The sequence below is a fragment of the Trifolium pratense genome, linkage group LG4 (genome assembly GCF_020283565.1).
Source record: "Trifolium pratense cultivar HEN17-A07 linkage group LG4, ARS_RC_1.1, whole genome shotgun sequence".
In the NCBI taxonomy this organism is placed as follows: domain Eukaryota; kingdom Viridiplantae; phylum Streptophyta; class Magnoliopsida; order Fabales; family Fabaceae; genus Trifolium; species Trifolium pratense.
The window spans coordinates 24,724,700-24,848,798 of NC_060062.1; the positions used below are offsets into that span (position 1 = coordinate 24,724,700).

At 33.4% G+C, this 124,099-nt stretch overlaps 10 protein-coding genes across 21 annotated transcripts; 7 read left to right on the forward strand and 3 right to left on the reverse strand.

Moving 5' to 3' along the window:
• Positions 1–13,831: 13,831 nt before the first annotated feature.
• Positions 13,832–16,079, forward strand: LOC123924091 (arogenate dehydrogenase 1, chloroplastic-like). Its single transcript, XM_045976856.1, has 7 exons — positions 13,832–14,176; positions 14,274–14,445; positions 14,749–14,904; positions 15,157–15,239; positions 15,323–15,392; positions 15,498–15,572; positions 15,720–16,079. The coding sequence occupies exons 1-7, from the start codon at positions 14,019–14,021 to the stop codon at positions 15,804–15,806; spliced, it is 801 nt and encodes a 266-aa protein (XP_045832812.1). The 5' UTR covers positions 13,832–14,018; the 3' UTR covers positions 15,807–16,079.
• Positions 16,080–16,126: 47 nt separating this feature from the next.
• Positions 16,127–21,840, reverse strand: LOC123924090 (biotin carboxyl carrier protein of acetyl-CoA carboxylase-like). Of its 2 annotated transcripts, XM_045976855.1 has the most exons (10): positions 21,759–21,840; positions 21,623–21,640; positions 20,239–20,439; positions 19,695–19,747; positions 19,349–19,402; positions 18,137–18,400; positions 17,962–18,024; positions 17,220–17,288; positions 17,096–17,141; positions 16,127–16,544 (listed from the first exon to the last, which is right to left on the reverse strand). In XM_045976855.1, the coding sequence occupies exons 3-10, from the start codon at positions 20,432–20,434 to the stop codon at positions 16,492–16,494; spliced, it is 798 nt and encodes a 265-aa protein (XP_045832811.1). In that variant the 5' UTR covers positions 20,435–20,439; positions 21,623–21,640; positions 21,759–21,840; the 3' UTR covers positions 16,127–16,491. The 2 variants fall into 2 exon arrangements, with proteins under 2 accessions (XP_045832811.1, XP_045832809.1); XM_045976853.1 differs by having other exon boundaries at positions 21,623–21,840.
• A 4,276-nt stretch (positions 21,841–26,116) lies between these two features.
• LOC123924092 lies at positions 26,117–28,920 on the reverse strand. Its single transcript, XM_045976857.1, has 2 exons — positions 27,980–28,920; positions 26,117–27,095 (listed from the first exon to the last, which is right to left on the reverse strand). The coding sequence occupies exons 1-2, from the start codon at positions 28,837–28,839 to the stop codon at positions 26,456–26,458; spliced, it is 1,500 nt and encodes a 499-aa protein (XP_045832813.1). The 5' UTR covers positions 28,840–28,920; the 3' UTR covers positions 26,117–26,455.
• Positions 28,921–34,185: 5,265 nt separating this feature from the next.
• On the forward strand, positions 34,186–36,766 carry LOC123924093 (PRA1 family protein B3-like). Its single transcript, XM_045976858.1, has 2 exons — positions 34,186–35,020; positions 36,457–36,766. Exon 1 carries the CDS (start codon positions 34,324–34,326, stop codon positions 34,978–34,980), a length of 657 nt encoding a protein of 218 aa, XP_045832814.1. The 5' UTR covers positions 34,186–34,323; the 3' UTR covers positions 34,981–35,020; positions 36,457–36,766.
• A 13,504-nt stretch (positions 36,767–50,270) lies between these two features.
• LOC123924094 (probable leucine-rich repeat receptor-like protein kinase IMK3) lies at positions 50,271–53,563 on the forward strand. The gene is made up of 3 exons (XM_045976859.1): positions 50,271–50,716; positions 50,953–52,648; positions 52,744–53,563. The coding sequence occupies exons 1-3, from the start codon at positions 50,669–50,671 to the stop codon at positions 53,355–53,357; spliced, it is 2,358 nt and encodes a 785-aa protein (XP_045832815.1). The 5' UTR covers positions 50,271–50,668; the 3' UTR covers positions 53,358–53,563.
• Positions 53,564–54,378: 815 nt separating this feature from the next.
• Positions 54,379–59,553, reverse strand: LOC123924095 (sorting nexin 2B-like). Its single transcript, XM_045976860.1, has 5 exons — positions 58,135–59,553; positions 57,535–57,744; positions 57,119–57,379; positions 54,925–55,011; positions 54,379–54,814 (listed from the first exon to the last, which is right to left on the reverse strand). The coding sequence occupies exons 1-5, from the start codon at positions 59,059–59,061 to the stop codon at positions 54,734–54,736; spliced, it is 1,566 nt and encodes a 521-aa protein (XP_045832816.1). The 5' UTR covers positions 59,062–59,553; the 3' UTR covers positions 54,379–54,733.
• Positions 59,554–68,762: 9,209 nt separating this feature from the next.
• LOC123924096 (laccase-5-like) lies at positions 68,763–72,634 on the forward strand. Its single transcript, XM_045976861.1, has 6 exons — positions 68,763–68,933; positions 69,151–69,302; positions 69,591–69,835; positions 70,329–70,457; positions 70,897–71,856; positions 72,273–72,634. Exons 1-6 carry the CDS (start codon positions 68,847–68,849, stop codon positions 72,401–72,403), a joined length of 1,704 nt encoding a protein of 567 aa, XP_045832817.1. The 5' UTR covers positions 68,763–68,846; the 3' UTR covers positions 72,404–72,634.
• Positions 72,635–88,614: 15,980 nt separating this feature from the next.
• Positions 88,615–91,008, forward strand: LOC123924097 (dehydration-responsive element-binding protein 2A-like). Of its 2 annotated transcripts, none has more exons than XM_045976863.1 (2): positions 88,615–88,808; positions 89,278–91,008. In XM_045976863.1, exon 2 carries the CDS (start codon positions 89,319–89,321, stop codon positions 90,630–90,632), a length of 1,314 nt encoding a protein of 437 aa, XP_045832819.1. In that variant the 5' UTR covers positions 88,615–88,808; positions 89,278–89,318; the 3' UTR covers positions 90,633–91,008. The 2 variants fall into 2 exon arrangements, with proteins under 2 accessions (XP_045832819.1, XP_045832820.1); XM_045976864.1 differs by having other exon boundaries at positions 88,621–88,808; positions 89,281–91,008.
• A 6,137-nt stretch (positions 91,009–97,145) lies between these two features.
• On the forward strand, positions 97,146–109,168 carry LOC123924098 (SNF2 domain-containing protein CLASSY 2-like). Of its 10 annotated transcripts, none has more exons than XM_045976874.1 (8): positions 97,152–97,446; positions 103,652–103,775; positions 103,964–104,214; positions 104,390–105,895; positions 105,994–106,140; positions 106,460–108,409; positions 108,517–108,549; positions 108,874–109,168. In XM_045976874.1, exons 2-6 carry the CDS (start codon positions 103,724–103,726, stop codon positions 108,404–108,406), a joined length of 3,903 nt encoding a protein of 1,300 aa, XP_045832830.1. In that variant the 5' UTR covers positions 97,152–97,446; positions 103,652–103,723; the 3' UTR covers positions 108,407–108,409; positions 108,517–108,549; positions 108,874–109,168. The 10 variants fall into 10 exon arrangements, with proteins under 10 accessions (XP_045832829.1, XP_045832830.1, XP_045832825.1 ...); XM_045976871.1 differs by lacking the exon at positions 97,152–97,446 and adding an exon at positions 102,255–102,370; XM_045976868.1 differs by lacking the exon at positions 97,152–97,446 and adding an exon at positions 102,262–102,588.
• Positions 109,169–121,987: 12,819 nt separating this feature from the next.
• Positions 121,988–123,361, forward strand: LOC123924099 (abscisic acid receptor PYL4-like). The gene has a single exon (XM_045976875.1). It carries the CDS (start codon positions 122,177–122,179, stop codon positions 122,804–122,806), a length of 630 nt encoding a protein of 209 aa, XP_045832831.1. The 5' UTR covers positions 121,988–122,176; the 3' UTR covers positions 122,807–123,361.
• The last annotated feature ends 738 nt before the right edge of the window (positions 123,362–124,099 follow it).

Here is a 124,099-nt window from a genome sequence, read left to right on the forward strand (position 1 = left end):
AACAAACAGTTGGAATTGACTACGAAGAAACATTTAGCCCGGTAGTCAAAGCTAGCACAGTCAGGATTATCCTCTCAATTGCAGTGCACCTCAATTGGGAAGTCAGGCAATTAGACATCAACAATGCATTTCTAAATGGATACCTTAAAGAAACAGTATACATGCAACAACCAGAAGGATTTGTTGATCCTACCAAGCCTAATCACATATGCAAACTATCCAAAGCAATTTATGGATTGAAGCAAGTACCAAGAGCTTGGTTTGATAGCCTCAAAACTGCATTGTTGAACTGGGGTTTTCAAAACACAAAAAGTGACTCTTCTCTTTTCCTTCTAAAAGGTAAAGATCATATCACGTTTCTCCTTATATACGTGGATGACATAATTGTCACAGGCAACAATAACAAGTTCCTTCAAGCTTTCATCAAACAGCTTAACGATGTCTTCTCTCTCAAAGATTTGGGTCAATTACACTATTTTCTGGGCATAGAAGTACAAAGAAATGTCAGTGGAATGTACCTCAAACAATCCAAATACATTGGTGACTTATTGAAGAAATTCAAGATGGACAATGCCTCATCATGTCCAACACCTATGATAACAGGTAGGCAATTCACAGTTGAGGGGGAGAAATTGAAAGATCCAACTGTGTTCAGACAAGCCATAGGAGGACTACAATACTTAACTCACACAAGACCTGATATAGCCTTTTCTGTTAATAAACTCAGTCAATACATGAGTTCACCCACCATTGACCACTGGCAAGGCATAAAAAGAATATTGAGGTATCTTCAAGGCACCATCAATTATTGCTTGCACATCAAGCCATCAACTGACTTGGATATAACAGGTTTTTCTGATGCAGATTGGGCCACTAGTATTGATGACAGGAAATCTATGTCTGGTCAATGTGTGTTCCTTGGTGAAACACTTATTTCTTGGTCTTCAAGAAAACAAAAGGTAGTATCAAGATCAAGTACAGAGTCTGAGTACAGAGCTCTAGCTGACCTAGCTGCTGAGATAGCATGGATTCGTTCACTACTTACTGAGCTTGAACTCCCATTGCCAAGGAAACCCATATTGTGGTGTGACAACTTAAGTGCCAAGGCATTAGCTTCTAATCCAGTACTGCATGCTCGATCTAAACATATTGAAATTGATGTTCATTATATCAGAGATCAAGTACTACAAAATGAAGTTGTCGTGGCTTATGTCCCCACAGCTGATCAAGTTGCAGATTGTCTCACCAAGCCATTAAGCCACACTCGTTTCAGTCAAATTAGAGACAAACTTGGTGTGATCCACTCACCACCAGTTTGAGAGGGGGAGTTAGAGATATAATTCCCTGATACTTGAATTATATTAATAGCATATGATTATAGTGTATCATGTAAATTAATATGATTTATATGTCAATTATAGACTAGCATATATTGTTACTAAGAATAGTGCACAGCCATCATGATTCACATGATTCTAGGATCGTGCCTTACCACACTGCTGTATATATTTGTATGTTGTGCACTGTATAATTATTATCAAGTAATACAAATACTACTTTTCTATCTCACCTAACACAGGTAGTCCACGCAAAAACGTGTAGAACAGAAAGATATACTAACTTCTAATCCTAAAAGACAAAATAGAAGTTAAAAAATTCGAGATGAATGAACCGGTCTTCAACACGAAAACAGTTCACCTACCGTTAATTCCTACATCAAGCAAAAACATATTTAATCATATTTTTTACTCTTTAATTTTAACCTGAAAATAAAAAGTTTGTAATTCAAACTTCAGCAAGAAAACAAGTACGTGGTTAGACTTAACAATAATTACGTGTTTATAAACACATCAAGGAGAAACTATTGCAAGCATTTTGAAGAACATTCATATAATCAAAAGAAAGAAGAAAAAAAAAAAAAAAAAAAAAAGAGTGGAACTTTTTTTTTATAGACAAAATAACAAAACCATTGAAAATTCACGCACACAAAGTGGAGTGACTGGGATTCGAACCCCAGTTCTGACATTCAACACTAACAATTTCAATATTTCTGTCATTTGAGTTGGAATTTGTGATCAAAGTGCAACTTTTTACTAATATAGGAGAGTACAAAATCCTTTTAATTATAGCCATAAAAGAGGGTTTGCCTTTGAAACCGAGTGAAGCTTTAAAGGGTTGAAAATGATAGGAAACCAGCAAGCCATAAAAGTTTATTCGATGGAACTTCCAATTGTAATATTATAGTATTATCTTATTAGTTATTACTATTAGTACTAGTTTTTGTACTATATAAGTGATTCCAAGAACAGAATAATTTTATATTTTAAATACTATAAGTGACTGTGATTCCATAATTTTCTAGTTTGTGTACACAAACTAGTGTTAATTCTAGATCTACCGCAAGAGAAGAACCGTTAAATTGGGCTGTATTGTAGTAAACAAACCTATTTTATGTTTGGTAAAAAATAGCGGATAGCAATATATGATTAATATATTACTAGGATTTATGATATTTCATTGGCGAAATTTGTGACCCTTTTTTTATTTGGGTTATGTGTTTCGGTCGATTTTAGCTAAAATTGAAAGTATAAATGAAATTTACAAGTTTTTAAGCTTGCGATAATTTTACCATGAAAAATTGTTGGAAACTATTTTTGTTCAATTCTAAGTTAAGATTTTTTTCCTCGCTATTTTTTGACGGTCCAATTCATTTTGTGACAAAAATAACATCTAAATTAGTTTATAATATTTTCATATTCATAATAAATTAGTCTCTAATTTCTTAAAATAGAAGGACCGATTAATATTTGTCACCACCAAAATAAAAATAGTAAGGACTAATTTGTGTTTTATTTTCATTGGAAATTAAATCGTGCTGTCAAAAAATTGTATTGTACATTTATCGAATTCCACTTTGTTTCATACTATGGTTGACAATTTGGTGTATCTTACATTATAAAAAAAAAGCTTGGTGTATCTTACTATTACCAGACCATATATTGCTTATGCAGTGAATATTGTCGGTTAGTTTATTGTTTCTCCTACTACAGTACATTGGGCAGTTGTTCTTCGCATACATCAATATCTCTGAGGAACTCAATTTCAGAGTCTCCTTTTTTCTTCATCTTCTTCTTTGGTGTTACATGTTTACTCTGATGCAGATTGGGCTGGTGATCCTACTGATCACAAGCAATAAGCAACACATTGTATCTCGTTCTTTGCAAAAGCAGAGTATATATCATGCTATGACAACTACCACTTCAGAGATAATGTGGTTACGTTGGCTTCTTTTTTATATGGGTGTTTCTCTATCTAAACTCTCAAATGTATTGTAATATCAAGAGTGCCATTCAAATTGCTCATAACTGACTCTTTCAGAACACACCAAGCACATTGAGATTGATTGTCACCTCACCCGTCATCATCATCGACATGACACTATCACTTTACCTTTTGTTTATTCCTCTTTGCAAATTGCTGACTTGTTTACGAAAACACATTCTATTAAACATTTTTATTTCTTGATTGACAAACTATAATTGCTTCCAGTTAATGCATCATGAGTTTGAGAGAAATTAGTCAGCTAAACATTAATAGTTCTTCCGTACTAGTCCTTGCACTTCAATCTTCAAACATTAATAGTTTTAAGCAGCCGATGTTTTCTGCAAATGAAAGATCAAGTTTTATACAGGAGATCCAAACATCAATGTCACGACCTTAAGTTTTTAATGTTTTCTCTCCCGACCCCCCTCATTTCTTTTCTACCTCCCAAAAATCCAATTTTGCCCCTTGCGGTTTCAAACATTTTTGCCAAAAAACTTCGGTTCGTATTCACCGAAGCCAAATATTAGACCATTTCGGTAACTGCAAACCGAACATTGGCGTTTTCGGTACACAAAAAACGAATGTCAGCTTGTTCGGTATCTGCGAACCGAAATGTCATAGATTTCGGTAAGTGGTTACCGAAATGTCCTAGATTTCGGTACGTTGGTCGCTGGAATTAGGCCATTTTCGGTAGAAGTTTACCGAAATAATTATTTCGGTACCTGCGAACTAAAATGTCCCAGATTTCGGTAAGTGGTTACCGAAATTTATCAGCATGTCAGCTTATTTCGGTTCGTATAAACCGCAGTACCCCCCAAGGGAAAAAACGGAAATTCAGGGGGTAGAAAAGAATTGAGGGGGGTTGGGAGAGAAAACATCTAAGTTTTTCACTTTAGGTTTGGACACCAAGCCCTCCTTTAGCTTAACAGGCTCATTAACTTGATTAAGCCCAACACACTATTTTGAAAAATCGTCGTTCTTTGGACCATTATCAATCTTAGGTGGACTGATTTTTTGAATCATGGTGTTAGATGAATTTGAAGACACCTCCTGAGTCCTGAGAATTATCCCTCAACGCATTATTAGTTGATTGACCTTCCTCCATATTTAAGGTTGACTTATAAGCAACTAGTGCCAAATCGTTCTCTCTCTCTCCTCGGCATTTTAGGTGAAGCACCAAAATTTCCACCTTCAGGGAAACTTCCACAAAAACACTTGTTATCTAAACCAAACATTGACAACCGTTCGCGTAAAGAAAGTTTGACCGCTCCATCCAAATCAGGAGCAGCTTCGTTGAATCGTAGTGCAGCCCACGATCACTCCGTTCAAGCTAGCTCTCGATTCTCCGGTGGTTCTGTGTTATGTTGTAGCTCCATTAAAACAGCAGATATCATCCACTATAACGAGAAAATTCGGAAACAACGAGAATTAGAAGTTGCATCCAAGTTATGGAACTCGACTAGGAAGTTTGGAGTAGGAAGTGAGGATGATTGTGAGGGGGAGTCAGTTTTTATCCAGAAGATTATTGAAGGGGGAAAAAGTGTTCGCGATGCAAAGGCACAGAGGGAGCAAAAATCCAGAAATCTCTCATGAAGATTGTCACTTTGAATTTAAGAGGGTGGGGCAATAGTGCCAAGAGAAGGAGATTATCTCAATTCCTTCAAGCAAGTATGTTTCAAGTCTATCTGCTTCAAGAAACTAAAAAAACTATTTTTGAGGATCATATGATTCATAATCTTTGGGGCCACTCGGGTGTGGAGTGGGTCTCTAAATCGTCTGTCGGCTAATCGGGAGGAATGTTATTGTTATGGAACTCTGAGTTGTTTAGGCTGAAGCACATTTTCAATGGTGAGGGGTTCTTAAGCATTAGTGTTGAGGAAGATGGAAAACTGATATACATCTTTAATGTTTATTCTCCTTGCTCTCTCCGAGGCAAGATGAGATTGTGGCAAGAATTGTTGAATTTGAAACATAATTGTCAGGATGGTGATTAGTGTGTAGCAGGTGATTTCAACGCTGTTTCTTGTAAAAGTGAAAGGAAGGGGATCAGTGAAGGTAACAGGCAATCTGAATGGATGGAATTTCACCAATTCGTTGAGGATATGGAATTGGTTGATGTACCAATGTCAGGGAAGAAGTTTACCTTGTTTAGCGCAGATGGACGTTTAATGAGTAGATTGGATAAATTCTTACTCTCATATGGTCTTATTGGTAAGTGGAAAGTTGCAGGACAATGGGTGGGAGACAAAGACATTTCAGATCACTGTCCAGTCTCTTTACATTGCTCGGTTAATAATTGGGGCCCTAAACCGTTTCGGGTTAACAACTGTTGGCTCGAACATCCTGAGTTCCTCCTCTTTGTTGAAAATATTTGGCTCAACAATAACTTTGACGACAAGAAAGCGTTCGTGCTAAAAGAAAAATTGAAGTCTTTAAAAGACGGGTTGCGGATGGAATAGAGACGTCTTCGGTTTGGTTAACTTGAACATCGACAATTGTGTTAAGGAGCTCAATGAGATTGAAGAACTTTGGGCTTCTGATACGGGTTCTATTAACCAGATTAGAAGACAAGCCCTCTCACATGATTTTTGGAAACAAATTACTGTAAAGGAAAGTCTCATCAAACAGAAATCTCGATTGAAGTCGATTAAAGACGGGGATTCCAACACTCGCTTTTTTCATCACAGTTTAATTAATATACGAAGAAAGAACCAACTTGAAACCATTAAATGGAATGACAGATGGGTAACAGAAGTTGGCGAGGTTAAGGGAGTTATTAAGAATCATTTTGAACGCAACTTTACCTGAGAGATCTTTTCATAGACCACTGTTGAATGGTATAGAGTTCGACAAACTCTCTCAGGCATATAATGATTTGTTGACAGATCATTTCATGGAAGAGGAGGTGAGGGAAGCCATATGGAGTTGTGACAGGAATAAAAATCCCGGTCCTGGTTTCAATTTTAATTTCCTAAAGGCTTGTTGGGACATCGTTAAGAATGATTTCTTGAGTTTTTTCAATGAGTGCCACTCAAATGCTTTTCTTCCTAAAGGTTTCACGACATCCTTCTTATCGTTGATTCCTAAAAAGGATCACCCTCAAGAGCTCTCTGATTATCGCCCAATCAGTCTTATTGGTTGTGTTTATAAGGTTTTATCCAAAGTGTTTGCTAGTCGCTTAAAACAAGTATTGGGTAGGCTTATTTCAGTTTGCCAATCAACTTTCCTTTCCCATCGGCAGATCCTTGACGGAGTGGTTATTATTAATGAATTGTTAGACTTTGCTAAGTGTAGAAAGCGACATTGTTTCCTTATGAAAGTGGATTTTGAGAGGGCTTATGATACGATCAGCTGGAACTACCTGGAAGATATGATGAGGAGGATGGGATTCTCTGTCATTTGGATTAACTGGATGCGCGCTTGTGTTTTTAATAGTACAATGTCTGTTTTAGTCAATGGAAGTCAGACGGAAGATTTTAAGCTGGAAAAAGGCCTGCGTCAAGGTGACCCGTTATCACCGTTCCTTTTTCTTATAGCAGCTGAAGGTCTTTCTAGATTGGTAAACCGTGCAGAAGAAATTGACCATTACAAAGGATTCAAGGTTAGTGATCATTTACAATTCAATATTCTTGAATTTGCGGATGACATATTACTTGTTGATGAAGACAATTGGGACAATTTATGTTGCATTAAGTCCATTCTGCGAAGCTTTGAACTTGTTTCCGGTTTAAAGGTTAATTTCTTTAAAAGTAAGATTTATGGCATAAATGTTGAGGAAAGATTTATGAGGGCTGCATCCACATTTCTTTCATGTAGCATAGATTTTATTCCTTTCCGTTTTTTGGGGATACCAGTTGGGGCGAACCCAAGAAGATGTGCTACTTGGAGTCCTATGATAAACTCTATGAAGTCTAAATTATCAAGTTGGAGAGGTCGTTATTTATCTATTGGAGGAAGGGTGACGTTGATTAATTCTGTTCTTTCAAGTCACCCGCTGTACTTTTTCTTCTTTTTCAAAGCACCGATCAAGGTCATTAATCAAATTATCTGTATCCAACGTAACTTTCTTTGGGGAGCCACCTCAGAGGATAGAAAAAATTGTTGGGTAAGCTGGGAGAAGATGTGTATGCCGAAGGAGAGAGGTGGTTTGGGGATTAAGATGATTGATTGGTTCAACCAAGCTTTGCTTAGTAAGTGGAAATGAAGATTTATTACTGACAATCAGGCCATTTGGTATGATCTCTTACTTTTTAGAAATCGTCCCCTCCCAAATAACGCCCTTCGTTGCATTGAAGGGACTGTTACCAGGAATTACTCGTTATGGTGGAGGGACATCTGTACCATTGGAGGAAGGAACAAGGGTAATAGAGGATGGTTTTTTTTTCGAATATTAATAATGTGTTGGAAAAAGGTACCACTATTAATTTCTGGCAAGATAAATTGGAGGAACACCCCTTTGCCTTGATTTCTCTCATATTTTTAGTTGTGATTGGAATAAGGATGCAACAGTATTCAACAGAGGCGGGTGGGATGGCGGTGAATGGGCTTGGAGTTGGGATTGGACGGATGATTTGACCACATCAGAGTTAAAAGAAGTGCTTCAAGGCATTAAACCGAACTTTATTGAAGATGACAGACGTAGATACCCGACCCTTTCAGGTATCTTTTCGGTTAAGTCTTGTTACAATCTTATAGCTTCTAACAACCTTTCTAAAACGCTCGACGACAACTTTGTGAAGGCTCTAAATGAACTATGGATGAACGATATTCTGTCTAAGATAGGTGTTTTTGGCTAGCGCTTATTGTGTAACAAATTGGCCACGAGTGAGGACCTGTTTAATAAAGGGATCATTACTGGTGTTATTAATAAGTCTTGTGTGTTCTGTTGTTGCATATCTGAAAGCCACACACATCTTTTTTTCGAATGTCCCTTGGCAAGTAGCTTATGGAACACTATTTATGACTGACTCGACTTTTGTCCTGCTACGCAAGAAGCTGGATGGGCGCATTTCATTGCTTTTGGTGAACCCCTTAAAGCTAGCAAATTTAAGAAGGTGAGACAATTAGTTTGGTGTGCTACAACATGGAGTATTTGGAATCTTAGAAATAATGTTATTATTAAAGGTGCTTCAATTATTCTAAGTAATGTAGTAGATAAGATTAAACATTTTTCTTGGTTTTTGTTTGTTATTTGGAGTGGAAAGAATTTATGTTATTCCTATACCAATTGGTGTACTAATCCTTTATATTGCCTTCAAAACATCTAAAACTCTCTTTTGTATTGGTTGAAGTATCCTTAGTACTTCATTTTTTATAATACCATTTTGCTTATAAAAAAAATAAAAAATCAATGTCACGACCTTCCTTTCATTTTTCTATTTTTTTTTTTTTGATAAAAAAGAAAAACTTCATAGGTTGTCCAATAAAATTACAACATGTGTTAGAAATTTCCATGTCACCAAAGTTTTGATCAAAATAGTTAAGAGGGCCATAAAATACAAAAGGTGGCAAATATGAGGATTTAAATTCCCTCCTTTAAAAATAGGGGGCCAAAATCGAATAGTTGAAAAATTTGAGACCAAAATTACGTACAATTTAACCTATTAATCTATTATATCCTATCTCTATCTTATTTTTCACATCAAACAATTTCTAATAATACATCATTGTGCCTTCACCGATTAAAATTTCTAACAATTTCTAATAGGAACACAAGTGTTAATGTAGGAGCTTTTTGAAGATATTTTTTGTGGTTTGCATCACAGTTTTTCTTGTATTTGACACTTCTTTCTTGTGCATTTAATATAATTTTCTTTGGCCTCTTAAAAAAACAAAAGACTCCCACTTGAATGCAAACCATTAAAAATAAATGAATATCAAAATACAAGGTCACCCTCACATTTTACTTCTCTCAATTTCATTTGCTTGAGACCTTTCTCTCTCTTAACCTTACATCTCTAATTTCCTCTTCTAAGAAAAATACTAAAAGAAAGATAAAAACAAAACACACATGAAAGTAGTTTTAAATTTTTTTCCTTCAATATATTGTTCCATTACACTCACATATATATGACTTCTACAGCAGGAAACTATACCATTGTGTGCCAAAATCCTCACAATTATGAACGTCATGATATTTGGCACTTTGACAACCCTCTTAATAACCCAAATTGTCTTTTCTTTCTTCAATACTCTTTGATTGCCATTGTCTCTCAATGCATTGATCTTTGTCTCAAACCTCTTGGTCAATCATCAATTGTATCTCAAATTCTTGTAAGCTTTCTCTAGCCCATATTTTACATGTTTGTTTTATTCATCATATAATATATTAATATTTATGAAGAATTTAATTTATATGCAAACTTAGAGCAAACAAAGTTATGATTGATGGTCAATATGAAAACAAAGAAAAACTCTCACTTTTATTGGATCTTTCATCACTCGACGGTGAAATTGGTGTCCCAGATTACTCACTTTTAGGCCAAATATCAAGTTTTTTAAAATATAAAATCATTTACACATGGAGAAATGCATGTCCTTTAATCTCAGAAATTAATCTCATCATTTTACCTTTCGGTTCTTAGGAAAAGAAGCCCCGGTGGTCTAAAATTCAGTCGGGAGGTAAATAAAATATGATAAGCATTGTTCCAACCTATCTCCGAACTAGGATTCTTTCAAGCAATTTGTACTTACCTGAAATTCATTAATCACTTGAATTCAATCACTTTGTTCAAATATATAATAATAAGCAAAGGGAATTTTTTTTTTTTGGTACATAGACGAAATAGCAAAACCATCATAAACTCACACACAAAAAAATAAGGGAAACTGGGTTCGAACCCGGGTCATATCGTCCGGCCTAACAATTTCAACAATTTGTTAGTTGAACTAGGACTTGTAGAGAGCATAGGGAATTTTTTTTGTTACAAACAAGTTCAGGAACATTAATAATATATTCACAAACAATAATTGAAAATGTGTGTCTTATATATATGAAAAAATGTTCATTATGTGAATGTGAACAACAATTGTTATAATTCATAATAACAAATCTTGAATGTGAACAGGGTGGAGTACTATTTGGCCCATCATTTCTTGGTCACAAAAAGATAATGCTATCAAATCCATTGTTTCCTCCAAAAGGTGCAGTGATAATTGAAACATCAGCAGCATTTGGAGTAATGTTCTTCTTCTTCATAATAGGTGTAAAGATGGATCCTGCCACATTAATGAAAACTGAAAAAAAGGCCATGATTATAGGCCTTTCTGTATTCATATTCACATTTTCAATTCCAACTGGTTTATCCTTATTTATGACTACTCAAGTTGCCATGGACAAAAGTCTCTCAAATTCTCTTCCATTAATAGCTGGTTCACAATCCTTCACTGCTTTTGTTGTCATAGCAATCCTCCTCACAGAACTAAAGATCCTAAACACAGATATCGGCCGATTAGCGATGTCGGCCGCAATGTTTAATGATATCATAGGATTTACATTTACAGCAGTTCAATTTGCAATAATGCAAAATAAAGGTGGTACCTTTGTGGGATTTTTCTGGATCATTTTATCTGTTGTTGCACTTTTTTTGGGGATTTTTTATGTAATGAGACCAATACTATTAAGAATCTCTAAGAATTTCAGTAGTGAAAAACATGTTAATGAATGGTTCATTATATTTGTCTTATTCTTTGTTCTTTTAACTGGTTTACTTAGTGAAATTATTGGACAACATTATATTATGGGACCATTACTTTTAGGATTAGCTATACCAGAAGGACCACCTTTAGGAACAAGTTTGATTGCTAAAATGGAGACATTTTCTTTTGGTTTCTTTTATCCAACTTACTTAGCTGTAACTGGATTACAAACTAATCTCTTCAAAATTGATTACAAGTCAATGTGGATTGTGTCAACCATTGTGATTGTTTCTGTTGTGGTGAAGATTGGAGCTGTTATGTTGCCTGGATATTACAATAATATACCTTTGAAAGAATGTTTTGTGATTGGACTCATTCTAAATGCAAGGGGCATTGCTGAACTTGTTGTTTATAATCTATGGAGGGGAACCAAGGTACAATACTAACCGTTGTATTTCAATTTAACAATCATTTTTTTCGTCTATGTATTTTGTCAGATTCACGACTTTGGTTTCCCTATTTTTAAATTCATGATTTTGATCTCCCGTTTTAAAAATGTACGACTTGTTTTCAACCTATGTATTTTGAAGTTTGACTTTGATGATTTGACAAGTGAGATACTTATGTGACAACTCAGATGACATGAATATTAGTTATTAAGTGAGAATCCACATATATATAGTATTTTACATTGAAATTGACTGCTTTTGCAAAACAGATTAATGTATATTTTGATAAAGTTGAAATTAATTGTTAAGTGATAATTCAGCTGAACAATTTCGTGTCATCAATTGAGTTGTCACTTCATCATAATTCAGCCTCAAAATACATAAGTGAGAAAAAAAAATTCATACATATTAAAAATTAGGGGACTAAAATGATGGATTTAGAAATAGAAGGGCCAAAATCATAAATAAAGTAAAATAAAAGGACTAAAACTGCAGTTAAACCGAATGCTAACATAACCTCTTTTGTTTTGTCTATGGCAGATATTAACAGATCAAGAGTTCTCTTTGGCAGTGTTTTCAATTATGGTGATAAATGCTATCATAACACCCCTTATAAAATTCATTTATGATCCTTCAAAACAATATAATGCAATAACAAGAAGTTCCATTCAACATTCCAAAGGAGACATGATGGATTTTCGCATCATGGTTTGCATTCACAAAAATGAAAACATCCCAACAATAATGAACCTATTGGAAGCATCTCATGCAAGTGAAGATAGACATGTTAAAGTAATAGCACTTATCCTAGTAGAGCTTCTAGGAAGATCAAGACCACTTCTTGTCGCGCATCAACAGCACGATATCCTACGGTCCACCGTATCAAAGTCAATACAAATCAACAATGCATTTCAGCAATATGCACAACAGAACAAAGGGTATACATCAGTTGAATTATTTACTTCAATCTCGAATTACGAAACCATGCATGATGATATCTGTCGTATAGCGGTCGACAGAATACCCAACATTTTGATTCTTCCATTTCACAAGCAATGGGCTATTGATGGTAGTGTTGGAATAACAAACAAAGCAATTCAATACATGAACATTAATGTTCTCAAAATGGCACCATGTTCTACTGGAATCCTAATTGACAGAGGAACAATTGATATCACACAATTGTTTTCAAGACAATCATCAACATCAACATCAGCATACCATGTTGGTGTTTTCTTCATTGGAGGTGCAGATGATATAGAAGCATTAGCCTATAGTTCAAGAATGTGTAAAAATGAAAATGTGGATGTAACGGTGGTTCGGTTTCTTCAATTCGGATTAGAAAATTCCATCGAGAGGAAGCGCGAGAGTAATATGATAGACGAATATAGAAACATAAATAAGGGAAACAATAGATTTAAGACTACTGATGAAGTTATGAAAGATGGAATAGAAATATCTAAAAGTATTAGAAAATGGATAGATTCTTTTGATTTGGTTATGGTAGGGATGCAACATTCAGAATCTACTATGTTTGAAGGGTATGAGGAATGGAGTGAGTGTCCTGAGCTAGGAATCATTGGTGACATGCTTGCTTCTCAGGATTTTTTGACAAAGGCATCAATTTTGGTTGTGCAACAACAAAAAATTGTGCAAAGAAAGTTTGCTAAAAACAAAGTTGAAAGAGATCATATGTTATATTCTGCACCTATTGAGATGCAAATACGAATAGATGAAAAAACAAGAAGTACATAAATAAATTGTTTTATTTAATTTATTTATTTGTTTGACTAAATTTTACAGTAATTTGATTTGTTGTTTATTAGTATCTCTGTATTACTATTCTCGATAGAAGTCACTAATAAGAGAAAAGTAAAATGAAAATCATATTGATAATGAGAGTATGAAATACACCAGAGTACATAAGATAAGACTAATGTAACTTTCTAATATTCTAATAGTGACAATTTCTAAAATCTAATTAGTGAAGGAAAAATGAAATTAAAATAAAACACCGACTTTTTTTTACTACAATCTCTTTTTCTCGTGCTATTACTCACCTCGAGATTTGGATCATCTTCTTCACTTATTCTCTACATCTCTCTTTTTGGCTTTTTTCCAAAACAAAACAAAAAAAATAAAACTCATTTTCTTTCTACAGTAAAAAATAATAAAATTATGGACATAGAGTACGACAGGGATTGAGTACGGTCAAGCTGGAGTGAGTATATTGAAGTCGTCCGATCAAAATCAAATAGCACATACTTTAATATAGTTTTGATTTTTTAAAATGTAAAAATTCTGATCTTAAAATCTAAATCGTCCAATCTTAATCAAACGAGTCCAATTTTGTTGTTCACACATAAGAAAGTATCTCATAATATTTTATAAAATCCTCTATATTATGTTAGAAATATATTAAGTTATTTTCTATAATTAGGAGAGAAATAGAGAGATGCATAGAATAGAATAACTGAAGAAGAGATCCAATTTGCTATCTAGCCTTGGGCAGTGACAGTCGTCAGTCAATTAGATTCCCTACTTCCATAACTCGCCGTGGAAAGTTAGATTCTTACATCGATTCATTTACCAATCTATTAACCAATTATGTCAAATTCACGGTCTCTCAAAATTGGCATAGTTGGATTTGGTTCCTTTGGCCAATTTTTGGCAAAGACTATGATCAAACAAGGCCATATTCTAACAGCAACTTCTCGAACTGATTACTCTCATTCATGTCTCCAATTGGGTATCCAATTCTTCAGGTAAAACATTTTTTTAATTTATTATTATTAGATTAATATAAGGAAATTGAAAATGAGCACAATAATAAGTTAACTCTCACACACTATGATGTTGCAGGGATGTTAGAACATTCATTGAGGCAAACAACGATGTCATACTCATATGCACATCCATTCTGTCTTTTAAGGAGGTTCTCAGTTCTATGCCACTTGTTTGTCTTATGAAACCAACAACTCTCTTTGTTGATGTTCTTTCAGTCAAAGAACACCCAAGAAAACTCTTATTACGGGTACTTTGTATATTTTTTTTTTCTTCTTTTTTCAAGTAGTCTAATGGTTAGAATTTCATTTTTTGTTAAGGTGAATAACCGGTAGTACCAGGATTCGAAGTTTCTAGTTTCTACTCTTTTGGCCATATCCTCTAGTTTTGTTTCTTTATCATTGTGTGTTTGTCTTGGTGAAAACAACAAAAAGTAGTTTGTTTTCTGTTGTCAGTTAAAGATAATTTGTCAAAGTGAATAGTTTGTGAATATTTGGATTGTTGTTGAAAACACATTTGCCAAAATCTCCTACAGCCTCTGTTTCCGTAACAGGTATTGCCAGAGGAGGCAGATATACTCTGCACACACCCAATGTTTGGACCAGAAAGTGGAAAAGATGGGTGGAAAGATCTCAATTTCATGTATGATAAAGTTAGAATAAGTAATGAAGCTACCTGCTCTAATTTCCTCCATATTTTTGCTTCTGAGGTAAGCTAGTTAGTTCCTTAGTCATTTATCATCTCTGAAGAATGACACTCCTAAAATGGTGAAGTAGTCGTACCGTACCAGATACGTACTGGTTAAGTTTAAACTATATCCTGCAGCAAGTTTTTAACAGACACTTCAAGCTTCAACATTATGAAATTACAGCTTGCATTCCAAAATAAGCTCTAAAAGAATTTACTATGACTCTCATTTATCCAAGGTGATTAATTATTTCCCCCTGCTTTTTTCTAACAGGGTTGTAAGATGCTACAAATGTCCTGTGAAGAACATGATAAAATAGCTGCAAAGAGCCAATTTATCACACACACTATAGGCAGGTAAGCTACTTCCTGAACATCAAATCAAACATATACAGATATACATGCTCAATTGGTACAACTTTGGGATTATTTTTTATTAGGACATTGGCAGAAATGGGTATTGAGTCTACACCTATTGATACAAAGGGATTTCAGACACTTATTCAACTGGTATACCTTTGGTCATTTTGTTTTCAACCCTTCAGAAAAGCTTTTCTTTACTAGGCATGGCATAGTCAATAAGCAACTAATTGACATATGACAACTTAATTGCAGAAGGACAGCACCATGAGAGATAGTTTTGATCTGTATAGTGGATTATTTGTACATAACAGATTCGCTAAGCAAGAGGTATGAACTTGACAGACAGATTACTATTTCCAGAAGTATAGCATTCAAAACTTTTTACTTTCTATCAGGGAATAATAATCATTCATTTTATTGAAACATTAAAAGAAGTATATGAAGATAGACTCATGAGTTGTGTCAAATATGCAGCTGGAAAACCTCCAACATGCTTTGTACAAAGTTAAAGAGACGCTGGTTCAAAGGACAAGTGAGGAGCTGGGTCCAGAAAAAGACTGAATGTGGATGCATAATAGTCTTGTTGACCATGTTCATTCATAAAATATGTTTTATCACTTTCCTTAATCATTTTCCATTCATAAAGTATTTTGAAGATCAGTCATTGATCATAATGGATTGTTAGGGTGATAGGTGTGAATGTGTCAGATATTGTATGACATGCACATTATCTCCGACATCATTCTGTCGAAAGTTTTGAACTTGACGAAATAATACAACTTGCCAAGGCAAAATAATTTCATTTTCTATAAATAGAAAGTAGTAAGTTGAGAATATTTTGAATCTGGTAGAAATATTAGCAAGCATGTTGAACACATATCTGGGCACAAAAGGACTCAAGCAAGAAGACAAATTAGCAACTAGTGTGGTTTTGCCTTTCCTACGTCCTCTTATATATAATAGCGAAACTTCAAACAGTCAATACAGTATAACATATGCAACTACTGTCAAAAATATAAAAGAGTATACCAAATATGTCCGTAATGGTCAAATGCCAATTTAGCACAATATAATTGCAATGATCAAATATTCTGAATCTATTGTTAGAAAATTTTGCTGCTATTTGCTGCAGAATACAAAGAATAAATGGGCAGTCATTCTGTCAACTGAATTCACAACCCAGCTCCCAGACAAATTAATGGCGCATAACTAATCATCAACAATAGGAAAGGCTGGCTCACTTGATTTAGTTGAATGATGGTAAGACAGCAATAAGAGGGTCTCCATAACCAACAGCCTCTGTAAAAAGTAAACAGCAAAAACACTAAGAAATTCATAAAAACTATGTATATTCCCATACTTGACCATCAATTAAAGCGGAAGAACAGTAAATATGAACTGCCAATCATCAAAGTTCTATTATAAGTTAAACATTTATAATGTTGTCTGAGTGTTGTTGACACTTGACAGTATGCAGTAAAGATGGCAACTGGAGACAGAACGCGGAAAATAATGACAAACCTTACAAAGAAAGAGTTACAGAAATTAAACCAACACAACATGGCTGTTCAACCAATGGATGTTTAACCCTTTATAAGAAATTTTCAAGTTAATGTCCCAGCAAAGTGAACTAGGCTCACAGAATTGGTAGGACAATTAAAATTCTTTCTAGTATAATGAAAGTCCTGGCATTTCAACAAACCATTTTTCTCTAGTCTTAATCAAATCATTTTTGCCAAATTTAATTACTGGAAGCGCACTGATACTATTCTTATTTGAGAAGACCAGTACTACTTTAGTCCTATATCAAACAATTTGGTGTATTTAATTAAAAGTCACAAACATTATACCTCCATCCTGAAGGAGTAGCTTCACCACTTGCCCAGCCACATCTGACTGCAAGATTGGAAAGAAAGAAAAAGTCAGGAGCAGTACATAGGAAGATGCATAGTTACAGAAATTTTCAAAGATCACCTTAACAGGAAGTGAAGTGCCAATTTGATCCAAATACCCTATAACTTGTCCCTGTTTGATTATATCACCCTGTGGTTTTCAATAGTGAAAACAGAAAATTGAGTTTATGCAAAAATACATATGAAGGATACAACATAAAATTACCTAAGTAGAAATATATAGGGTAACCTATATCAGAGTACCCAAGATAAAATATCTATTTTACATTTTCGTAGACAATTTTGCATAAAATGCCTATTGTTTTAACCGCTACTTACTAGTTATAGAATTAACTGCCAAATTGCCAGTAAGTAGATCGAAAAATAAATATGAAAGGCACTCCTTATGTGATCATATCCTACATCACATGGTTTGAATATAGGAGTCGATGCAAATTCAGCAAAGCATCGAATTGTGATCATTTTACATTGCATGTATTACTCCAATGATTCTGTATGACCAAATACAATATAATAATAGAAAAATATTTCTTTAAATATATAACCTTAAGTAATATCTATTCCATTTATAATATTAATTAATTACTATTGATATAAACAATATAGCCTTGATGTAGTTAAATTGCCTTGTTAGGAAAATGGAGGTGGAGAATCATAATAGAAATAGAAGCACTGTGGAACATTCATTTCATTATGATTTATCAACGATCACTTTTTTCTTTTTCTTATTGTCACAATCTGTTTTTGTTAATTAATTTGAGAAACACCACAATGGATAATAGACATAAAAACATGTCAAATACCTCTTTACAAATAGGAGGTTGCTTCTTTCCTTTCACAGTTCTACCTCTTTGAAAGGAACCAACCTATAAACAGAGAGATATAAGAAAAATAGGGATTACAGACTCTACTTAGATCATGTCAAAGAAGGTAACTAGGTGATAGTAAAGTTCAACATATAAAATTTATGTGGCATACCGTAGGAGATGCTACCAAGACATAATTTTTTATACCAGAAGCCTCCAACTCAGCCAACTTTAATGACTTATCATGGGAGTCATTTACAAATGCATTGGTCTTTGCTGGAGATGAATTTGGCGATGACAGGGTTGGGGTTGAAGGCACAGAATCAACCATAGGCTTAGTTGGAATAGGCGGTGGTGTTGTAGCTGGTGAAATGTTGGAAATAGGGGAGTTTGCTTCTCCAATGTTTCGCTTCATATGCATCTCAAACTCTCCAACCTAATATCACAAAAAAATCAAATGAATTCATTCACAAGATCCGCATATACAACAAGCTAAAAGCATGTTTTTTTATAAGCCGGGTGCACTAAGCCAATGTTTGGATTTACGTTTGTTTGTATAGCCTTTCTCACGTCTCAATGCTGTTTTGGACATGAAAATGAAGAAGCTACAAATCATAGCTAGTGGTTGGACCCGCATCAGAAGTACTATGACAATATGACTGCAGTTCCAAACACACTATAAAAGATACATAGTTGAATCTAAGTTGTTGCATTCAATGTTTTATCAATATCTGTAAAATTGTTTATTATCAAAATTTAAAGTTAATAAAGAAAAGGAAAATATAATATATTTTGACATAATAATAGGCCCCAAAGCACCACTATCTCAAGCATTAATTTACAATGTGCAACATTGGACAGAAGCAACATTATCATTAAGCACGTTTGCTATGACTTGTCTAGAGAAAATCATATTTATTGTATTTATTAAACCTGTGTCACACAGCATATTAGAGGGCTATATACATGTGGGCCAGAAACATCTTTTAAACAAGGGTTTGTCTAACATCTTTTAAACAATTCAATTAGACTGCATGTCTTTAGATCGGATGAAGGATAATCCAATTGTAAGAAGTTAATGAAGATCAAAAGTAATATAGGTCAAACAATTAAAGAGTGATTTAGATTTATATGAATTGTCTTTAGACAGGGTTTATAAAGCACATTGTCCTTATAAAACTTGAACATGCTTCACCTCTTGATATAGCTTTTGAGGTTAAGTTAGGGCACAAAGCCCAAATTTTAAGACTAACCAAACACACACACACACACACACACACACACACACACACACACACAAAATGTGAAAACCATATCATGTCCATAACCTCATTGTTATAATCATACAATGATTGAAAGCATAAAACAAGGACTAGAAGGTCACCTTTAATTTCAGTTCAGCAATTTGAGTCTCATCGCATACATCTAATAGTAATGCCTGATCATAAGCAAACCATGCCAAGTCAGGGAAAATGTAGTTCATAAGATTATTATGTAGGCAATATAACTTTGTCTCAAAAAATCCTTTTTCTTTCTTCAGATTGGTAAAAATAGTGTCAATATGATTGCACAAGTATATTCTTCATCATACAAGGCAGTAACTCCAAGTAGAAAAATATGTTGATTTGTGGCATACTGTTGCTAATTACCACAAAAGTGTATCAGTTATGTGTTATCAATAGTAAGCTACATGGTGTTTCAGGTAAATATAAGAAAGGATAGCTACAGACCTCAAATCCATTAGGAAATGTAGCTGTTTGCAAAGGTTTTTTCCCCAAAGAAGCTGCAGCATTATAACATAAATATCAGGTGTTAAAGTATAACAACCAAACTACATTAACGTGTTACCTCCAAACTACATTTCTCAATTAGCAAAATGATGCCCATCAGCAACAGAAATGGAATTGTTGCCTAATTTTAAGCATCTGAGTGAATATATTATTACTTACAAAGAAGCAAAGAAACAACAACAAATGACAAATAGCCGTTACAGATCAACTCATTCACATACTAATTACGAGCAATAATAGAAATTAAGAATTTCTAATTCGATCAGGATAATAGTCATATAAAATATAAATCTTGGATGAATGTATCGAAATACAAACTGCTGCCCAATATATTTCAGAATCTTATAACCATTGCAAACGCTAGAAATCAAATACTAACAACATAATAATAAAGAATAAGGTTTTCCAGTTGCCATATTCAACTAACAGAGTAACAGACACAAAATATAAGTACATAATTAGTTTCAGAATCAAAATAACCCACCCTCAGAATTGGTAGTGTCAATAGCTTCTGTTGTTTTTGCACATGACACTAGTGTTTGCTTCCATTTGTTGTGAGAATCGATGTGCTTATGACTAATTGTCATGCTCTGGCCAAAAGGCCTACTTTGAAAGTTCCATCCAACATTTTGGAAGGGAATTACACCTGATTTCTGAAGTGAGGATTGCATATGGGACATAAAGCCTGTAGGATTTGAATTCAAAAACAAACATTAAGCATATGATTGCAATGGTTTTTGGTATGATCTCTAAGAATATTGTGATAACAATAACAAATACATGAAATAATACACAATTAGGCAGTTAACTACTTTATATGCTACGCCTACAATGGGTATGAAGCAACAAAATTAAATCTCTTTTTGCAATAAAAATTAAAGGTGTTATGAACATTGACCCTAAGAATATTAAAAAAAAAAAAAAAAAAAAAATAGTTATTTAAAAAATATTTAATGATACTTTTGGTATCTATACATGAAACTGTTTTCAATCCAGTCCCAGCTCCCATACATTCTCAATTCAGTCCATGTTGTTGAATATAAGAAGAGACTAGTGGTCCATATTCATCCCCAATTATCGTTCATAACTCCATATACTTGACGATAAGGACTGAATTGAGAACAATTTCACAGTTGGGACTTGGGACCGGTTTCAAAACTTTTTTTTAAGATGTAGAAAACAAAGAAATTAACTTTTTTTTACCGGGAAGATAAGTTTAATTTTGATAACAAATCACTACCACTAATATGTGTGAATGTAGAAGCAGTTAAGATTGAGGTTGGGTAACTCAACAGGGCTGAACTAAGGGTTAAAGGAGTTGAGGTCCTGGGTTCAAACTCGGTGAAGGGTGAAATAACACCTAATTACTAACATTTACAGTTAAAATCCTTATTGTTGAGCTAAGGGATAAAGTTGTTGATGTCCCAGGTTCAAACCCAGTGACGGATAATGTTCCGGATTGGGCCAAGGACCAATGCAAACGGCCCAACTAGCAGAGGATCCAGTCCAAAACATCATCACTCTTCTCATAAAATACTAATCTAACAACTAATTTGTAGGTACATTCGCCACCGGAAGAGCACATAAAATAAATACTAATCTAACAACTAATTACTGACATTGATATTAAGAACCTTACTGTAGTATTTAACTACTACAAAATTGATGTGAATTCAATTCATATGAATGTCCGTGATTCAAAACATGAAGCGGAGAAAACAAAGTTGCAATAAAATTAAACAAAACTAAAAATACATCAAAGATGAGAAAATGAAAAACAACACAGCTGGATCAGATATCAGAAAACACAGAAACTAATCACAATGCACAAACAAATAGATATAGAGAGAGAGGCGGAGAGAGATTACAGTGAGAAGATCGAATTGCTGCGGAGGAATCCATGGAACGAATCGGAAGTTGCAGAGAAAATGAGTGTAGTGTTAGCAAGTTATTGCAGTTATAGAGGAGAAAGAAATGCAAATGGCGAAGTTGTTAACGAATTACTGTAACTTCTTGTTGTTGTTGAGCTTCGAAATGCTCGCCTTTTATCTTCAATTTCTCCGTTCAACTTTAGCGGTGCATCTATTAAAATTTATTTGAGTTTGTCACTATATATCTAGAAAATTTATTTTAAATGAAATATTTAAAAATTTGTTATATAATATTATTAAAATATAAGTAGAATTATTGTGTTAATTTTTTTTTACGGGGTGTTAATTATTTTTTGTAAATTTATTTATTCAATTTTTATGTTTTAGTGACAAATAATGGTTCCGTGTATATTTTTAATCAAAAATTAAAAATTTTATTAGCAAAATTTAGGTTAATTTAGTAAGTTTGAGATTTTTTCCCTCAAAATGTCCCCCATGCCCCTAATTTATTCCAACAATATCTCTCTCCCAAAAATAATTCTCGTAATATCCCACGGATACTAATTAGCTTTATTATATTATTATTAATTATTTTTTCTTCCTATTTTTATGTATAGATTGTTATGTTTTATTACTATCTATAATCTATTTTGTTCATATTTTTAAGCATATCATTTTTCTATATTTTTTTATATTTATTTTAGTGAAATTACAATGAAAGATATAAAACTTGCAACGTTGTTAAAAGTAATAAGCATAAATTAGGAATTTTGATGGTAGTCGATTTTAATATATTAATAATAGATTGAGTGATTCATAAAATTAAAAACTTCACTAATAAACATTTCAAACAAATTATTATAGAAAAAAATTCATTTTTTTTTACTAAAATTGCTTTTCATTATTATTGTAAAAAAAAAACCACTTTTTTATATGATACATTACATATGAGTATGTGTAAGAAACATGATTTTTATATAAAATAATTTAGTGATTTTTTGTTTCATTTGGCTTAGCTCAGTTGGTAAGGGACATCACATTTTATATGTAGCAGTTGAAGTTCGAACATCCGATACTCCACTTATCTATTTTAAGGTGAAATTTCTAGCCACTTGACTACCTGATAAAAAAAAATTAGTGATTTTTTTTCTTTTGACTTTTATGTAAATAAGAAACTAAAGTTGTATTTTTTTTCTTTTGTCATAAAAGAAGGAAAGCATCGGAAAAAAAAGGAGCTGACCAACAAATATGGAATGCCCTGATCTTTAAAACATCAAAATAAAGACGTATCTTTTAATAGGAAAACGTGATTAAGAGTAGGGTTTTGCTAATGTATGTTCTAAGGGCATATGTTAAAAAAAATTGAAAGAAGAATTATTGCATTGAAAAATACAAGAATTTTTTTAAAAAAATTAAATTGAATTATAAGGAGCACATAGAGTACTCAACCCTTATGTAAACCAAAAAAAAAGTACTCAATCCTTACAATTCAAGAGGACTCCATTAGATATTATGAAGGCAAACTAATGAGTCATTACATCAATCAAAGAAAATAAAAGATGTATTATTTCTTAATTTTCCTATAAACCAAAACCAGAAAATAAATATAATTTGATCCACGATAGAACACATATCACCTACTTCCTCTCTGAACATAATGTTATTACGAGTCTTCCAAAGATTCCAAGTGGTAGCAGCCAAATGATATAACGACATTTTGCATTTTTCTTGTACTTCACCAAAGCACCAAAACCATTGAAATGGCTTCAAACTTCCTCAAAATTAACAATATCAACATTCAACCAGTTATAAATTTCTGTCATACTTAAGATGAGAAAGAACAATTAAAGAATAAATTAAAAATGTCTTCTTCTCTAAATCAAAATATGAAACACCATTCACGTTGATTAACAATAATACATTTCTTCGACAAAACCATACCTTTAAGATACATATGGGGAAACATACTCATAAAATTAAAACAAAAACAGTCTGTTCCGAGCCATTTGTCATGCCAAAAATGAGTTTTGTTGTCTTGTCCCAACCCAATACTATGCTAGCATTGGATCGGAACCGATCATCATGCTCATCACTTCCATTCTTCTTTAAATCTCTCCACCAAATTGATTGATCTTTACAACCATATCACCGTGTCATCCGCAAATTGTAAAGTATAAAATAATAAATCATCACTGACCTTGTAACCATACAATTTACCAATGTTAACCGGCTTATGCATCAAACGAGTGAGTCTTTCAGCTACTATTAAAAATAGAATAAAATAATATTTTAACTTTTAAAAATTTGATTGCACGACTTTTAAACAGAATATTTTTATATTAAATGTTTATCATATACCCTAAATTAGGGCACATGTTAGCATTTTCTTAAAAATATACAGGTAACTATCACTATGAATTATGACTTAAGTTGGTAACACAATTGTTGGCTTTCTTATATATGTGATAAGAGCAAGAGTGATAATCCACTTGGGTTGGCTTAGTGGTGTTGGCTTGAAACTTTGGAATGTGCTCTTTTCAATGTCTCAAGTTCGATTATCTTTGGTGTCAATTTGAGTGACTAGTCCACACAGAATAACATACTCTAGCTTTAACGAGTTTTGGTTCCCTCAGATTAGTCAGTCCTTAGGCCGAATAACGAGTTTTTTTTTTAAAAAAAAAAAGTGATAGGGAGATCGACATGTAAGTTCGATGCACGAAAGAGATGAAGTACTTCAATATACAGAGGCAGTAGTACAAAGATCCATGGTTGGCAAAACTAAACACGGTCTTTGAGTCAACTTCAATAAGAAGAAAGGAAATAAAGAAATTGATGAGCAAGTTTTAAGCTCTATAATAAAAATCTCAAAAACTCTTGCTTAATAAAACGATCACAATGCTCACTTACATCCTAACCATCACAAATAACATTCATAATAGATTCATCAAATTGAACGTTTTAACATTTTTTATCTACAAACACAAAATAAATTTAAGTTGAAAGTTTATAGGGCGGAAGCTCAAAATAAAATAACTCAATAAAATTTAAAGTGTTTAGTAAAATTATTTACTGAATAATAATAAAATATGAAATAAAGGATTTAAAGGATATGCATATGGCTGCGTAAAAAAATAAAGGGTAAATAGGGTTTTACCCCCTGCAAAATAAGCCAATTTTGCATTACCCTCTGCAAAAAAAAAACTTGGGATTACCCCCTGCAATATGAAGATTCTCTCTTTATTATTAAATAAATTGGTGACAAATATTTAAAAAATTCCACTTAATTAGTTTTTAAAAAAATAAAAAATATTGTGTCAAAAAAAAAATTATTAAAAATAAAATATGTTAATTCAAAAAAGATATGTTAATCCATTGTTTCTAACGCAAAAAAAAAAAAAAAAAAAAAAAAAAAAAAAAAAATTCACAATCTTTTCCTGTAACATAACACAAATCTTTCTCCTTCTCATTCTTCTTCTCAAAACCCAAAATTATTTTTTCTCTAACACAAACTCAGAATCCCAGAATCCTTTTTATCTAAAATAAAACCTAGAAATCCGCCGAATCACTCCGCCGAATTCGTCGAAACAAATGATTGATGAAGAACAAAGGCAGGAACTAGGAACCGGATTTCTTATAAAGGCAGAAACTGGGTTTTTGAATTTATGGGTTAGGGATTGAATTGATGGGGAAGAAGAATTATGTTTTTGGGTTAGGAAGAAATTGGGTTGTTGCAAAGGGATGAAGAATAGAAGAACAAAATAAATTTATGATTATGTTTCTGGGTTTACCGAGATTGATTTTTGGAAGAAAAAAAATTGGGTTCTTTTTGGATTGTTGTTCTTGGTGGTGTTGATGATTTTGTTGATGTTGTTGTTATTCTTGGTGGTGTTGATGTTGTTGTTCTTGTTGAATGATGAAAGTTATCGTGGTAGGGATGAAGGGGAAATTAGAAAAGAATTTATTATTATTTTTTTAATTTTTAGTTTATTTAATAATAAAAATGACATGTGCAAATTTAAAAAAATAAAAAATAAATAAATGCCACATATGCATGTCACCTCATAAAAAATAAAGATTCTATGCCAAGTTGTCAAGTAGGGGGTAAAAAGAGAGAATCATCATATTGCAGGGGGGTAATCCCAAGTTTTTTTTTTGCAGGGGGTAATGCAAAATTGGCTTATTTTGCAGGGGGGTAAAACCCTATTTACCCAAAAATAAATAAATAAATAAAAAGAAGTATATAGGTCAATGTGTAAAACACAATTTTACACACATATCCGATGAACATCTATTAATTTGCCGCATCATCACATTTTTTATGGTTATTTTGAAACTAATTATTTGACAATATTGAACAACGGTAGTTTTTTTTTTTTTTTGAACGGCTAAATTTTATTAAAAATGTAACTGGGCGTAAGATGAGCACAATCCGTAAAAACACCTCGTACAAAAACTCTTCACCAAGGAAGAATTTCAACAACACCAATGGTAAGCCCTAAAACTCTTTATCACCCAAAGAGAATAAGTGAAACAAACACCTAAAATAATAACAAACAGCGGCCCCAAAAGTCAAACAAACACACAAATGCATAAAATCTCATCACCCTGCCCATCCTACTCTAACCTCACCTAAACCAAAACGGATAACGGTAGTTTTTTTTTATTAAATGTAAATGTAAAACTAATTTACGCCGATAATGTATACAGATTAAACTGTAAAACAAGACCAATACAATTTATTTATTTTTCACGAACATGTGAATTATTTTTTTAAATACATAAATTTGAGAAGCTAAAACCAACTTATTTTAATTTTGTGTTATTCCTAAGCTAAGGAATGCTGAGATAAACAATTTCTCTAAACTCCAACCTCCTAGTTTCATGATAAAATGTCCTATACTTATTAGGCAAATAAGTTAACCAAATCCAACCCCTAACCTCCCATTCCATAATCTTCCCTCTAGCACTTTTATCAACTTTCCAACAAACACTTTCACCATATTCATCACCAGCAAAAATAACACCTCCTTGTCTAGTAAAAGGTCTATAAGCACTTGAATATCTATCTCTAAACCATGACTTAGGATTAATTAATTCAAGTTTTGAAGGCTTTGATGAAAACACTTCTTTGCCATCAACACTATCATGTAGAAACCAATTTAAATTTGCACTATAACCATAAACCGATTCTTCGAATTTCCATGGTTTTAAACTCATTGTTGTTGATTCTCCAGCTGAAACATTAAACCCTATGTATGGATTTGTTGGTTGAAATGAAGCTTCTACACTTTTTTCCATACCTATTTCCATTATTGGATTTTCTGAGGATTTTCCTACGGATACACTTAAGACTTGATGTTGAAGTGTTGGAGTGAGTTGTAATGATATTCTTGATGGAAAATGTTTTTCACATGCACCAGCTCCTCTTTCTTTCATAAGATTGTCATCTACCAATTTGAAAACATCACATCTATATATGGAGGAAAAATTAAATATTCAATAATTATTTATACATGTGGTGATAGTAACAAAAATCAACCTAAACAAACTAAAATTACTTATGAAGATAATGCACACAAACAAAGAAAACGTAGAGATTCCATTGGATTTTTTTATGGGTTAACTCTACGATATTATAATCAAAAAGTAGAAAAAATGTAGGATGAATAAAAATAATGATGTAGCATGAAAGGAAAAAATAAATAATCAAATGGATATTTTTGGATTTCAACATTAAATTAGGGATAATTTTGTTAATGTAATTAAAATTATAATCATCTATCTCCCCTCCCCTCCAAATCCCCCCAATTTGAGGGAAAACAGAAATTGAGTTTATGAGGGATTTTGCTCCCCTCCTCTCCCCTCCTAAAAATTGAACCAAACACAATTAATTAAAAATATCTCCTCCCCTCCCCTCTCCTCGAAAATCCCGAACCAAACAGACCCTTAAACAAATGATACATAACTCTCTTTCTTTTCATCTATCCTTCAATTATGACATGACACATTTTTAAATGAAATGTCACATTGATACATGTTTATGGGGCTGTTACATCACATTTTATTTATTTATTTATTATTTAAATCAAATTTTATTATTTCTTAAATTAAAAACATAACTAAAAAACATATTCTAAGAAATTAAATTTAAAAGTGCGTGTTCTTTCTTCTTCATCCTGTTCTATCAAAGAATGTGTCAAATCATCAAAATTGAAAGTTAAATGAAGATGCGGATCAAATGTCTGAATTTGTCAAAATAAGGGGAATCAAAATTGCACAAAAAAAAATAGGGGAACCAAAATTGCACGTAAAATAGAAGGACCAAAATTGCATTAAAACCCTATATAATATTACCTTATGTTGTCAATGTTCACCATGATTTCAACCCACTTCTCTTTGACAAAGACTTTGTGATTGAATTGAAGAACACCTTCAAGTTGTTGATATTTGAGAGAGAATTGAAGTCTCTCGTCAGCTGCATGGTTGTTAGCTCTAACAACATCCATGGTTATGAGAGGACAATACAATTGAACTTTCCACAATCCAAATGTTGAAAACGCATAAGAAAATAAAGGAGATGGTGTTCTAAACTTGCTATAATGATGTGAACCTACTTCTTGTAATTCCACAATCCAATTTGTAATAGCAAGATTAACGGAACGCATCCATTTTTCTTCCAAATTCGAACCTAATAATTTCATCAGCAACGTTGATGATTTTCTTGATACGCAACCCGATAATTGTTCTTTTATAGTATTAAGACATCCATAACGAAGATTCGATGGAGCTTCATAAATGCAAACTAAGAACAATAGAGTTAAAAAAGCAAGGTTGAAAATATCACTAAAGTTTGAAATAGTTTCAAGTTTTGGAAATTTAATAAAGAGACTATTGTTATTATTTTTTGAGCCATAATGAAGAATGTCTTGTATGAAATTAGCAAAGAGATTTGAAATGGTTTCTTCATGTGATATTTTAGAGCTAGGTTTTAATGGTTTTGAGGTCCAAAGAAAAATAGGGATATTAAAATCAGCCACAATAGCAAAAGAAAGTTTTGAGGTTTGGTGATTTTTTGATATGGTAAGATTAAGTGATGGTTGAGACGAGTTTATTGAAGAACATAAGCTTATGGACATAGAATCTGTTTTCCATTCGGATATTGGTGGAAGATTTTGAATCCATGAAAAGACATCAAGGGATTTGCAATAAGCCATACAGATTGATATAATGCAACTTATGTTAATTCTACTCAATTAATATTGGTCTATGTGGTATATATAGTGATTAAGTTAGCTAGGTTTTAATATATAAATTGGGACGTACTTAGCTTGTTTATTTTATGGACGCAAAGGTGTGAGATTCTTGTTAGGCAAAGAAAAGTCAAAAGTAGTGCATGTGATTATAACGACGAATCTAAGAGGAGTACTACAAGGATAAGATAACTAGTTTTTTTGTGTTTCACAATTTTCATCACGTGATAATTACTATTATGATCGAATCTTACAAAACTACATGTTATAAATTTATATATACGTCATCTCACATTAGTTGTGAGATTAATTCTTAACACATTTATTCATGTTCAGTACTATTAAGTTTGGTGCGTAGATATAAATAGTAGTGACCCAATATGTTTGGATTGTATGTACACTGGCTTTTTATCATGAGTTAGACGTGGTACAATAATGTTGACACTGCACCAATAAAATCAATAATTATTAAAAGAGGAGTGCTAGCAGCACACTCCAATAACAAACATACTCTAATACACTCTCTTTTATTGGTTAAAATTTATATGGGTCCCATAAAAGTTATATGGGTCCACATTTTTTTATGGGACCCATGTGAATTTCAACCAATAAAAGAGAGTGTGTTGGAGTGTGTTTGTTAAAGAGTGTGTTGCTAGCATTATTCATTATTAAAATATTTTGCAACAAGTGTTAATATTTGAGTCTCCTTGTGTTTTTGTTATCTTAAATGTATTATAGTGTTCGCAGCTACGCACGAATGATATGTTTGATTTATAAATTTAATGTCCTCGTGAGCTTAACTCATTTGTTAAAGACATCACATTATATATGCAGGAATCTGGATTCAAACATCAGACACCCTACTTCTAAAGTAAGGAATTCTAACCACTAAAAACAACTTAAAATAAATATCATGAACTTAATCATTATAGGATATGGAGGGATATTAACTAAAGTTGTCCAAACCAAATATGCTAGGTGCTTTTAGGACAAACACTCCCCAACTGTGAAAAAAGCTTCCAGATGCTCTATCCAGTCAAAATATGCAGAAAAGTTCAATTGTTCTATTCTATATATTGTTGACTTGTGATATAAGCAATCTTTCATAAATGATTCCACTTCTTTTGCCTTGCTGGCTACTGAATTTTCATCCAACGTATTTAAACCGGTAAACCTAATGTGTGAATATATTCCTAGCTACTTTGAAAATGCACATAACTTTTGATACCTAAAGAGATCGAGGTTTAATTGTTTGTTAATTAACACAAAAGGAAGAAAATGGATCATCTCTACCCACAAGGAACTGCTCTTTGATGATAGATGTATGATTATATATTGACTTTATAATTAGTAGCGTCCAGACGGGTACTACTAACGTGTGAGTTCTTTCTATTCATTCAAATTTTTAAATTAAGTTACATTAATTGAAACCATTATATATTTAAGTTCGTTAAAAACTAAAAATGATGAATTTACGAATAAGTTCACAACATCCGAGTTAATAGTATAGAACAACCCCTAATTACATAGCCTAGGGTTCAATAGCTCACACCCGATATGACAAAATTCAAATTTCCGAAATAGTCATGCCTCCGATTTTGCAACATTGAAGACGTTAAAGCCATTGAATCTGCACTGAATTTGATCAAAGCAAATTTGTAAATCTAAACAAAATAAACACCGTATAAAGACGGAAAAGAAAAACAAACACTACCAAGACAGAAAATCAAAACAAACACCGCACCAAGACGGAACATTAAAACAAACAACAAGAAATCACGAAAAAAATTCAAAAAAAAAAACCCAAAAAATGTGAAAATCACTTATTAAAATAAAAAGAAATAAAAAATTATCAAAATGATTGATTCCGGATCAAAATTGACCCTAAAATGATCAAATGTCGACAAAACAATGTGAATGCAATTTTTGTAGGGATAAAATATATTTATCCTCCCTAAAATATATTTTTTTTTTACTATTATCCTCCCTAAAATATATTTATAGGTAAATTAATTTCTTAAATATATTGGATAAATTAATTATTGCACTTATAAGGGTGTTGTTAACATGTGCATATAGGGCACATGTTAAGGTATCTTAATATAGAAATTTAACTTTTAATAATACAAAAATTTAATGCTTGAAAAGTTAAAATTTAATGCTTCAACATTTAATACTTTCTATTTTTGTTTCCTTAACACGTGTTTTTGGTGCACATGTTAACATTCTCCTATAATAAATCCGCTTATGCGACAACCCTGAACCAATCTGAGAAAGATAAACATATGGTCGCTTGCACGTAACTGTAAACAGGAAACTTTACTATTCTCCTCCATTGTCTTTGTCTTGATTAATTTACAAAAACACATAATTTACGATATATTAAATGAAATATGAGAAAGAAACCAAACCTAAAAAAAAAAAAAATGAAATATGAGAAAAGATTAAACCCATGTGTAGCTAATATGCAAATTTGGTGTACGCTCTATTTGAGTTAAAGTTAATGTTCAATTCTGATCCAAGCCACGCCTTTACTTAGAGCAGTTCATGAAAGCACTGTTCATCGTTTCAATGATATGAAAAACATTTAGGAAACAAAGTGGACAATTGATTTAGGTCTACTCTAACCGAAAAAATTATGTTCACAATACACTAAAATTTGATTTTGTTGTCTAGGTGGAATGTTTAGACCCCAATCTTTTAATTATACAATGAACCTAAAAAAATTTATTTTTTCTTATATAGTGTTTGTTACGAAGGAAGTAAGGTAATACTTAGCATCAATACACCTACTGCTAAGGAATCCATATTAGTTATAAGCCTTCAATATTACTTGACGAGGAGAACTTCATTGAAAGCCCTTAATGTCTTCAAATCCACACTACCCTCCTTTTTATTTTTTCATATCTTCGCCTTTTTAATCCAATTCCAATGTATCTTTCTAATAAAATTTTAACCATTCAAAAAAAAAATCTAATGTATCTTGTTCTTTTTACCATCTTCTCCCACCAAAAATTACATATATCCTCTTTTCACAAATAGGGATATGTAGGAATAGCTTGGACCACAACCTTTATCAAAATAATTCTTCCCACAAAGGATAGACAATTTTTCTTCCAACTTTTGAGGTTCTTCCACACAATGTCAATAAGATAGTTAAAAATTTGATTCTTTGATCTACCTGCATGGTAGACCAAAATATTTGGCTTTGTTATTCGTATATCTTATAGGAATAATGTTATGGAAATTCTCCTTGTTTTGATAACTGGTGTGGGGGCTGACCATCATATCTAATTTAGCAAGGATACCAAGCTTTCAAAAAAAAAAATTTAGCAAGGTTCATCTTTTGTCTCGTGATGTCTTGATAAGTATCTTATTTCTTTCGCTTCAGTCATATAGAAAATGATGCTATCATTAGAAAAAATTAAAAGGAATATATAATGAGCATGCATAGCTTATGGATATATCATGAATGAATGGTGTTAAATAGGTTGCTTTTTTTCAGTTAATCCCAATAAAACTTTAAGTGCAAATTATATATAAATAATATAGGGGGATAAGGGATCCCCTAGACGTATACCTCTTTGAGGACTGAAACTTTTAGAAGGATTTTCTTTAACGAGAATAGAAAAATAAACAGTGTCAGTAGCAATACATTTTATAATGGTTGTAATAAGATGTTGACGGATCCCCATAGTAAATAGAGTGTGTTCAAGAAAATGTCACTCAATTCTGTCATATGCGTTTGTCATTTCTAATTGAACATCAACAACACCTTTTTTTTTCCTTCCATTTTTTAGTTTTCTTAAGAGTATGAAAAACTATCGTTGTTATTCATCCATTGGAGAAGGGTGATTTTCGGGTGATCTTTTGATGTGGAATCACCCCTGTTCATCGTTTTTTGTCGTCATCTATCTAAATAAGTGTTATTCACATATATTTGAGTTATAATTTTTCTGTTTTTGTCGCCCAAGTGTGGCATTGTTTGGTTTTATTCGTCATCTTGTGCGACGTTTTTTGGTTGTCATGTCTTAGTGTGGTGTCTTGTTTGATCAGAGTGGCAGATTAACTTTGACTCATTACAGATTATAACATTGATATCAGGGGCGGAGTCCCTCCTGAACTGGGCAAGGCCATGGTCCGCCCCAAGTCTCAATTATTTTTTAATTTTTTATAGGTATTTATACATACTTTTGTTAAATCAAAGATGATATAGTGGTTGGAATTTTATAATTGTTCTCTTCCTCCCATTATCTTCATCATTGCTTCTATAGAATCAACAACTCATCTCCACTAATGAGAATCAATTCTCTACAAATTCGATGTAATTCATCTCCCATTGTACTCAAACTAATATGTTCTACATAAGATCAGCAATTGTGTTAGATCTACCATGACATGAAGGCAATCTCAAAGTTCACCGGCAATGTTAAGATTGAAGCTCTCCAATAATCTAACAAGGCTTAAGGTAAATTTCAATCATGAAGGACAAAAATATGGGGATGGATAGATATCACGAGATATTTGATGGGATGCCAACTGAATTCGGGGGAGTTGAAGGATATGAAATTAGTGCGATCATGCTGACAAAGAATTCGGGGGGGCAAAGGATTTAATGTCATCTTCTTAGTAGGGGAAAAGAGACTTTGACGGTGGTTGACATCATCGTCGACGATGAAGACCATTTCAGTGTGAGTGATTCCTTGCCACTAAAGAAGATGGTATTGGAAGATGCATATCCATGTTAGAAGTGAGAATTGTACGACTTGTTTGAACAATTTGATTAATATCAACAAGAAATAATTGGTTAAGTCATATGGTTGAATCACACAATTCAACATTTGTGGTGATGGTCAGATGAATGTTAAGTGATATGGGATGGATGAGAGAGGATTCTCTCTATTAACATGATGATAAATTTTACTTTCAATTGTGGTGATTGGTAAACTTGAGGAACATGAGAAAAATAAATTGAGAGAATCTACTCTCGAAGATGGATAGCAGGAGAAACACGATTCATCACCATCTCAACCAAACCAATTTTTTATTTAATTTATTAATTCAATAAAAAAAAATCAAATATTTAAGCATACTAAAAAAGGAAACAAATGATAAAGTTAATGATGAAAGAGAATAACTTTTCACATCATTAAAACATTGAATGCACAATTTACGAGATAAAACTTCTATATTTGTATTCTTAACTAATGCCGGGGGCACTGTTTAGCATTTTCCTTAATTTATTAATTCAATAAAAAAATCCACAATAAGCCCATCCCATATTAGCAACGTTATTTTAAACCAAATCTTTATAAACTCAAACTTTACAACTTTATCACATTTCCCTCACAAAACCCAAAAGGCCCAAACCTCACACACCAGAATCTCCATTGCCCTTTTCTCTCTAAATCAATATCACGCGCGGCAATCGGAGATTCACGCGCCACCATGTCATCTCCACCGACACTCCCCGTTTCCACTTCTCAAACAACCATAAACATCGGCGGCGGAGGCGGAGGCGGAGGAGTTTCCTCCCAATCTCAACCTCCGATCGCAACTCCCGCTTTCCGCGCCTTCGTCTCCCGCATCTCCTCCTCCCTCCGTCAAGCCTTCTCACAGCGCCGTCCATGGTACGAACTCATCGACCGTTCCTCAATTTCACGGCCTGAAAATCTCTCCGAAGCATATACACGGATCCGCAAGAATTTCACATACTTCCGTGTCAATTACCTAACCCTAATCGTTTTCGCGCTCGCAGTTTCTCTCATCACGCATCCATTTTCATTGCTTGTTCTTCTCGGGCTCCTTGCATCGTGGTCGTTTCTCTATCTCTTCCGTCCTTCCGATCAACCTGTTGTTCTCTTTGGCCGCACCTTCGCCGATCGTGAAACCCTAGGGATCCTTTCTTTGCTTACGATCTTCGTCATTTTCCTCACAAGTGTTGGATCGTTGTTGATTTCTGCTCTTATGGTTGGATTGGCGATCGCTTGTGCACACGGTGCGTTTCGTGTTCCGGAGGATCTGTTTCTTGATGATCAAGAAGTGACTAGTTCGGGATTCCTGTCGTTCCTTGGCGGTGCTGCGTCGTCCGCTGGTGCGGTGTAATTGGTGAGATCTGTGATCTGGTGGAGTTTTCTATTATGAGGTTGGTTTAACCTGTTTTGTTGTATTATGGTGAAATTGAAATTGTTGCAGATTATTTTTTTGGATTTTAGATCCAAAGCAAATTGCTTAGGGTTTATAGTTATATGACATTTTTATGCTGAAGAGATTATTGTACTATTAATTAATTACTAATGCAGTTTAGTTGCCATTTTCGATCTAAATTTGCTATTCGTATTTGGTAGTTTTGCATTTGCTATTGTTTGATTAAGCTTAAGAAAATGAGGCTGGTTTTCAAATGAGATTCAGAGAATGAGACTACTGTGAAATGTGCTCTGTTTTGTTGTCAATTTTGGTCATAATACAAATTGTGTTTTTGTTCTAAATCGATATGTTAGCATATTCAAGTTTCTGGAATAGAGTGAAGTTATTTGAATTTTATAGATCCAATATTGTATTGCCGTGCTGTATAAAAATACACCATTTATAATTGTTGTTTTGATTGGGGGGAGCGAGAAAATGTTTCTCAATCGTACACATGTATGGTGTTGGACAACGATTTGGTTGCCCAAATAATGATTTTGTAAGAAATTCTGATATCTTTCCTGATTAGAAGTAGAACTTTTAAGTATATTAAAGCCTTGATGCAAAGAAGCAATTAAAGCGGCTTTGTATGGAATTTGACTATTTTAAAGTAAGTAGAGTGTACAGTGAAAGAATTAAGGTTTGTTATTTCAACAAATCTGTGATTTGTTATGGTGAGTGTAGAATGTCAACCATTAATTTAATTTATCAAGGAGATAGATCCCTTTCCCCTCTCTCTTTGTAGTGTACATTTGACTTAGTCTAGGGGTTCTATTGGATGCAATGCAATGCAATGCAATGGCTTGATAAGTTCGGTGCATTTCGATTAACTCAGAGATTGGTTTGGCAGCTGGGCAGTTTTGTTTGGATCTTCAATGATGTTAACAGAATCTAAAATAGTTCTCTGTTTTTTTGCCTGTGTGTCAGTAAAGAGTCTTTAGGGTATCTATTATTTTGTTTTTGAGTGTGGTAGTTAAGGAAAATGGGAGTTGGGTGATCAGATCAGGGCTGTGGATCCTTTTATAGATCGTGGTACACCAGGTAAAATCGCGTAATCAGTTAAAAGCTATCCCAACATGACTTTTGATCACCTAACATTGCACATTGTGTTTGTGGAATCATCAGAATTGAGTTAGGCCAATATACAGGTTTTATTAGCATGTTTGGATAATGGTATTACGGTGGAATTTTAGAATCAATATGAACTATTGTGATTTTGCCAAAACTACGCTCGATCATACCCACCGACATACCAAACATATGTTAAGTTTTCCATGTAAAAGTGATTTTACATGCAGATGTCATTAAAGGAAAATGTCCAAACAAATTATTACACTTCAAAATCGATCTCGATCAAAGTCACATTTATCTAAGAACATGTGTGTTTTTTTGCAGAGGGTAAACACATTTATATCTGAACACACATGTTGTGCACACACTTATGTGATGCAGTGCTGGAAATCTCGGTTACAGATGCCATCTATGGTCAGAGACATTTTCCTCACACACAAGAGTACCATATATTTCAGTTTTGTTTTCGTATCTTAGAGCTTCAAATCCAACTAGCATTGTAACACTTGATAACCCTTATACAAGCATTACCTTCCGTATATGATTTGAGGATCTTTTCTAGAAAAACCAGACATGTAATGGGTTTGTGGTCTTGTCGGTTTAGTAATGTACTACCATTTACTTTTTCCTATTATTAGTTATTGCTAGTAATTCCTGTATCTTCATCATTAGTACATGATGGTTTAACACATGATGAACATATAGTACTACTTTCTAGTACAAATTTTCCCAGTGTTTGATAGGCTTAAATCAGTACACTGTAATAACGATATAGTAGTACTAGCCTAGTACAATCATTCATGATCTAATGCATATCGTGATTTTGTGAGTGACTTTACTCACTCAACATTTTTTTAAGAACCATATGATTTTGAAGTATACATTCAAAAGGAGAAAATGTGTTTTTGTATATACATTGCAACACATAAAAACCTTTCTTTTTGTGGGCTACACATAGTAAGATTTGGATTTGGCTACTGCTCTTCTTCCTAATTTGCTCATAAATATCTCTTATCCACCGGAAGATATGTAGATTTTATTTAAAAATATGGGGAAAAGGTTTTTAAGATGACATTTTATTTCTGTCCTGTTTTCCTTTTTGATTTATTTAAGAACTATTTAATTTTGTCTAGGGATTGGTCATTGGAGATTTGTAGTTACATGTGTACATGTTCAGTTCATTTTTTCTTTGGATAAATACAGTTTAGTTTATTTGAATGTGAATTTCTCCACTCTATTCATAACAAATGTAATAAGGGAGAACTGTCCTTCACAAAAAACGGTAGAAGTATATTTAAATTAAGAGGCGCTGGACTAAATCGGGCACTTGCCTCGTGAAAGTAATTAATTCCGATTTGCATGATCATGTCGTAAAGCTCGAAAAATCCATATTACTATACAGTTATATTATGCCGTAAATGATTTTGGTCGTTGTTCTTTTTGAAAACTCAAGGTTGAGTTTGTGAAAAGACAAGTGGTAGCTCACATGTTAGTAAGAGCAGTCATATCTATTTTTTACTGATGTACCTAATTGTAGGCTCGGTCTAGGGTGGGGAAGTGGGATAGGTCTCCCATGGTGGGAGACTTATTTTTACCCTTAGATTAAGAAGGTTTACAATAGACTCTAATAAAGTTCCCACATAATAGTTTTTTCTCTTTCACCTTTCTTCTCTCAACCCCTTTCCTTGTTACTGCAACCAATGTAGTCAGGTTCGGGATCCTACGTAGGATCGGTAGGTTGGTGGAGAGTCGTAAGGTCGGGATTGTAGCTCGATTCGTAAGAACCTACTCAAGGGTAAAATGGTAACTTCACATATATACATATACACAAAAAAATAAAATAATAATACATGAATAAAATAAACTAAATTAATATTTCATAGACATCATTCCAAATGTTCATAATTTCATAACCAACCAAGTACTAAGTTCATAAAACAAGTAACTAAAGGCCTATGCATCATTCACAATTAAAGGCCTATGCAATGCATCATTCACAAAAGAAAGACAAACAGAACAAAAAATGAAAACAGAGAGATGAGATGAAGGACAGAGTAACATAGATGAGATGAAAACAAACGAAAGTGAAGGAAACAAAGGAGAGGTTGTGTTTGAAACAGAGAAAGTCTAGGGTTTGAAACGAAACAGAAGGTTAGGAAGGAAACGGTGACGGTCCACTAGGTTTCGCCGTCTACAGCTTTCATTATTGGCGACAGCAACGGTGGAGAACTGAGGAAGCGGTGGTGACTGATAATTAGTGGGGAAAGCTGCCTGATTTTTTTTTTTTTAGGTTTGAATGAAAACACGCGTGAGGAAGGTTGGAATGAAAACACGTGTTTCCTTCTTTTCTTTTGTTTATTTTGGATAACCCGACCCGGACCGTTTTGCAAGCCCAACTCATTTTTTTCAAGTAAATGGCCTAGGATCGTTTTTTCTTTACGCACCCACCCAAAATTCGCGATCCTGACTACAAAATGCCCCAAAATCGAACCAAAACAGGTTCTAAGCTCGTTTGGCCTTGATGAGCTCGTAGGTTCCTACGATCCTACGCACCGGTGCGCGAACCTGACTACATTGACTGCAACAACACCAAATTTTAATGGAGCACACAACCTCTCAAATATTAAGTGAATTTTAAGCAAACTTTGGGTGAATATATGATTAAAGATTGTGTTAAATAAGTTTCAAAATAATCGTTTTTTTATTTTTCCCAATTTTTTTACTCAGTTTGTCATTGTTATGTTTTCAACCTTAAATTTAGTCCCCTGGCTTCAATAAAAACAGAAATTTGTAGAAGGTTATTGTTGCATCTCAATCAATTTTGCAGAAAATCGTTGCAGATTTATCCGGGTCGTCTGCGGGTCTTCTTGACCGGATTACAGTGAAATGGGCAAAAAAAAAAAACTCAATTGAACCTGATTTGATTGTGCGATTGCCTTTGGAATTGGTGAGAATACCGCAAAAGAAAAATTCCTCTGTAATCTTTGTGCTTTTGATATTGAAGAGTAACTATGGTGGATTGGTAATGGTGGATGAGAATACACACACAACAAAGTGTTTGTTTTGTTACAGTAAAAAAAAAAGTAAATGATATGGTACATGCAGGAGTACGGTGCCCTAATTGTATTCAATTTTATATATATATATATATATATATATATATATAAATGAGTTGTTTACCCCTATTAAAAATAAAAATAAAACTGATCATTCTCACATTAACATTTCTATGAATTAAAGATATGTATATTAACAATGAGAATGCGAAGAATTTTTTGCTAAGTTCTTCACAGTTTAAACTGCTCGAGTAGCATTTTTTAGGGTTGATGCTTTCATCTATGAAGGAAGAAGAATAACTACTTGTTTGATTTATTTTTCTACAATGTGCATGAAGATCCACCACCTATCATGTTTTCTCACCTGTAATGTGTGTCTGTATCACTCCTTGTGCAGTGGCGAATCCAGAACCCTGATTTTGAGGTGCAAATTTTTAAAATTTAACTTATAATATATCATCAAAAAGACGAACCACTAATAAAGATAATAAGAAACCATTGAAGACGATGAAGAAAGCATTATATGACAAACGTTAATGTTGCAATGCAAAATGTTTTCTCATTGAGATTAAGAAATCGAGGCAAACTAGTATCTATCTATTACAAGGAAATGAGTTGGCTATCAGTTGGACTTGCCACATTGATAATTATTGTCCATGTCACACTCATTAATAGGGCAAGCTTACAGAATGACCATGTATGACCATGTTGTCTATTGTCATTCAAAATCAATAAGGTGTGGTGTTGTTTGTTAAATTGGGATTTAGATCATTCACTAATCACTATCCCGTTCTCTCTACCGTCCATTTTATTTGTCTATCTCTCATCATTTTCTTCGCTTTAATCATCATTTCTTTGTTTTTTTTTTTTCTCCACTTACACTCACAAAACCAAAATTACACTCCTATCGGACATGAGGTGATCTAGATCAATTAAATTGGTTAGGTGTTGAAAGGCGCTTTCTAATATTGTGGTGATCCATGCTTTTTACTTTTAGTGGCTTATACGGGTTCGCTTTCTAAAATATAAAGATCAGTTTAAAATTACTTGGAAGACTCGGAACAATTTTTTTATTTTTTTTTGCTTTTAACCGGTTTCTAGGGGAAGGGAACCCAAATAGTCTAGAGTTCGGCCGCGAGGTATGTAAAATCTAACAAAAAAATTGTTCCACCCAAAAATTGAATCCAGGTTCTCTCAGGCTCAGAGCAACTTTATGTTTAATAATATGGGTCATGCAGGTGGATGGTACTCCCTTGTGTGAGCGGTTTGGGACGGTATGACTTAAGGGACTTGTATGACTTTTGTATTTGTTTTTGATTGTTTTGACTATCTTGTAAACTTTCATAGTCTACCTCCAGTACGTCTTGTGCTAGGGAGGCTTATTTAGTTAATATATTTCATTTTGGCTTGTTCAAAAAAAAAATATGGGTCATACTAAACAGTGCCCGGGGCACTTGTTAAACATACCAAAATATGAAATAAAAGATAAATTTAATGTTGAGAAGACAACTTTTTACACTTTTAAGGTGTTAAATAGACAAGTTCCAAAACAGAATTTCTTTTTTTATATGATTAATCATTGCCTCGGGACACTGTTTAGCAATTTTTCTAATGGGAAAAGCTAACATGTGCCCTTAAGGCACTTGTTAGTATACTATAGATAGTAAATTTGCATCAAAAGTTGTGCATTTCATATCTTTAGAAGTCAACAATTGATTTGGGGGAATGAATGTAGGGCACATGTTAGCATGATTTTTTTTTTTTATAATCTAGCATGACCCTTTCTAATAATACAAGGGGGTCAATGAATGTGCTCATTAATTAGATTAAATTTCATGTGTGGTATTTAAGGTGAAATTCAGGGTAAGGTCGGATTTTGTTTCTTTAAATCTTTTTAAAATAGTGACGTTGTTGAAATTAATTTTATGTGGGTTGGATTTGATGTACAAACGCTCCACTTCACTGAAATGCCATACACAGACACAGCACAAAAGGTAGGAGAATAAACGGAATTGTTTTCCATTCTTAATACTATATGAAAAAACGACAAGTAAAAGGACACAGAGCAATGTGTTTTCTGCGAAGGTGATGGTGTGGACCAATATCCATGAAACATGAATGAACTTCATTGTTTATGGTAAAAACTTACTTGTATGTACTACCAAGCATACAAGTACAAGACCCCTCATGGCCTCTTCCATATCAACTACCACTACTTGTTTGTTTTCCCAGCTTGTCTACTCACTTATTTGAAACTAATTTTCCCTTTTTTCTTATTAAAACACTAAATAGAATGTAATTTTTACTTAATTGTCCATAAAAAGTACAGTATTGATGACTTACTTAAGAGTCGTGAAAATAGTGATAATTAGAGAGTATACTTGTAAAATATTGCATTCAAAGTTCAGTATGTCAAATATTTTAGACAAACTTTTATTCCAATCAAGTCATTTATTTTAAGATAGACGAAAGCTATCGATTTCTTACTCTAGGTCTACCACAGGCGTGGCAGGAAAATCACGACTCATGGTAGGCTTTTCCTACATATTCTAGCTATTTGACTCGCCTGTCATGGTCGTGGCAGGCACCACGGGTCGTGGTAGATTTCGGTATTTGACAAATTCTTGACTTTTTAATTGCTAAGCTTTTAGTGATAGTTCTTGGACCTTTGACTATGACAAAACTTAATTTTCATTGATTTTTCATCTTATATTAAGGAAGATCTTCCAACACTATCATAAAACAAGTTTTAATTACTAAGACACAATAAAATGCACCAAATGCACTCTATTTTTATTGCTTTTGGTCATTTATATTGTAATGAGTCAAAATTAACAGAGATCTAATTTATTGTGCTAAAAATGTCAGATATTTGGGCTTCAACCTCTTTTATACCAAAACAAAAATGTCACATATTAATTTATATATTATTTTTTGTTATCGTTTGGCCCAGCTTATTTTTTACTCTAAAAAAAGAGAAGTCAGGTCAAACGGTATTTTCTAAAAGTACTTAATAAAAAAAGTTGCTTAATTTGTATGTGTAAAATATATCAATAATCAACTTTTAGCAAAGTAGGAAACTTTTTTTAGGCCATTCGCTCCTTAACCTCTTCGAATCCCAGAGAAAGCAAAAATATTTAAGTGATGTTCTTATATATTATTTTTTGACACACGTGATTAAATCTTATATATATGCATCACCTTTCATAACAATTTTATATTCATTTGTAGTAAAGTCTATGGTGCACAAGTGTCTTAAGTTGTGCACCATGCACAAGTCACCAAAAACACTATAACAAATACGAATTTTACAAAATTCACTGTTGGATAGAAAGTTTATATCATATAGATCATCCATAAATTTTTTAAAAAAAAATTGAAAATCATTTGATATATTATTGAGACCTGTCAAAATTAACGGTTTATGGATTTTTATTCAATACCGTTAATTTTGATGGGTCTCAATAAGATATCAAATGATTTTCAAAAAAATTTAAAAAATTCATGGATGATCTAAACGATATAAACTTTCCATCCAACGTGAATTTTGTAAAATTCGTATTCGTTATAAAAATATCGAAGACTTGTGCACCATACACCACTTAATCAACTGGTGCTTAGACAAAGCCTTCATTCGTATATGGATCATTTGTATATGCAACACCTTGATATCATGTGCACTATTGCTATTATTATTTGTATTATTTTTACACATAGAAAATGCACTATTATTAATTTTCACCATCACAGTAAAAGTGCATACTACTATTAATTAAAAAATAAAATAATAAAAAATAATCATTCATTTTAATCAGTATATTTGTGGTAGATAAAATTACACCGATAATGTTGATAGTTTGTTATGTCATGTAATAATATTTTAACAAATATAAATTTATAAAATCTACAATGAATTTAAAGTTTATATCATTTAGAAATTATTTGTATTAAAATTTTACACAAACCTAAAATTATTTTATATGTTATCGAGGTTCGTTAAAATTAAAGATTTATGCATCTTTATTGAACATTTTTAATTCTTATGAATATCAATAACGTATCAAATTATTTTAAATTTGCGTAAAATTTGACATAGAAGATCTAAATAATATATACTTCTAGTTCTAATCAAACGGTAGATTTTATAAAACACTATTAAGTAAAATGTTATATATTGCGTAAAAAAAAAGTTATATATAGACACACAAAATGTTAATATTTGTTTAATATATTTTTAAATCATTTTATTTATTTATAATGATTTTTTATATAATAAAAACTTTTTCAAAATATTTAATCAAACAGATCTTAAAAAGTAGTTTATTTAAAGTTTTCCAAAAAATGAAATCACCAAACAACTTTAACTTTATTTCTAAAGCACTTATTTTGAACTTTGTTTTAAAGTAACTTTTAGGAAATAAAAAATTCGGGCCAAATGGTACCTAAATTGATTTGCGAGAAAATTGTGAAAAACCAAATAAGATTATTTGTTTGATAAAAAAAGAGTCGAAATCAATCGTATGTATCAAGTTATGTCAAGTAATTGCTTATATATATATATATATAAAGTTTTGTCAAGTAATTCAACATCTCTTAGACAAGATAGATCTTATGTTTATTTATGGTTACCCAATAATCTTAGGTTTGAATTTAACATTAAAAAACTTTAATGCCGTTAATTTTTTATTTTTTTATATATAAAGAAAATAGGACAAGAACCCAAAAGAAAGAAGATTACAAAGGATTTAACCTAGGAGATGTGGCCCTAAAACATCAACAAGGAACACAAAGCTAACAAAAGAAGGACATGTCTCGTAAAATAAAGTCCTGGAGTCCAACAAGCAACCAAAATTTGCTAGTGCATCTACGTATTTGTTAGCTTCACGGTGCACCATGATGTCCCACTTCAAATCTAGTAGCCGGCAAATTTTATCAAACAATCGCTTTCCCAACAAGACTACCACACTTCTTTCTTGGATGGCTTCGGTCACAAGCATAGAGTCTCATACAAATCAACATGCTTGTAACTAAGTCTCCAAACTAAGCTAAGACTTTCCAAAACACCCCACAGTTTCTCCAAAAAACCATGCCCAATAAACTTTACCGTTAAGTTTTTTAGGAATATCTTATTAGACGTAAAAAAAAAGGTTTTATCAGTTATTATTTTTTGTACTTATTGAATTATACAATCATATATAAAGGAATGAATAAAGTTGTATATTGCATTACTTTTGAGAGTTTACAAGAGGTGTATATATACACAAGTATAGTAACCTAATTGGAGTAAATTAAGGAACAAATATCTCCAACAATTAAGGTGATTGACTCTATAGACTTTATACAAATCCTAAAATAATAATGATAATAATTAAATACTAATTATGCTTGATATCCCCCCGCAAGTTGGGCGACCTGGAAGAAAGATGCAACTTGGATAGTAGAAACTCGAACCGGGGGCGAAGCAGAGGCTTGGTGAGAATGTCAGCAAGCTGGTCGTTGGTAGAGACGAAGGAAACACGAAAACGGCCACGTTGAACGTTTTCACGGACAAAGTGATAAGCTAAGGCTATGTGCTTCATTCTGGAGTGGAAGACAGGATTAGCACTCAGATGTGTAGCACCAAGATTGTCGCAGTAGATGACAGGACCAGCTGTAGGAGTGTGACCAAGTTCAGTGAACAAAGAGAGTACCCAAAGGAGTTCACTGGCCGTGTCGGCCAAGGCTTTATATTCAGCTTCAGTGGATGATCGAGCAACCGAGCGTTGCTTGCGGGAACTCCAAGAGATGGGGGTGTCGCCAAGATAGAGCAGGTAACCAGTGGTAGAGATGTAATCATCTTTGTCACCCGCCCAGTCCGCATCTGAGTACGCATGGAAGTTCAGGGGAGCAGTCGCGGAGATGAAAATGCCTTTGTCGCAAGAGCCGGCCAGATAGCGAAGTAGGCGCTTGAGAGCCAACCAGTGCATGGTGCTCGGGTTCTGCATGAACTGAGCAAGTTTGTTGGTCGCGAAGGCAATGTCTGGTCGAGTAAGACTCAAGTATTGGAGACTTCCAACTAGTGCTCGGTATTCAGTCGGGGAGGGCAAGGGATCACCAGAGTTTTTGAGCAGCGGAGGAGTAGCAGTTATTGGAGTGGACGCTGGTTTAGCTTCTGTCATGCCCGACTTTTGAAGGAGATCAGTGATGTATTTCCGTTGTGAAAGAAACATGCCCGCAGCGGAAGGAATGACTTCAACACCCAGGAAATAATTGAGATAGCCAAGATCTTTCAATGAGAAACGGGCAGCAAGTGTAGCAATGAGACGAGACAATTCTGTCGAGGAGTTCCCCGTAACAATGATGTCATCGACATAGACGAGCAAGTATAGTGTCGCGCGTGGTGTCCGCTGAATGAACAAAGAAGCATCGGCGGTGGAATTGACGAAGCCAATGGAGAGCAGGAATACACGAAGTTCCATATACCAAGCGCGAGGAGCTTGCTTTAACCCGTAGAGCGCCTTCTTTAGGCGACAGACATGATCAGGGAAGCTTTTGTTAACAAAGCCAGGTGGTTGAGCCATGTAGACCTCCTCGTTGAGCGTCCCTTGAAGAAAGGCATTGTTAACATCAAGCTGGCGGACGGACCATCCTTGTCGAACTGCCAAGGCGAGGATGATCCGAATTGTCACTGGTTTGACGACGGGGCTAAATGTTTCTGTGTAGTCACAACCAGGGCGTTGATGGAAACCCTTAGCGACCAATCGAGCCTTGTACCTATCAATGGACCCATCTGGATTTCTCTTGATGCGAAAGACCCACTTACAACCAACCAAATTTTGAGCAGAGGAACGACCAACGAGTTCCCAGGTGTTGTTGCGATGTAGGGCATCAAATTCAGCCAACATGGCGGAACGCCAGTCCGGATCACGAAGGGCTTGGGTAATAGTACTAGGTTCCATCGGGGATGAGGGACGGACATGGAGGTTGAGTTTGTGGATGGGTTTGACGATGTTGATTTTGGACCGGGTGATGATCCCACCGCCATGGGGTTCAGTGGTCGTTGTGGGGGGAGAGGTCGTTTGTGGTTGTGGGAGCAATGTTGGCTGTAAGGAGGAAGGGGGGTCATTACTGGTCGTTTCATTGCTCGTTGTATTTGAGGACGAGGATTGGGATGTGGTCGGGGAGGAAATGCCAGACGGGGAGGGAGGCTCAACAAGTGAGGTATCCGGGGATGTGAGATTGGTGCTCGCAGTAGGTGGAGCGATGGTCGGCAAGACGGGCAGTTGGAGTGGACCAGTCTGTGAGGTCGTGGACGTGGTCGGTTGGGCCACCAGTGAACGGAAGGGGAATTCAGTTTCGACGAACTTGACATGGCGAGAGGTGTAAATCCGTCCAGTTGAAGGATCGAGGCATAGATATGCATGTTGATCAGCTGAGTAACCTACAAAAACACACATAGTAGACTTTGGAGCAAGTTTATGGTTAGCATAAGGTTTAATCCAGGGAAAACACAAACATCCAAAACATTTTAATTTATGATAATCCGGACTAATGCGGATGAGTTTAGAGTAAGGTGATTGGTGCCCGAGGATTGGGGTAGGGAGACGGTTAATGAGGTAGGCTGCAGTGGTCATGGCGTGAGGCCAGTAGGTGAGGGGAAGGCCAGCGTGGTGAAGGAGGGAGAGACCGGTTTCGGCAATGTGCCGATTCCGCCGTTCAGAGATGCCATTGTGTTCGGGTGTATGAGGGGGAGTGGTGTGGTGACTTATGCCATGAGTACTTAGAAAGGAACGAAGACCAATGTATTCGCCACCATTGTCAGTGTATAGGACTTTTATTTTGTGTTGGTAGAAGTTTTCAACTAGTGTTTTAAATTTGGGAAAAATAGATTGCACATCAGATTTTAGTTTCATGGGATATAGCCATATATAGCGAGTATAATGATCAACAAACAAACAATAGTAACGAAGACCATCAATAGATAAAACAGGGGAAGTCCATACATCAGAAAAAATTATTTCTAATGGATAAGTAGATGTAAGAGTAGATTCATGAAAAGGAAGTTTATGACTTTTATTAATTTGGCATGAATTACAATCTGATTGCGGAAATTTATTTGAACCTAAAGAAAAATGATGTTGAATAAATTTAAAGATGGAAGTTGAAGGGTGTCCAAGCTTGTGATGCCAGGAAGCAGAGGATTCCACTTGGACGGTGTGGGCGGAAGGTGAGATCGTGGGCAACAGATAAAGTCCATTCACACATGAGCCTTTATGGGTTGTTTGGCGTGTCTGCAAGTCCATGACATAAAAAGAGTTTGGTAAGAAAACAACGGCAGAGTTAGTTTGTTTGGTGAGTTGAGAAACAGAAATGATTTGTTGTTTCATGGAGGGAACATAAAGAGCATTAGACAAGGATAAATCATTAATTAAAAGTGTTCCAGAGTGAGAGATGTTTAAACCTGAACCATTCCCCATGAAGAGGGAGTCGGGGCCAGTGTATGGATGGTGAAGTGCCAGATTTGTAAGGTCGTTGGTCACATGATGTGTTGCTCCACTGTCGAGCAGAAAACCAGGCGAGGATGTGCCAGCAGTAGCGGTGTGGGCCTGGGCCTGGCCAGTGGTGCTCGGAGAAGAACGAGGAGGTGCGGGGACGCTGGGGTGTTGGGTCCGAAAGAGTTGGCAGTCAGCGAGGACGTGTCCCTTGGTGTTGCACCATTGACATCGACCAAGGAATGGTTTGCGATCACCTGGGCGTTGGTTGGTCGGTGCAGGTGCCTGACTTGGTCGAGGCTTGTTGTTGGTCGACCTTGCCTGAGCGTGCAGCGCAGTAACAGGAGCAGGTGATTGGCGTTGAGCAGCAGCAAGAGAGAGTTCCTGGATGAGGAGCTTTTCGAGGAGATCATCAAAGGTGATTGGAGTGTCCCTTGCGTTGACCCCATCAATGACTGCTCGGTAACCGTCATCAAGGCCGCGCAAGACATGGTCGGTCATGTCCTCGACGGAGACAGCAGATCCGAGAGAGGCGAGGAGATCAGCAGTTTGCTTCAGAGAGTGCATGTAGGTCGTGATGGATTGAGTACCTTTCGAGGCCATCCGAAGACGTTCCTTGAGTTGTTTAAGGTGACTGCGGGAGGCTTTGGCATAGGTGTTCTTGAGAAGCTCCCAGAGGTCGTGCGAGGTCTTCGTCTGGGACACCAAGGAGGCCACCTCGTCGGAAAGAGTGGTGAGGATGGCACCATAGATGAGGCGATCCTGGCGACGCCATGTTTGAAAGGCAGGGTTTGGTGATGTTACCGGAGGCGTTGCAGTGGTGGTGATCGTTGCTGCCGGCGCAGGGAACGATCCATCAGTGTATTTGAGTAGATCAAAACCATCAAGGAAGGCTTCTACCTGGAGTTTCCAATTGAGGTAATTGGTAGGGAGAAGCTTGGTGACACCGCTGAGGGTGATACACGCAAAGGGTTTGGAGGGTTCATAGGGGTTAGCTATGGAGCGAGAGCCATCGGAAGCCATGGGAGGCAAAGTGTTACGGCAAACGGAGAAAAAACGGCGTTTTCTGGTTTAACAGGGTAGGGCTGGAACGTTACCAACTGATACCATATAAAGGAATGAATAAAGTTGTATATTGCATTACTTTTGAGAGTTTACAAGAGGTGTATATATACACAAGTATAGTAACCTAATTGGAGTAAATTAAGGAACAAATATCTCCAACAATTAAGGTGATTGACTCTATAGACTTTATACAAATCCTAAAATAATAATGATAATAATTAAATACTAATTATGCTTGATATCATATGTAAAAATTTCAACTTACCCTCAAAAAATGTCATTTCAACTACAAAGTCAACATTAGTTAAGATAAACTCCTAGTAGTACAAACTTAGTTTTCTAAGACAGTGCCAATTTAAACTACTAATAAATCAAGATTAACTAACTTTGTATTTTTAGTCAATTTATGGTTGAAACATAGACCATATTTGACCTTCGACACGAGGATTTAGACTATGTGACCACATAATTCCCAAAGTGCAGGAACATGCACCTAGCCAGCTAGCTTAGGTAGGTATGAAAATTGGCAAGTTGGCAAGGGTAATTGAGTCATTTCATTGCATTTTGTAAGCTATTGGAAACTGAATATTGCAGAAGTGGGTTGGCCCTACACTGTATAGATAGAAGAAAGAACTAGCCGTTGGAACTTTGGGGTTCGGACATGCAATTAAAGGACATGTTTCTTTCTTTTTATATTACTCCTCTTTAACCTCCTCAGCACTCAACACAACCAAATAAACAAAACAAAATGTAGATCACACTTGTAATTTACGGGTAAACAATTCCAACCGTTTCTTAGTTATGAAACTCTTTAATAAAATTTAAGAGTATTATTTTTCTCAATTCGTCAACACCAAAAAAAAAAAAAAATTTAAGAGTATTAAAAAACGTAGTTGTAGTAATAAATTTAGTAGAAAAATATTGAAAAAAAAAATAGTATAAAAATACTAATTTTTTTTTTTGCATTAGCCCTCTGGTTTTCAGGGAAAGGAGAACCGATAATTCAGAGTTCAACTGTGATGTTAGGAAAGTTCTGTCAAGAATTATTTTTATCATGAATCGAACTTAAGTTCTTCCGAACGATCTGTTCCAGAGGGAACTCATTAACCACTTGAGCTCAATTCCTTAGTTAGAATACTATTTCTTTTTTGTTAAGTAGCCTAGTGGCTAGAAAATCCACCTTAAAGGTTAATAAGTGGAGTGTCCCGGGTTCGAACCCGAACTCCTATACATATAATGCGATGTTCCTATCAACTGAAGTAAGCTCACGAGGACAGTTAAAATACTACTTTTATATAGTAAAAATCAGATTTTTTTTTCTCTCATTTCTTAATGGTAAATTAAATGGAATTTTTAAGTTAAAAAAATAAAAAATCTAAAAACAATAAATAGAAGACATATTTTTTCGGTTTATATTGAAGTTAAAGATTGAACCCAAAACATCTAGTATACTAATCAAATCTCTCACTTTTAAATCAAACCTAACTACTTAATTAAAGACATATTTATAACTCACTCAGCCATTTGAAAACCTATTTACCAAAAACAAAACTAGCCGTTTGTGTTTTGTACCAAGAAGAGGCTTTCTTTGTAGTTTGCACCAATCCACCTGACAATTGTTTACAGTTTTTGTTCTCTCTCTCTCTCTCTCTCTCTCTCTCTCTCTCTCTCTCTCTCTCTCTCTCTCTCTCTCTCTCTCTCTCTCTCTCTCTCTCTCTCTCTCTCTCTCTCTCTTACCAACACAAGATTCCTCAATACCCCGCGCCCCACTCACTCATTCATATGACCAACATCACGTGCTTCTTCTCTGTTTTTTTGTTCCTGATTTCTCTCTCTTCCCTATTACATATTCATCATCCATAACTCTTCTTCTACTGTTTCATTTCTATGATCTATTCTCACTCACCACACTCTCTTCTCTAACATTTCAAAAACAGTGTCTTTATGGACACTTCTACTACAGAGAAGAACAACAACACCAACACTCACCAAGTAATAATCACTCTCACTCAAAATCTCTTTTCTGCTTAATTTCGCTTCTTGCGTATGTTTAGTATCACGAAGAGTATATTAGAATCACAGTGACCCTACATGATTTTATAGAAGTTACAACAGAGTGTAGCTTTTAGAAAATCACCGTGGATTACCATGATTCTGATATATACACTCAGATACCAAACATTGGTTAAACAAAGTTTCTAACTTTTTTTTGTTGACTTCCTTTTCAGATTTTGCAACTTGGGATGAGAAATGCAGCAAAAAGACACAATTTTTACACCAACCCACTTCATTTTTTCAGGTTAATTTTCATTTGCATCTTCTGGGTCAATTTTCTATGGCTTCCTATGAAGCCAGTTTTGTGTGAAGAGCATTGGGATGGAGTTGTTGTAACACAGTCAAATTTCTTAGCACTTCAAGCATTCAAAGAAGAGTTAATTGATCCAAAAGGGTACTTGAAAACATGGAATGATAGTGGCTTTGGAGCTTGTTCTGGAGCTTGGGCTGGAATCAAGTGTGCTCAAGGACAAGTTATTGTAATTCAGCTTCCATGGAAAGGATTAAAGGGTAAAATCACTGATAGGATTGGTCAACTTGAAGGTCTTAGAAAGCTTAGTCTTCATAATAATCAAATTAGTGGTTCAATCCCTTCATCATTAGGACTTTTAATCAATCTTAGAGGAGTTCAACTCTTTAATAATAGGTTAACAGGTTCAATCCCTCCTTCATTAGGTTATTGTCCTATGCTTCAATCTTTAGATTTTAGTAACAATTTGCTCACAGGTACAATCCCTGAGAGCTTTGGAAATGCCACTAAGCTTTATTGGCTTAACATAAGTTTCAATTCATTGTCTGGTTCAATACCAACTAGTTTAACTAGCTTGAATTCTCTCACTTTCATATCTCTTCAACACAATAATCTCTCAGGTTCTGTCCCTAATTCATGGGGTGGTAGCTTGAAAAATGGATTCTTTAGGCTTCAAAATCTTGTATTGGATCATAACTTCTTGACAGGAACAATTCCTGCTTCTTTAGGTAACTTAAGAGAACTTAGAGAGATTTCTCTTAGTCATAACCAATTTAGTGGCCATATTCCTCAAAGTATTGGTAACATTTCAAATCTTAAACTGCTTGATTTGTCATTGAATAATCTCAGTGGAGAAATTCCCATTTCTTTTGATAATCTTGATAGTCTTAATTTCTTCAATGTTTCTCATAATAACCTCTCCGGTCCCGTTCCAACTTTACTAGCACAGAAATTTAACTCGAGCTCGTTTGTCGGAAATATTCAATTATGTGGTTATAGTCCTTCCACTCAATGTCCCTCTGTAGCTCCTTCTGAAGTACCTGCAGCACCTTCAGAAGCACCGAAACACCGCCATCACAAGAAACTAGGTACGAAAGACATAATCCTCATTGTAGCAGGAGTGCTCCTTGTACTCCTGATAATAGTCTGCTGCATTCTGCTCTTCTGTCTGTTCCGAAAAAGGAAAACATCGAATGCCGAGGGTGGACAGGCTACAGCGAGAGCAGCAGCTGCTGCTGGAAGGACAGGAAAAGGAGTCCCTCCTATCGGTGGAGAAGTTGAAACGGGCGGTGACGCTGGAGGCAAACTGGTTCATTTTGATGGACCATTGGCTTTTACAGCTGACGATCTCCTGTGTGCGACGGCCGAGATAATGGGAAAGAGCACATATGGAACAGTGTATAAGGCAACATTAGAGGATGGTAGTCAAGCTGCGGTGAAACGATTGAGGGAAAAAATCACCAAGAACCAAAGAGATTTTGAATCTGAAGTTAGTGTTCTAGGGAGAATTAGACATCCAAATCTTTTGGCAATGAGAGCCTATTACTTGGGACCTAAAGGAGAAAAGCTTCTGGTTTTCGATTATATGCCTAAAGGAAGTCTTGCTTCTTTCCTACATGGTATGTCTAATGTAAAAGCTTTGTCATAATCATAATCATGCATCTTTTTTCTTTTCTTTTACTTATGAACTTAAGTGTTTTCTGTTTTTCTGCAGCTCATGGACCTGAAATAAGAATTGATTGGCCAATAAGGATGAACATAGCACAGGGCATGGCTCGCGGCTTGTTATACCTACATTCACATGAGAACATTATACATGGGAACCTAACTTCAAGCAATGTATTGCTTGATGAGAACATAAATGCAAAAATAGCAGATTTTGGTCTATCAAGGTTGATGACAACTGCTGCCAACTCAAATGTAATTGCTACTGCCGGAGCATTAGGATACCGAGCTCCCGAGCTATCGAAACTGAAAAAAGCAAACACAAAAACTGATGTATACAGTCTTGGTGTAATCTTGTTAGAACTCCTAACAAGGAAGCCACCTGGTGAGGCACTGAATGGTGTTGATTTACCTCAGTGGGTTGCCTCTATTGTTAAAGAGGAGTGGACAAATGAAGTTTTCGACGTCGATTTGATGAGAGATTCATCTACAAATGGTGATGAATTGCTAAACACTTTGAAGCTTGCTTTGCACTGTGTTGATCCTTCTCCATCAGCACGGCCCGAAGTTCAGCTGATACTTCAGCAGCTAGAAGAGATTAGACCACAGCTATCATCAGCCATTTCTAGTGATGAAGGAGCTATCCCTTCAACAAGTGAATAAATTGCATCATGTTTTGCAATTTTTTATTTTTGTTTCTCCTTAGTTTTAGATGATCATTAGGATAGTATTATGTTATTCTTTCATTCTTATATGAATTAAATTTTTTGCCTGAGTGTGTATGTATATACTGATGTGTGTGTTTTGATTCAGTGAGTGTTTCCTCTTTAACACTTAATCATTTCATAATGGAAACTAGTTTTGTTCAAGTTGCTCCTCTCCTCCCCACTTTTTTTCAAATCATGTAATAATTTCTTCACATCCTCTTTTACATCTGAAGTTAAATGAGTCTGAAACCATGACAATTTTGACTGAAATAGACTCTGCATACCATTAATAATCATAAAATCTAAAAAAACATTTGGGCAAGAAAACATATCCATGGAAAGATGGAAAGACAAGCAACTTGGCATCATATACTCCCCTAAGGAGTGAACAACCAAATTACCTTCTTTCCTAGAAGAGCAAACTGAAAAATCAACAGAATTAAGTATAATATCCATGTTCTTTTGAATTATTAAGCCAAATTTTGAAATAGATTGTGTCCACATTTTGGAGGTCCTGATCTTGAGCCCACCACAGAGCAAACAGTAATCCCAAAGTCTCGCACTAGTGGAACCATCACCATCACCAAGGAGTGATGTGATACCAACAACAAAAAGCAGCCATAGCCAAACTAGTATTGTCCCCAAAGAATAGCACCATAGCTGGAAACTTGACCAGCACCAGTTTCACCCACTTATCCTCCTTGAACACACTTAGCAACCTCACACACCCTTCCAGACCAAATTATGTCTAGTGACCCATAAATTTCCCGGCCTGATCAGTTGAGAGGACGGCCAGAACATGGAATATAACCTCTATAGCTGAGTTTAACTGTTGAAATAAAGCAGATTGTATGACACCCAACCAATAACCCCCTCATGTTGAAACCATGACTATTCAGAATACCAAATCTTACCGTTATTATATATACATATATAAGATACTACTATATGGAAGGGTGCCGATTAAGTCATCGGCCTAAAGAAATCCCATTGATTTATTACATAAAAAAAATTCAAAATTCCTGCAATTAATACAATTAACTAATTAAGTAATACAAGGGAGAGAGGAGAATTATATAAGAATGGCTTGCAATGATAGAAACTATCTATAAAGATTGGGGGACCACGATAAGTCAAAAGACATTTCCACATTGAAATATTGAACTTCATCAGACAATAATATATGCTGCATGTACAACTCTGGTTAGTTAAAATTATGTTCGCGAAATGTTCAAAGTATCTTTATACTACATAAGCTTAAACCTAATGAAATAAAAATTTAGAGAGTAGCATAAAAAGGATTAAAACAAAAATTTACAGCCAAAGTACATTTTAGCTGTTGTTGCTTGAGTATGTAGATGTTTCTTCTGCAAGCTTCTCCCACACAGCAGCCATCTTCTCTGCATAGCCTGCCTGTAAAATGCATGATGTAGAATAAATTACTGTTGGGAACCATAAATAGCAAAGCAATCTGATTATCTGATATAACAGCCTACAGAAAAGAGAAGATAAAGTAGGGTTACCTGATTGACAACAAACCCTCGCAGCATGTTTTGGAAGTCACTTTGCCTCTCCTTGTCAATTCTTTCAAGCTCACTCCTATTATTTTCCTGCAAAGTTTACTTGATATTAATTATTTACATAATATTCCAAGAAAGACTTCAGAGCGTTGGTTCCTTATAACAATTTTGTTTTTTCAATAGAATATTGATTTGGAATGGAATGGCATGATATGGGTTTGAATAACTAACACAGACAAAACAAAGAGACCCAGACCCTGGTCCAACCTAGCATCACAATTCAAAATTGATGGAAAAATTCATAAACCATTAGGTTCAAAACTCAGCATGCAAAATGACCTTAACAAGTTCAAAATTAATAAAGGGTGAAAGGTGGATACCCCTCGTTGCCATTCAATTCGGCAGCTGGGTTCATTCACCTATTTAGTCTATTGGGTTTCCCTGATTGCAAATTGAGTGGGTTCATTCACCTACGTTGGTTCATTCACCTACGTTGGTCTATTGGGTTCTTTCCCGACTCTTTCCAGAATTGAAACAACATTTTGTCCATATTTTCTAACAGTTTGAGACTTCACTTACGTTGGGAGCTATGAGATTGAAAGTCAACACAAAAATTGTTTACTTCCATTATAGATGGGTAAAAGTTGGGATGTCAGATGCATCTATGGAGAGCTAAGTGCGACAACTATGGGGTTAATATTAGTCTTATCATTTTAAGGCATATCTGGTAGAAAATAACCCGCCAAATGCATCTAGGGTTCCTTTAAGTTTCACGTTTGTAACAGTTAAGTCTTTTAAGTTTTTTACGTAATGTTGACTTAAAGGACCCCTTGTTGATGAAAAAGGCACATATGTTGGAGGAGATTAACTAGAAGGGTAACATTGCAACAAGTTTTTGTAACGGAGGATAACTTAAAAATCCTATTTGTTACCTAAAAAACTTAAAGGACCTAACTGTTACAAACGTGAAACTTAAAGAACCCTTGAATGCATTTGGCCATCCTCAAACTCGGATTCTATTCAAGTCTATAGGAGTCTGGAGTTTACAGAAAACTGATATATGAGTTACCACAATTTTGATGCCTAGAGTGGTAAGCTCTTAAAATTACATGAGTTAGTTCAAGAATTTGCAACCATGGATATGAGATGGTCGCCTTATCTGTTCACTTTTTTGCATATTTGGATACTCCACTCACTATCTCTCTCATGTGAAATTTTCAGGTATAGCCTCCTCTTAGCTTTCATATATGTTTTACGCTATCACTCATCGTCTTCTGCGGGATTTTGAAGCACCGAGCAACATAATAGTTATCCCCTCGGCTTTTATATTTGTTGTATGCTATTCCACTCACTAACTTATGTTTTCTGCTTGCACCATTAACCTAGGATGGATTAGTAGTGTCTTTACTAATTCAGTGATCGATCTGGTTTTTAAAACATTGGACTTTATATATTGAGATGGAAATAGATTTAGAATTCAAATTTCGATGAGTGACCAAATCTACCATTAATTGATTATTTGATCGAAGCATCCACAATGCATCAAAAGATGGAAATTAAATTCAATGAAACATTTGATCAATCTGGTTTTTAATTCATGATTTAGAAAATCTAAATTAGACCGTAACAGATTTAGAAATCTAAATTAGACGGCAACAGATTTAGAAATCAAGCTAATTGATTATTTTCATGGAAGCATTCAATGCAGCACTCAACAAAACATTTACATGTCATTTGACATTATCGTAGTTCTTTTTGTCTTTTTCCGCAAAACTTGTCTTTAAAGACATTTGCATTATAGACAGGAAGAAAATAATGTGAAAACATAATCATTACCAGTCAAATTTATTACCAAGGTGTTATAATGACAATAATAATATTTATTATGACAATATAATTGGATGCCATTGTTAATTATCCATAAGCGTAAGCGGGTGGTTGAAATTTAGGCAATATATCAAGCTCAGTCATGCAGTTATTTCTCCCTATGCAAACATAGACAATAATCTTCAAAAAAATGGCAAATATGGAGGCATGAAATGTACGGAAAAAAAAGAGAAATCAGTTCTTAAAAGCGAAAATATTTTATATGTACAGGAAAGGGGGAGCTCTAATTTACAAGAATACAGCGGAGTCAGAGTTATAGATGCTAAGGGAGAGGAGAATCCGAAAGGACAAGAATCTACATATATGTTACCTTGATTCGTTCATACTCTCTATCTGCACAAATTTTAGCGCTCTCAGTTACTCTAACGGCTTCTTTCAACTCTTCAATTTTCCGCATCCTAGTCTTGTCTCCGCCAAATATTCTGGATGCAGCAACTTCGAGCTTCTCAATCCGTGAATGTAAAGAAGCTAGTTCTGATGAGAGTGTTTGAACCGTCAACAATGCACTTGATCGGTCAGAAAATGCATTGTTGATGGCTAGCATTGTCCCAAGATATTCATGTAGTTTATCCTGCAACATAAATAAATTATTACTCATCAACAACAGAAAAAGATAGTTGGGGATCATACTCACTCAGATGCTAACACATAATTTTCATCGTATATTTATATAAATGGTTAAAATTTCTATCATAATCATAATAAGTAATTAGAACTTGCACTTACCAGATGTTTGATTGTTTGTGTATTCAGCTCTCTATATAACCTGCTAGCTTTGACAGCTGCAGTTGCTACATTTCTCATGTCCGCAGCTCGTACTCTCTGAGATTCAAATTCGGCTTCTTCCGACTCAAATTTAGTAAGTTTCACAAAAGCCAGCCCCAACTCACCCATTGTTTCGCCCATGTCTTGCTGAAATTTGACAAGGGATTCAGCCTGCAAACAAATCAATGCAGATAAACCAAGAAAATCAACCCTAGCAATCAAAGAAGGAAAATAACAACACAATTCCAAAACAATTCATTCAGTTCCACATGACCATTATGTCACGGCCCATATTGACAATGTGACTGTGGACCTTTTTATGAAACCCTAACTACAAGCCTACTCTAGAGCTAATGCATGCATCATGTTTGACATCTCTTCAATGAATTTCCAAACATGCACTACGAAGCCATAAGGGCTATCTACAATAGATCCACAATGAGTCTTACCTTCTACTAACATCTTATTCCATTTTGGTAAACAAAATCATACAAACTAACAAAGTTTTAATTTTGATTTTAGCTCTAACAAAAAACATCCAAATTATCAGTTTATCACTACCTGCTGAGAAACATTGCTAAGTTGTTGTTCAAATTCCATCAACTTATCCTTCTTGTCCATAAATTCCCTATCTTCTTCAACAACCAATGGCTTAGCAGCACCCCAATCATTAGTAACAGATTGTTTCAACTCCTTAAAAATCCTAAGCAAATCCCTCCCACTCCTAGCAGGCTGAGTCACATCATTCAAATCAACCGCCACACTCTCCGAACCAAACAACTGCCGGGGAAGCTTCACCGCCCCATCAAGCATCCTCGAGGCAACGTCGGTAGTCCTCATCAACGGCAACTTCCCTTGAACCTCCAAAAACAATCTCAATTCCTCACTCTTCCCAATCACAGGGTGTGACACTAACTTCCTCAGATACTTCTCCAATGCAACTCTCCTCTGCTCAACAAACTCTTCCTTCTGCATCACCTTTCTCTCCACTGAACTCTTCTCCGGCCTCACCGGAATCACGTAACCACGGTACGCCTCCGATAACCGCTCCGACAGTGTAACCACCTCCCGGAACCTTCTCCTTACACCTACTTCCGATTTTCCCGTCCTTGTCGTGATCAGATAAGTATGATAACTGCTTCCGCCAGGAACAAGTGAGTTCGTTAGCTCTTGCTCCTCTTGCGGATCGGAAACCGAGATTTGCATGCAATCGGATTCGGATCCTGATCCAGATCCAGTTCCGGAACGACTCGATTGTTCTAGGGTTTGATCGTGACCGTTGGAATCAAACGAAGTGAAAATTGCTTCAGCATAAGAAGGAGGATCAAGGAACGAATTGAAAGGCGATTTAGGACTTTGCGACGGTTGTTGAATGTTGCCGGAGGAATCGTTACCGTTACCGTTTCCGTTGCCGTTATCGTCGTGAAGAACCAGCGACTCCATTTCATCGTCTTGGGAAGCGTGAAGAACATGATCTTGATTCATCATTTTTTCTTCGATTCAACAAATCAAGAGCTTTTGGATTGAACGAAAATGGAGTTTTTGCGTGTCATTGGTAGTGAAGAAGATGAAGATTCAAAACTCGGAGCGAGTTGGATTGAGTTATGACTCGGTGATTTTAATTGAGTTGACTCAGAAACGCGGAATTGTTTGTGGATTTGGGAAGTTAGATGATAATCATATGGGTGACACGGTGCCACATAATAAGTTGAGAAGTCGTTTTTTTAGTTACGTGTCACGAGTTTTGAGTTATGGTTTGACGTGGAAGCCAAAGTGATTAATAAAAAGTGATTATTTTTTAAAGCTGTGAATGCAAACTAGGTTCGTAAAAGCCAAAACTGGGGGCAGTGTTTTTGAGGATTGGGAATGCTGACCAAAACTTCGAGTATAGCGTCACACAATCCATATGGCAAATGTTAAATGGATAAGCTGTATTTGAGCTGGATTATTAGGTGGCATTTTTTAATGTTTTTTCTTTGTAAGGATTAGTACATTATTATCTACTAGATATTGTAAGGAAAATGATCTATGGACACTTTATTTTCCAAGAAAATTCTAATGTGGACAATATTAATAAGTGGTTAATAGTAGCCCAGTACTTAAAAACAAAAAATTATCAGGTTGATTTTTAAAATTTTACTATTGAAATAATAATATAATTGATATGAGTTTGATTAAAATAATGAAAAATAAAAATGTAATTTGTACGTTATAATATTTTTTAGTAAAATATCAATTTGATCCATGATTTTATAAGGCACCGTCAAATAGGTAATTGTCTTTGTGAATATCTCAAAAAGGTATATGACTTTATTAATAAGTCAAGTTAGTCTTAAATTTTAGCCATTTACTATCATTTAAGTCTTTATATATTTTAATAACTTGTTATTAATTCGGTTCCCAACTTTATCCACTTACTATTAATTTAGTCCCTAACATATATTCATAAGAATTAATATGAATAAAATTTCACAAGGTTAGAAATCGTTTTAAAATATTCATAAAATCATGGACATATTTGAGAGAGTCCGACAAAGTTATGGACCAATTGGATGACTTATTCAAGATCGTGATTTTTTACTTTTTCAAGAATATTGTTGACAGTCATTAGAATTCTTGAAATAATTTTAATCACTAATCCACAATAGACCACTTATCAAGGTGAAAGTGATCAACCTTAGCACTAGCCTTATTTTCATACTACAACTTAAGACATAGTGTGTGTTTGGTTTGGCGGTGGCTAGAATTGAGTTTGGTAAAATTAAGTTTGATAGAATTGATTTTGATTAAAAGTGAGTTGAATAGAATTGATTTATGTTTGGATACACTAATGTAAAAGTGATTTCAATATTTGATTTTGTTTGGATAATTTGAATTGAAATTGCTTTTAAATGTGTAAATTACCAAAAAGGGTCTTTTAACATATGTAAAAGAGAAATGTTTTATTAAAATAATAATTTTCATATAACAAAAAAAAAATCAAAACAAAATAAGAATTCTCTAGAACCTGTTATTTATTGCGTCATTTCCAATGAAAGATGGTGAACACTCTAGACCTTCAACTATGCAATTCAACGTCTCTCAAGTTTCTCTCGTAAAATTTTATTTTCCAAAAGAATCAAGTTGTTTTCTTCTGTAATGTTTTGTGATTGTCCTTTGTTTGAAGCTTATCTAAATCGTTTTCCTCACTCTTTATCTCCCACTTTCATTTCTTTTCCTAAGTTTACAGATCTAAGTTTACAGATCTGCAACTAGAAACGCTAAAACAGGATTTAGAAGAAAATTTGAGGAAAGGGAAAATCATCATCATTGTCGCCAGTTCGTTTAAATGGAGAAAATTGGTTTACAATTGTACGAAAATGTAAAAGAAGCCAAGGGTAATTAGGGAAAAAAATTCTGTCATAAAACATGAAATCGCAGAATCACGTTGAGTTGACGCAGAAGCTTCAATTTGTAGCTTCAGGAATACTCACGTTTGAGTAGAAAATCATGTCTCAGGGATTGACGCCTGCTTTTAGCCAAACAACCCATTAATCGACGGAATCGCTTTTGAAGGCAGGAAACACGCGTTTGGTGTTGTCAAACGCCAAACCAAACAGACGCATAATCAAGTAGAGAAAATGGTGTGATATGATATGATTTGTTAATTAATGATGAAATAGGAAAAGAAAAAGAGTTTAAAAAAGATAACCAAACAGTGTAAAGGGTATTTTGCACGGACAACCAATCACAACTCACTTATTTGCCACATCACTAATTGACTCTCTCTCCCCCCTAGCGGACATGTGCCTACTATAGACTTATAGCATACACATCCATCAAACCCACTTGGGTTCTTTAAATGAGACTCACTTGATATTTTATATTATTTCACACTTCCAAATTATTTAAACAACTCAACTACATTTTTTAAAATATCCATACAACCCATTAAACACTCTAAAATGAGTCTCACTATATCCCACTATATCTCCCACATATATATGTTGGTCAGTTAAGAAGAAAAGAAACAAAATATGTCCACGTGGCACTTAAAGCACAATGGTATACAGATGAACGCTCTATTATATAGAAACAGTGAAAAAAGTGAAATATCCATGTACTACTGACAATCAATGTTGTTGTTCAGATAAAAAACATTACAAAACAACCGATAATTATGCTCTTAGTGTGTGTGCTAGGGCAAGTTGACTTGTTCTAACTGTGTTCGGTGACCAACAAAGCTTGTGGACTACTATTGAGACGAACTCAATGAGACGTAACAGACGGTCAGAGGCTGTAACGGGACTATCATAGGAAAGCTCACCCCCACTAGCTAACATAAAAAGAGATTGTCATATATCAAAAGTCTCTCTCATAATAGCAAATATTCTCACATCAATACATGATTGTTATTCTACTATTGATGATGCTAGTATTGTATGGAGTACTTGTTTGGGCTTGGACTAGAAATAGGGGGGTAGGGTATATGAAAAAATTATAGTTTTTTTTTACTGTCTTATGAGTTTATCGCGCGTCTTATTTTTATTCATCTGATACTTAAGTAGTGGATGGGTAAAAATGAGAAATTTGGGGAAAAAAAATGTTATTCGTTATTTAAGTAGCGAATGGTATTTGAGAAAATGGTAGAGCGGCAAAAGAATCTCTAAAAAAATAGGTTCGATGGATGAAGCTTTCTTATTGGAGTTGACAACAAAGCCTATTAAAAACACGTTTTTGTTAATACAAGAAAAATCAAAGACACCCATAAGAGAGTCATAGTTCTATCTAATTCTATAAAAACAAGTTCCAAAACCATGGTAGAGAGATGTGGTGAAAAGAAACAAGAATTATGATTGACATTGTTTCGTTGAAGAATTATCATAAGCTTGACATAGAGATGAAAATTTGGGTGGTTAATTTTTTAAATTAATAATTAAAATATTTAAAAAGTAATGATATGGCAAAACGATTCATTTTAATTGGACGGTCATGTAAACATGCATTACAACGTATGTGCATATTCTTTGATCTCAAAGAAAAATAAAATCTTGAATAAATATGAAAGAGTTAAAGGTGTCAAAATATAATTACTCATATAATAATTGTGATCACGAGTTTAACTTCATTTTATGAGTCAATTTTATAGTCAATGTGTTCCAAATGAAGTCAATATATAAATTTATGAGTATGTGCATTACAGCTTTAACTCATGATAAATTTATATATTGGGTTCAAAATTTAAATTAAATATATTAATTTTTATGGACTGAGATATTGTCATAAAGTTTTCAACTAAATTCTTTAAGTCAAGTGAGATGAAATTGGTCTTGACCCAAACTTTTTTTTTGGTTAAAAGAGATAAGAATAAAGTCAACACTGACAAATAACCAGCCGATTAAATACAGAGTATAACTATACATAGATCTCAAAACGGTTAGTCCAAATTTTATATATTTAAAAGATAAAACAATAGAGATTAAGAAATGCAATAGAAACTAAAAAGTATCCCCTTATTAAACAAGAAAACAAGGAACCTAGATTATAAAAAGCAATCAGGCATCAACATAATCCATTTTTTTTCTCTCTAAATTCCAGACCAATAGTTGTGGGTTACAAAATAGGCCTATACCATATTTTCTTTGTTTTTTTTCTCCCCCCTCTAAACCTTACCCCCCCCCCCCCCCCCCCCCCCTCCCCATTTTTCATAAATACTTCTAGAATGTGAACTGGGTCGATGATTGGTAGTCAAGGAGTTTTGGTCCTTCAACGGTGTCCTTTTCTAATTGATTCTTGTAGAGGCGTTGTCTCTTATCCGACAAATCAGTTGTCTTGTTCTTCATTGCATCATTCATCGTAATCTATTCTCAACTATATCCTCTCTTCTCACAATTATATAGCTTCTTGTCGTTACTTTCAAAAGTTTGTGGGTAAACGACTTCATAGTATGTCGTTGATTAATCATAATGCATGTTCTTATTGTTGTTCTTTTTAATTCTTTAATTTGATGATGATTGAGAGTGTTTTATCTATCAGCGAGGGATTGTTGGACTATGATGGTTGAGAACGTTATGATTCATCAAACAAAAGCTCTTGAATTGTTTTAAAATTTCAAAACAAATGTGATTTTTCTTGTGGTGGATAGATATTCCACCACCTTTGTGGGTGTAAATCAGAGAGTTTCATCTGCTCTGACCTGCAACTAAAAATGAAAAGTTGGGGTCATCTCATCTTTTATTTTTAGAAGGAGATGTCAATGGCATACCCCAATAAATTCTACCCTGTGACAATTTTATGTAATTTTTTTTATTTAATTTGATGAAATTTTTTTGCCTAATCTTAACTGCAATTTTTTTTTTCAATTTTAATAAACATATTTAATTGTAATTTTATTTTCTAGTGCAATTTTGCTTCATATAAAACATCATTTCTAATTCTAGATCTCGAAACTCCATCATTAATTTCAGATTTGAAAACTCAAAATTCCAAAAATACACTTCAAGTTTTAAAAATTGAGCGGAATATAGTAGTGCCATAGATTTAGAGAAAAAAAAAAAAAAAAACACATTTCTCATGCCACCAACTAGCTATAGAAAAAATAGACACTAGAGAAAGTCGATTGGACACATACTCACATCACACACGACAAACATGTATACACAAGTTTGTAATATTCATATAGCGCATTGTACTACTGTAATATCAAATTTGTTTTTTTTATGAGATTCGAACTCGACATTTTGAAATTACAAAGCTAAGTTCATATCATTGAGCTAACACTTATCACAGTACTCCCTCCGGTCCTTATTATAAGAAAAAAGTTATTTTTTAGATTCATAGAATATTTGATGTATCTAGTTCATAAAATTGTCTAGATATATCAAACATTCCAGGAATCTAGAAAACAATTTTTTTCTTATAATAAGGATCGAAGGGAGTATTAGTTTTTGATGAACTTGTAACAAGATTCTAATTTCTATCACTAAAATAAAATCCGTTATGGCTTCATGAGTCTGACATGTGAATGACTACAAGAAATTATTTTGAGCGTGGTATCTAAGAAAAGTCCCATTTCAATGTAGCCAATAAATTAAACACCAAAACTAGCTGGATTAGTTGTTAAGTTTTAATTTAGTCTCTAATCATTTTGGGTTAGAATAAATGTTGACGGTGGATTTAAAATTGCCCATGTTCGCACCCACTTTTAACTAACTATGAAAATGAAAACCCAAGAAATCAAAAAAAAGCTAAACCAAGCCAATAACAAACCAAAAGATGAGAAATAATTATTTTACCAGAAAATTGAAAAGACCAAGTTCATGCACCAGCAAAATTTGACAAGGAATTGTGTTTGTTCTTTTTCAGCTCTTGTGTCAATTTTCAGCTTTCTCACTTTATTTTGTGACGACTTTTGAAGTACTTAATTGCTACTAGTAGCTAGTAGTATTTTTCATTCTTAAGAATATGATGATAATTATAAAGTCAGTAACAAACTCTAACAACCTTTTTTTTCATGTCTTTTTCTTTGTTTCTTGTTTACCGACTCAATCCTAGTAATTTAGTTCTCTAAACTTTGACATGTTTTTCTTACTTTTGCTAGCTAGGGACATCACGTTACATATTTAGGTCAGAGTTCGAATCTCGGATTTTCCAATTACTTATTTAAGGGGTAAATTTCTAACTATTAGATTACTTACGAAAAAGAAGTTATTCTACTCATTCATACGGGGCCGGCCTAACAAATTTAGAGACCTAAACCAAATTTTATAATAAGACATATTTTAAAGAATTATAACGATGCCTTAAAAAAAATAATACTAAACTTGTAAAATTAAATTTTGTTGAATATGAGATTTGAATTATAATTTTGTTGGATATGATCCCTGCATTCATATTACCTTGACTATAGTTCATCTTCCTTGTGATTTAAGATTGTAAACAAATTGTACTCATTTATATGACCTTGGATACTAAAATAGACTTGTCCAAGTGTTAGCTTCCATGTCTTTTTCGATGTCCATGCATAGAAGATCCTCATCATAAGGATTTAAAGGACAATTATAAGATATATTATAAGTTAATGAAGTCAAAATGTCAAATGTATCTTTTGTATAATCGCCTAAAAGGAGAGACACCAAAGAAGCATTAAAAGCTAAAAAACACATAAATGGGACAAATCATTTAAATCGCCTTGAAGTAGATCTTTTTCTCCAGCTTCTTCGGAGTTTAGTTAGATTTTAAATAGCTTTATCCTTTATATCTACATACAAGTCCAATCGTTTATCAAACTCCAAAGTTTTTTTTTGCTTCTTGTTAGTCATCGTCAAAGCTATCTTAAGAATTTAAATTAAGACATTAGATTTATGAGTATTTTTATTTATAATATGTTCAAAGAATATAATCATAACACCATACTTTTATTTAGAATAAAAACAAAATCTTCAAAGAAAATAATCATATAACACCATACTTTTATTTAGAATAAAAACAAAATAAAGTGATTACTTAAGAAATCGTCAGCTATGACATTTTATTTGGCATTATGGAGATCTTATTTTTCTTCAAAATGTTGTTACCATATATGACTAGTCTATGTCTTATAGTTTGCTGTTGATGATCCATGTTTGAAATGTGTGGAGACAGGCCACCTAATTTAATACCTTAAGTTACATTTTCATAAGTATCTCTAACTAAATTCTTGTTCAACCCAATCAAATCACTTAGATTCAACAATATATTTTTATTTGTTATCAACCAAATGGTTGACAGTGCTAATATTTTATTAATTAATTTGCTACATTTTTTTTCTTCACATTTTAATACTGTTTTATTTTGACAAATTTAGAATGTTAGCTAGTTTCCTACCAATAGCCACTTAAAATAAACAAAATCATTAGCCTAAGTGTCCTGAAATAAAACAGGGGCAGGATACCCTACACGTTTTTAAGCTTAACATAAAGCTCCCAAACTTAAACTAGGATAGTTTGGATAAACAATTTAATTTTTAGTTTATAGCATAAAAATTTATTATAATAAAAGTTTATGTATAAACTATTTCTATAAATAAAAATAAAATAAATTTAAATTGACCCATAATACGAATTGGTTAAAGTGAAAATAATTTTTTATCGAAAAAATAAAATAAAAATGATTCTGGACCTCTTAAGTAGATAATCAGAAGTTTTTTTTGACACAAAATCAGAAGTTCTACTTATAGCTTCTGCGGATAGAAAAAATTTGTTTGGAACTGTCCTACAGTCTTCGGATGAAAATTAATCATCGCTAACGATGGTGAAAATTAGTTTGTACCTATATCGATAACCCAAAAAAAAATTACATTTGCTTTTTTATAAACTTTGTTTTTATTAGTTATATATATATCGAAGAACTTATGAAAATAAACTAAAAATAACATATAAACATATCATAAATTGTAAGTTATTTTGATAAGTTCTTACGAATAATCTCACAAATAGTCATGACCATGTTTAAGAAGTGACAAAAAAAGGCTCTCTGTTTTTTTTTAGAGTAATAACTAGGCTATGTGTTTTCTAATAGAACACTTTGACGGGTATTACTTTTTCATCAAACCATTACCATTTTTTTTTTTATTTTAAGCGATTTATTTTCTACAACCACCTTAACAAAGAAAATGTCTAATTGGACTAACGCAAAATTAATTTGCACTCTTTTTACTTTGGAAACTTCTAAGATATGTAGTCTAGGGTCCATATAGTTTGGACTCGTGGAAAAATATTCAATTTAGATCAATATAGATTTTTTTTCCCCTAATATTTGATTTAATTTCCCCAACAAATTTTAGTACTATTGTCCATCAAATCTAATTTAATGATATTTGGATCCTCTCCTTCACATTACAAGAGAAGGAATGAGGGAAATGAATTTGGTGCAGTAACTACATGATAGTTACTCATCTGAACCGTCTGATCTCCAATCAACAACTAACATCAATTACTTTGAGAAATTGTATGATTTTTAAATGCATGAAATTTAGATTCGAGAAATGAGAGCAAATTGAAGGGTAAAAATGAGATAAAAGAAGAGAGAGATGGAGAGGATGGAGAGAGTGATGGCGAGAGATGAAAAGATATAATCCACATCCTATATTTGGTATGGATGAACCATAGTTGAAGTTGAAGATTTAATGTAATGGTAGGAAAAAATGGTCTAAATTGGACCAAATTTTATATGGGTTCAAACTATATGGACCCTCTAGTCTACTATAAGCACATTCTCAATTAAATATTTTAGTTTATTATAATAATATTTAAAAATTTGCTTATATACGAGACTAGTAAATAAGTTTTGTACAAATTTATCAACTGAAGAAAGTTTTGTAAAATTATTAAATCACTTTCTTTTTATCCATATATATATATATATATATATATATATATGGAAAACTATCAACAAAATTTAATTTATTTCCAATTATTTTTGCATTGTAGCAAATATATATATATATATATATATATATATATATATATATATATATATATATATATATATATATATATATATAAATTACACATGAACAAAAGGTACACGGACAACGACCGCTAATTTCAAGAGCATTTGAATGAAATGGTATGAAATTCTTCCAACTTAATCAAGTGTTATGAGCTCGAATCAAGCCTTAAAAATGTAGCAATGTTAAAACTTTTGAGAGGGAGATTTACTATTTATTATTAGTCTTATCCGACTCGAGAAATTAATTAATACTACAATTGCAAACGAATGATACCTAATCTATATAAAAATAAATAAAAAATAAACTCAATTAACATTATGAAGAAACATATTTGAGCTTTATTTGTAACATGTTTAGCATATTATTAAATTCTAAATATGTAAGTGTCTACACCAATAAAACTTTTATGTTTTTATTCTAGTGCCTATCAAATGTCATACTTAGTGAGACAAGAAAAATGTATAATTCAAAACCGTTCATATTCCCTTGACAAAGTCACAAAATAATCACCCATTTTTTGAAAATTCAACCTCTAAGTAAATGAAGACTTGAGATAGAAGCAAACGTTGATGAAAAGAAAATAATTAACTATTGGGTGCAACAACTTTCATAAGGTTGAACTAAGTTTCTTGATGTAACTTACAACTTTTAGCCGTAATACAACCTAATCTGCCAAACTTAAAGACTCTAATCTTCACTATAAATACCATTCTCTCCCACTCTTACTTCCATTGCAATTTGCAACCTTAATCTTCATACACACACATAGTTTTAATTACATTTGTTAATCACTCTCTAAACAATGGAAGCTCTCAATATCCTCTTCTTAGCAATTTTTGTTCTCTTGGCTTCTTTTGCTAATGCCAAAGTTCACGAGCACGAGTTTGTTGTAAGTTATTTTTCTCTTTCATAAAGCCAGCCTTTTATTCTTTTTTTTAACGAATCAAAACGACAAGTGCCGATTGCTGAAACATAGTGGATCGTGTGATAGCAAGACTACTCTGCCACTTACAGTTTTATTTGTTAGTTTTTTTTTTTTTTTTTGGTGATAAGTTTTTAATTTAACCTTTGTGAGATTAATTATTTTGCATGTTTTATTGAGATAGGTTCAAGCAACTCCAGTGAAGAGGCTGTGCAACACACAAATGAGTATTACTGTAAATGGACAATTCCCTGGTCCAACTTTAGAAGTTAATAATGGAGATACTTTGGTTGTTAAAGTCACTAATAAAGCTCGTTACAATGTCACCATTCATTGGTAAGATATTAAGCTAGGACTAATTAGTAGCTTAATTTTCATTTTATTGTTTAGACAAATTATAGTACTATAGTTCACTCTGCTTATTAAAAAAATTAAGTAGCTCATTTTAATGCAACTGTGATTGAGGTTATATCAACTGCATATGAACTTGATTATATGCAATGCCAAAGATTGATTGCAACTTCAATTTAAAAATCTTGATTGCATATTTTGAATGCAATATGCAAGAAAGGGTCATCTATAAGCAAATATTTGATGGTTTAATTTATATATTTGATTGTTTAGGCATGGGATTAGGCAAATCAGAACAGGATGGGCTGATGGGCCAGAATTTGTGACACAATGTCCTATTCGTCCTGGTGAAAGTTACTCCTATAGATTTACCATTCAAGGACAAGAAGGTACACTTTGGTGGCATGCTCATAGTTCATGGCTTAGAGCCACTGTTTATGGAGCTCTGATCATTCATCCTAAGCAAGGAGATTCTTATCCTTTCACTAAACCAAAGCGTGAAACACCCATTCTTCTAGGTAATTAATCATGATTTTACTTTACAATTTACATATAACATTTTTTTAATAATGTTTCAAATGTAAACATTAAGTTTTTATATTTAACACAACTAATTTTTATTCAATGTTTGTTTGATATGTTGTGACATGAGTTTAAACCTGCAATTCCTCACTTCTCAACACTTCAGTGTGTGAGTTTCGCTGCTAGGCTTAAAAAAAAATTAATAAAGTGAGAAATATCACTATTTATAATTTTATACAAATTGGTTTCTCAAAGCGACTTATAATTTGGTACAAAAGGAAAGGAGTAATTTTTTGCCTTAAATTTGTGACTTTCATTTTCTTAGAATAATTCTTGTGTATAACTTGGAAATTAATGATGAAATTGATGAAATTATAAAGGAAATGGAATTATGGGAAATGTTTGTCTTTATCTTTTTTGACAAAGATTGTGTTCATGATGGAGATGGTTTAACAATGAAAATAATAATGATGATTATTTGTTAATTAGGGGAATGGTGGGATGCAAACCCTATTGATGTTATAAGACAAGCCACACAAACAGGAGCAGCTCCAAATATATCTGATGCATACACTATCAATGGTCAACCTGGTGATCTCTACAAGTGCTCTAGCAAAGGTTTGATTAATCATCTATATAGTTAAATATGATTAAATCCATCATTATTGCATATAAATTAAATTTTGATTTGAATATAATGTTAGTCCTATAAATGTAGCATTTTTTGTTTTAGTTCATGTAAGTTTTATTCTTTGGGCTCAGTCTTTGTAAATTTAAAATAATTGTTTAATCTTTGACGTCATATGTGGTCCAATATAATACGTCATGTGGCGTCACATAGCTCAATAAGGTTTTGTTAATGACTAAAAACAATCGGTTTTTTTTTTTTTTTTTTAATTTGTAAGGATCGAGTTCAAACAAAACGATTTACATGAACTTAAACTAAAAAGTTCTATATTTGCAGTACTAAATTCATATTTAAAGTTTACCTTAAATTTTTCATGAACACAATGACTAAACTTTTTGCATTATTTGACATGATCATTTGGTAATGTAGGCACAACAATTGTTCCAATAGATTCAGGAGAAACAAATCTCATAAGAGTAATCAATGCAGCATTAAACCAACCACTTTTCTTCACAATTGCTAATCACAAATTAACAGTAGTAGGTGCTGATGCTTCCTATGTTAAACCATTCACAACCAATGTCCTAATGTTAGGACCTGGCCAAACCACTGATGTTCTAATCAATGGTGACCAACCACCATCAAGATACTACATCGCCGGACGCGCTTACCAATCCGCTCAAAACGCTCCATTCGATAACACAACAACTACAGCAATTCTTGAATACAAATCATCACCATGTCCTGCAAAAGGGGGTGCAAATATCAAACCTATTGCGCCTACTTTACCTAATTACAATGACACAAACACTGTTACTTCCTTTAGTAAAAGCTTTAGAAGTCTTAGAGAAGTTGAAGTTCCTACAGAAATTGATGAAGATCTTTTCTTTACTATTGGATTAGGACTCAACAGTTGTCCATCGAATTTCAACGCGAATCAATGTCAAGGACCGAACGGAACACGGTTCACTTCTAGTATGAACAATGTGTCTTTTGTACTTCCTAGCAATTTTTCAATCTTGCAAGCTCATAAACTTGGTGTTCAAGGTGTTTTTACTACCGATTTTCCCGCGAAACCTCCGGTGAAATTTGATTACACTGGTAATGTGAGTCGGTCGCTCTGGCAACCAATTCAAGGGACTAAAGTTACTAAGTTGAAATTTGGTTCAAGGGTTCAAATTGTTTTGCAAGATACTAGTATTGTTACTCCTGAGAATCACCCTATTCATCTTCATGGATATGATTTTTATATTGTTGCTGAGGGATTTGGAAATTTTAACCCTAAGAAAGATGCTTCAAAATTTAACCTTGTTGATCCACCTATGAGGAACACTGTGGCTGTGCCTGCTAATGGTTGGGCAGTTATCAGATTTGTTGCTGACAATCCAGGTAACATTAGTTCAAATCCAACTTTGCATCGTATTTAAGGCTAAATATATTTTTAGTCTCTATAAATTTGTTACTTTAACTTCTGTATTTAGTCCACGTAAAATCAAAGTAAGGACTAATTGTAGGTAAAATTTATGTAGTGACTTAACTTCAAAAGTTGTAAATTTTATAAAGACTAATTTAACCCTAAATTTTACAATAAAGATTAACGAACCAAATCTAGATCCCCACATCAAGGTTTTTGATTTTTTTTTTTTTTTTTTGGCAATAATTTAGGCAACACTAGTAGTTGCATTTGACTGTGATTCTTTGAAATATTAAGGATATGTCGCCGCATTTTGAAACTTTGGTATAAAAATAAAAATCAATTATTCAATGTTTGATCTTATGCAATTGGTTCTTTGTGATGTATGTAGGTGTTTGGATTATGCATTGTCACTTGGATGTTCACATTGGATGGGGTTTAGCCACTGTGTTCTTGGTAGAAGATGGAGAAGGACTATTAGAATCCATAGAATCCCCTCCTGAGGACCTGCCTTTGTGTTAGGACAATAATCCAAAATTATGCAATTTGTCACATTATTTGTAATTTTATTTAGTTTTGATGTTCATTGTTTGTTTCCCTGCATTGGGGATCTTTTCTCCTTTGTTATGTTTCATTTTTCTTTTCATAGAGATAAATTGGATTTAGAAAAAAGATGGTAATGTGATTTCAAACACAAATGCTATCTTATAAGTGTCACAAACCCAATTTATTAAATTGATACTAGTTGTTATATTTCTCTTTGTAATTCTTGTTATAAGGAAAAGATATATAAGTTTTGATTATTTCTGGATCTTTCTTTCCAAGTCTATGGAGAAAATATGTTTTTAAGATATGACTTAAGATAATCAAACGTAAACACCGACACCTAGCACGACCGAAAATGATCGAGTGTAGTAGTTACATATTTTTGTGTTTTGTTGGACACTGACGTAAACACAGACACTTAGCACGACATCAACCGAAAACACGGCAAAGCTTAAACCAACATATAACATAAGTTTAATATTTTTTCATTCACAGTCGATGTGAGACTTAAACCACTCACATTTGAAATCCAACAATTTCTCCTCAAGTGTGAGTTCACACATCCTGCTCCAGAACCACAAGAGATGGAGACACCACATCTCCACCCAAAGCATTAAGTTAGGAATTAGGTATATGGATCATCTTCCTTATAAATTCAACATTCTTTCTATTCATAGTCGTTGTGGGACTTAACAACTCACACTTAACATCCACAATCTCCCCCAAAGTGAGTTCCCAAAATTCCTATAATTGATCCAATAGCAGGATTCACTCCTGCTACCCCACCAAGCCAACTGAGATACCACTCGTTGGGAAATCCGGAGCCACAAAAGAGGGGGAAACCACATCTCAACTCAAAACTTTAAGGCATTAGGTTCATAGGTCACCTTACTTATAAGTCAAACAAGTGTATGAGGTTTTGTAAGCACATGTCTCTGTAAGTGTTAGGAGTGGAGGTATCAATGAGTAAGACTCTTACATCCAAGTTTGACCGAATTAACTGGGTGTAAACTCGTTTTTTTTTTCCGAATTTATTAAAAAATAAGTTTACATCCGATTTAACACGTTTTTCATACTTAAAAGCGTAAAATTAAATGAATTAACGCGTTAAAACGTGATTTTAACAACAATGAGTAAGAGGTGTTCATATGTTAATTGTATTAAAAACTACATTTTAAGGAACCAAGTGTTTGTATGTGGGGAAATGATCTGGGAGAGCAAATATGTGGAACCGTGTCATTAAAAAATACATGCATCATGAATTGTCGGTGAGTCGCACTTTATTCTCCAAGAGAGATTGAATGTGTAACATTTACGATATGTCTTCTTGAGTGTCTCATATATACTTTGTTAACTATAATTTGTCCTTAACTTGAAATAACATGGTAACGTAGAATTTAATTAGTAACATGGAGGTATTCTTGGTTAGGCAGAAGCCTAAATGTTATATGTTTAGGTGCACTCACAAAATTTTAAAAAAATTAATAAAAAAGATAATGAAATTATGTGAAATTATGTGACTAAATTAGTTTACATTTAAGCTTTTTCAATTGTGTGTGCCCAAATATTTTTTATTTGGGTTTATGACTATGTTAGAATTTCCCAATTACATGTTCTAAATTCCAAAACATAATATGATAGTATACGAGAACCTAACAATGTGTTACTAATCAATACGCTATCATACTATTTCAAGTTATAAAGACATAACTAAATCAGTATAGCCGCTATTTATTGACCCATATTAAAAATAAATAAAAACAACGTGAAGTGTGGAGTGAGTGGGTTTATATTACCCTATAGGTAAACAAACCCACTACCGACTCTCATATTTCATAAACCTTTCCTCCATCATCTTCACTTTTCTTCTCATGTATTTTTTGGTTTGTTAGTTGTTTGAATTTGAGATTTTACTAGCCTTATGTTGATTAAATTTGTCCCTCTATAATGCTGGAGTTGCATCAGAAACATGATATCTGAACAAATGATACACAATTGACGTTCTTTACTTCTCATTTATTAAATATGACTATTAGGATCATACATGTCAATCATCACAAGAACACATGCTACATACATGATACTACCAATATTTTTTTCAGAAGAATTCATTCTCCCTCAATCTTCATATATTAAATATAAATTTTAGAATTATGTATGTCATGTTACAATATATATATATATATATATATATATATATATATATATATATATATATATATATATATATATATATATATATATATATATATATATATATATATATATATGAGAATACAAAATGATAATAAATTTTAACATGTGTTATATTTATGATTATTTATAAAATAAATGAATTTTAAATAATTACATAGAATTTTTCATTATTTTTTGAAAAAACTATAAATTTCACCAGTTACAACTTTAGACAAGTAACACCATCAACTTTAATTATTTTCTTGGTCTTTTATTTTTCTTCATATATACTATTGTATTTTATTTTCTTGCATTTCTTTTTTTATGAATATATATATATAAACCAAAAAATATATTTGTATTGTTTCTCATTATTTTATCTTCACCTTCAGCATTTCACTAGTTAGAGCTAGAACTACCGATTATTAGTTGTTTTGAAGTTTGAGATACTTAGCTTTTGAGTTTTAAGTTGTTTTTAATTTCAGTTTTTTCCTTCATTAGTTTGTTTGAATTTGAGATTTTCATATTAATGTCGTTCAATTTTTTGTATTATCAAGTAGCTTTTATTTGTGTTTTATGTTTTATTTTATATATAATTACTTATTTTAACCGCTTTGCGGCTTCCTCTATTTTTCCGCTACGCTATCAGATATTTCTCATATTGACTTTTTGGCAATCCGCTATTAACAACACTGGATAGGTGTTTACCAAACAATTCAAACAAAGAAATATAAGCATCTTGTGTAGTTTAATCGTAGAAGCTTTCGAACTTTAAAATCATCAATTGTTCCTCTTCTTACTACTTCACATTCTTTTTTCCAGAAGGTTGTTTGTAAAAAAACAAAAATAAAAAGAGGATTAGAAATACAATTGAATCAAATTAGGGATTCAAAAAAGAAAAAAAACCGAAATATTGAAGATGAAATACATGAAATTTGAAAGAAGGATTTGAGTGAGAAGAGAACCTAATTTGAAAACATAAACAAATAATTACACATTCAAAATACAAATCAGATCATGAAATAGCAGATGGAGAAGAGATTTGAAACCTTTATATGGCAAAAGCGTTCTTCGGTCATTTTTTGCTCTGAGAGGATGAGAGAGCACTAAAAAGAGAAGAATTGAAACTGAAATTTAAAACACATGACAAATATTCAGCTCGAATACAATTTTGAATCATCAATGTTCAAATTGGCTATTGTTCGGGTGTCGCGTGTGGTTGAGCCTGAAGGAAGGCAACCATTACACAAGAGGACGCGATATTTTGTCATCGCTGTCATTATACTTGCCTCATCATATGTATGAATTGAAAATGTATTTTTCAATTACTCTGTATTTTTCTCTATTTTTTTATATTAAAAAAAGTTAAAACTTAAAATACGGTTTAACTATTGTGTTCTCCGGTTTTTACCGATTTTATCGGTTCTTTCTTCAGTATGAGAAGGTACTTGAAGCGTGTTCCTTAAAGAAGATCTAGGAATCTTATATTAATATGTTATATAGCAGATAATTCAACATTAAATTAAAAATAAAAAATAAATCACAAGTTACTCAATATAAGATATGAAACAAGTTACTATAAAATAAAATATCTTATAAACAGTACCCAATAAAACATTTTCTATTATGTGCAATAAACTAAAAGGGCTTTAGAAATTGAATATGGTGAATACTAGAAAAAGAACAATATGTCAATTATAATTTCAAATGTAGTACTATATATATAACTAAAACTAAATCGTTTTGACAAATTAAAGCACAAAGCACCACTATAGTTACAAAAATAATAATAGTAACATATAATAATTGCAAGTTGATGAAATGGAATTTAGAGCCAATGTTTTTTATGTGTTAGATGACCAAAATTACGAGAATGGATTCTCTCCATTAAATGAAGGGTCCAGTCCAATCTCAACCTTTAAAAAATAAATATAAAAAATAATTAATTGTTAAAAATTGATATTAATGGTGGGGATTCTCCAACATGAGGAATTTCAATGGGAGAGAATCCCTTCTCCAAAATTACTACTACTTATTTGACTATGTTTGGAGTAATAATATAATTTGATCATCACATGCATAAGTAATTAGTAAGCATGGAGCATGCTTCATAAGAGTTAAGATGACTTTTGTAAAGCATATTCTCAAATTGTAAAGTGAAATTATTTTTAATTGAAGGTCAATATGGATACAACGACAAAAGTGGACTTGTTACATAGAATTCAGTCTAACAAGAAATCAAAAGTTGGACTAATGCTGCAAAGGCAATAAGGCAAAATATGTTGGCATCCAACTCTTTACTTTCTCAACAAAGCTAATAATTGAATAAACACATAAAGTAAAATAATGTTTCTGTTGAAGTCAACATTTTCATATTTGGTTCTTATTTTGGCAAGGCCCAGAAAATTGCTACTACCCAAAGTTGAACTAGAGAATCACTAGTTTTTATGATGTGGGTAGCCGTCCTAAACATGTTTGAACTTTGAAGTGCGTGATCGCGCATCAGTCTTTTTTTAAAAGATACTAACAATTTTTAAATTTTTTTTATCCAGTAATTTAGTGGCTATAAAATTCACTTTAAAGGTGAATAAATGAAGTGTTCCGGTTTTGAACTCCAACTCCTGTATATATTATGTGATGTCCCTGCCAATTGAGTTAAATTCATGGAGATGCTAACAAGATGTTATTATAGTTAAAAAGTTATATGTTTATAATGTGTATTGATGACGGATCGTCACACTCTCTAATCCATGCCTATTTTAGCAACATTAAATGCTTTTTAGTAGGTTTTTAGCAATAAATATAAGAGAAATCTAAATCAGGAATTTGATTACTTGTTTTACAAGAAAACAGGAAAATTGCAGGAAATTACTGAGGTTCACTACGCTGGGGGCGTAGCCCATCACGCGCCGCGTGATGGAGATCACAGGGAGCCAAGTTTTCACTCTGATCACGCGCGGCGTGAAACCTGACCACGCGCGGCGTGAAGCTTTGTTCAGGAATTGGTTTGCTCTCTGACTTGATCACGCGCCGCGTGATTCTGTTACCACGCGCGGCGTAGTTGATGGATTTGCAACCACGCGCGGCGTGATAGATCTGACGCGCGGCGTGGTTGCAATATTATATAAGGAATTCTGTTTTTCTGAGAAGTGGTTGGAAAATTTGGGGAATCTGATCTTGATCTTGGGAATTCCAGGCACGATTGAAGACTGATCCTGTGTTCCAGAGGCTAAAGGTGGCTAGATTGGAAGCATTCAACATCATGGGAGTGGATTCTTTGAAGTTGGAGCAAGAATCGAGCTACTTCACGATGAGAGGCTAGACCTCCATTGAGGTTGGATCATGATGAGGAACTAAACCAATGTATTTCATGTAATCAATTGTATCTGTACTGAATCTCTCTTTTATGAATGTTATTCAATGAAATTCTATCCTTAATGCTTTACAATTTCTGATCAATCTTGCAATGAACTTAGATTTTAATTATGTACGAGAGTATGAGTTGAAATCAGAACTGAATTCATTGTGCATTTGAGTGTTTCCGGTCGAGAGATTGAAACATAGAATGTAGCATACGATCAACGCGTTTTCAAATACTCCGCTACCGGTAGCTTCCATCCAAGAGATTGGAGAAGTATCGGTAGAGGATAGGGTGGATTTTGACAAGAGATTGCGATTCACCATATTGTTGATCTAGTTGTAACATTCGAGTGATTCATTACGATACAATTGAATTGCATGTGAATACTATTGTTTAGGGAATTGTCGACGATCCAACCTCATTCTTAATCAATTGATTTCTCAACATTTTCGTACAAGCACATCTTTCAAACCAAACCCCTAATTTATGTGTATTCTTTGCATCATGTTTATGAACACTATTAGACTCGTTTAATCACACAATCCCTGTGGATCGATATTTTTATTACTACGTGGTAATTCGTTCACTTGCGAAAATTATCCATCATGTATGTCAAAGTTTAGGGTGCAACCATGTTTTATCACCTAATCTAACCATGTTTTTTAGAAATACCATTGAATGTTTTATCACCTAATTTAGTATGCTTTGATGTAGTTGAAAATTGTATAAATTCTATATTTCTTGTGTGCCCTTCTATTAATTAAGTAGCAATGTTTTTTTTTTTAAGGATAAGTAGCGATGTTATAAAAATGTCAAAGTTAAGAAAGAGAAAAAAACCCCATAATATGACATTTTCAAAATTGTACACCGTCTACTATTGAAGTAGCAAACTAAATTCATTACTTAAGTAGCTGTTAAGAAACATGGCATCCATGGGAGAAGGAGAGAAAATAGGTCAAAAGTGTATAATATTGATGAAGGAAAAATATTACAAATGAGAAAAGTAAAAGTAAAAGATTACATCAAAGCCTATATATAGGCATCAACAAACTACTAACTAATCCTCCTAATTACTAACTAACTATATCTTTAACACCCTCCCGCAAGCTAGAACGTGTTCGCAACAACACTTCTAGCTTGAGATAACTAATACAAAAGTACATCAAAATAAAGGAAAATACAATGAGATTCGCCGGAATACATCGGCAAAAAGGACAACTCAAAATCTCAAATACAACTAGTTGTGCTTAACCATCACAAGGAAGAAACACAACCCATCAAAGCCAACTAAGGGCAAATGCTTAACCATCAAGTAGAAGCCACAACTCAAGGCTAAACGACTCGGAGGAAGCAACAAATCAACGCTTAACCACCATAATAGGCAGAAGCAAATCAACAAAGCCAATTAAGGCACAAAGCTTAACCATCAAAAGTACCAAACACTCATGACAGAAGCAAAAAAGAGAATGTCGAAAGAGGTCCGATGTCTATAAAGTGAAGCATCAATACTCAAGTTGTGCTAAAGGTAATTAGCTCATCTAAGGACCAACAAATCAAGGAGAAAGATCAAGTAGCATGGTTGATGGCTAGAGAGTAAAGCATCAATACCAATGTTGTGCTCAAGATGAGATAGCACATCAAAAACCAACTAACCACTCGACAAAGCAAGCAAAGATAACTTGCTCAAGGTACGGCAGAAATCAAGCAAAGCCAATAAGGCGAATCACTACCAAGGAAACAAAGAGTAGATCAAAGAACTCAAACCGGTCTTCAATCTTCATGATAAGAGAAAAAAACTAGCATGAAACATCCATAATGAACAATCCAATTGGCACTGCTCCCAGAAAAAAAGAGAGAAACATGGAGCTTCATATTACTTCCAATTGGTAACAACTCCTCTGTAGTGTGACAACAATAAATGATTTGAGAGCTTTAAATGTTTCACAAAAAAATCAAAGACCATCTAGTATGAAGTGATGCAAACTGAGACCAAGAAGCAATATATTCACAATGGAGACACTCTCAACACAAAGTGCACTCATAAACTTTTACATAAGCCTTGAACCTATAAACCAGTCTTGCACAGAGAAGTATCAAACCACTAATATGGTGCAGGAATACACACATACATTGTGCAACTTGCAGCCCATCAATTACCAATAATGTGAATTACCAATTAATTCTAGCAAGGACAATAGCACTAGAAGCCACAAACAGCACCATCAGGGAAATACAATCCGAAGGAAGAAAAGCAAAAACCAACTACTATCAATTACAAACAAAAGTTTTCACTTGCCTCCATGAATGTAATCACTTCCCTATTTAACAAAGCTACAGAGTCTTCCGGAGCATATACTGACTAACGAAATCAGCTCCAAATTAATGTTCCATTTTCCAATATCAATAAGAAGCAACAGAGTTAGAGAATCACACTATGAAACCATCCAACAAATCATGGCTTAGGGGTAAAATCGAATAGAAACTTCCAAAACTTTAAAATGAACCAAATAGAGTTTCAATCTAAAACTCAAGATCCGAAAATGCACCATAAATCTTTCAAATCAAACAGTCTAACCTTCAACAAAATCTGATGAGCTTGAAAGACAAACCTCAAGAATTATACATATATGGAATCTTCAAAAATTTCTTCAATTTAAGAAATCAACTCAAATTCGTTGCAATTAAGCTTCAAATCCAAAGAAAAGGAAGAACCAAAAGCATAACCATGGAAATCCATCTTCAGAGATAACACAACAGATACGATAGAGCAATGAATCAACAATTCTCTGCACCAACTCACAGAGCCAAAATGACGATCCTCCAAACCCGTTCAAATTTCAGAAGTAACATATATAGCAACAAAAATTTGTGACTTTGTCACTATCAAGAATCAACAGTAGATGAATGCGAGTTCGAAACAAAATCGGGATCGAAACTTGAAGAAGATGATTCCGATCAAGTGAAGGAAAAACAGAGTCTAAGAATGAAACAGAAACGGTGATTCGAAGTCAAATCAAGGAATTGAAATCGAATTGTAAAACCTATAATTTGTAACTGCCTCGAACAAGAAATTGAAACAGGCATAGCCAAAGAATTCCAATCTGAACCCTAGAAATTGGGAAAGCTAGCACAAAATGATGAACAAGAATGAATCAATCTGCAAACATCACACAGATATGAGCGAAGCAATATCAAGAATGCAATCGAAAACGAAATTGAAGAAGATGATGAATCGGTGAAATAAACGGATAGGGGAAATTGGGAGAAAGAAAATAAAGAGATATGAGAAAATTGAATTTTCTCGAGAAAATGCAGCGGAAAATTTCTTTAAGGTGGATACCAAATTTACTCTGATATCATGTTAAGAAACATGGCATCCATGGGAGAAGGAGAGAAAATAGGTCAAAAATGTATAATATTGATGAAGGAAAAATATTACAAATGAGAAAAGTGAAAGTAAAAGATTACATCAAAGCCTATATATAGGCATCAACAAACTACTAACTAATCCTCCTAATTACTAACTAACTATATCTTTAACAGTAGTAATAGGGGTATTTTCCTAATTTCAAAAAGGTCACAAGAAAATTCAGAAAATGCCAAAAGAAATTCTCTTTGTTATGAGCAGCTCACTAGCAACAATTCGGAAGCCCATTAGAGCAATTCCCAAAAAGATCATCAATAAATTAACCTAAGTGGAATGATTATGTTGCCATGAAGTAGTGAATCATTAGTTCTAGAAGATTGATGATTCACTAGTTTGTTATGAATATGTTAGGAAAGGATATTGTCGAGCCAATAAAAATTTAGAATAACATTTTAAGATCATATATTCTTTTTACAATCATCAATGAAATTAGTCAATTCTCTTTTTTATCTTTCAATTTTTAAGACGCTCTTTCAGTTTCAAAACCTAGAAGATCTCCACTCCTAATATTTGGTGGTTTCATTCTTGAACTTTTACACCTCTCTTGCATTGTCGAATATTACCTCTACATAGACTACACCTTGTTTTTTGGGTGAATTATATAATTTTCTACACCTTTGTTTTTAATCATATTCTTGTATTTTATAAATACCAAATAAAAACATTCATTCACTTTTTAATTGTTATGAATATGAAGAAAATACCTTTTGTAAATTTAATTTGCAATACAAATATTTATACAAATTACGGTAAACTACGAGTTTATAGTGAACATTTTCCTTTTAGAAATAGTGGGGTGGGTGAAAAAAAGGGAGAGTATTATGAAGAAAGGAATAAAATTCGGAGGTGTAATCAAAAGGAGTAGGGTATGTTTAAAAGTATAGTTCCTAACCGAATTTGATGCTCCAGCAATATTGCTGGTTCTATGGGGCCTCTTTTCTGGCATAATGTTTTTTGGTAGTAAAAGAAAATCTAAACAAATAATTACTTCAGTTTCAAATATAAATAAAAAATAATCAAAGAAATTTGGTATATTTAATCCAAAATTTAAATTAAATCTTTTAATTTTTATTGATTAATGTTTATTTATATTTGAGATAGAAGTAGTATAAGCATCTCCAAAATAGAAAAAGAGAAAACGGTTAGGGTTTTAATAATATTATTAAGTATTATTTAAGAAAATAAAATTACATAGATATCTAATAAAAATTAAACATTTTTCATGTCATACAGTTGAAATAGACTATAATGAAATAATTTTTTATGAAATATACTATTGTTATTGAATACCAAATTCACAATGTGTATAAATTTTCTCAAAGAAAAATAGTGGGTGAAGAGCAATCACTGCACGTACATTATTTTTTTTGGATTTATAATGAGTTAGGGATCGAACCCAGGTTTTACTACATCAGTAGACCGAACCTAGTGGTTTCACTACATGTGCATTATTATCCAAACTAAGCAATTAAGGCATAACAAGATTCCAATATAAGCCAACTTTATCATCTGATCCATGTATACTTAGACGCAAGATGCCAAGTTTCTATTCATAACAAAGATGGGCCTCACTAAGGTTCACAACTCATCAAATGTATGCATCAGCAATGTGTAGTTGTATTGTTGAAGTTATTTGAAGTCTCATATGATTTTTGGATTGTTGAGTGTATAAATATGTGAGCACAATCTTATTTTACGAATTAGTTTTTGGGAATGAGATGCAAACATATTTTACATGTTGTACATGTATATTACAAATTTACAACAAAAGAACCTTTCTTAATAAAAATAAATAAGACCCTTTCTAAGTTCTACTTCTAACCCACTAACATTTCTCAAATAAATGAAATGTTTTCTATTATAAAAGAAATTATTTGTACCCAATGAAAAGATGATCAACGTAAATAATTCATAGTTCAATTGATAAAAACATCAAAATAATTATATCGAATATTGTGATTGTAGTTTGAATTTTGACTCCTTCACTTATGTGTCAATTTTCAATATCTATGACCATTTTATCAACTACCAAAATAAATGATCAACAATACTTATAAAACAAAATTAATTTTAATTTTTAGAAAATTAAAATAATTAAATATAAAAATAACACGGGATGGCTAACAACACTTTTTTTTTGTCTTAGATAAAGTGGTAATCCATCGAAATTAAACTCACATATAATTGTGAGATCTCAGATTCGAATCCGGATCACGACGTCCGACCTAACAATTTCGATATTTTTCTAGTTGATCTAGGAATTATGGGACCTAACAACACATTTTCTAACATAAACTAATTAAGATTGTCTCAAACACTTTAGACGCTCTATTTTAATTATTTTTTACATCCTATTTTAATCCTCTTTCTTTTTTTACTCACATCCTATTTTAATCTTAAAAGTTGGTATGCGACATATCTTGAATTCGATTTGGGTTATTAAGTACCTCAACTTGTACAAGCTCATAGCCTTCTTCAAACTAATACACTATAATATATTTTATTAATTAAAATTCATATAGACTCTTGTATTAAAAAAAATTATATAGATTCTACACTAAACCATATGAAAATGTGTATTATTTTTTTCCTAAATTAAAAGATATGCTAAAAGTGTGTTTTTGTTAACGTCACTCTAGACACAAGTGGTTGATACTTGCATCTCTTAACCATTTGCTCATGAGTTTGATTTTCGGTCGGTGCGTATGAAGAAGTATTTGTTGAAAAATATCAATCTTTAAATGGATTTTAATTATCTCGAGTGGATTAGTTAGTCTTTAGAGTTGCGCGGATAATACCTTTAGATTAAAAAATAGTAAGAACCGATCCGGGTTAGAGAATCTCACATTCTTGCTCTTCACATCATGTTCCACATAACGAAACAGAACAATCTTCTAATCAATCTATGTTTGTTTTCTTTCAATTTTTTTAGCCACTCTTTCGTCATTATCAGCAGTAAAGTTGAACCAAACGGTCCAAACCACCATTCAAGAAGTGGTTAAGCAACACAACATTCATTAAACCGTATACCGTCAAAAAAACAACGTACGTGTTACCATTAGGTAACATAAAAGTGTCACAATAGCTGACATGGCACGTGTCCCACGTGCATGCAATATGACGTGTCAATCATACATAGGGATAATGTCTGATTACTCTGATTCCTATTCCTTATACAAAGGAATCCATTCCATAGCTTACACGTTCATTACTTACGTGCCACTTATCCATTTGAACTATAATTGGAGTTGTTGTAGTAGTGTTCTTGAAGTGTTATATTTCTTTTTTAGTCCAATTTTCATCAATAATGATGAAGCTAATATTTATCACTTAGGATTGAAATTATCTGATTCGGTAAATTGGTATGGATGTACCGCTTTGGAAGCTGATTTGTGCTTATTGTTGATTCTACTAGTACTTTTTGGCTTTTGCAATGAAACGGCGTTTTGTTTCATTTCAATTCTAGAAATGACATAAACTATAGTATGCACTTGTGTAGAAACTGTTATAGATAGTAGTGTTCATTTCAGTCTTTTCATATTACATTAAATTAAATTGAGGTATTATAGAACTATGGATTAGATTTAATCAGAGTTTATAATGAGCTGAGTCAATTCAAATCAAATTTATGATCATGAGTTGAAATTTTTTTTCTACAATTAATAACTCATAGCATTTTATTATTCAAAACAGAGGTAATACAAAGCGGTAGCGTCTCAAAGCATTAGCGACTAGATCAAGAAATGACTGTTATAACCTGCTTATAGGCAGCCACAACGTTCATGATAAAACAAGTTCATGATAAAACAACCTGATCCAAATTGTTACAGTTTATTAATTACTGCACTGTAAAAAATTGGTCGATAATTACACACTCAAATATATGGCACTTGCGGCAACTCTAAATAAAACAAATAAAAACATTTAGATGAAGAGAGCATAGAAATTTAGTAGAGCAGTGCCAAAGAGATGAATCCATATCAAATTATGGAAAAATACCCACAGATTCAAGTATCACAAACGAGATGGCCGTAGATTAAGATATCACAAAAGGGATGTCCGCGGATTAAAGTATCTCAAACGGGATGCTTGCGAATTAAGGTATCACAAAAGGAAAATTTGACCACCAAAACAAGACCAGGAGAGACCGGCGATCAATCTGGAAAAATAAACGGTGGCTAAAGGTAAAAGATTCATGGAAAAGTGGCATGTGGGCTGCAAGTGTTAGGGTAACATATAAATAAAGTTAGGATAGAAAGCAAAGGCATTAAACAAGAATCTAATGATGGCTAGGGTTTATATGGAAGCAAGGCCTCCAAAATTAAATAATAAATCAAAGAAGAAAAAAAGTAACGCGAAGAGTAACTGAGAGTTCATTTTTCTGGGTAGAAGGTTGTAGCAGAATTGTATTTCAAGGTGGATACCATGACTCTGATACCATGTTGAATTTGTGATATTTAGGTGAAAGAATAGGATAAAACAATAAGAAACATAAATATTATTGATAATGATGTCAATGACCTAGATACAATATTTAGTATTTACATAATAAAATAGTATGATACTGCCTTGATATTTATAACCAAGTGAATATGTTTAAACCTAAACTAAATCCCTTAATCATAGGATTAGAATAAACAAACCTAATGATAGAGATATTTTCTCGACAAATAATATTATAATATTTTATGCATATTCTAACAATGGGCATTTGACGAATCATGTTGAGGGACATAGGTGTCCTAGATTGGATTTGTCCCCGTTCTTTAGGCTTCTTGGTGAAACATTATTTTAAAATTGCATGGTCATGCCGAATTAAGTCAATATGAGATATTTGACTTATTCGTTAATTAGTATGCTTCAAGATCAAGGAATATAAATATTGAACTATACAAGGATGACATCATCTATGCCTTGTGTTCAATATAGATATGAGGACAAAGGAGTAATTGTACACGCGAACATTATTGTGAAAAGGTTTCGTCTGATCACCTAACATTCTTGTAACTTGGGTAGCAGTGATGTGTTGCTAGACACCGCTCGTTGTTTATAATATTAATAAGATTTAATATTATCGCAAATGTTACGAGAACCTATAGGGTCACACAAACAATAGAACAGTAAAAATGAGAAATATAAGTAAGACTTATAAATAGGGGTGCAGTTAGCGAATAAAAGCTAATTAGTTAGAAAATAGGCTAATGGGCTTACGGAAGCCCAATGGTAATCACTTGACTTGTAGAATACACAAGTGATTCTATAAATAGAACCCTTCTGCTGAAGTCAAAGGTTAAACTTTCGTTTTGAGAAACCAAAAACGCATTCCACTCTCTAAACCTCTGATCCCTTGGCTAGCATTGGAAACCAGAGGAGAACCGTTCGTGTGGACGAGTAGAGGCTTTGCTACGTTGCTCAATTGTGATTGAAGCTCTTTTCTGCACTTCAAGAGGTGGTCACTGCTTCTTGTCACGTTCGTAATATTGATCCAGTAAAGGAAAATCTTTTTTTTTTTTTTAATTATGTTGCTTTTATGTCACGATTTCCCTTCAAATTGGATCGTAACAACACACGTGGAACAAATAAGATCGAATGCGAACAGAAGTCTATCTGATTGGAAACATATAGGAACAAACTTGACCCACACACAATAAAAACGTGTGCATTAATTAACGGATAGGATCATACTGATTATTAAAAAATAATTAAATTCTTTTTCAATTTAGGATTTTAAAAATTTGTCACATCACCCTAGTCCAAGTCCGCCCTAATCGAACTAAGCTAGCATGTGTGATAGTCAAGAGTGTGTGCGGTGTCACATGTTTACAAAACTCAGTACTCTTAAGGCACACCTCAAGAATATTGTATTATCAATTAATCGGTGTTCAAATTCAAAAGCTTCTACTTATTCACTTTAAATGGTAATTAATAACCATTAAACTACAAAAAAAATATTAAAAAAATCCGCACGGCAGGAGTAAGATTCCTTCTTCATCCCAAACCTTCATTGTAGACACATTTTCGTAATCTCTGTTCTCATATACTTCCTCCGATCCTAATTATAAGAGGATTTTTACTCTTTAAATTCATTGGAAAATCAATGTATTTGAACTATATTATAATTTAAATACATTAGTATTCCAATAAATCTAAAAACTAAAAGTTCTCTTATAATTAAAATTAGAGGGAGTAAAACACATGTTTCTCATATAAATATGATTATTAAGCACATTTTTCTCATATAAATACGATTAAGCACATTTTATTTTTAAAAGAATGATAAAATCAATTATTGGACAATAATAACATGTGCATTAAGAGCACCATTATCAGTGCTTTTTGAATGAAAAGGAACGACTTTTGTCAGGAGTGTATGGATAATCCAAATAAATCCAACGTTGCTACAGTGCGCTTCATTGTTTTGTTTGCCAACGGTCTTAATCTGACACATGGTATATGCAATGGTATAAATGAGTAAAACATGTGGGACCCAATGGGACCCATTTAAGAGTTTTTGATAAGTTGTATGGATATTTGAGAAATGTGATTGAGTTGCTTAAATAATTGAAAAGTGTAAAATAATATAAAGAATGAAATATGACCCACTTAAAGAACTCATATTGAGTTTTGGGATAATGATGCTCTAAGAGAGATGAACCAGCTTATATGTCCCACAAATTTTTGAGATTAGTCATCGTTATCATGGCGTTGGAAACTTCGTAATAGTGAAATAAAATAAAAATCAATTGTTGGACTTAGACTCCGTTTGGTTTTATGGAAAAAAAATAGGAGGAAAGAAAATCACGCAAACCAATGTATGAATTTAGACTAACTTTTGTCCAAGTTAATGCATTGATTTACGTAATTTTATTTCCTCCGACTTTCTTTCCATAAAACTAAAGAACCCTTAGAGCTAAATCGCACAAGTCAGTAGATATTTAAGAAGATACAATGGGTGGACCTATCGGAGAGAATCCAGAGATTATCAAAAACAATTAAAAAAACAACAAATCTTGAGAAGAAGGAAAGCCAAACGTGATTTTTTATTTATTAAAAAAAAACTTACTACCCAAACGCTCTTTTAAATGGCTCGGGAAGGTTCGAGCCACAAGGTTCGGGAAACCGAAGCAAAACAACACGATTAAGAAATCGCCACGTCACTCGGTACCGTACGAAATTAAAAAATATCAGAAATATCTAGAGAATACTATAAATACATACTTCAGTATCAAAAGATTTTTTCTGTTCTTCTTCACAAAACAAAAACAAAAACAAAAAACCAAAACAACGTTCCTTTGTTCTTTCTCAAATCGCTTCAAACCAAAATCACACCACAAAGCAAAAAAAAAAAAACAAAAAAGGAAAAATTGAAAAACCCTAAAAAGCGTTTCTTCAAGAATTAAGCTTTCAAGATACCTCAGGTTAGTTGCATTTCACTGAAACCTTTCTCTCTGATTTGTTAGCTTTTCTTCTTTTTTCCTTGAAATTCATCTCTGTTTCATTACTACTCATCATGTTGATTTTTTTAGTTCTAATTTAATTAATTTTTTTTTTATAATTTTGTTTTCAGCTTCTCGATTTTGAAGCATTGATAAAAAATCAATAAATCTTTTCTTTTTTTGGTCAAAATAATTTTTTTTGAAGTATAAATCTTGCACACCAAGTATTTGATATTTTGTATCTATCACTTTCTATTACTTTGTGGCCAAGGAAATTCCATTTTTAGTTTGATTTGTTATTATTAACTATTAAATTAAATTATTACAATAAGCGTAAATTGTGGAATCCAATTTGTACTTCTCTACTTTTTAGGGTTTTTGATTTGCTTGAGTTTTTTTTATATATATATAAATAGTGGTGTTGATTTGGTTTATTATTTGTTCTTACCAGCAGATATTGTAAATTGGGGCACTGTTAAATATATTTGAAAGATGGGTGCTTCAGCTTATGATCAGAGTTATAATGTTAATCTTGCGCCATTGGAGTTGTCTAAGAAGAGGAAAATTAGGAGTAGAGGAAAAGGGCTTAAATCTGTGGCTGAGATTTTAGCTAAGTGGAGGGAATACAATGAGCGTCTCTATGCTGGTAAAGATGATGGTAAACCGAAGCGTAAAGCGCCGGCGAAAGGTTCAAAGAAAGGGTGTATGAAAGGGAAAGGAGGACCTCAAAACTCAGAGAATAAGTATAGAGGTGTTAGACAGAGGACTTGGGGGAAATGGGTTGGTGAAATTAGGGAACCAAATAGAGGTAGTAGGCTTTGGTTAGGTACTTTTCCTACTGCTCAAGAAGCTGCTCTTGCTTATGATTATGCTGCTAGAGCTATGTATGGTCCTTCCGCGCGACTTAACTTCCCGAATATATCAGATTATAGTTCTATTAAGGAATATTTGAAGGATTCTTCATCAGATGATGTTGCTGCTGCTCCTGCTGCTAGCTGTTGTTCTTCAGTGGTGACAACTCCTGCAACATCTGAGACAACAACTCTGTCAAGTCATTCTGAGGTTTGTGCTGTTGAGGATGTTAAGGAGATGTTTAAGATACCTGTCACTATGAACAATACTGTTGATGTTTGTTATGAAGTTTCGTCTCCAACTAGTAGAATTAAGCAAGAGCCAAAGGATGAGTTTGCTGATATCATTGACCCTAGTGGTGGTGAAATCCAAGATGCTAAATCAGAAGGAATACAAAAGCCAAAGGATGAGCTTGCTGATATCATTGACCCTGGTGGTGGTGAAATCCAAGATGCCAAATTAGAAGAAACACAGAAACATGATGTTGTGCAGATTGGAGATGGTGTATGTAATGACCAGATGGATTTTTCATGGATTGATAACTTTGACTTCGACTTTGACTTGGATTTTGACTTCAATGGTGATGATAACAAGAAGAATTGTTCAATGGATGAGTTCTTTCAAGCGGAGGAGCTTTTGGGGCAGTTAGACAATAATCCAGTTGATGAATCTGGGTTGATGCAAAGTTTGAATTGTGGACAAATGGGTTTTCCTGAAGAGAGTAATCCTCAGGTTGGGACTAGTCCAAGCTTCTTTTATGAATTGGAAAATCCAGATGCTATGCTGTTAGGGAGTTTACCTCATATAGAACATACAGACACAACATCAGGTGTTGATTATGCATTAGATTTCTTTAAAATAGAAGAACCTGTGAACTGTAATGGTTCTCTTGAAGATACACCATTTCTTGATTTGAATTTTGATGATGTGAATTATGATTCAAGAGGAATGTAAGGAAGGAAGAATGATTAGAGGAAACTTTGTGTACAACTTTGCCTCACTAGTATCAACTGGCTTGAACATCTGCTTGCAGCTTTTCTCATGGATTTGGTCTCCTTTTAGCTTTATATGTGCATAAAAAAAAATACATATTAAGTATCTTCTTCATGTTTTCTTTCTTTTAGACATGCTAATTCTCTATAGGGTTTTTAAAAATGGGGAATTAGCTAACAACATTTGTTTATTTGTTAGTTTACTTTGTTTCTTGGGTTTAGTTTGGACTACCTTATAACTCATGTACAGTACTTTATAAGGTCTAATACAACATCTTGAGAACTGATTTTGACATTAGTTTTTTCATGTTATATACCAAGGACATAGACTACCAGTATATCTTGAGTATTTTGAATCATTGCTGTTATTTATGTGTAGAAACAAAACAAGTAACAAAAACTTATATATTCTGAATTTATATATTGAAAACATTCTAGAATTTTGTTACTGTTTGATTGGTCCTCTACTTGAGATTATATTGGCTGTTGTTCTCTAATGACCCTTCAAGGGGAGCTTCTTTTCTCCTTGCATGTTAAAAACTGTTCTGTTGTAACATGAAAGTGATGTAAGAAAGGGAAAATCTCATTGATTAGTGATGATATTAGACTTCTGTTGTAACATGTGTAGCTGTTATTTGGGTTTGTGTCAGCTTAAAAATAAAAAATGATGTACTGTGGTTTACAGAAGCAAAAGAGGTCACACATTTGGACCTTGCAATATTAGGCATTTTTGCTGACCCTTCTGCTGACTTGTCTTCAGATGGTTATACTACTAGAGAAGATTAGTTAAGTTGTAATTAAGTATTTATATTCTGCGTTTTTTCCTCAAAACCTGTTTAAATGTGTAATAGGTAAAATTTCAAACTCCAATGTTACAGATTTTCATAATAAGTCATACTTTTTAGAATGAACAATGAAAACCCAGTCAAATTATATGTTGTTTAGATATTTGGATTAGATAGCTTTTGAACTTAGAATTGATCTAAAGCAAATAGCAAACATCCTTGGTTGTTATAAATTCCAATGGATATGGCAAAGCCTGAAATCAATTTTTATTTCTCAATAGTAAGTGTTTTATCAGTTTTTTTGGAAAAAAAAATTCTTATAAACAAAAGTGGTTGTGAGAGGAGTTGATAATGGGAGTATATGTTTTGGAATGTGCCTATTTATGGAATGAACCTCTGAAAAGTGCATATTTTTCATTCCATAACTCATCATAAATCAAAACATGTTCAATACATGGATGAGTAATTTCGAAATTATGGAAACCAGCTCAGAAAATGGCCGTCCGTGGAAAGGTATGAGCTACCATATTTGTTTGTCTTCCGATAATCTTTACCTCAAAATTTACAAATCACATAACTTTACTAGAAACAATTAAACTGTGAACTCAGTTTCCACAACGATTTGATCGAATAGCATCCACCAATATTTGTGAACTTGTTATAGAAAGAACTCGATCACTTGCATCGTTCCCAGAAGCGCATTAACTTAACCTCCATGGTAGATAGAGATGTGTGTTGCCAACTTGTTATAGCCATAAAAAAAAGGCCCGAATAGTCTCCAAAACAGTCTGCCATAGTTTGAACACCCTCGTCCACAGAGAAACTGCCTTCAACATTGCATTTAATCCAACCCAAGTGTGGTTTTACCCATCGCGCGTCTGCTGGTACAGGAATCAGCCTGCTAGAATTCTGCTGCACTTTATGCACTTCGAGTTCGAGCCACTCTTTCCATATGCCAAACACATTACAAGCAACTTGATTCGGTGTCTTCTGGCTACTATTCCAGACCTCATCATTTCTGTTCTGCCATATACACCAAAGCAGCAACGCAACATGCCCAACCATGCCTCTGTCAGCTGTTCTGTATAATGAGAAAATCTGATCTGCTGCATCTAATTGTTGCCGGTCGCTGTTCTGCATTACAGCAGCAAGACCTGTTGCGTACCAGCTCTCGTCTTTTAAGAAAATGCATATTTTAGAAGTGCTCACATGTTGGTTTATTATTTTATTTTATAAGCAAACATTTTATGAAGTATTCTAGCACATGGAGAGTTCATAGCATGATGTGCTACCACAGAAAACAAATAGCAAGGCAAGTCACCGAAAACAACCTGCATAAGTTGAACAGCATGATGTGCTACCACTCAATTTAATCTGTCAATTGAGCACCATCACAACCAACAAAATCCTCCTAAGCTTCAAGCTTTTAGTTCCAGCCAATAAAACAAAAGGATGAAAATATACACACCTAAGCGACTGAGTGAGGTGCTGCCACCAGTAGAGACATGAAACTGCAATAATCTGTCAACTGTATTTTTCACACACAAACAACGAGTAGTTGGAAATCATGAAAGTCAATACATAAGTAAGAAAAACCACGGTTTTGCACACATGGTATGCATGGTAGAATGCATGAATATGCATGATATCTTTGCAATTGTTTCATTGCTAGCATAATAATGCATGAAGATATGTTTGTTTATATTAAACCTACTACGACATGTTCAGATGCACTAATTGGCGCTTAGACAATTAACATGTTTTTTTTTTTTTTTTTGACTAAAAGTAAATATTCATTCATTCAAATTAAAAAATACATAGATCATTACAAATTTGATTGCTAAAAACTGGAAAAGGTGAATTTACAAACAATTTTGCAGCACCTAGGTTAATAGCATACAACGGCATCATGAAAGTGCCTACAAATATGACAAAATAAATGTAACCGAAATCTTCATGCTCCCGGATCTGTAACGTTGATGTCAAAGTCTTCATCAGATCTGTAATGAGTTGAGGAGGATATTTCAATTTGAATCAATGAAACACGGTACCAAAACGAAAAACCAACAAACGCCGCACAAGACGACTACGAACACAACGCTGCACAATAACATGTTAAGCAATTAGAACTATGTACAACTCCTGAGATGTGAACTGTGATACCTAGTAACATGTAAGGACCTCTAACACATAATAATCATCTAGAACATAAGAACTAAGGAACATATATATGAACTGTAGACATGTCTTTACTTGAAATATTATGGTAGCGTAGGTTTGATTAGTAACACATTCTTTGGTTCTCGTATATACTATCATGTTACTGATCAATTCTACGTCACCGTGTTATTTAAAGTTAAAGGACAAATTACAGTTAACAACAAGTATATATGATCTTAGAATTGCCTCTAGTATATAAACACTTATTCAAGCCATCTTGCAACCGATGTGACACTTCTTAACATATGACACACAGACACAGTCGAGAAGACATATTCATTCTAAATGTTACACATTCAATTTCTCTTAGAGAATAAAGTATATATGAGACACTCATGAATCATGATGCATGTATTCTTTAAGGTTTTTTCTAATTAACCCTCTCATAAATTGAGGGTATATGCCCTATGCTGATGTGACATGATGTGGCACCAATGAAATTCATCCACATGTATTTAAGTTAAACATAATTAAGTTTTTACCACAAAGTAATTTTGACTACTTTTATTTTTAAATTAATTATATTTTAGGTATTATATTCTATGAATTTACATTTTGGTCCTAATTGCTTCTAATTTGTTTGCCTCTTCTTCAAATTGTTTTACGGTCTCAAACAACTTTCTTCTTCGCATAAAAAAAAAATTCTTCTTATCGTCAAAAAACTTTCAATTCATCTTCGTTATGATTTCACATTCAGATTCGCTCTGTGATTTCACCTTCAAGCTTCAAACCTCTGAAACTAACTAGCAGCACAACGAAAACTAGCAGGAAGAAAAACCGCTACTGCAACAGAGCATGACAGCAGAACAGCAAGCAGTAACAGAACTCCAAGGCCTTAAAACCCCAACCTCAATTACCGATTAAAACAACTATTAGGGTCCCAACACCATTCATATTATTAAATCATTCTATTATTCAATCATTCAACAATTATTCAATCACACAAAACGAACAGCAGAAAAAATAAATATTCTAGATCCCTAGATCAAACACATTAACACAACTTTAACAATTCAAATAGCAATTACAAATAATTGTAACTGCTATTTTTGCTAATGTGGTTGCAGCTTTCAACAGTGACAATATGCAACATAGTTACTTGGGAACCATTGCTTTGGAGTGCTGTAATCTAATTTCTAGTTTTAATAACACTGTTATTGCACATGTTAGGAGAGAAGCTAATCAAGCTGCTCACTATTTAGCAAAGTTTGCTATTTCTAATTTGTCTAATTTCATATGGATTGAGGAAACTCCTCCTTGTATTGAAGTTGTTGTGGCTTTTGATTTATTGCCACGATTTGATTAATGAAATTAGTTTCCTGTCAAAAAAAAAATAGCAATTACAAATCAGTCAATTGAAAATTTGGTGGCTGATGATAAGAATGGAGAAAGAAGTAGTGGAAATTTGGTGGCTGACCGTAAAATTTGGTGGCTGAAGCTCGCTGTGATGAAATTGGATGGTAAAATGAAGCGCTTACACAAATAGCCTAAAATATAATTAAAGAAAATTAGTAACCTAAAATATAATTAATTGAAAATAAAAATAAAAAATCATTTATGTTTGACTTAGATATATGTGGATGAATTTTATTGGTGCCACATCAGCATAGGGCATATGCCCTCAATTTATGTGAGGGTAGAGAAGTAATCACCATTCTTTAATGACACGGTTCCACATATTTGCTCCCCCGATCATTTCCCCACATACAAACACTTGGTTCCTTAAAATGTAGTTCTTAATACAATTAATATACAGCTACTCCGAACACTTACTGAGACATGTGCTTACAAACCCTCATACAGTCGTTCGACTTACATCAAAATCCATTTAGGTGACATGAAAAAGTACATGAGGATTCCTAAAAAGTATATGTATCACGAAAATGATGAATAAAATAAGTAGAATTTGGATTAAGTATACAATTCATGTGTTTTTGAGCTTTGCTCATTGGTTCTGGATTGAATCATCTATCGATCTTATCAAGAAATCACGTTTCTTGTGGCGATCCTCACTTGGTTTATCACTATTCTTGGATTAGAATTGTGAATGCCTTCATTTCTGTCTATTTCCATCCATTCCCTTTATTTTTATCTAATTACCAAAAATTTCCTTCATCATTAAGTGTGAGTGATTTAAGTCCTACATCGACTATGAATGAGAAGAATGTTGGATTTATAAGTGAAGTGACCTATGGATCTAATGCCTTAAAGTTTTGGGTTGAGAATGTGGTCTCTCTCTCTCTCATGATCTTGGAGCATTAGTTCATTGTTACACCCGTCCCCCCGGATTCCCCAACAATTAGTATCAGTGTCATGGTTCGACTGACTTGGTGGGGAGCAAGAGTGAATCTTGCTATTAGATCAACTATAGGAAGTGGGAACTCACTTTGGGGGAGATTGTGGAATTTAAGTGTGAGTTGTTAAGTCACACGTTGACTATGAATGAAAAAAATGTTGGATTTATAAGAAAAGTGACCCATATACCTAATTCCTAGCTAAAGGCTTTGGGTAGAGTTGTGGTGTCTCCCTCAAGTGTGGTCCTGAAACATTGATCTATTGTTTCTCCTGAGTTATGGTATCAGAGTTGTGGTTCGGCTTGGTGGGGTGAGCGGAAGTGGATCCTGGTATTGGATCAACTATAGGATGTGAAAACTCACACTTGGGGTGATTGTTGGGTTTCAAGTGTGAGTGGTTTAAATCACACATTGACTATGAATGAAAAGAATGCTAGATTTATGAGTGCGGTGACACATGAACCTAATGCCTTATTAAGATTTTGGGTTGAGAGGGGAACGGGGCAGTGGTAGGATCTAAGATCCTTTGAGGGAATCGAATATCTAATAAAACCGAGTATTCATTAAAGAGTACACAAGTTGGTTTGGAAGGGAAGACCTTAGTGAAATATCGTCTTCGCATAGGTCGGGTGTGACGAACCCATTGTTTGGGTACACACTTTGATATTGTGCTTGATCAGTGGGAGATCTCAACTGAGATTACAGGAGTACGATGAGGGGGATTCCTATGACCAAGTAACTTTTGATATGTGTGTAATTAAAAAATAAGCATTTATTTACAAGAAGGATAGGGTTGGCTCTAGTTTCGGGACTCCCTTAAGTCGGACCCATCAATCTCAACCTCTGGTGGAATCCAGTTGTTGCTAGCTAACATCCACAATAATTTAATATTGCATATGGAAAAATAATATATATATTATGGAGAAGGATTAGCTGCTGTAAAAACAACACACTATTTTGAATCTAGATCGTTGATGTGAAATCAGACGGTTTAGATCACATGCTATTAAAATCAACCATAAATAATAGTGGATGTCGATTGCAAATCAAACAGTTAGGAGCATTAACTACATGTAATCTAGACCCTAGTTATTAAGTACCATATCTCACTTTTTGTAATTGAATATGTAAATATGGAAAAATGCAAGATATAAACCCCTAAGTTCACACTAACTCGACATCAATAACATCTGCTAGAAGCATTGTGGTCTAGTCAGGCGGTGGTACAAAAAACCCTAAGTTCACATTAATTTTACCCCCATTAGATCTGATAAGCTTAGCTTCTGATGATGACTTGATCTTAGCAAAGATCATTCATGCACTAGTCTCCCTCTCAAATTGTGAGTTGAACCTTTTGATACAATAATTCCTTATAATATTCTCGATCTAGAAAAGGAGAAGAATGCATTGATAGAACTCGGGCGCCTCATCCAATAAAAGGCTCAAGGCATAAAGGGAAGGATCGTAAGTGTAACAAGTAAGATTTTATTTGCAACCATTTAAATCTCTTTATTCTATTTATTATTTTTATTGTTCTTTTTCTTCAAACGCGTTCATATAAATTCATGTTCTTTACATGTTTATTTCTATTGTTTTTCTCAACGATTATGAATTCTTCTCTATCTATCAATCGATATATCTTTTAAATTATGATGTTGTGTTATTTTATTTTACTTTTTTTAAATAAAAAAAACTGATAAGATTTACCTATTTATTAAAAAAAAATTGACATTAATTTGATTCTCATAAGGTTGTGTTATTTTATTTTACTTTTTTTAAAAAAAAAACTGATAAGATTTACCTATTTATTAAAAAAAAATTGACATTAATTTGATTCTCATAAGTTTATGTTGTTAGTTTTAATTTTGATTAAAAAAAAATACTCTTAACAATATGCTATTTAAATTGTTGATTGAATTAGTTTTTGACCTAAAATTCAATCCAAATAAAATCCTAAAATTCATGTTCTTAAAAACTCACTCAAATCTGGCTCGGAGACAATAGATCTAAAGAGAGATTCATCTTTCTAGATATTTGATCCCATGACCATAACCGCTGCAAAGCACAAACAAACTAGAAAAAATGCTGTCAAGTTTTTTTTTTCTTTCCTCATATTGGGTAAAAAAAATAAGGAAAATGCTAACTAGTGCCCCCGGGGCACTAGTTAAGGATACTAATTATAGTAAAATTACATTAAAACTTGTGTAGTCAATATTTGTAAAGTATAAAAAATGTCATTTCCAATGCAAAAATTGCTTTTTTTGTATCCTTAACTAGTGCCCCGGGGGCACTAGTTAGCATGACCCAAAAAATAAAGTTTTTTTCTCAACAAGAGTAGAGTCTTGTTAGCACTTTTTTTTAAGGGTCATGCTAACTAGTGAGAGTGGATTCCCTCCAGTACCGGAGGTGATCTAGTTACATCACAACCATCTATATTTTTTTTAACAAAAATAAAAGTGTAAAAGTAATAAAAATGGAAGGTCCAGATTGAACCGGACATAAAGTCCACGGAGAGGATCACCTCTCACTCATAGTATATGATAGCAATGTATCTAAAAAAAATGTGACTATTCTCATGTGACAAACTTCTCCTACCACAAAGTTAATCTTCTCTATACCCTTGATATACTAAATCCAAGACCATCGAGTGTTTATTTAGCAACATAAACGTATATATGTCCCTTTGTAACAACATGTTATGTGGGAACCATAAGTTTAACATAGAAAATGTGGTAATTGGGTGATATCTGCAAACACCCCAAAGTTTAAGTTAATAGAGCAAGAGTAAAAGGGATTAATCAATAGAAGATAAAATACCGTACCTAAAGCTATGATGGATAGTTGCTTATATAGGTGTAGTTGACGAAGGAAGGAACCATTACAAACGACACTCATCAATGTCGAGATTGTTTATCTATTTAGAGGGTGCTACTGATTGAGCATCCTTTGAGTCAAGCAAAAGCGGTCGTTTTACGTGAAGGGTCTTGTTGGATTGAGCATCTATAGAGATGAGTCTAATGTTGATGTCGGACCGAGCCACACACAAACTATTTCTTCTTCTTTTTTTTTTGGTAAAATTACTAGTCCATCGATGAGGGACCTAACCGCTCTCGACCCTCACCTTAGACGTCACCATTATTCTTACCTTTTTAAATACTTTTTATTTAAATTTAAAACTTGTTAATTTTAATTTTTATTATTTACAATAGTACTTGTTAACTTAAATTATAAATGAAAGTAAAGTACTCTACATCACGGGCGGACCTGTTCAAGGCATGGTATGGCTATAGCCACACCAGCCCAAACCCATATTTTTTTAAAAAAATAAATAAATAATTTTATAAATTATTTCAAATTATTCTTTATACATATTCATACAAATATTAATGTAAATATCAGTTTAAAGTTTATTATTGATGATTGTAAGTCTCTCGTACACATATTAGTTTAAGTATTAGTGAAAATATATGTGGTATATTAGGTAAAATTAGCAATTGAACTATCATATAATGACATAAAAAATATATGTTTAATTAATATTTTATTTTTTCAAGTAAGATAACATAGATAAAATTGGAATAAAAATTAATAAGTTTTAAGCTAGTTGATAAGCTAGTATAATTTTGGATTATATATATTTTGGTTCAAGGTAGTATTTTGCGAAGCATCAAACAATAATGATATGCATGAATATTTGGATATAAATTTTGTGATTTTTTGGATATAGTTTGTTGGTTTCGTTTTTTGAATAGAAATTCTATAATTTGTTTATTTGTTGTTGCTTTTTTTTTGGATATAAATATTTTATTAGCAGTAATCTCATATATTGTTTGTTGTTTAACTAAGCTATCAAAATAAAAAAAAAATTCCATTAATGTCTAAACTTTTTAGCCCCACTAGTAATTTATGTCTGGATCCGCCCATCCTCTCCATAATCATCCCAACGACCCAAAGTTTATTATAGCGATTAATTAAACTATGCTAAAGCATCTCATTCTGCGGAGAAGTAAAGCTTTTAATTTGTTTGAATGGCCATAAGAATCTCTGAGTACTGAATTGGATACCCCACGCCGTCTGAAAAATCATTCTTTACACCCTCACTTCACATCATTATCAGCCTTTTCTTAAATCCTAACAGATGATATTCTGTGTCAATTCTCTCAAATCATGTTTTACTTGCCAACCAAAATATTTGTCTCAATTTAATGTAATTAAATTTTAAATATTTGTCTCCAAATAATACTCTTACAATGAAATTTATCAATGAATCAACAATTTAATATTGCATCCGTCTTTTAAACAAGTTTGATTTTGTAACCGCAAAAAAAAAAATTATTTTGTTAGTAAAAAAAAGGAGTTTTTTTATTAAGACTCTAATTTTTAGGAGAAGAAACTCTGATAATCTAGAGTTCGGTTCCGAAGTAAGTAAAGTATGATAAAAAATTATTTTCACCAGGAATTGAACTCACATTCTTCCAAAATTTGTCTTAGGAGAAACTCGTTAACCGCTCGAGTCCAATATCTTAGTAAAAAAAAGAGAAGATTGATTTTGTTGTAATAATGACAAAAAGAAAATCATTAAATGAAAATATTCAGTTATTTATCAATAGAGATTACTTAAAGTTATAACATGACGCTGTCAAAAAAAAAAAAGTTATAACATGATTATAAAATCAAACAAGTAATTGTGTAAAAAAAAAAAATCAAACAAGTAATGATAATATTAACTCAACTGAAAAATGTTGATATTGTTAAGTTAAATGTTTTTATCTGAATTCAAACTTGAGATTTTACAGTTATGTGTGTGAATTTTTAGTGGTAATTGTTACTTCGTGTTTTCGTCTAATAAAAATAAAAATATTAACCAATAAACCAATGGGTAAAGATGGTAAATGTGAAAAAACGATAATGGCATGGATGTTATGGGATAGTTTTGTGTGTGTTTCATTTTGAGATTCATTTTGTTTGGGCTTGTTTGGTGAACCAGTCTTCTTTCATTGGAAAAGATTGCTATTTGAGGAGTCATTTGGCCTTTGCTTTAGGTTATTGATTTGAGTTTGTTTTCTTTCTTCTTTGGTACATATTAATTTGAGTTTTGTATTATTTTGTTGTTTATCTCAATGATACAATAATGTTGTTTGTTAGACTAATATTTTTAGGTTTATTTTGATATAGATGAGACAATGTTTTTAGGTATAGATATATAGATACTGAATGTTATAAAAAAAAGAAAAAGATATAGATGCTTAAAAAAATTGTGCTTTACCCTCTTTCAATTTAAATCCTTTGACATATCTCCTAATCTGATCTGATTTACTAATTACTATATTAAATTAGTATCTGACAATGTTATGATGGATATTAATGTAGATCGAATTAATTTCATAAAATTGAATGTGATTAAAAGTGTTTGAATGTAAAATAATTATTTTTAGACACATTTATTTATATAAAATAAAATTTAATTAAGGATTAGATTATAAGTCAAGTCTCAAACATCTCGCAAGTTCATCTAAGATGATAAAACATAAAACACGTTAAGAAACATCTAAATCATCTGAATTGTTTTTAAACCTAATGTCTTTGCAATAGACGTCAAACATTCAAATAAGAGAGAAAATGTAATTTATAATTTTTGATTTCTTATAGTGAATTGTTATTGGACCACAAAGTCGAAGTGGCAACCACTCTCCGAAATAGGTGTTTAAAAATTAAAATTAATCAATTCTAAATGCAAAATTAATTCTATTTCATAACGGTAAAAAATGTCAAAATCAACCTATCTTTATAACAAAAGTGAATCCAAATATACATTAACTATCATAACTAGACTCAAGTGAATCCAAACATATATTAACTATGATAGCTGGACTCAACTACCCAACCAAAAGTGCAACATAAAAATACATTTCTTTTTTCTTCAAGTTATTTAGTAATTAGAAATTTTATTCTATAAAATACGAGTTCAAATTTCAACTTTTACACGTATAATATAATATATCAACTAAACTAAACCCATGAAAATAACATTTTTTATAAGCAAAAGTGTGTCAACAAAAGTGAATGTATCTGGAGTAAATTTTAAATCAAATTCATCAACTTTTATTAACCTATTTTTGCTTATATTTTAGGACGGAAGGAATAAGAGTAAGCCGAGTGCATTTTCTAATCTTACCTGACCTAAAAATGTTTGTATTTTTCTGACACATAATTTAGACAATATAATTATTTTGCACTGTTATAACAAAACATATTATTATATTGTTTCATTTCATATACTGAAACACAGTCTAAGTTGTTAAAAACCTGGTCTTCCCCTATTAACCGCAAAAATCACCCCCTCTCTCTCTCTCTCTCTCTCTCTCTCTCTCTCTCTCTCATGCAACTGCACAAACTTCAAGGTTTTTTTCTGCTCCTTTTTCTATGTCAGCTTTCACTTCACTTTATTTCTTTCTCTCTCTCTCACTGTACTCACTTCACTCTCAACTACTACATTTCAAGCAACATTATTACCTCATCTTCTTCTCTCCTCTTTCTTTTTTTCATCACAAAAATCATCATGATGCTTCTGTAACAATTTCTGCTATTGTTAGATTCTCTACCTGTTTTCTCTGTATTGGTAAGAATTTCATCACTTCTTTTAATTAACTTCACAGAATAATCTAAAAATTAAATATGTTTGATTGATTATAGTACTAAGTCAACAATCTAATTTTATGTCTCTGATCATGTTTTTTTTTTCCATCCACATGGTTAATTAATACTCTGAAAGTCTATGTTTTTTTTTTTTTTTCACTTTGTCTTAGGTTGTCGTGTTAATTGTTTAAGGTGGTTTCTGTTTTCCTAAAAGAGATAAAAAAGATTGCTAAAGATTGCTTTTTTACCTATTTTGTGAATGCTTTTTTACCTTGTTGTTTTTTTCTATGGGTTTTGAAACTAAAATGTTGCTAATTTTGTTTATGTGTAAATTGGTATATTATAATTTAAAAGTGTGTTTTTTTCATGTTCTTTTTCAGCATATGTTTCTGAACTGAATGAAATATTCACATGTGTGAATGTGTTTGTTTTCTGTTAAACAACATAGCATTTGAGAATCTTAGGATCAGTTGATATATCCTTTAATAGAAAGTTTGTTTTTTGTTTTAATTTAATTACATAAAGTTTAGGTGAATTAGGTCTGATGCTGACAAAAGAAGGCCGTGAGGTTTAAAGTTAGTGTCTAGTGACAACTTTCTGAGCTGGATTGGCGTATTCTCTGGTGGCCTGGAACCTGAGGGGTGTCTTCCTGATTATGGGATTAGGAGGAAGACCTCTTTTAGGTGGGCTTTTGTTCCTAATTATGGGATTAAGAGGAAGACCTCATTTAGGTGGGGTTTTGTTGTTGGTGTTTATTTTCGGTGTCCGCATATATATGGCACCGCTGTTATGTAATACCTATTTTACCGGTCTTTGTTCGTCTTGAGCAGAGACATGGTTATTAATATATTTGCCAAGTTAATTATATATTACTTGTCAACGAGTTTCTAAGTTTGACAGCAAAATTTGATCGAGTCATAAATTTAGTTTTTGGGGTAAATGAACATAGTTTTGAGTTTTTGAAAAGATATTTATTTGTTATGAAATGATCTCCATTGCATTTGTGTGTCGATGATTGATTAGCATTTTTTTGTGTCTGAATGAAGTTTGTGTGCCGAATCAGCTGTAGAAGTTGCTCATATATACAACATTGGCAAGTAAGTTAGCAGTTGCAAACAATGAACAGAAAAAGGCGTCTAAATCAATCGACCACTGCAATCGATTCTCACCGTAAGCATTTCCTCTTTCTTTTTAATCAATTCATCATTCTGCATATGACGAAAAAAAAGAAAGACAGTAATTGAACATAATAAGTATAAATGCCAATGGAATATAACTCAGTTTATCGAGTGACATAAGGACTTATACAAGATTGTTTTTTAACTTATTGATTTCCTCAAAATTTTCCATCTAAACAGCCTTCGAAGCAGTTACCTTTGGCTCATGGCATCCGGTGGAGTTCATAAAAGTTAAGTCGGGAACTGTAACCATACATTTTGCAGATAATCACCATATGGTTATGGACAAAGGTACTTTATCAGACATTCGTATGAGGTCAAGGAAAACTACAGTGTCAGATTGCTCTTGTTTCTTACGTCCTGGAATCGACATCTGCGTGCTATCACCCCCTCAACGAGCCAAGGATGCAGTTGGTTCAAATCTCGAGCCCGTAAGTGTTCCTTTTAAGATGAATTTTAAAAACTTGTAATTTATTTTCCTGAGAGTGTCGCGCCTGGTGTGCCTGGTGTCTGTTTTAGTGCTTCATATAAACTTCCGTATAGTAACATTTGTAACAGAATTACAAATTCATACAGTATAACTTACAGGTGTCTTTTCAATTATAGGTTTGGATGGATGCTAGAATAAGTTCTATACAGAGAAAGCCTCATGGCGCAGAGTGCTCGTGTCAGTTTTTCGTCAATTTCTATGTTGATCAAGGTTCACTTGGTTTAGAGATGAGAACTCTTTGTAAGGATATCAAAGTATTCAGACTCAATCAGATCTCCATCCTCCAAAGAATTGAACATAGTCCTTGTGAAAATAAGCCCTACCGTTGGTCTTCATCCGAAGATTGCTCTTCGTTGCCACACACTAAATTGCTTTTGGGAAAATTTTTATGCGATCTTTCATGGTTAATTGCTACATCGGTTCTCATGAAAGTTGCGTTCTGTGCAAGATCTGTTGAAAACAAGATGGTGTATCAAGTTTTGGGAGGTGATAATAGTATTGGCTCTTCGTCGAACACTGAGTCTCATATTGATGTTATTGGTTTCAAAAACGATAATGGCATGTTAGTACCGATTGCTTCTCAAGTTGCTATAACTAACACCAAGAAAGTTGACCAAGCACAAGAATCCCATACAGATGAAGCGTCGCCGTCTTATAATGTTGACGGCTTACGACGCTCCAAACGCCGGCATGTACAGCCGGATCGTTACCTTGGCTGTGAAGTTAAAGAATTGGATGTTGGTTCCTTTAGAAACAGGCCACCGGTTAGGATAGATACATCCACCAAAGAAGATGACTTGCCGTTATCGTGCTTGTTTCGTTTGCAGCAACAGAAGAGTCCAGAAAAGATCACCGACAAATCTCAGAAGATCAACCTACCGAATCCCTGCCGGGAGCTTCTAGTGTACAACAGGAGGGCTAAAAATCGAGAGGTGAAGAAGTTTAGTGATGTTGATCATAATGAACATCAAAATCCACTTGCTATTATCCCTTTTACTAATCAAGATGCTGATCCAATAGCTGTTGAGCCTAGCGATCAAAACAGCAATGTTGCTAAAAGTGGTGAATCATCTGAAATTTCTTCAAAATATCGTCATTTGATTAATACTCCTAAACCAAGGAAAAACATTAATTTGTTAGATATTCCTGAAAATTCAGAAGATGCTGCGAAGAGCGACGATGTTTCTTCAAGATGTCAATTTTTTGGAACCCCTAAGTTACAAAAGAAGAGTTTAGGTGATTTGGACGCTATGGATCTTGGAAATAGATGGGAAGGGATAAAAAGGAAAACCAATAAAGGATTTAAGGAGGGAAAATATCGTTCAACGTATTTAAGAAATCCCGGCGAAGGAGGAACTCACAGATATAAAGATAGAACATTAAATGCATCTGCATACAAGAATTTGATAAATTCATATTTATCGAATATTAATACAACAATACCGGTCGAAGAAACCCCTATTACTGACCAGTGGAAGAAATGTAACACAACAAATGTTGCTGGACAAAATGAGGAGACGGATGCTTCTCATGAAGAATATGAGAAAGAAAAAGCTGAAGAGGATATGTTGTGGAAAGAACTTGAAGTCGGACTGGCATCAATTTATTTCGATGACTCGGAGGTGAAACCGTTTGGCCATAGTTTTCTCCTTTTTGTTCCTTTTGCTTTTTTTTTCTGTTTTTTTTCTAAGGCTGATAATCAGTTCAATTATTTAATCAGGTTTCAAATGCAAACGCTTCTGCCGAGGCTGAGGAAAAGTTGAAAGAAGTTTGTGAACATGATAATAGATTGGATGAAGAAATTGGAATATACTGCATTAGATGTGGCTTTGTGACCACTCATATCAGAGATGTTAATCCAATCTTTGTAAGTCAACTTTATGTTTTTTACTTTCATTCTTGTATTCTGGTTTTGATACATTGCAATCGGCATCTAGATGGAGGCAACATGAATAAAAAGCGAGTTGCAGTGCATGAGCTACGAGGCTCCCATCACCGTTTGGGAGAGCTTATGGAAACAACTTATGACATGTCCATAATTTTTTTTAGAGTATTTCCATAAGCTCTCCAATATATAGCTTATCGCTTATATGAAAACAATATGACTTAATTTTTATCTTTTATCATAGAAATAGCGTTTGCCTTATGCATAAGCACTTATATGATTACCTTGTTGGTATTCGCAGGTTGAAAAGGCAGTGTGGCGCCAAGATGAGAAGCCTTGTGATGGAGGAGAAGATAAAGAAGAGCCCACGGCTGATGAAGATGATGATTTCCATTTTTTCCCAACTGATGCTAATCCTGAAGAACCAATATCGGAAGAAAACCAAAGTGTTTGGTCATTAATTCCTGAACTCAAAGAAAAGTTGCATGTGCACCAAAAGAAAGCTTTTGAGTTTCTTTGGCAAAACATTGCAGGGTCATCAAATCCAGCACTAATTGAAGCAGAATCGAAAAAAAGAGGTGGTTGTGTGATATCTCATACTCCTGGAGCCGGAAAAACTTTTCTCATCATTGCTTTTCTTGTTAGCTACTTGAAGTTATTCCCTGGGAAGAGGCCTCTAGTTCTTGCTCCGAAAACTACGCTCTATACTTGGTATAAAGAATTTATCAAGTGGGAGATTCCTATACCGGTGTACTTGATTCACGGTCGTAGAACCTATAGGGTGTTCAAGCAGAATTCAGTTGCAGTTCTTCCTGGAGTTCCTAAGCCTACCGATGATGTCAAACATGTTTTGGATTGCCTTGAGAAGATACAAAAATGGCATTCACATCCGAGTGTTCTAATCATGGGCTACACTTCGTTTTTAACATTGATGCGAGAGGATTCGAAGTTTGCTCACAGAAAGTTTATGGCAAAAGTGTTGAGGGAAAGTCCTCAACTCTTGGTACTTGATGAAGGTCACAATCCTAGAAGCACTAAATCAAGGTTGCGAAAATGTTTGATGAAAGTGCAAACCGAATTGAGAATATTACTTTCTGGTACTTTGTTTCAAAATAATTTCTGTGAATACTTCAACACTCTATGCTTGGCAAGACCAACATTTGCTTACGAAGTGTTGAAAGCATTAGACCCTAAATACAAGAAGAAAAAGAAAGGAGTAGCAGGAAAAGGAGCAGAAAAAGCACAATATTTGATCGAGTCAAGGGCTAGAAAATTCTTCTTAGATACAATCGCTAAGAAAATTGACTCAAATGTTGGTGATGAAAGGCTGCAAGGCTTAAACATGTTGAGAAATGTGACAAATGGTTTTATTGATGTTTATGAAGGTGGAAGTTCTGATGATTTACCTGGTTTACAAATTTATACATTGCTAATGAACACAACCGATATACAGCATGAGATTCTGAAGAAACTTCACAGCGACATGGCTAAATGCAGTGGTTACCCTCTCGAGTTAGAGCTTTTGATAACTCTCGGATCGATACATCCTTGGTTGGTCAAAACCGCGGTATGTTCTCAGAAATTTTTAACAAAGGAGCAATTGAGTGATCTAGATAAGTACAAGTTTGATTTGAAAATTGGTTCAAAAGTAAGATTTGTTTTGAGCCTTATCTACCGTGTTGTCAAGAACGAAAAGGTTCTTATCTTTTGCCACAACATTGCTCCTGTGAAATTATTTCAAGAATATTTTGAGAAGTTCTTTGGATGGCAAAAAGGCCGCGAAGTTTTAGTACTAACCGGGGAACTCGAGCTCTTCGAACGTGGGAAAATAATGGATAAATTTGAGGAACCCGGTAGTGTATCTAAGATACTACTTGCTTCAATTACAGCCTGTGCTGAAGGCATTAGTTTGACAGCAGCGTCTCGTGTGATTATGTTGGATTCAGAGTGGAACCCTTCGAAAACAAAGCAAGCTATTGCACGTGCGTTTCGTCCCGGACAGCAGAAAATGGTTTATGTTTATCAGCTCTTGGTGACAGGTTCATTGGAGGAAGATAAATATCGAAGAACCACATGGAAAGAGTGGGTGTCGAGTATGATTTTCAGCGAGGCGTTTGTCGAGGATCCTTCTCGTTGGCAAGCTGAGAAGATCGAAGATGATATTCTAAGAGAAATGGTCGAGGAGGATAAGTCTAAATCATTTCATATGATTATGAAGAATGAAAAAGCTTCAACAAACAACAGATAAAAGGTAATTACTCTTTTGTTATCTTCTATGTCCTTTCCATGTATATATAGTATTTATTTATTTATTGATCATGCCATAAAAGATTTCAAATTTAATTAATTTGCTTCCAGTTGATCATGAAACAACAGTGATTCCAAAAAAAGGTTAGCAAGTCTTTTTCCTTCTTACTTTAAAGTTGTGCATTGTTATGTACCAAAAAAAAAAATAAAGTTGTGCATTGTTCTTGAGGTTTTGGCATCGACTTAAGAAAATGGAAATTTTCTTGCTACTTTTCAAGTACGTGCGCTACTTTTCACCCCCTCGCTACTAAAAAGCCCCACACGTTTATGAAGACGATATAAATTGTTCGAAAGTGTTTTTTCTTAATGCGTGCATCCAAAAATTAATACAAATACGATTGTTCTATCTGCAACTAGTAACTTACACTTATTGGTTGAAATTGTTAACATTTCCCCTACATATCACAGGACTATCCGATCCGAAGCTCAGAATTTCTGTGAGAGCATCAATAAATGATTCAAGCCTACTTCTCAACAAGTTTCTTTATGGAGACCCCCCTCCCCAAAAAATAAAGCTTGTGGATTTGGTTCAGGCATATTCTAGTTATGTACTTGTGATAAATTTCGACATTTTTTCGACTTTGGTACTTTGGAGGTTTACCTAAGTTATGTGGCATGTAACAAAAGAATAAAACTAGGAGTGTTGCCATGCCAATTGAATTATAAAGATGCTGCTGCATAACTTTTATGGTTTTTAATGTCATCGCTCGTGTTTTCTTTTTTAACTAAGAAAAACATGTTTTATTCAGTAGCACAAAAAGGCAAATCTGATTAACAGAATGCTCTTCCCTCGAGCTTGAGGATGGTTTTGGAGACGTATCATCGTTGACATTACAGTGGTTCAAGATATGCTTCAACTGTCTGTATTCATCTTAAGCATTCCACTTGTAGATCAACATTACAATTCACAGTCGAGCACACATCTTTTCCGAAACCAAAAGGGAACTGTGATGTTTTTCGTAGCATGTTTTGAACGCATGGTCTGATTTTCCGCAGACATTGCGTTGTTTAGACTTCCAAGAGCCTTTTCCTCGTCCATAGGACGACTTCTTCATCGTGATACAATCGATCACTCATTTTGCCTTTAATGCGCAAGCAGAGGATCAAACGAATCGGGAATTAGAATCAAATCATCAAGCAATTTAAGTTTGTTCTTGCAAATTATGGCTTTTTGCACCTATCGCGCCCAAGAATGATAATTGCTAGCAGTGAGGGGTTTCATAACAAGAGAAACCACACGATTTTCACTCGTATGTACATAATACGCTCGGCATGTTCAAAGATGGATCCACCGAAGTCAATGTTGGAATTGCCGAGATTGTATTATGTACATCATTTTCTTCCGTGGATCCATCTTTGAACATTGGGAAGTTATCAAAGAACTCACAGCTAAAGATTATATATATTGGTGAATTGTTAAGCAATGGAATTGGAACTGAATTGTAACAGAAAACTAATTCTGTTATGAGAACTAACCAACTCAGTAGGCTAACCGTCTAATCAACAAATAATTCTGTTGGAACTGAATTGCAAAAGTTGATCAAATGGTTGTTACCGACATGACATATTATTGTGTGGGTTATTTGGAAAGCTCGTAATGATGCTATTTTTTTGGAGAAAACTCTTGAAGAAGCCGAGGAGATCGACAACATTAAAAGCTTATCTTGACAATAAGTTTTGAGTAAAAATAGTGGACCCTTGTTTGTATTACGAATGATGATATGCAAACTCAGGCCAAGTCTATGGTGAAAAGTTGCGAATACTACTATAACGAATACAAATTTTACAACATTCACCGTTGAATTGAAAATTTATATCATATAGATCATCCATAATTATTTTTAAAAAAAAAAATTAAAAATTAATTGATATGTTATTGAGACTCATAAAGATTAACAGTTTATGGATTTTTATTAATCTTGATGAGTCTCAATAACATATCAAATTATTTTCAAAAAATTTATGGATGATCCATATGATAATTCGTATTCGTTATAATAATATTGAAGATTTGTGCACCATGAAAGACTTGAGTCTTTCATGTTAGACAAAGTCTGCAAACTCATAATACAATGTCGATATTCCTAATTGTGGGTGTAATATTTGTACTTTTTTCCAATTAAAATCAAACTTTGTCATTTAAAAAAAATATATTGTTGGTAATGTCTAGTTCAACTAACAATGTCGATATAGAATATCAGAATTGTATGTGTGAATTTTAGGTAGTACCTATCACTTCATTTGCGGATAAAAATATGAGAATATTAAATTATTTGATTGAATAAATATTATTTAGTAATGAATAATGAACTCATATCAAATTATTTGCTATTCCATTCAAATTATTTCAGCCTCATAGTAACATGATAGATAAATTGCAAGTACACAATTATAGCCGTCACGTAGTAAAAATTATCGATCCTCAAAGATTGAGATTAATCTAAAGCAAAACAACTTAAGAGGAAATTAAATGACATTTGGGGGGTTTGCATTGCAATTGAGCTTAAACTAGAAATTAAAATAGGTTTAATTCAACAAAGGTAAAAATGATTATGTCTATTCGAATCATCTGATTCAAATTGCTTGGAAGTACGGTCTATTTCAACTAATTATTCTCTTAATATGATGATGAATTTAATAAAATGATTATGCTCAATGTCTTGGTAACATAATCCTCCCTTGATCATTAATCCCTAATTTCTTAGGATGATTGATGATCAAGGTATAAACTTTAATCCTTGGAATCTCAATTAACAATCCAAAATCTCTTAAGCGAAAATTAATTGATCAATTATTCCTAGATCGATGATTCATTCCTATTTTCATAGTAAAACAAATAATGGAAATCATCACATAATTGGTCAAATCATGTAAAATATTAAACACAAGGAATAATTGAATGAAACTAACTTCGTAATTAATCAAATCAGTACTCAAATGCTACGTGGATTCAAGCAACATTGAATTAAATTCATCTAAAAGACCTCATCTTGGTGTTTAGCTACACATAGTAAAATAAATAAACAAGGGAAGAAGAAAATTGAACCAAAGAACTAAAATGAGTCACAAGCTTGCAGCCATATTTCAATTCCACGTGATGCTATTTTCATTCTCCATCCCATGCACTGTTCCTCTTGTTTAATTTGATTGGATCCGGGTCAACCCACAACTTAAGGCCCACTTGCCTTTTTAGTTAGTCCATCTGGTTTGTTTTCTATTCACACCAGCCCATTAAACTAAAACACCTATTAAGCTGAACCAAGAAAATAAAAACTACACAAAATATTATTTTAGTAGAGAAAAATACTTAATTAACTCAATAAACCATAAATTAAAATTTATTTAAAATAACTCTAAATTAAACACTAAACTAATAAAATGATATTAAAACTTACTAAAAAGACTCTAAAAATAACGACTGATAATGATCTCATCATAACATATAAACAAATTATATGACGTGGCTTCCATGTTTAATTTTCAGGTTTAATACATACTATTCAAGTGGCTATTTAAAATTGTATTCCGCATAAAATAGTACTCCCTCCGATTTTTTTTTTACATTCCCTCCTGTTCTTTTTATAAAGAACAATTTGAAGAAAAAAATTGGTCATTTTTATAAGAAACAATCATTAAATTTATTCTTACAATTCCATTTTTACCCTCATTAAATTGTATCAAATTAATTGATTCCAAATTAGAGTGACATATCCCTATATTACAATAGACAAGGAAAAATTAATACATCAATGTTAGTTTTGGAATAGATGGTAAAGTTTTAAAATTTTTAATAAGAAAGATAAATTTTCTTGCTCCGGATGGAGTATTAGTTGTTATTTCCCTCCCTAAAGACTGGACCATTAAATAATGAAGAACAGAAAAGAAAAGCAGCATTGAATACTAACCTCTCTTTCTAATTATTTTATGGGTGAGGCTAAACAGTGCTTTGAACACTTGTTAAGCATACCTAAAATGGAAATAAAAAATAAAATTAATATTGTTAAGACAACTTTTTACACTTTCAATGCATTAAATGCACCAGTTCTAAGACAGAATTTCAATTTTTTTTTTGTACATAAAATTTCTATACTTATATAACTAGTGCCCTTTACCATTTTCCTTATTTTATTTATTACAAGTTTGTTTGATATGCAAAATATAAGTGTTGGACAACACAATAGATAATACAACAACACATGATAAATTTTAAGGTATTAAAAAACTTTTTTTAATTCTACGATGTTTGAGAGATAAAAAATTATTTTGATATTTTGGACACTTGTATTTGAGATAAACAGTTGCTATGTGGTTTAGCGAGAAATACAAAATTTAATTTTTATTCAGTTATTTGGTCTCCAATTTATACGGTTTTAAGAACAATTTTATAATAAAACACAATTAAATTAAACTGTCATATTTATTTCTTTTAAATTTTTTAAGCAGATTAAACACAAATCTATAAGTCTTTTCTCTATAATACACTCTTTCAAAGAGATACTAACCCCTATTAAAAAGTATATAAGGTTGGCTTGTGGCAAAGGTGGAGAAGTTAAGAAGAAGAGTAATACATAAATATATTAGAAAGAAAATTAATACTCCCTCTACTTTTTTTTAATTATCTATTTAGAATAGTAATACCAAATTAAGAAAATGTATTTTTCCACACACTTTAATTTTAATCCACAAAATTATCTTTACTATTATACTCTAATTTTAATCCACTAACAAATTTCTTTTTTTTTTACACACAATTTCTTTTTCTAATAAATTTAATATATTATGAAAAAAAAACAGAATTTAATGTTATGTACCTTTCCTATTTCATCCATTTTGTTAACAACTGCAATCAATGAAAGTTACAAATGTTTCACCGATCGTTAGTTGGTTTAGTGGTGATTGGCGCTGAATTTGGTAGGGAGGACCACGGTTCAATCCACCGCAACTGTGATCAGGAAGAGACTGAAACCACTTGATACAAGAACTGACTCTGAACCAGATTAAATTGTGGTGAAAAAAAAAATATTTACAAATGTTTCTTCTCTATTTTTATCAACACCATTCTCTCAAAATTTTATCTCATTCTATTGATTTTCACTAACGGATCCAGGCTACATGTAACACCTTCATTATGATAAACAATTTGGGTGCCTATTTTAAAGATTGTCCAGTAATAAGGAGTTTTTTTTATCACAGATTCACAGTAATAAGGAGTTTTTTTTTTTTTTTTTTTTTTATCACAGTAGTAAGGACTTTTTATCTCTTCAGATTTTGTGATTTCTAATAAATTTATTTTATAAAATGAATGGTTGAAATGTAATAATACGGATTAATTTGTGATATTCAATTATTAAAAGGAAGAAATTCAGTTTTTATTAAATAATGCAATGTCTCGTGAGTTTAGCTCAGTTTAGCTCAATTATTAAAACGGAAGGTATGATTCGAACTCCGATCATCCCACTTATTCATCTTAAGGGTGAAATTTTTAGTTAGCCACTAAACTACATGACAAAAAAAAAAATTAATCACTGAAATTAGAGTGTTTTTTTGTGAAATTTTTTATGAGTTCACGGATGAAAGTGATAAGTATCATGTGAAATTCACACACATAAGAGATTTAAATTCAAGTAAAAACATCGAGTCTCATTGTAAATCTCATTGTAATGTTCTTCACTCGTCTTATTTATTCAATGATGTCATAGAGATTCTTACCATTTGTTGTTGAAATTGAAAGTTAGCCGTAGAACCTAATACCTTCAACCAACTTTTTTCTTCAAGCAATTATGCTAAGAGAGGAACTATGTCCTTCAATTGTTGGTTCATTAACTACTGTTTCAAAGAGTGTACGTTAAATATGATGTGTGGGGATATTTCACTCGTTAAATAAGAAATGCATAAAATTAAATTAAATTAAAGAAATAAAAAATGTGTAAATAATTTGATTGTTTGTAAAAAAATATCGAGTACAACATTAATATTTATAGACAAATAATTGTTAGCCTATATAGTGACCAGAAATCATCGTGGCTATAGATAATTTGGGACATACGATTATTTGGGGGATGGATTCTCTCCCGTACTGGACAATGTCCAGTGGAATCTGTGCCTTTCATTGTTTGTTTAATAATTAAAAAAATTTGTGCAAAGGAAATAGATGGATGGGATTGCACTGGACAGAAAATGCACTGGAGACAACCCCACCCGATTATTTGCACATGTAATGCGTGAAACTCCCCTTTCATGGTGATCATCACGCCCTATATTCGGTATTATTTCTAACCGTGTTATTGAATCTTCAAATCAATTACGATATTTTTATAGTAGAAGCAATTTTTCAAGGTCAACTATATGGTTTGATATCATATTAACAGAAGACATTGTTGGATATGCCTTGAAATCTCAGTTACAAGAAGTCAGAAAAATCTTTGTTGAATCTTTTTGCATCTTTGATGTTTTGAAGATTTTTTGGGAAAAAAATATATTTTCTTGGAAGATACTTTGACTTGGATTTGTTTTATTTTAAAACAGATTTGTTACTAATTTTTTTGGCATATTATTTTTCTATAAATAGGGTGATACGATCATGAGTTCCCTAAACATGTGGAAGGAAACTTATAAAAAAATGCATAAAAAAATATTTGGATGAAGATGCTTGAGCCCAACTTGAAGTCCAATTCATATGATAAGAAGCATCTTTGGGCTGAATTGTGGTATAATAATATTGGACTAAATAAAAAAATAATTAAGTCCAATTTTCTTTATTTTTATTGTAATTTTCGTTTTTGGTATTAGGAGAGTTTTTAGATGACCTTTAGTTGCTCCCTAGGCTCTCTAGATGCTTCCTAGTGGTGCACTAAGTCATTATAGTGGCTTGTGGGAATTTATAAGCATGTTAGTGGAAATTTTCTAAGTCCTATGATGAATGAATGATAGTGGACAATAAATCCTACTATGTAAGGATATGTTATAAATAGGACCATCATGTACTTTTCAAACAACTTGGAATATAATCTAATTTGAGAGTTTCTCTTGTGAGAACTTTTTCTTTGTTCTTGTGATAAGAACATTGTTCTTGAGATAAGAACTTTATAGTGTTGGTTCTACCGGCAGGTCGCGGTTAGGGTCGCACTTTCTTTGATAACTTTGGTTCTACCGGCAGGTCGCGGTTAGGGTCAAGTTCCTCTTTTACCTGTTTTCAAGACGATCCTAAGCAGTCGCTTATCAGTTGGTATCAGAGCTTCGGCTCTTGAAATCAGGTTTGATCTATCATTTTTTTTATCTTGTTAAAAAAAAAAGAGTTGAAAAAAAAAATATGGAGGAAGAAAAACATGTCTCCATCAAACATTTGGAGAAGTTATTATTTCAAGAATTTCAAAAGCTTCATGAAAAGTTTGATCGCATAGAGAGGAATTATAGAAAAAATTATAAAAAAAGAGACGGAGAAAATAAGATAGAAGATAGAAGAATGAAAAGTGAGGGACAAACAAAAAAACATATTGCAAATTTTGATGTATTTTGGGGTAACTTCCAAAATAAAGAGATTGGTAGAGAGAAAAGAAAACAAGAGAGCAAGGAGAAACTTGAAAGTGAAGTGAAGGGAGAAGAGATTATTGAAAAAGAAATTGAGAACATTTTTGTGGCTATCGAAAATGTCACCATTCCTAAGAGTGGGAAAGAAAAAGAAGAGATTATCGAAAAAGAAATTGATAGCGTTTTTGCGGTTACCGAAAATGTCATCATTCCTTTTAATAATGCTTCTTTTACTTCTTGTACTCTAGAGTCTTTATCTCAAGGAGAAGTTAGTGAAGAAGATAGAAATCTTACTTTTGAGAGAAGTAAAGAAAATGAAGTAGAGAATATGGAAAATTGTGAGAGAAAATATAATGATGTTATAGAAGTGGAGGAGAAAGAAAATATTGAGAGAAAAGAAGAAAAGAAAAATGAATGTGAAGCAAAGGAAATTTATGAGAGAAAAATAAATGAGGAGGTTGAAAAAGATGTCAACTTTGAGAAGATTGAAGAAAAAAAATTCAACTTGCAAAAAGAAAGGGAATATCCAAAAGAGAGAATTTTTTTTACTAATTCTTTAGTTATTTATGCAGGTTTGGATTTGAGGACAAATCCTCTTGAAGAGGGAGAGAATGATACGATCATGAGTTCCCTAAACATGTGGAAGGAAACTTATAAAAAAATGCATAAAAAAATATTTGGATGAAGATGCTTGAGCCCAACTTGAAGTCCAATTCATATGATAAGAAGCATCTTTGGGCTGAATTGTGGTATAATAATATTGGACTAAATAAAAAAATAATTAAGTCCAATTTTCTTTATTTTTATTGTAATTTTCGTTTTTGGTATTAGGAGAGTTTTTAGATGACCTTTAGTTGCTCCCTAGGCTCTCTAGATGCTTCCTAGTGGTGCACTAAGTCATTATAGTGGCTTGTGGGAATTTATAAGCATGTTAGTGGAAATTTTCTAAGTCCTATGATGAATGAATGATAGTGGACAATAAATCCTACTATGTAAGGATATGCTATAAATAGGACCATCATGTACTTTTCAAACAACTGGGAATATAATCTAATTTGAGAGTTTCTCTTGTGAGAACTTTTTCTTTGTTCTTGTGATAAGAACATTGTTCTTGAGATAAGAACTTTATAGTGTTGGTTCTACCGGCAGGTCGCGGTTAGGGTCACACTTTATTTGATAACTTTGGTTCTACCGGCAGGTTGCGGTTAGGGTCAAGTTCCCCTTTTCCTTGATAACTTTGGTTCTACCGGCAGGTCGCGGTTAGGGTCAAGTTCCTCTTTTACCTGTTTTCAAGACGATCCTAAGCAGTCGCTTATCATAGGGAGTGCTTTATTCATAGAAAAATTGAGAGAGAAAGAGAGTAGAGATGTAGAGGCAAGAATTAGGGTTTGCCACCACACAAGGGCTAGGGTTTTAGAGAGGAAAAAAAGGTTCTCTCTTGGTATAACTCTAGGGTGGGAGAACTATCTTTGTGGTACACCTTGGGAAACACTTATCAAATTGAGTCTCTTGGCCACGGGAAGAGATTCGGGTTTTGGGTAGAATTAGGATTAATTCTTGTAACTCAATTGGAACTCTTTGTAAAGTTACTCTTTGATATAGTGGAACGGAGGGGCTGCTCTCTCCCCCAGACTAGGTCATTATTGGACCGAACTGGGTAAACAAATATCGTGTTCTTTCTTCTCCTTTATCTCGTTTATCGGTCGTTATTATTATTGCTTATTCCTCTTAATTATTTGGTTGCCGTTCTATTGCTCCACACATCAAGTTCTTTTATTGATGTGATTTTAAGACGAATTCACAACAATTGGCGCCCACCGTGGGGCAATCGGAATAATTTGAAGTGAGCACCATGGGTTTTAAGTCGGATATCGAGGGACTTTCCAAAAGCAATTTGGAATTGTGGAAAGTGAAGATGGAAGCAATTTTAATGTTCGGGATGATGGATAAAACATGCAGTGTTGTTATCCGGTGCCTCGAAGATAAAGAGTTAATGGAGATAGCGAAGAAGGTCGGCCTGGAGAGGCGGTGGTAATAATACTCGGGTTACTTCTGAAACAACAACTTTATTATGCGGAGGTGCTAGTGGAAGTTGAGATTCGGTGGAGTGTTGAGTCATGGACGTTGAATGCTCCTATCACGTGTGGTCAAAGAATGAATACTTTGAGGCTCTAGAGCTAGTTGAAGGTGGAGTTGTTCATCTTGAAGATGGAAAGCTTGAAGTTCAAGGTATGAGTTCAGTTTGTCTTACGAAGTTTGACAATCGTGATTTTCTTTACACGATGTGAGGTATGTTTCTAAACTTAGATGCAAAGACAGTTGGTCATGCATCTATAACTAGTGGTGACTCTCATAATGTAGTTGAGTTGTGGGACTTTGGGTGGACCTGTTAGTGACATGAGTTTAGTTGGACTAGTGAACAAGGTTTACTAGGTGTTGAACTGAACTGGAATTGTTGGAGACTAACAATAGCTTGAAGTATGTTTCAGAGGAATTGAAGAGGTCTTGCGTGTTACAAGGTGGAAATCATGGTGGGTATACTTTGGTGGAAACTCGGTTTGAGGTGGAGTCTTCCAATAGTGGTAGACAGTCAACATTAGCTCTTGGCTATCTAATCGGAGATATAAAGGAGAGTGGTATTGTTGAACCAAAGGGGGATTACCATGAAGACCTTGTGGATTATGTTTCAATTGTGGCTGAAGAAGTGCAAGACCTTGAGAGGATCTTCAGGGAGGCAATTGAAAGCAACAGGTGATCAGACTTGGTAACTTGTGAGACTGCTGGAGGTAGTTGGATACAAGAAGAGTTTGATGTTGCAGCTTGTGGAACCACCTAAAATTCCAAGGTTGGTTTGGAGCCAAGCAAAACTTCGAGAGTACGGAAGGCATTCCGGGGTCGAAGAGTGGTGAAGGCTTGTAGGGCTATCGCAAAATCCCATGGATAGTCGGAGGCAAGCGATTCTTCAGAAGGACGGAAAAGGCACAATCCGGGGGCTGAAGAGGGATAGTGGAGCTTGTTGAGCTATCTAAAATTCCGATGATAGTTGGGAGCAAGCGTTTCTTCAGGGAGGTACGGACTTGACCAGTTCGGAGTCTGAAGAGGGTGCGGTGAATCTTGTGGGGCTACCTAAAATCCTATGGTAGTGAGAGGCAAGATCTTCATGAGAGCGGAAGGCATTCCGAGGATGAAGAGGGAGGTACGATCCGGTGATCTTGAATAGAGGTTCAAGATGGAGAGAGCAGCACGATGGTTGATCGGATCACCATCGATTTAAAGGCAAGGTGGAGAATTGTTGGATATGCCTTGAAATCTCAGTTACAAGAAGTCAGAAAAATCTTTGTTGAATCTTTTTGCATCTTTGATGTTTTGAAGATTTTTTGGGAAAAAAATATATTTTCTTGGAAGATACTTTGACTTGGATTTGTTTTATTTTAAAACAGATTTGTTACTAATTTTTTTGGCATATTATTTTTCTATAAATAGGGAGTGCTTTATTCATAGAAAAATTGAGAGAGAAAGAGAGTAGAGATGTAGAGGCTAGAATTAGGGTTTGCCACCACACAAGGGCTAGGGTTTTAGAGAGGAAAAAAAGGTTCTCTCTTGGTATAACTCTAGGGTGGGAGAACTATCTTTGTGGTACACCTTGGGAAACACTTATCAAATTGAGTCTCTTGGCCACGGGAAGAGATTCGGGTTTTGGGTAGAATTAGGATTAATTCTTGTAACTCAATTGGAACTCTTTGTAAAGTTACTCTTTGATATAGTGGAACGGAGGGGCTGCTCTCTCCCCCAGACTAGGTCATTATTGGACCGAACTGGGTAAACAAATATCGTGTTCTTTCTTCTCCTTTATCTCGTTTATCGGTCGTTATTATTATTGCTTATTCCTCTTAATTATTTGGTTGCCGTTCTATTGCTCCACACATCAAGTTCTTTTATTGGTGTGATTTTAAGACGAATTGACAACAGACATGGTTACAAAAACGACATTAGTTGAGTAATAATTTTATTTTCTAATTATTATTCTTTTAATATTCAATTTTTTTAGTATATCTTACAATTTTTCTTTTTATTTTTTTGTAGGATTTACAAAAATCGTTTAGCCAATTCATAAGATATTATATGGATTGGACGAATTAAAAATGTGTACCGATGATGGTCGAGATAATAATTTTTTTGTTATTAAGAAGAATTATCCAAGGAAGAAAACAAAATTAAGATACCAATGGAATGATGTTTGTACCAGAAACAATTTTCTCCCAAGAATTACTGTTCACTTTAAATTTTGTAACCTATATAGATGTCATCTTTTTCAAATTCCAATGTAATTTACAAAATTTCTATATTTGCCTCTAATATTAAATCATCCAAATTGATATCTAAAGAATTTCTTATATATATCTTATAAATATTTGCGTTTTGTTTATTAAATAGGTTTTTAATTTAATTCTATTGACTAATTTTAATGGATTTTCAATGTAATTGTCAATTTATTTTTCCCTATTATTTATATATAAGTTTCAACTTAATACCAAGAAATCAAGCCCACGACATAAATAACGCACCGCTGGGGCGACTAATGCAGAGACACGGGTATTAGCCTGGTTTCTCTTTAAAGTGGTGTCTACATTATTTGCCTCTAACACGAGTGGCACCATATATAACAAACATAAAGAACGCCTAATTATCAAGTCGTGCTACCTTTTGACCAAAGTCTATAATCTTAACGATTATGCTTGATCTCAATATTTAAGAAAGACTCGACTTCTTTATATTTAATTGTATTTATACCCATCTGATAAATTTTCAGTTGAAACTCATTCGACTATCCACTTATTCGTCTGTCATGTTAATTTTTACATATAAAATATTATGTCAAAATACAATTACTCCCTCTATAATAATATATAAGTAAAAGTCACATTTCTAGATTAATTGCATATTTAATATATCTAGAGAATATATTTTGATCTCCTCCAACTAGTAGCTTTTTTTTGTTACAAACCCCAACTAGTAGTTTTTTTTTTTTTTCTCAAAAATTTGACACGAGAAAAAGTATCCAAATTGTTTTAAATAATAGTATGATATATATGCATTTCAAAATATGTGTGCCGCCTCTACCACTTGATTTTTTTTTGAATAATCTCTACCACTTGATCAATACAATATGACAGTATCGCAAGCAACTTGCCGTTGCGCCGGAGTTCCTAGACTCATCCTTCAAACATTATCCGTTTCCTAAGATACCCTCGGGATTCTTGCATCATTTTTATTAATTTAAAAACAACACCAACATAAAAATAGAATTTATCAAAAATAAAATAAAGAACAACATGTATCATAGCAACGACTAGTTGTACCCTAAGGTGAAGTTGGTGGATTAAAAAAATAATATTCATTGACAAGTGAACAATAAAATACTAATATTAATACATAGAATACGGCAAAGTTGTTGTTTTTCTTAGGTGAATATTCTATCCACTTAACTGTAGAAATTAATTATTCCAGTTGGATAAAATTATAGAAGCCATGAAGTTCTTAAATTCTAGTGCTACTCTACTTTTAAAATTGAATTTGAATTAAGAATATTTTTTTTCCTTAAACATAGACAAAATAACAAGTCACTAGAAGTTCATAAGATCAGAGTTTGAATTCCGATTATAGCGTCTGACCTATCAATTTCGATATTTCTATTAATTGAGCTAAAATTTATAGATATATAATTAAACTAAAAGAAATTTGGACCATGTCATCTAATAATTTTGGTAAATTATTGAAAATTGAGATAAGAAAAGAAAAAGATAATTGATAAAACCAAGTCTAAAGATTATGTCTTGCAACTTGCATTCTTACAAACAAGTTGATGATCCACTTGCAAGTAAAACCACGTATAATGTCATTTCTTCAATTAATATTCAATAGTAGTATCAATTATGATTCACTTTTATTATCTTTCTATTATATGTCCCTTTGAACAACAAAGAAGAGAAAAAGAAAAAGAACTCTTATATACCAACTTGTACATTACAAAATTAATTATAGCCTCTCACACTCTTTCACACCCTCCACATATATATCAATGTAACACTTTAACTTCACAAAACTAATCTTAAGTTTTTTGAGAGCAAAATACAAGAAAAACCATAGTTATATTTATTTTATAATTTTATTATATAGTTTCAAAATGCCTTCACCTATTCAGCTTCAAAGATTCAACACTAACACCGAAACAGCCTCCGTTAATTTCATAGCTAACGGCGTTAACTGTCCAAAACAAATCCAACAAACGCGTCGTTACGCGCTTTCAACGGAAAAAATAACCGTTTCCGATACGGTTGCGAATCACCACACACACGTGGTGGGACCACACCAGTGTTACTCCGTCGTGATCCAAACCATCAACGCCTCCGTTTCAACCGTTTGGTCCGTCGTTAGACGATTTGATAATCCACAAGGATACAAAAACTTTGTGAAAAGCTGCAACGTCGTCGCCGGCGATGGCATTCGTGTCGGTGCTCTCCGTGAAGTCCGGTTGGTTTCCGGTTTACCTGCTGTTTCGAGTACGGAGCGGTTAGATATACTTGATGAAGAACGCCATGTCATCAGTTTCAGTGTTGTTGGTGGTGTTCATCGGTGTAGGAATTATCGATCGGTGACGACGCTTCACGGTGACGGTAATGGAGGAACGGTTGTTATTGAATCTTATGTTGTTGATGTACCGTGTGGTAACACAAAGGAAGAAACGTGTAGTTTTGTTGATACCATTGTTCGGTGTAATTTGCAGTCACTTGCTCAAATCGCTGAAAAACTCTGATGGAGTGTACTCCTCTCAACGTCTTTTATATTCAATGATTTGTGTTGGTCTCAATATCATTGTGTTGAGTCAGTCTATACAAAACTTGGTTCTAACGTGTCGAGTTCGTTGATGGATTGTTGAAATGGTCCTCCAGCTAATTGGTAGATGATCTTCAGATAGTCGGTTTTTAAGCTGGATACTGAGTTTTTTACTTCCCGGGTTTTTGTTTCTAATACGGGTTTTGAGTTATGAATCATATGTAATTATGTAATTACTAAGCCCGTGTTGGAAATTGGGGGGTGGGGGTAGTAGATAAACCAGTAAGGTTTTTTTTTTTTTTTGGAAGATTAGAAGAAAACTGCAATGGTAGAATGTGTTATATTTTAATGTTATATCATATCCTATAATGATATAATGTTGATGTATATATTTTGTTCTATTATGTAGTTTTTTAAATCTTTTATTTATATTTTACCGTTCATTTCGATCGATGAATGAGTAATGTTCGTTTATTTGTTAATTTGTAGCAAGTAGAGTTGATTATATGAATTAACATCATTCTTGTATTACTTACACATTTCTTATTTTTCATTTATGTTACTAGAGTCTATATATATGGTTAACATACGTTCCTAGTAAAAATAAGTTGAAAAATGATCACATAACTACGTTCCTAGTAAATCTTTATTTTATTTATTTTGTAAAAAATAAAAATAAAAATGTGTGGGTTTATTCATTTTTTTTATGTTGAATAGTTTTATGTGGTGAAATTCTAAATAAAAATCATAAACATGTTACATATATGGTGCGTTTGATTCGTAAAACAGTAAGGACTGAACAGATAGTACAAGATAGAACAAGATAATACATGACAGGCCAAAACTATACCGGAGGGAGATATGGCGATAATATTTTTATATTCGAAAATAAAATAGGTATTTTCGTATTTTTTATAGTTGTACTGTGGACAAAAAAATGTCTCGTGGTTTAGTGGGGGACAAAAATTCTTGTTTTTGTCCTCTCCCTTGCTACCTAATTTATCCAATCTCATAACCAGTTTTAAATCAAACAAGATACAACAAAAGTTCTCCGGTTCAATCCCCTGTTTTTTAGCGGATCAAACGCATCCATAGACTGCAATTACTGGACAAAGCTAAAGTTTCTAATTTCTATTCAAAGCTTGTGGTCTAAAGAAGTAGAACCCATAAATCTTTGACCATATTAGAAGTAGAACCCACAATCTTTTGGTACAAATTTTCAAAGTTAATTTTTTGGTCTGTAAACTAAAATGTTCTTCATTATCTTAAATCT

Bases quoted from the DNA above. Each gene is read 5' to 3' on its own strand.
- LOC123924096 (XM_045976861.1), top strand. From the start codon at position 68,847: ATGGAAGCTCTCAATATCCTCTTCTTAGCAATTTTTGTTCTCTTGGCT. The intron at 69,303-69,590 runs GTAAGATATTAA...TTGATTGTTTAG, and splicing joins TACAATGTCACCATTCATTG to GCATGGGATTAGGCAAATCA. The intron at 69,836-70,328 runs GTAATTAATCAT...TTTGTTAATTAG, and splicing joins TGAAACACCCATTCTTCTAG to GGGAATGGTGGGATGCAAAC.
- LOC123924090 (XM_045976853.1), bottom strand. From the start codon at position 21,656: ATGGATTCCTCCGCAGCAATTCGATCTTCTCACT. The intron at 20,440-21,622 runs GTAATCTCTCTC...CAAATCCTACAG, and splicing joins AGCAATTCGATCTTCTCACT to GCTTTATGTCCCATATGCAA. The intron at 17,142-17,219 runs GTGATCTTTGAA...CCAATCTTGCAG, and splicing joins GCACTTCACTTCCTGTTAAG to TCAGATGTGGCTGGGCAAGT.
- LOC123924091 (XM_045976856.1), top strand. From the start codon at position 14,019: ATGTCAAATTCACGGTCTCTCAAAATTGGCATAGTTGGATTTGGTTCC. The intron at 14,446-14,748 runs GTACTTTGTATA...TTTCCGTAACAG, and splicing joins CAAGAAAACTCTTATTACGG to GTATTGCCAGAGGAGGCAGA. The intron at 15,393-15,497 runs GTATACCTTTGG...ACTTAATTGCAG, and splicing joins TTCAGACACTTATTCAACTG to AAGGACAGCACCATGAGAGA.
- LOC123924092 (XM_045976857.1), bottom strand. From the start codon at position 28,839: ATGGCTTATTGCAAATCCCTTGATGTCTTTTCATGGATTCAAAATCTT. The intron at 27,096-27,979 runs GTAATATTATAT...CTCCATATATAG, and splicing joins GTGAACATTGACAACATAAG to ATGTGATGTTTTCAAATTGG.
- LOC123924099 (XM_045976875.1), top strand. From the start codon at position 122,177: ATGCCTTCACCTATTCAGCTTCAAAGATTCAACACTAACACCGAAACA.
- LOC123924094 (XM_045976859.1), top strand. From the start codon at position 50,669: ATGGACACTTCTACTACAGAGAAGAACAACAACACCAACACTCACCAA. The intron at 50,717-50,952 runs GTAATAATCACT...CTTCCTTTTCAG, and splicing joins ACAACACCAACACTCACCAA to ATTTTGCAACTTGGGATGAG. The intron at 52,649-52,743 runs GTATGTCTAATG...GTTTTTCTGCAG, and splicing joins TCTTGCTTCTTTCCTACATG to CTCATGGACCTGAAATAAGA.
- LOC123924097 (XM_045976863.1), top strand. From the start codon at position 89,319: ATGGGTGCTTCAGCTTATGATCAGAGTTATAATGTTAATCTTGCGCCA.
- LOC123924093 (XM_045976858.1), top strand. From the start codon at position 34,324: ATGTCATCTCCACCGACACTCCCCGTTTCCACTTCTCAAACAACCATA.
- LOC123924098 (XM_045976873.1), top strand. From the start codon at position 103,724: ATGAACAGAAAAAGGCGTCTAAATCAATCGACCACTGCAATCGATTCT. The intron at 103,776-103,963 runs GTAAGCATTTCC...CCATCTAAACAG, and splicing joins CACTGCAATCGATTCTCACC to CCTTCGAAGCAGTTACCTTT. The intron at 104,215-104,389 runs GTAAGTGTTCCT...TTTCAATTATAG, and splicing joins TTGGTTCAAATCTCGAGCCC to GTTTGGATGGATGCTAGAAT.
- LOC123924095 (XM_045976860.1), bottom strand. From the start codon at position 59,061: ATGATGAATCAAGATCATGTTCTTCACGCTTCCCAAGACGATGAAATG. The intron at 57,745-58,134 runs GTAGTGATAAAC...ATTTGTTTGCAG, and splicing joins TTAGCAATGTTTCTCAGCAG to GCTGAATCCCTTGTCAAATT. The intron at 55,012-57,118 runs GTAACATATATG...TAAACTTTGCAG, and splicing joins GAGAGTATGAACGAATCAAG to GAAAATAATAGGAGTGAGCT.